This window comes from Stegastes partitus, unplaced genomic scaffold (assembly GCF_000690725.1).
Source record: "Stegastes partitus isolate 25-593 unplaced genomic scaffold, Stegastes_partitus-1.0.2 Scaffold464, whole genome shotgun sequence".
Taxonomy (NCBI): domain Eukaryota; kingdom Metazoa; phylum Chordata; class Actinopteri; family Pomacentridae; genus Stegastes; species Stegastes partitus.
The window spans coordinates 29,703-145,876 of NW_007578195.1; the positions used below are offsets into that span (position 1 = coordinate 29,703).

At 41.6% G+C, this 116,174-nt stretch overlaps 7 protein-coding genes across 7 annotated transcripts in view; 3 read left to right on the forward strand and 4 right to left on the reverse strand.

Annotated features, from left to right (window-relative positions):
• Positions 1-3,441: 3,441 nt before the first annotated feature.
• uba52 (ubiquitin A-52 residue ribosomal protein fusion product 1) lies at positions 3,442-5,592 on the forward strand. Its single transcript, XM_008286674.1, has 5 exons — positions 3,442-3,521; positions 3,964-4,075; positions 4,528-4,614; positions 4,914-5,016; positions 5,438-5,592. Exons 2-5 carry the CDS (start codon positions 3,973-3,975, stop codon positions 5,529-5,531), a joined length of 387 nt encoding a protein of 128 aa, XP_008284896.1. The 5' UTR covers positions 3,442-3,521; positions 3,964-3,972; the 3' UTR covers positions 5,532-5,592.
• Positions 5,593-6,422: 830 nt separating this feature from the next.
• homer3b (homer scaffold protein 3b) lies at positions 6,423-65,819 on the reverse strand. Its single transcript, XM_008286676.1, has 10 exons — positions 65,416-65,819; positions 41,312-41,468; positions 36,668-36,799; positions 35,881-35,988; positions 28,294-28,302; positions 25,209-25,345; positions 21,226-21,382; positions 14,048-14,158; positions 12,859-12,939; positions 6,423-10,569 (listed from the first exon to the last, which is right to left on the reverse strand). Exons 1-10 carry the CDS (start codon positions 65,418-65,420, stop codon positions 10,384-10,386), a joined length of 1,083 nt encoding a protein of 360 aa, XP_008284898.1. The 5' UTR covers positions 65,421-65,819; the 3' UTR covers positions 6,423-10,383.
• A 5,082-nt stretch (positions 65,820-70,901) lies between these two features.
• ddx49 (DEAD (Asp-Glu-Ala-Asp) box polypeptide 49) lies at positions 70,902-78,352 on the forward strand. The gene is made up of 13 exons (XM_008286677.1): positions 70,902-71,143; positions 71,791-71,914; positions 72,348-72,433; positions 72,812-72,933; positions 73,678-73,865; positions 74,811-74,951; positions 75,267-75,342; positions 75,782-75,858; positions 75,979-76,076; positions 76,154-76,228; positions 76,629-76,717; positions 77,330-77,401; positions 78,084-78,352. The coding sequence occupies exons 1-13, from the start codon at positions 71,029-71,031 to the stop codon at positions 78,258-78,260; spliced, it is 1,440 nt and encodes a 479-aa protein (XP_008284899.1). The 5' UTR covers positions 70,902-71,028; the 3' UTR covers positions 78,261-78,352.
• A 2-nt stretch (positions 78,353-78,354) lies between these two features.
• LOC103360780 (UPF1 RNA helicase and ATPase) lies at positions 78,355-93,585 on the reverse strand. Its single transcript, XM_008286678.1, has 24 exons — positions 93,206-93,585; positions 92,698-92,840; positions 91,729-91,818; positions 90,807-90,974; positions 90,120-90,300; positions 89,785-89,946; positions 89,342-89,426; positions 88,934-89,032; positions 88,638-88,746; positions 88,175-88,334; positions 87,850-87,968; positions 87,552-87,716; positions 87,053-87,167; positions 85,694-85,837; positions 85,198-85,411; positions 84,936-85,053; positions 84,232-84,388; positions 83,903-84,045; positions 83,445-83,619; positions 82,420-82,501; positions 82,117-82,281; positions 81,793-82,010; positions 81,353-81,475; positions 78,355-81,170 (listed from the first exon to the last, which is right to left on the reverse strand). Exons 1-23 carry the CDS (start codon positions 93,374-93,376, stop codon positions 81,356-81,358), a joined length of 3,303 nt encoding a protein of 1,100 aa, XP_008284900.1. The 5' UTR covers positions 93,377-93,585; the 3' UTR covers positions 78,355-81,170; positions 81,353-81,355.
• Positions 93,586-96,818: 3,233 nt separating this feature from the next.
• LOC103360783 (pyroglutamyl-peptidase 1-like) lies at positions 96,819-116,028 on the reverse strand. The gene is made up of 6 exons (XM_008286680.1): positions 116,018-116,028; positions 106,294-106,467; positions 104,166-104,218; positions 102,999-103,115; positions 102,408-102,640; positions 96,819-99,790 (listed from the first exon to the last, which is right to left on the reverse strand). The coding sequence occupies exons 2-6, from the start codon at positions 106,325-106,327 to the stop codon at positions 99,595-99,597; spliced, it is 633 nt and encodes a 210-aa protein (XP_008284902.1). The 5' UTR covers positions 106,328-106,467; positions 116,018-116,028; the 3' UTR covers positions 96,819-99,594.
• Positions 108,446-112,385, forward strand: lsm4 (LSM4 homolog, U6 small nuclear RNA and mRNA degradation associated). The gene is made up of 5 exons (XM_008286679.1): positions 108,446-108,527; positions 109,115-109,156; positions 110,121-110,219; positions 110,801-110,981; positions 111,458-112,385. The coding sequence occupies exons 1-5, from the start codon at positions 108,525-108,527 to the stop codon at positions 111,586-111,588; spliced, it is 456 nt and encodes a 151-aa protein (XP_008284901.1). The 5' UTR covers positions 108,446-108,524; the 3' UTR covers positions 111,589-112,385.
• LOC103360795 (E3 ubiquitin-protein ligase RNF213-like) overlaps positions 113,730-116,174 on the reverse strand; it is a 60,675-nt gene continuing 58,230 nt past the window's right edge. Inside the window, exon 53 of the mRNA XM_008286692.1 lies at positions 113,730-115,400. Coding sequence (XP_008284914.1) covers positions 115,244-115,400 — 157 coding nt within the window. The 3' untranslated portion in view covers positions 113,730-115,243. The remainder of the gene's footprint in view (positions 115,401-116,174) is intronic.

The following is a 116,174-nucleotide window of genomic DNA, read 5'->3' on the forward strand; positions in this document are numbered from 1 at the left end:
AAGAAATCTGTCAGTTTGTATTATGGGAAGTTTCTCCCAAGATCATCATGGTCCATGGCCTACAGCTGCTACTGCTGCTGAATTACCTTTTCCACAGGCTGAGCAGCTCTGCCCTGAGCTCCCTGAAAGGTGCTGTTGTAGTGGGAGACATAGTTGCAAAGGCGTGCATCTCCTTTTATTGTAGGGAATCCCTCTTCAACAGAGAAATGCATAATTTTACAATTTTGTTAAATGTTACTTTCTGCAGGCTTCACAAATGAACACACAAACCCTTTGGCTGTTATTCATTACAAGCAAATGAGGCTGAAAGTTGAGAGGCTGACATTTTTTGAAGCAATGCCCTGTTCTTAACAGCTGATTTCTAAGCATGTGAGTCATATGTGACTCAACACTAAATCCAAAATCGAACACGAAGTTTTATTTTTATTCAGAAAATGCACAAACAAATCTAAATAGAAAGAATGCTGTCACTGACCGAGATGTCTTACTGCGGCTGTCTCCATACGGCGGTTGGGGCGTGGAATGAAGTCGGCTTGGGTGGTGCTTTGTGGAGACTTTTCCTCCCGCTGGATGTTCTTGATGGCCGGTACTGGTCGGATGGGAGCGGGAGGAGGCTGGAAGGGATGGGGCTGGTAGTGCAGGGAGTGGGTGCTGAGGAAAGTAGCCTCCCGGGGGTCTGTTTGCATCTTAAAGTTGGTGCACTGTGGAATGTGAATAGTCCGCGGTACTGGCTGATGCTGGTAGGACATCGTGGCCTCCTTCTGGAAGTCCTTTTGCTGCAAGTCCTTGTAGATCACCTGGGCTGGGGTTGGTCGAGGAAAAGGTTCTGCCCTCTTTAAAATAAAATGCTGAAAATCCCTCTGGTAGTGGGTTGAGAAAGCATCTTGAATGTTTCTGTCCCAAAATGGGACGTTAGACAGGCGAAGCTTATTGTCCACAGGACGAGCTGGAATCTGTGTTTTGACCACCGCAGTCATGTTAGATGCCTCCACTGTCCTCCAAGGCCAACTGCTATTGAAGCAGGTGAAAAATGCTACAATGCCTCACCATGGAGATAGTGGAACAAGATAATGTTGATAGAATAGAATAGAATAGAATAGAATAGAATAGAATAGACTTTATTTATCCCAGACCTGGGAAATTTACACGTCACAGCAGCATCCAAAAACACAGAAAGTACAAGAAAATAACAGCAATCAAGTAATATGCATCCCCGGTGTCCACACACAGCAGGTCCAAGGCTGGGCAGTTGACATGCTGGCTAAATGTGGGGAGAGTGGTAGAGAGCGATGTATGGTTAAAGTCTCCTGAGATGACCATCAGAGACTGAGGGTTTGATGTTTGCAGGTGGGACACTGAACTCTGGATGAGTTCCCAGGCTGCAGCAGCATCAGCTGAGGGAGGGATGCAAACTGCAATCTCCAGGACATGTGAAAACTCCCTCAGCAGGTGAAACGGCCGCAAACCAACCGCCAGCAGTTCAACATCCTTTGCGTAGTGCCGCTCTTTAACGCTAACGTGCTAGCATTACACCATCTCTTATTCACATACATGGCGAGTCCTCAGCCTTTCTTCTCTCCACTCTCCCTCCAGCTCCGGTCCGCTCTGACCAGGTGAAATCCATCCAAAGTTACGAGCGAGTCCGGAGTGAGTTGTTCAGCCATGACTCCGTGAACAACATGAGGTTGCACTCCTGATACTCTCACTGCAGCCGGTCAGCGCTGGTAGCTGTTGGCTCTTCCAGCCCGTTAAGGAGAGACCTTACGTTTCCATGATGATGGATGGATGGACGGCTTGTAGCGTCTCGTCTTCTCTGGACGCTTCACTCCTGCCCTGCATCCCTTCTTCCTCCAGCTCTCCCCCAAGACGGATACTGTTGCTGCTCCTGCAGAGAAACGGAATCCATGCTGTGGTGTCCTGTTACCTGCCCAAATGAAACAAGTGGAGTGGACACACAAATCTACTAAATTAGGCAACAAATCTTCCCAGAAAAAAGGCTTCCCTGGTCACTAAGGATGCAATAGCATAGACCTCCGTCTGCTCTGCTTTGCTGGTTGGACAAAAAGGCAGACTGACACCTACAAGAGGTGGATGTTCCCTCCACTCTTTTGCACAGCTTACAAAGCAGCGTGATTAAGTTTGCATTTTAGTGCACAATGCAATTACATGGAAGTACACAAAACAATGGCTTTGGATAGATAAAACATTCATGTAATATAAAGAAATGTACTGCATGCGTGTAAAGTAAAAAGATGGGAGAAGACGAGACGCTACAAGCCGTCCATCCATCCATCATCATGGAAACGTGAGGTCTCTCCTTAACAGCCTGGAAGAGCCAACAGCTACCAGCGCTGACCAGCGGCAGTGAGTATCAGGAGTGCAGCCTCATGTTGTTCACGGAGTCATGGCTGAACAACTCATTCCAGACTTGCTCGTAACTTTGGATGGATGGAACTTTGGAGAGTGGTAAGAAGAAAGGCTCAAGACTCTCCATGTATGTGAATGATGCTGGCACATTAGCTTTAAAGAGCGGCACTACACAAAGGATGTTGAACTGCTGGTGGTTGGTTTGCGGCCGTTTTACCTGCTGAGGGAGTTTTCACACATCCTGGCGATTACAGTTTACATCCCCCCCTCGGCTGATGCTGCTGCAGTCTGGGAACTCATCCATGGTTCAGTGTTCCAGCTGCAAACATCACACCCTCAGTCTCTGATGGTCATCTCAGGAGACTTTAACCATACATCGCTCTCTAACACTCTCCCCACATTCAGCCAGCATGTGGATTACCCAACCACAGACGGTGGGCCTTGGACCTGCTGTGTGCGGACAACAGGATGCATATTACTTAATTGTTATTTTCTTGTACTTTCTATATTTTTGGATGCTGCTTTGGCATGTAAATTTCCCTCAATGGGGAATCAATAAAAAAAAGTATTCTATTCTATTCTATTCTATTCTAAAGTAGCTTGCAAATTTAACGTATTGCTATTTAAATGTTATTGAAATTGTACACTTGCAGCAGCTACACTTGTCACCCATTGTGTTTGTTTGTCCATTAACACTTAAAATATGTTGTCTTTGCAACAGCAGGTGTCAGTAAAGCTTCACCTTGCAGGCCATTATCTTAGGCAAACTCAAAACATGACTTCACAAACGGACTGCACAGAAGAACTCTACCTTCTCTCAGCAATCACATTCTGTTTTGTTTGTTTGTTTGTTTGTTTTATAAAATATGCATTAAATATATGCTGCAATTACACTGTTCAAAGTGTATTATTCTGCTCGCTTTTATAGCTTATTTATGGTTTGTTCCGGGTATTTAAAATCTGGGCTAAATGATGATTCTAAATAATACATTTCGTGTGTAAATATATCCTTTTCAAAAATGTAAGTTAAGAAAAGTTTAAGTTCGGGGTACGTGAGCAGCGTTTTATTTCTAAGGAGGGCCCAGCGACGGAAGTGACGTCGTCCAGCGCAGACCTCTTCCTCTCTCTTTTCGTTGAGGCTCAGCTAGCGGCCGGTGGGTGCACGTTTCTGCCAGCTTACATTTATCGGTTTTAAGTCAACAGCGAGCTCTTTGATGTGATTAAAACAATATGTTGCTCATCGTGTATTGACAGTATATCTAAATTTTGTAGCTAGGTTTGAGTTATTAGGCAGAAAATAGATGTAATAGTGGTTGAAGTCTACGCTAACTGCACGCATGTGGCGAGGCCCCGCGACGACTCCCTCTGCTAACAGGAGCTAATGCTTCGTACCGAAAGGCGACACAACTTTAACGGGCAAAATGATGATTTAGAAACACACAGTGTCTGTATTACAGTTACATTTTCAATAACCCTAGTTGTAAATATGTATTGAAGGTGCTGACGTTTCTCTGAGGGTGTCTCCGGTCAGTTAGCGAGCTAGTTAGCTTAGCTGCGTGTCTGAACTTAAAGCTAACGCTACTCTTTCCTTTACAGCCTGCAAACATGCAGATCTTCGTGAAGACGTTGACGGGGAAAACCATCACCCTTGAGGTTGAGCCCAGCGATACCATCGAAAATGTCAAGGCCAAGATCCAGGACAAGGAAGGTAAGCCGGCACATTTTACCAGAAATTGGTGGGGTTGCTAGCAGGCAGTTTGTATTTTAAACATAAGCTCGAATCACCTTCCAGTAATGATTTAGTCAGTCATAGTTTATCTTCACATTTACTATGTTAAAAACTGTCATGTATGAAGTGCCAGGTTGACAAGTTCTCAGGTATTTTGGCACCTGGAAATCCAGGGGTTGCGGTCTGATGGAAGATTGCATTTCTGTCTGCTTACACTGTTAGCTTTAGTTATAAGACTTTGTTATAAGACTTTATTATGGACTGGTTTGAAAATGTAAACAAGCTTGTAAGAAAGTCTACATTTATAAAGTTTAACTTGGTGGCCATCATGAAGATGATATTTCGATGTGTTCAGAGCAGTGTTGTTGATAAATGTTGCTAATCTGACAATGTGGATGTTGGTTGGTTGATAAGTGTTTTTGTGTTTGCAGGAATTCCCCCTGATCAGCAGCGTCTGATCTTCGCTGGAAAACAGCTCGAGGATGGACGCACACTGTCCGACTACAACATCCAGAAAGGTAGTGCCTAAGGACAAAGTGCTGTCCTTCTGGATCTTTCAAGTATTTGAGCTAGATTTCCTTGTGAATGTGCATTTTATACTATTTTATGAGTGTCGACACGGTGCAGCATCATTGCTCCATTCCTAACCTGATCAGACTTAAGACACAGGTTACAATGGCTTTAAGAAAAGATATCGAGTGTAAATTTTAAAAATGTGTCTAGTGTCTGTAAACAGGTAGAGGAGGCTTTCTGTTGGCCTGCATGTGGATGTAACTGAACTTGAGATTGACATCAATGTGTGCTAATTTTCCACCAGAATCCACTCTCCATCTGGTTCTGCGTCTGCGTGGTGGCATCATTGAGCCTTCACTCAGACAGCTGGCCCAGAAATACAACTGCGACAAGATGATCTGCCGCAAGTAAGTCCAGTTCAAACCATGATAATTTATTCAGTTTATTCAAAGCACTGCTCTTATTTTATGATATGATGGTGGAGTTCAAATTCCTGAAACTGCACTGAGGGCACCGTCAACCTGAGTTAGAGATAATTTTGAATGCATTTGTATATTGATGAAGTATTTGCTTTGTTGTGGTTGATCAGTGTAGAGTTAATGACAAGACAGCACATATGGGCAGGTGTAGTCCTGATTTTACAAACCCTATTTTTTGTTGTTGTTTTTTAACATTTAAAGTCTTTTAGGCAAAAGAGTTAGTATTAAAGATTTCATATGTAATAAATCACAAATTCACACTAAAATTAGTCTGTTAGTTCCTCAAGAACTCTTGGCTTAGGGTTAGTTATTAATTCATTACTTTTAAATCTGACCACTTGTTTTGCAGGTGCTATGCCCGTCTGCACCCCCGTGCTGTCAACTGCCGCAAGAAGAAGTGTGGACACACCAACAACCTGCGCCCCAAGAAGAAGCTGAAGTAAACATTTTTGACTGGATTGGCACTCTATGCCTTTTTGTGTTAAAATAAATGTAAGAAAATGATGCTGCTTGTGTGACTGATTATTTTTATGCCTGCTGAGGTTTTGGTGAAACGTGAATTAACGCTTGGAACACTTGGTTATAATGCTGTGTTACGTTATTTAACCGAACCAGTCCCAAGACGAACTGCAACAAGATCCGCACGGTGCAAAAAAACATGTTACTGTTTGCCAAATGTTCCCAAACAAACATTAAAGTTATTCATTAGAAGAGTTTGGCGAGTAGTTTACACCAGAGACCTGAGGCCTGTTCACAGTTCTGTCTGGGCTAACTCAGCAAACATGCTTTTTGGAACTGGCCCCGGTTTAAACGGTTGGTGTCCTCCAAAACCTGACCAGCACTTGGTCGTGCTTGTGGGTCTGGCACGCAAAATAGCACGTAGCACTTGTGTCAGCTTAAAATGACTGCACTGTGCTGCACGAACAAAATGTCACGTGTCCCAACGGCATTGTTAGCACAGACTGATGGCAACATGGCTGTTGGGGGCGGAATCCAAATGAGAGAGACACTGGATTCTATCAATGAACAAAAAGTTGCCCAAGGACACGTTTATCGGCTATTCACTGAACTATTAGGACCCTCATATTCCAGCTAAACACATCTCTACACCTTTGCTGCAACAAAGCAAGCAATATGGCCAAATGGATCAAAGTCTACCTCAGTTGTCAGCCTATACAGCAATGACCTGGGTTTAACTGAAGTGACGATCATTACTGTAGTTATCAGCTGTCACATCAAATACCAGTAACTCAAAATCACAATCTCAGGGGGGAAAAAATGGAAATGTAAGATGCAAACCGTAAGAGTGTGAAATGACAAAACACAGCCGAGAGTTTCTCACCCTGTCATCACGCAAAGAGCACAGCAGTGACTCTGCATGATGGACTTTTAATGTTTAAAACAGTTCTATACAAATATAAGGGACTCATCTCACATTGTCAAATCCCATAAAAACACCTGCCCTCCTCAGATTGACTAATTCTTGTGAAACACCAGTCGACATAAAGCAGTACTTCTGTGAAACTAACCTGATCTAAATGAAGTGTTCTGAGGTATTTTGAGTCGTACTGAAAAGGTCAAATGTTTCGGACGCTGATCAACGAGCAGTAAAACCTAAAATCGTAAGATTTGATGGAGATAGAGATCGGGGTCATTCATACACGGGTTGTGTGTTCATTCCAGTTGATGTGACGTCAGCATGACAATCTTTGGTAGTGCATTCTTGTTCCCAGCTGGCAACAGATGTTTTAGCAAGTCCTTATTCCAGTGTAGTTAAGGAGGAATCCACCCACAGATATTCAAAAATATGTTTATTTTTGTGCTGTAATTTCTGTCAACCAGCCTCGACTATCTCCTACATTTCCCAGAATGTATGTTGATGCATCTCAATAAGGAGAATTAGGGTTTCGTGACAACATATTCAAACAAACACAAAACGTGCGGCGTTAAAATGTGTTGTTGCAGCCAGAAAGAACTATAATGACACACCAAACAACTAAATCAAGAGACAGAAAAGCAATGCACATCACCAGAGGGTCCACGAATAGTGTGAAATATGAGGTGGATTTCTCCTTTAATATGCTGTAGCTACACAATAATACTGCAGATTGAATTCACATTCTGTCATAAAGTTCTAACACAGTCCATCATATTCTGTACCTTAAACGCTTTCATGTGTAGTGACACACTTTTAAGTGAACGGAAAAATCAGCCCTCTCAGCCGATCCTACAGACTGCTAATAGCAGAGGGCAGCCTCCCCACCCCCGTTCTGTGTATACAGGAACTACTCTTAATGTATTTACACAGTGTTATTGTGCAGTCGGTAAACACTGGAATAAGGCTGTTGTGAAGCAAAGTGTTTCTGACATCAACCGTGTGGAGCTCGTGCTGAGGAGCTGATGGCCTCCGTATTTTCTTCATGCTCGATAAAAGGTAGTAATCTGTCATAATATGGTGAAGCCATGAGAGAAAACGCAAACACAACAGGCTTTACAGAGGTCTCGTTATCTACAAATTACTTATATTCACTATTAACAGCCAACTACGCTAGAAATTTTATTGCTAATTGTGATATTTGCATGTAGCAGCTGAAGTCAGAACCTCAGACGGCATCACAGCTTGTCAGAGCGACGAAATACCAGTCGTTTATAGAGTGTTACTGAGATCAGCAACAACATAGCGTAATGTAATTCTGATTTCATCTATTCAAACCTCTAAATTAGGTAACCCCACTATATGTCATGAATACCAAAAGTTAAATATGTTAGAAACCCTTACGTAGCAATAACTGCAAGTTAATGCAATAATGGGGTACTACGACATTATACTGCAGCTTATGACAATAATATTTCCCATTTTGACAAGTTGTGATGATTCTGGCAGTCGCTGCATCATCAGCTTCAAAGAACTGCACCTTATTAGTACCTATATTACTGTCATATGAAGAAATCAATACCTCATCAAGGGGTGAGAAGCAAAGATCAATAGATATTGTGCATCAGAACTTCACAAACAACGCTGACGGACAAGTCAATTAAGTACCAATTTGCTAAAACTACTGCAGTTGTGCTTTTTAACTCGAGCAGCCTGAGACTGCACACTGCTAAGTAATGTGCGCACACACACACACCCACACACATACACACACTGCTTCACATTCCTTGGCAGGTACGGGGCTTCTGCAGAGCTCATGCAGTGCTCTCATAGTAATCTATGCTCTGTGGCTCCGCTGAGCCTCTCTCTCTCTGTCTGGGGTTATTATTACTATTATGGTAACAGATAGTGTTGAGCAACACAGAAAAAGTACACAAAGAAGATCTGGATCATTTCTGTGAAAACTGACAAATGTAAACATAATCAAATTTGGCACAAACATCATCAAGTGCAATCTCAGGTTCAACTCAACAACATCGAGGCGGGAAAGCAGCGTCTCTAACAGCAGCACACAGTGACGCGTCAGGACCAGTCCTTCCAGCGATGGTCTTCCTGTCCAGTAGACCGGTGCAGCAGCTGCAGCTTGGATTTTGCAGCATTTTTGGCTGGTAACCATTGCAGATTTCCCATCCTGACTTTGAGCAACCCATCGATGAACATGAATAATAGAAGAAGTGGTGAGAAAGCGCGGTCCTTATAAAACATGAACGAAAACGGTTGTACGCTGGCGATCCTCAGAAGACAGAATGGGAGCAGGTTGTTGCATCTCTGAGTTTGTTGCTGTTCTGGCTGGTGTGAGGACAGTCCAGGCTGATGACGGTGAACTTTACTTGGGGTCTTTGCCTCCATTGTGTCCTGACCCTGACCACACTCCTGCTGGGTGCATCTCCACAGTGTTAAAGGGAGGCTGTTATTGTGTGAAAGCAGACATTGTACTTGTATGGCTTGTTTTTTTTTAAATCATCTCACCAGCACTGACTTTATGAGAACATGAGAAAAGATACGTCTAAAATCTTTAGTCCTACAAAAGAGTTATTGTGTGGGGACTTCAGGCTTTTAAGTTGAGTAGTTGAGACTTGAAGCTGGAAAATACTGTCAGGAGATTACTTTGTAATACTTTCCGTGCTTAACTGCTACTCTTGCCTCTTCATTTAGTAGATTTCCCACACTTAGTTAAATATAGATCACACAAAACTTAAACCAACAAACAAATTCTTTGATGCCTGTTTGAAATTTCCACCGACGCAAAATAGCACGATTTAAGATTCTCTTGTAAAGGTGCTTTGTATTATTTGCTGTGAATAAACAACCACTTCATTCATTTTGGGACATATTACTGTAAATAAATCAGACTGCCAAATGAGACAGCCCCGGCTCTGGATTTTACATCGTAAACCACCAGATCAGGTTTTGACCAAGTACACTTGATTGCTGTGGCACCAAAACGAGGAGAGGCACGCTGTTCTTCCACAGCAAATGGATCTAAAGGTTTCAGAGTAGTCACGGATGGTTACAGACTGTATAAAAGAAATGGATGTGGCCTACGGGTCTGAAAAGTGAAGCCTTAAACGCTGCATTCCCTCTAACAGCCAGCAGGGGGCGATTCCTCTGGTAGTTAAAAAGGCTATGAGGAAATTAGCCTAATTCTCACCTAATGTGTTGCCTTACTGAACATTTTTCAAAAGAGTTCATGGCTTCAATTGGTAGTTTCTAGACTTTTTGAATACAGCATGGTGTTCCTTTTGTAAAATATGGTTCCATTTAGAGTAAAATGGACAACAAAGCAAAGTATGTCCTTGCAGTGTGGCTAGCTTGTGATTAACAGGTCACTACTGCATCCCAGTGCGTACTGCCCTCAAGTTCAGTCAGATCCACTCCCTGCTTTTACGTCTGGTGTCAAATGACCTCGATGGTGATGGCAAAATTCCAAAATCAAGGCTTCAAAAGAGAAGTTCGCAAACCAACCGGTCATGAAACGATCGCTACGTCCGTCCTTTATATACAGTCTGGTGATGGTCAAAAGTGAAAAGAGTAAAAATCTGGTGTAAAATTGTGACTGAGATGCAGGTCGCAGTCCCCGACAACACCGTACTGTCAACAGCTCATGATAACCAGGTTGTAATGTTAATGAGTTACAAACAGTACATGATTTATTGGACACATAGCACCTTTAAGAGGTTTCTAATAGCTGCTGTTTACCTGCACTCATCTTAAAAAAAAACAGATAAATGAAGGTAAACTTTGGCGTGTTTTCCTCCATATTGCGTCGATCTTTTCTGTTGCATCAGTTAAACACCAATCAAAGCCACATGGAGGAAACAAGCAGCGACTGTGGAGATGCACCCCGACTCCTGCTGTGGCTACTTATCGACCAGTTTCGCCAGGTTCTCTCTCAGGCTGTTCAGGTCGCAGATTTTGACGTCTAGAACCTCTATAATGCGTCGGACCTCCACCTCCGCCTGCTCCTGCTCCTCGCGGTTGGACGCCAGCGTTTTTTCGGCGCTCTGAACCCGATCCTCCAGCTCAGTGTTTCGTCTCTCCACGTCCTGCACACACATCGACACTTGTTAATAAAGTAGTCGGTTTCCAAATTAGACATTTGACAGTTTCTTTGTATTTTTGGGATGTCAGCACGAGCAACTGAAATATTTCTCTTTTATTTATTTTTTACGTAGTTGTACTGCAAAATGCCTGCTGGTTATTATTGTCCACAAAATGCCATAAATGTAAGTCTCGTGAATGTGTTCTTTGTCCATAAATCATAAATGTTGTTGTAAAAAAAGGCATAAGCTTTACACATAGCTCTTCTTCTGCATGTTTGTTCCTCAGTCCAATGTCAGGCCACAAGTACCTAAACTATCAAAGTTAGGACATGCTAAATGAATGCAAATAACTGCAAAATGAACTTAGTTTCTGTTAATTTAACTTTCAACATGAGCACAGAAGAGCTCTATGCTGCTCTTTTAAACAGACAAGATCAGCAAAAGCATTAAAAAAGCAAATACAGTTTAGCTGAAAAGACCTGCAGGTTTGGACCAGACCCAGTTCAGCTTAAATTTCTGTAAATTCTTCCTTCGTTGTGTGGGTGCTGACAGAAATAGAAATTGCTGAGAAACTCCTCTCAGGGTTGTTTGCTTTGAACAGTTTATACGACAGATCTAAATGGACAATTTTGTGTTTTATGAGCAACTCTGGATGCCAAATGCACAGCTGAATAGTTTACGGCATGAACACAAGGACAGAAAAGGTCAAATATGAATATACATAATTCATAACTGACACCCCTACTAAGAATGACAGAGGACCTCATAAAGGCCATGCAATATGCATCAGGTATAATCTTCTCCATTAATGAGGAAATTCAATACAATTTGTTTTCTCCTTGATGCCCTCAATTCACCTGTACTGATTTTCTCCTGCACTGCTGCTGGTGTGAAGAGTCTGAAATACAGTCTCTTTTGTTTTTGGCTTTTATTATTGCTTTGATTATTGAGATCAACATAAACAGATACATCAAAACAGACCACGAAGATTGCTGCTATAAATATCTACAGAAGGAAAATCGTTTGTAAGAAAAGAAAAGAAAAGAAAAGAAAATCCATAGAAGACTGAACTAGTGACCGTCAGTGGAGTGCCAGTGTACAATATGCATACATACATATATAATACAAGCTTCACGAGGTTACATAACAAAGGAAACGGAGGTGAGCACAACCAATTTGTGCAGAAAAAAAATCAGTACTTTTTTTCTTGAAAGCTGTGCAGGATCACATCTGCACCTGTAGCACCAACAAGTTTCTGAAATTTCTTGACACATGATTGAAATTATGTCAAGAACAGTAAAACACAGAATCAGGTAAACATGCATACATCAGCAACTACGTCTCTCTACTGAGGCCTCTCTAGTTTATTATCAATATAGTTGATTACAGATTATTCCATCTCAAATACTCAGGAGCCTGATTTACTTGATGCTTTGTTTTATTTTATTTTTTTAAATCATAGACTGTATGTATTTAATTGGTATTTGCGAATTTTTAGATTGATATCTAAAAAAACATTTAAGACGTGTTTATGTTTGTAGAACAATATCTCAGGAACTAGTAAAAATGAAAGCCTGAGTTTTCACTGTTTTTTTCTCATTGTGTCATTGATTGAGAATCTGTTGAAATCTGACAAATAACTGAAGTCATTAATGAAAGTCCCATCTTTGAGCACACATGAGCAAAAACATTGTAATGCAGAAGCCAACTAGTGAACCATATGTAGTCGCATGTCACAGAACAGAATGCTTTTTAGTGGGAAATACTTGGTCGCAAAAATGAAAAGACAAATGTATTTGTTGAGCTTTCATAACTGATTGAGCAGATATGGTTGTTAGGCAGGTAAGATGGAGCATCAACACAAAAATATTGTTAGATAGTCCAACTCAAGTAGAACACAGTTTCAGAATGGTTCTCCAAATAGAACTGGAATAATGTCATCTGTGGGGCCTAATGGGTAAACTTCTCATTTTCGGACCCTGGATGTACGCTACTAAAATTTCTGTCATATCAGATGGTTGATCAGAAGTTGTTTAAAACTTTGATGACTTGACTTGAAATGACCCACAACTGAAACAGCAATAAAATGGCAGCAGCAGTGTACATGTAATAACTTTCTGCACGACTTTTTTTCTTTGACCATTAAGCCTGAGTGAAGTATGTGACATTTTCTAGCAACGCAAGTGCATTTGCAAGAGAAAAACAAAGTTGTTCTCGCTGTTGGCTGCAATTTGATGAGTCAGTCGGAGCACTTCGGTACAACTTCTGAAGGAGCGCTGCCCGTCGGCTTACCTGGAGTCTCTGCATGGCCTCCTCTCGCTCCTTCTCCAGCTCACCCACATCTGTTTTCTTGCTCTGTAGACTGTGAATTTCCTGAAATCACAGGCGTTTCAAACAGTTACAACGCTGCCTTCCTGATCCCCGCACACCCACCGTCCCTGTTATTAGGACATGAACCATTTATGTCCTGTTTTGCACCAGAATACTTGAGATGTGGTTCAGAAAGTAGCTGAGTCATTTATCATACACATGGGGTGGGTGATAAGATTTGGGACACCTTGACGTTCTCGGGGAGGAGGGGCTTCTGCCTCTAAGGAATCACACCACCGTGACCTTGCACGCATCCTGTTGCCAGAAGTGGAACTTTTTAAAATCAGCAGACAGATGTGGTTATGTTAATGAGGCTGGAAGACAGCAGCAAACTGATGTCAAGACATGTCTGACTTTTATTTATCCAGGGAAAACGGTTTCCGGCTGAGGGCGTCCACGCATGCATCTGATGAACACAGACTTGACCCAAATAAGCACAAAATGTTCACAGGATGATGTTATGAAATTATGAAGATGAGTCAGGAAGGTGTTAAATCCTTATTTCGCTTAATACGGAGGTGGCAGATCTGGACATCTGCATCTTGCCTCAAGTCTCCACATTCATTTCACTGTGTTTTATAAGAGTGTGGCATTTTATCAAAGCACACTTCAGCCAGATCAGAACACTGAATCAACAGCAACAAAAATGACCAGCAGATGAATCCACGTCTTGGTAGAAACACAAAGTAGAAAGTCTAAAGTAAAAGCCAGAAAACACACTCTTCTCTTTTGTTGTTGTTTTTTAACTCCACTTGACTTTTTGTACATTCTGTCAAGTAATTATCATTTGGAAGAAGACAAAAACATGATTATTGAACCAGAACGACTTCATTAAAAACCATAAAGCTGATTCAGACAACAAGTACTCAAACAGACACGTTTCTAGCTGTCCTGGCTTTCTACAAACTACAGTTTTGTGGAATGTTTCCATGTTTTTCTGGTGTAATTGAACATCAGATGGAGAATCAGGCTCACACATCTAACTGATTGCTGGCAATATATTATGTATGCTGTTATATTTTGGGCGAGCGTTCTACACTGAGCCCCCCTTTGAGATGGCGGCTAGATTTGGACAGTGGGCTGCGTTGGGGGAGAGAACTTGGTGTCTTGCCTGGTCTTTGGCGCTCAGCAGGGCTTCCAGCTCCTCCAGTGACCGACTCAGCTCCTCTTTACCAGGCTGACCAGCTGCAGGATGCCCCAGCTGGGCCTCCAACTCTGCCACCTGGAACACACAGACGTATAATGAACACTTACTTAGAAATGACATAAAATACAACAAGGCTAACGTCAGAATTAGGCTGCAGCATCTCAGGACCTGATCACAGAGAGGAGGTGGACTGGAGGATGAGATCATTGAGGCAGGGAGGAGTCAAGTTAATGACAGTCTTGTCTGTGCCAGCAGAGGTGAGTGAGAACTGCTAAGAAGAAGAATTGTTTAAATCTATCCAAATTTAAAGAAATAATTTTCCTTTGTAATCAACGTGGTTCTTGTTTGGAGCCTCATTGAGCAGCAGATTGGACAAATGGAAATCACAAGCTTCCCCCAGTGGTCTCTCTGCTTGCTGCGACACTGAAGCACATTGGTCTCCCAGTAAACTGATTTCCTACAAGGAGGAGAAGTTGGAGACATTTAGTTTCTGTGACATACAGTAGGCACCTGGCCGGGGTCGGCAGCTTCTGAGCATCCACTGGGAAACTATGCAGTGAAGTGTTAACCTTACTTCTGCTCTGAAAATGTTAATTTCTTCCAACACGTTTCTACAACTCTTAAAATTTAAACCCCTAAAAAACTCAGCTTTGGGTGATAAAGTGACTTTTTTTCCATTAAAATAATCCCTTCCTGTCTTAAAATGATGGAACTCTACAACGTTGCTTCACCCACAATGTTCAGAAACATGACGTCCCTGCATCTCTCTCCTCTCACCTCTCGGCTCCTTGCTGCAGCTCAAGCACACCAGCTCACCTACAGCTCTGCTCAAACACTGTAACGCTGCGCCACACAGTGGCAAGTTGTAATACTGGATTAATTCAGCCACACATGTTCAAGCAGAAACCAGCTGTAATAATGATATGTAAAGTCCCACCCAGTAAGTTGGCAGGGTTGGCTTCTTGATTTTCACCAGTGGAAGTCTTTAAAGCATCACCTTTAACTGACATTTGTGACTTCAGTGCCTCTAGGTCACATGGTCAAAAAGTGGCCAATCAGAAGCGCTGTGTCGGCTGTTATTTCATCCAGGCTGATGAGAAAGCCTGTAACTGAATGATTGTTTGAATGATGTTTAGGTGGGTTGCATGGCTGTGCTTGTTGAAGTGGCAATCAGCGTGCTGATTTGCATCATGTCTTATGCATGAGTTGATTTATTGTGCTAATTCCACTGTCTGGCATTTCACTCACTTGGCGGAGGAGAGAATTGTTTGTTAATTGCTTTTTATTTGTGCTGATGTGTTTGGTGGTTATTAGAGTGACATCTGACGAACAAGAGGACTTCTGTAATGTGCTCGTCTTCACATGGTTTAGAGCCTGTAGCTTTGGGCGCCACTACAGCTCACCTGGTGGGGCTGGTGTCCCACGTACAGGGGCTACAGTCCCCAACACGGAGGTCATGAGTCTGAATTCCACTCATGGCCCTTTACCGCAGGTCCTTCTCCCACTTTCCTGTCTCTCTCTAATTGCACTTTCAAATAAAGGCAAAAAAAAAGCCTGTAGCTTTATGGTGTGAACACCCAAACAGCACCAGTGATCCCAGATTTAGTTGTAAAATCTAATCAGTCCTCAGTCTAAAGACGAACAGTCGAAGTCTTATGTGAACATATTATTAGTTTTTTGCAGAATTCTGCTAATGGACAGACATAAGAAACAGGCACCTGCCTTTAGGATTGCTAAAGTTTGTTTTAATGAGCAGAACGATGCACTAAAGTGAGTGAACGGGCAGTAAAAAGCTTTTGTTAACCTAATGTGTGGTGTATGTTTCTAAAGCCACAGAACAACAAGCAGCCCTTCACCTCAACTGAGAACATAGAAACCAGCATTAAAAGGTTTTTACATAATGCAAGTGCAATAATGTAGTCACATACAAATACACACACTCTGACAAAAACACGTGTTTGGCGATTTCTATTGATGGAAATGAGGAAAACCAACAGAGGTTCATCGCCTACCCACCTACACATTACCATCCATCCACACACACACACACACACACACACACACACACACACACACAGCAACACTGAACTGCAGTGCTTCAGTGGAAAAAGGCTTTACTGCCAATGGGCACATTACTGAAGCCTCTCGCCTCGGAGACTTTTTTTTCTTACGCTGATGGACGGACGTGACCTTGCAAAAGATTTTGATGAAAAATGTTTTCCCCAATCCGACCCATTTCCCTGCGTTTAACATATTAATGGAAATGTCAGAGATTGTGAGCGGCAGTTTGACGAAACAAGGACAAACTGTTCAGCATCTGAAGCCCGAACATGACGTGATTTAAAGTTTGCGGCTCACTGTGTATCAACTAAACCATCTTTTTAGGACTTTATGGTTCCGCAGTCAGAGCAAGGCACAAACACTGGCAGGGTGAGGGGTTCAATTCCCTTTAGGCTTTGCTTGCTTAAAATAAAAACAGTGTATTCTATGTTTTGTATGCTGGGGGAGTAACAGGCTCAAGACAACACTTTAATTGCGTCTCAAATGTCTGCACAGTTTGAAGCAACAGGATCAGACAAGATGCTTCACTTTATTTTACAGCTGATAAGGCTCTAGCTTTGCCACACTGGCTCCACAGACCTTTGATATGTTTTAAACATGTTTACATGACAATTTAAATGATCCTGAATGGTGCCTTAGTTGGATTAAATGAAGCTGAATGTGTGCATGTCAGTGTGGACGGTTAGATGCTTTAGATGAAACCTGACAGGAGACAAGATCACAGCGGACAGGTGAAACATGTGTTGGCTCACTGTTCACTGGACACTGTTGCTTGAATTAATTGTAGAAAATCAACATAAAAGTAAATCTCTGGTTCCAGTTACTCTAATGTGAGTGTTTGCTTGCTTTAGTTTTCTCTGACAGTAAATCAAACGTCTTTGGGTTTTGGAGTGTCGTCAAAAAACAATCAAATGTCCTTGAATTTTGGGATCTTGTGCTATTTTCAGGCATTTTATTGGATACACAAGTTTAAGAAAATACCTGGCAGAATAACTGATAATGATAACAGTAGCTTGTCGTAGAAATGCTTCTGTGTCCTTGACAATGTATGATGGATAAAAGCTTGTTGAAGAAATCTGAGATTTAAAAACAGAAACGTATATCTGGAACACGGGGGAATTCAAAGCAACCCTTGGCTTCTTACTCTTGGTTTTATTTAATGTTGGTGTTGCAGGAGTCATTTTAACCTTTGCTATTGCCAGTTTCTCACATATCAGTTGCTCCTGAGTGACTGCATCAGCTGAATGTCTGAAATGTAAATGCGTGTGCGATGGCTCACAGGGTTTCCTGCTCCCATGGCCAACATTTCTTATTCTCGCAGTTTTTTTTTTTTGACATCTCCTTTGCATTTGTACACTCAAAGTGTGTTCAAAGTGGCAGTTTATAGATTCCACACTACACTATGTTGCCGTCATCCAAGTTGAGCTTCAGAAAACCGCCGCAGGTTGAGGTGGGGGAGGGTTGTGGCGAGGGGAGGCTTCGTATCAACAACTGTGTGTGTGACAGCTACTGTCCCCAGAGGCACCAGCTCCATATCTCTGAACTCCACACAAATATGCATGAAGAGAGGAAAACCTGAGAACTCTATGATATCCCTTCTAAATTAACGTTCTCAGAAAACCTTTTAAACTTAACGGACCAGCAGGAGTTTGACAATCCAGTGGCGTTAATAGATTCCCCACGGTGTCATAAAAGCACCAAACATCCACAAAAACTTTTAAACCTTGCCAGTCAGATCATTACCTATAAAATGCAGGAATACACCTCTACTCCTCAATCACTGGTTTTCTAAGTAAGGTTTGGCAATGGGGAAATATATACCAACAACCAATACAAACTTATCTACTGCCAAAGATTTTGCAGTACCTTTTGTACTGTGATAAGAAATGACGCCAATGCAGAAGTGCCAAAAACTGCAGTTCCTCAAATGGTCACTTGAGGCTGCTCCAAAAATGAGTCACTCCTCCGTACAGCTCCATGTTAAAATCCTCAACTCTACAGCAGAAATAAACATGTTTACAGCTTGATACAAAAAACTGCTTTGGTCTCTATAGATATGTCTGCAGTCATGACAACTGCACATGGGAGGAATTTTTATATCGCTCACTTCTTTATGTTGTATTGGAGCTTAACGTTGTGGTCGCTTTGAGTGACAGGTGGGTAATGTCACAGTTTATAACCCAGAGGTGACAGCATGGCCCACCTCAGCTCCACTTACAGTCCACCTCTTTGCTGATTTTTAGATTAAGCAGGAGGTAGGAGGAGCTGGGCACTACCAAGATGGAGCCACCACACTGAGCTTCAAAACCACGCTTTAGGAAACCTATGATGATGTGATGATGGATGTATTAGTCTACTTAGGTTCTGTTCTAACTGAACAGGCAGGACTGCTTTATGGTAATATTAGAATTTTCTATCAATCTGATGAACGGCATTGATAGCATCATTATTTAAATATTTACAACAGCGTTTTCTCAATTCCTGTTTTACTGAGTCCTTCATCAAATGAAGTCTGATTGACTGATCTATTTAATTATTAAATGCACTATATAAACACTTTTCAATGAATGAGACAAAACAGACGCTCTTGTCTGAGTTCGTATGATAGGCGTCAGTTATGTATTCCGGCTGGTGTCACCGTTGGTTAGTTTTAAAGTCTTTTCAGGGTTCCACATAAACCTGGTTAGAGACACAATTTCAACTTGAATTTGATCAGCAAAGAACCAAAATCCAACAAACAAGAACAAGCACACACAAAAAAAATTCAAGCATCCTACAGTCAGATGCGACACTGCGCTCCTCAGTAAAGGCGGTCAGTGTGAACCTAGAAACCCAGAAAATAAACCCAGAGCCGTTCTGCGGTGGATGAACACAAATATGGCAGTAGCTGAGAGTGTGACGGGGAGGAAAAGCTAGCCAACCTCTCTCCTTCTGCTCCTACGGTGATTTATCTTCCTCCTCTAACTGGGGCAGAGGGGGGAGGAGGTGGGCGGTATAGGGTGTCCTGTGCCCCCCCTCCACCCAAAGAAGAAAAAAAAAAAAAGAAAGAGAAAGCATCCCTGTCCCCCCTAAACACCCCGCTGCCAAACCCTGGAGGCCTGCTCTACTTCCAGCCACCTGGTTGACTTTGCTGCAGCGTGTGCGGCTCTGTGTGAGTAGATATTTGGGGGTAACCTTCACCTGGACGTGCAGAGATAGATGAAATAGACGAAAACCACGACTCGGGCTAAAAATAAAGGGCCAGTTTTCTGTCAGTAGTGATTGCAGACTGGTTTGCAGCAGCACTTAATTCTGTCACACTGAAGACGCTTTGTTAAGCTTGACCAAGGGCATAATATTCTCCCTGTAAATTACAGATGAAATGTCTGCATTGTGGCCCTGCGATTATCACGGGAGCCTGTCAACAGGAATATCCAGGGATCGCGGCTGGATGAGAAATGCATCTGCAGGTTGGAACAGTCCATGTGGGGATATTAGTGTCACGCTGTATAAATGTACAGAAAAAAATAGAATGAAATTAGATGCAGTTCTTGTGCATCGACTTAAGCAAAGATTTTTAAATTTAAAGCTAATTTACTTCACATTAGATTCCTGTTTAATCTATTGTTTATCTAGCGTACGAGTTCCTGTGTGATGCAAACTGTAAATTACATGCTGTAATTAAGTCCTTATACACATTTCTGTGAGTTGTACTTTTAGATTTCCGATATACAAACCACTGTGCAGCTGATGTAGGTTCCCCTCAACAAAAGACCGAGATGTGACAAATAGTTTGTAGAGTGGCATGTTTTTGAGGGACTTGCTGAAAGAGGAATTCCTCTGGGTGTAAACTGACAGGAACAGGAACATCAAATGATGCAGGTCTTCGAGGAAAACACTCAAACATGCAGCACAACGGAATGAAAGTCTATCCAGGTTTACCGGAGGCTACAGTCGGAATATCCTGAAGTTATCACCATCGAGTTTCTAACAAGTCAAAAACTTCTTTCTATGATGGAAAAATCTGTATCACCGTATTTTCTAGTGTCCATCTGTGGAAACTACATAAACACGATAGAAGCTACCTTGAGTAGAATTCATTTTCTCACAACTTTCTCTTTCCTCAAATCTCCCGTGACGCTTTAGAGCAACACCAGTTTGACCTCAGCATCACTCAGGGAGACGTCCCTAAATTAATTCTCCTGCACACCTAAAAGACAAAGCAACCAGAGACATAAAAAACCATCTTCGGCAACAAGAAGAACAGTGAGTCCTGCAACAGATGGTGTGGCTGCTGTGGAGTCCTGATCTGAACATCAAGGAGTCAGTCTGGGATTGCATGAAGCCGCAGAAGACACTGAGACAGAATAAATCCACAGGAGGAGTGTGGCAAGTTCTCCAAGATGCTGAAACAGCCTGCCTTAAAACACTGTGTTCAACTGGTGCTGTATTAAAGACAACGGCTGGCCAAACCGAATGTCGATTCGCTTCGGATGTTCTCAGTTTACTGCAATTTGTATGGAATGGAATACATTAAAATAAATCAAGCCTATTTGTGGCATTATTTTTGAAAGCTGCACCTTCAACTGTTGCACGGTCTGTTAAGTACATCAGACGGGTGTCAAGGTTAATTAAAAACAGAACTGTTCCAGCCGACAGTTTGTCTTTGGTTGTAATTTAAAAAGTCATTTGTCTTGCCGTTACAAAGAGTGAAACAAATGAAATCCTCAATGAGATCCTCAGTTCTGATTAGGAGAAAAACAAACAAACAACAGGTTTTTCTCACTGAAACGATGAGCCAGACTGGTCACAAACTACATTCTGTGTAACAACTGACTGATTGATTAAAACACACTGAAGCTCTCAAACTAAGAACATGATGGACTCGTCTCCACCTCCTCCCTTATTTTCTTACACTGTTGGAAGTGACGTTACACATTATATTTTGCATCAGTTGTCCTAAAATCAGTGTAAAACACACTAAGGAGTAACCACAATGTGCTTTCTTTTAAGCCGTAGCCCCAAAGATGAGCACTGGTGGTCAGTTTAAGCATCAAACACTATGAACTGCACCACCGCTGCTCTGCTCCAGATAAGGTCACCTGGTCTCGGAGGCGATCAGTCTCCTCCTGGTACTCGGCCAGCTGCTTCTTCCACTGCTCCACGCTGCTGTTGGCTTCCTGCAGCGCCGCCACCAGCTTGGCGTTGCTGTCCTGCAGAGTGAAGAGTTCGGCCTCCAGATTTATCTCACACATGGACCTGAGGAGAAATCACAAAAACAAAACGACACACACCCACACGAAGACTTAGCGCTTCACGTATTCAGCAGAAAAAAAGCAAATACATAATGACCGTCACTGTCAGAAAGACGCCTTAATGGTGAGGAAAAAGCCAAAGATAATGAGGTAATGAAGTGAAGCATTTATATTACGCTGCAGCAGCTGTTTGAATAACGTTTATGGACATTTAATGAGTTTAAAGAGCAATAAGTCTGTGTGTTACAGCAGTTCCAGAGAAACTTTTTAACTTATAAATGTCTCACGTGATTTTTTTTTTTCTATTATCATTAAAATAATATATTTTGCTTCTCTTTTTCATTCATGTCTTTGAGGGACATCTCACCATACAGTCCTGCACACGTGTTACTAGATTTGGTGGTAAACATGACTTCAAAGGCTCCTGTCCATGATCATTTTAAGACGTGGTGTTCAAGTAAACCAGCAATATTTACCATTATGGTAAAGTTATGTTGTTGATGCAAAATTATATCTAACAATCATCACTACACTAAGTTTTCTGAGGTGTGTTTGTGGCTTATAACTTGCAAGGAAGCAGTGTACAACCACACCACTGGGTACTATGTGAAAATCAGATCAACAATTTCTGCTTTATTAAGTTGTGGGAAGGAAAGATCAGGTGCGTGCCGGTAAAGGTCAGGATTCAGTGGGGATATTTAATAATCCAGGGAGCTTTCAGTAGCGAAGGTGGAGTCTAGGAAGGAAGACTCTTTGCCATGACGACTAAACTAACCGCTTGGCAACCATAAAACTACTCACCATAGCAACAGGAGAGCAAAGACAGCCTATAACAATCATAAAATAAAATTGGGATAATAGGCTGTAAAGCAGCTGAGGAGTGTTTTCCTGCTTCCTGGTCTCAGATGGAAGGTTGAGCGATCAATAATGGACACTATAATGATGATAATTATGAGCTGCTGAATTCCAGTCAGGCCTGGATGGTCTTGAGTCATGCGCGTGCACACACACACACACACACACGCACGCGCGCACACACACACACACACACACACACACACACACACACACACTAAAAACAGCACATCAGTCAAAACCAGCTATCAAATGCCAGAAACTGTTCCTGAAACAGCTTCTGTCCGCTCAAAACAAGAGACTCCAACAGCACTGCAGAGCCGAGGTGTCCATCAGCAGCGTGGCGTTCAGGCACAACACACTTTTTGCTTTGTGAAAATGAAACGCTTTTAGACTGACTCATTGCTGCTTTTCTACTTAATCAGCTGTTATGTTTCTTAAGAAGTGAAAATGAATTTCGCAGCCAGTCTGTGATTCTTTCGAACACCAACAGAGAACGTTTCATGTGGGAGTGTCTGAGTGGAACACTGATTCACTGCTGCTGAGAAAACACACTGTATGTCTCGATTTTTAGTCTCGCACCGACTATCCTAGATGTGAGGCGGTTCTCTGGTGCTCCAGCTCTGCATGTCATCTCCTCCTTCTTTCTTTGCACCCAATCTGACGTTTTAATCTAATATTATTCTGCATCTCTATATTGTGATTTGGCTTATTTCTGTCTCTGTAACACATCTACTGCACGTCTGTCCATCCTCAAAGTCGGATCCTGTTTCTGAGGGTCAGAGGGGGATCTACGCTCGACAGATTTCAAAACTCTTTGAGGCAAATTTGTGATTTCGGGATATACAAATAGAAGAGATTTGACTCGACCCAGTTAACTCCAGATTGGCCAAACACACCTGATCCAACTAGTCAGGTGCATGTAAAGCAAAGGAGGATAGAAAATATGCAGCGCTGGAGCCCCGGGACAGGGCACGACCTACCCTACATGTACCCTACATACATAATGAAACTCCATTGTATAGGAATCCCCCTGTGCTGTCAATTGAATACACACCGGAAAGGCACAATTGGTTCCTTTTCTGCCGGCGCTTTGCAGGTAATGTGTCACTTTCTTCAAAGAGCTGCTCTCAGATAGAGAAAGAAAACCTTCACTGTGGACACCAGCTCAGCGTCCTGGATGGATAACAGCATGCCTTGTTTGTGGAATAAATCTGCCATGCTGTCACAAAAAAGAAAAAAAAACGTGCTCCGCGTGCCAAGAAGGTCGTGTTTTTAGTTTTGTTTGTAGAACAGAAATCCCCAAAACCTGTTAATTGTGAACAAGTGAGGTGTTTCTGAGTGATACAGATTTTTTTTTTTTCTTCTTTTGATTCATTTTTCAATAGTTGAAAGAAGCCATTTTGAAAGAAAGGCTTTGTGGTGCAGATTACAATAACAAAAATCGCGAAGTGTGAAGCCTCCTCAATGGTTTGCTCTTTTGAAATGCTTTGCAGTTAAATGGCTTGTAACCGCCGCTTCCTTTCTGCCTCTGACAGAGGACGCTCAGTATCATTCACTGTACAGAGCTCAACAAAGTGCTCTGGGCTTTCTGCTCATGTAACCAGGCTGGGGGGTTAGAGACTGGATTACAACGCTTGCAGGAAACTTTCTAAACTCTAACAGATAAAAAAATTTCCATTCCACTCCTCCCACACACACATCTGCTGCTCTCGCTGTCATTCCACTTTAATGCGTATTTTATGTCTCTCTCTGCTGTTGTGTGTTATTGTTATTATTTTTGCAAGTCAAACACTGCTTCACAAAAATCTGAAAATCTGAGTGTTTGTTGCCAAATAAATATCCCCAGTAAAATGGAAATAAAGCCCGATAAAGGCACTTAAGAAATTTTGTTATTGTGCAAAATAAAATACATTTTTGATCTCAAAGTGTGCAGAGAATGAGCAGCCGTCAATGAATTTATTACATCATGTTTACTGCATTGTGTTCATCGTCCTCTGAAGATTAAAGGCAACGAGCCATTTTTACTCCATGTTGTTTGTGTATCTGTGTTAAAACCTACATTCAGTCATTGTGTTTGTATGGACATTCACTCTGTACAAAGACACATAAGCTGTCTGACACTACATGTGACAAAACATTTCCTGTTTTAGGTCAGTTAGGATTACCAAAAAAATTTCTATTTGCTAAACGTGGCTGGACATTCCCATGGTGTCTATACTTGCACACAACAACAGATGACCGTGGAACCTTCAGGCATCTGGACATTGTACCCAAGGATGGACCAGACTCATGGAGGTCCACAATTCTCTTCCTGATATCTTGGCTGGTTTCTTTAGATGTTCCACGTTGTCACAAAAGGAAGCAGTGTGTTTGAGGTGTGCCTCCAATTAACTCAAATGTTGTCAATTAACCAATCAGAAGCCTCCAAAGCCATGACATCATCATCTGGGCTTTCCCAAATAGTTCGAAGGCATCTTAGTGGATGTAAACTTCTGACTCTGAAGAACGTAGTAAAAAATTCTCTCTCTCATTCTGGCGTGTAGCAAATAGAAATAATGTTGGCAATCCTGACTGACCTAAAACAGGAAAAGTTTAGGCTGATTTAATGTCAGACAGTGAGAAAGAAAAGGTTTAATGTCTTTTTATACAGTGAACGTAAACTTCTGGTTTCAACAGTATGTATGTGTTGTCCATCCATGTGTACTAGAAGAGGGTTTATCTTGGCTTTGTTGCACTGAAAGCTCTTCGCTTCCATTTTTTTCTGACATAAAACACGGGGCACACAGGTGGTGCTATGAAGTAGGGCTGCTGCTACATATTGTTTCAGTTACTGCTTAATCTGCTGACTGTTTTCTTCACGAATTGATGATGGAACATTTTTGGTCTAAAATAGTGAAACAACATCTTTAAAATACTGAAAATGTTTCCGTATGAACATCCCTGTCAAGCAGAACAACTGAATCCACCATTACCCTTCAGACAGCATCTTCTTGACCCTCTCCTTCTCCGCCGTCAGCTCCACTTCAGCACTCTTACTGCGAAACAGCTTTTCCTCTCCGGGCCCGTTGACTGTCAGCAGCGGCGGAGAATGACGTTCCTCCGACAGCTCCTGGACCGAAGCACACGGACCAACAGGGACACAAACAGGCCGTGAGCTCCATTACAGAGATGAAAAATGAAATCAGAAGCTGATAACGCAGCATCAGTTTCATTCAGTACAAGTGCTTCTGGGGAAACAATGAGACAGAAAAGGCTACAGAGACCAGCACCTTTTGTGGAAGTGTTCAAATCTTGATTAAAAAGAGGGATTGTTTGGGATTACACTGCAAATCCTTATGAGCTGCACTTTCCATATCAGACGATAAACGTCCTCCAACAGAAAGTGTGTGACCGAAGGACGCGGGGCAACTACTGGATAATTTTATTCAGAGCCGATGTTCAAAATGACATGAGATGCTCCGGCATCCCCGTGCACAAAAAGTATTGATTGTGTTTATTCAAAACCATGCATAATTAATTAGATCTAATCCTGTTATTTCGGCACAGAGGCCCAGGCCGGGTTCATTAGCATCTCTGTACCCACACCTGTCAGAACAAAACGGACAAGACACATCAACAAAGCAGGACGGAGCTCCACCTGCCAACGCCTGATGTGTCCCATCTGGGCTCCTGTAAACGGGCTCCATGCAGAGCGAGCAGCCGTGTGTCCAGCCCAGCTGCCTTCACACGGCGTCACAGATCTGATTGGACTCTGACTCAATAGGAAGTGACTGCAGTATGTTTCTGCATTCCACTGGTTCATCTGGTGTTTGTGTGTGTGTGCTGGTTTCATGCTGCACTATGAAGGTCTGTTGAGACATCACACGAACTGCACAGCTGGCAAGAGGTCACGAGTCCTTCTCGTTATAAAAACAGGAGGAATCTAATGTCAGTCTAAGCAGCTGATTTAGTGACATTTTTAGTATTGATGTTTTGAAAAAATGTACTTATTTTAATGACATCGTAGTCACGTAATTGTCAATTTTAGTCGAGTATGAGTGAAACCAGAAGCAGGTAATCTGCAAAGACAACCAAGTAGTCTCAGCAGATGTAGTTTACTTAGTTCTCATACATCCTGTATATCGTAGCTGGAGTGCAACAGAATTGTTCTCTAAAGAGAGTTTTGTTTCAGAGAACTTACACTCGATTATATGAAGTGTAAACTCCATTTATGTGTTTTGGATTTTTTGGGGGAAAGCAGCAAATGAAAAAATCTAAATAATTCAAGGATTCGATAGTTTTGGTTTGGCTTTCTGCTTCGTTCTGAGGAAATCGTAGAAGTAGACTAACTTTATAATGAGTTTAATAATAATACAGTAAAATATATATGGATGAATGCAAACTGCACTCTGTTTTTGCAAGGAACCAAATAATAGATTAGCGGTCTGACAGTTGTTTTATTCTTTTATGAAGTTGCCAGCCTGCATGCAAGCACAACTGACTGGAAGCTTGGTGATCTTACTAAAGGTTAAGCAGTGACTAATGCGTGCCAGAAAATACTAACTGCTACAGGGAGCTAAAACAGCTTTAAGCCAGAAATCTGAGTTTTAAAGCAGGAACTAGAGCTAGAAACAAGATAGTTGGTGTCTTACAGTAACATTCACATTAAAAAAACATAACGGATGCATCTCCAGCCACAACATCTTCTGTCTCTGATTCAGAGTTGAAATTATTACTGGACAGCTGCGGTTTCTGGGAGATTTATAGGTCAGCCTGTTCATTCATTTATATAGATTTTTATTTTGCATAAGTAAACCACTACTATCTACAGCTTCAACAGTCAGCAGTCTTTGCTTTTGCCATCTTTCTTCAAAATAGCCTTCAGTAACAGATAAAGGTTAAACAAACTCAATGGTGATGTAGTACATAAAGAGCCATTCATCTTCCTCTCGTGTGAAAAAAAAAGACTTTGAATATAACATTACAGCCTACAGATGGCTGGAGTCCAGCCTGGTCAAACCAATCTGCTTTGATATTTTCCTTCCCTGCTGCCCAGAAAAGGGTTCATGCTTCCTGTCACACAGTTTCATGAAGCATTTTCCTCAGTTTGAGGCTGTGGGCTAAAAGACTACTCCGTCTTTTAAAAGCATGCAGATGAATTAGCTCAGGCACATTTCTGTGCCACCCGTTGCCTTCTTTCTTCTTCCTCTTTGTGCATAGAAACCCGAACCTGAACTTGTCAGTCCCTCGCTGAAGTGTTCCAACCCTGCACTTACTGTAGAAAGGGCTTGTATTATTAATTCGAGGGAGCCCGACTGTATTCCCCTGAGGACAACGGTTTATTATCTATAGCTAAGCAGCTCTCAGTCTGTCCTTACGGATGAACATGGAAATAAAGCCGACTCATGTGGATGAGCTCTGTGTCCAGAGGAAGGAACCCGAGAGCAGGAAAAAAAATCAAAGCAAAGGCAACTCCAGTCCGGCCCCAAAGCCAACGGATCGTCTGTGCGTATCCCTGAATAATTCATACTATGGATCATGTTTAAGTCATAAATGGGATTACAAATTTACAGCAGTTTTTTCCGTATGTTGTTCACTAACAGGCTGAGTGGAAACAAGGCAGAGACACCAGAGCAAACGACTCATTATCCAGAGTGCAAAAAGACTCCTCACTTTTAAAAGGACACGTCTGTGTATTTTCTGCTCTCAGGATCGTGTCATATCGATGGAACGCATCTCTAATAATAATAATAATAATAATTATCATTCCAGAATGAATGAATTTATTTATCAGTGCATGTTGTCTGTACATTCTGGACATCTTAAATAAAACGATTCAATTAGTTTTTGTGTTGTTGTTGCCGTCCTCAACAAAGCTTTCTCGGCTTTTGCAGCAAACGCCTGCTGAGTTCTGAAGCTAAATTTGCTCTGAAGTCAACTTTGATCAGACTCCAGATAAATTATTGAGCATGATAGTCTACGCAACACTAAGAGTACGAACACCGCGGCCCCTCAGACAAAAGAAGATGTTTTCGTATTGCTTTTTGATAGTGTGGCAGTGTGTGTGTTGTCACGTACCTGCGAGAGCTGAGATGGATGTCCCATGATGCATCAGCAAAGGAAAGAGAAAAGAAAAAAAAGAGATTAAAAATAAACCCTAAATACCTTAAACACTAATATGTTGACTATACACTGATCCATCCTGTCTTGTTCACAGCAGCTTATTCATTTACTGTTTGTTTCTGCAGAGAAATGAATCGTTCCGTGTATGTGGTTAGTTTGGAGTTAACAGAAGAAGAAGGTAATTAGACAGAGCACTGATTGCAGCTGAAGGTTAAACAGACAAAGAAAGCAAACTGTCTCTGCTGGAGAAAACAAGGCCGGAGTCCCGCCTACACTGTTCTGACTGACAGGTCAGCCCTTGGAAACACAATATCAGACACAGAGCTTAGCAACCAAGAAAGAAGACACAAACGAGATGGAGCAAATACATGATTTTCCTTCTTTTTTTTTTTTTTACCATCAACAATGTGAAATATAATTAAGAGCACATTTACATGCAATTAAATGTCTATGTGTGGGTGTGTGTGCTATGTTTTAACAACAACTCAAACCCTAAAACAGCAACTTTAAACCGTTTCGGGGTCCTGAGAGAAGCTTTATAATCGATGTGATTCCAGATACTTTAAATATTAAACGTTTTCCTGAGAGCTTTCATCATGGCGTCTCTGCACCACTGTTTGTCTTAAGTACATCTACACTCTTTACTTATTTATCTCGGCATCAGTCCATTTGCTCCCTTAGCTTGATAAAGCTCCTTTTACTACACTCTGTGTTTCATTGAGACCACAAACCCCTGTTATTTATTCATGTGTCCATGCATCTGGGGCACATGCTTAGGCTTCCTGTGAAGCACCTGTCCTACCCACTAAACAATCACACACTCACGTTCACTTCTTTTCAGCTGGTTTCAGTGCCAAGTCTGTGCTTTAAAATATTGATGGCAGGCATTTCTGTTTGCCTCTCTGTCTGCCTCTGCATAGATACCATGTAGCTCGAGCTGGAGACGTAGAGGGGGGAAAAAAAGCTCCAATCAGCAGGTGCAAACGAGTGGCAGCTCTCACCTGTCAGAGGCAGGATGTCTTTTCTGCTGGATTGTTTATTTACAATTACTGTTTATTTCCATCTGCTGTGTCGCTCAGTGGTTTCCGGTCTCTTTTTGTCACAAGCACACCTTCATTAACCCTCCGCACTCCCAGTTGCTGGGTGCTTTTTGCTCCTGTCACATTTTTTACTCACACTTGGCTTATTTCTCCCTTCAAGTCCTGCTCCTCTATGGAAAACCAACAACTATGGCTGGAAGTAGAGAGAACTCGAAAATGGCTCCTGTGCAGAACAACACATTTATAATACTAGAAATATTTTTTTTAAAAATAGATGCATAGAAATTGATGGGGAGCCCCGGTAGCTCAACCAGATAAGACGGTGACCTATGTAATGTCTTTCCCACTCTTCTCCCCACGTCTGTCTGTCTCCCTTCACTGCCCGGTTGATTAAAGGCAAAAAAAGCCCCCAAAAAACAGTTTTTAAAAAATAGAAATTGATTATTTGCTTCACAAAAATTTCAAAAACTTTACTCGGCATGTACATTTTGTCAAGTGCCCACAGGCGTTACCAACATTTTAAAAAAAGATGGTGACGTCTACTAATTTCCATGTTTGATCTGTTTGTCTTCTATCTGCTCTGAGTAAACACAGCCTGCAGTTCAGCCAAAACGTCCAGTTTTTGACTGTTGGTTGCAGCCGAGTCACTAATGGCTTCACGTTTTTTGCCAAATCCGGGTCATGGAAATGTTTTATTTTTGGCCAATTTTTAAATGATATCTGTAGAATGAAGTGGTTTTGATGAAATATCACAATTTTAACCTTAGATTTGCTTAATTTTCCTGATGGAACCTTATGCTGCACACGATGCATTTGAGGACTAAACTGAAGTGTGAGTGTTGGTAAATGGGTTTTGCTGCGTCTGTCTTTTAGCCTCTGCATGTATTTTCATTTCCTTCTATCCATTTATCTATAGTTCTATCAAATGCCTACAAATGCAACACATTTTTAAATTTCCTTCTCATATTTTCCTGACAAAAACAGAACAACGGCACTGAGACAGATAAACGGAAATAACTCTACTTTGTAATGTACTTTAAACCTATACATCAATCGGCCCTTTTTGAGCAGAGCCAGGTAAGTTGCTCAGAGCTGTGCTGTACCAGTAGATGTATCCCTTTTACCAATTTTAATATTTCAGCATTGCTTTTGACAAGATCTGAATCCTTCAACCCTCTCTACTGAACACTTCTGTGTTGTTCTGCACAACACGTGACATTAAGACATGATGCACAGGTCAAGCATTTACTAAAATACGTTTTTATGAAGATTACTCTGTTGCATAAATCTACTTATTATCTCTGCACTTGGCAGCGCTATAGTGCTGTCTGTTTATCATTCTTTATTCTTATCTCACTGACTACCCTTTCTCCTCCTCCATCTTATCTTTGAGCTCTGCAAATAAGCCTGAAAGCTGAAGCTTTACTCCATGCAGATCCCCTGCTGCCATCCACATATCAGAGGCAGAATGTGTGCTCTGTGAAGCCTGAGGCTGCACACTTACAGCTCTGCAACGCTGTCGACCGCTACCGACCCGGGCTGTTGCTGACCAGCCGAAGGTGATGCAAAAGCTATCGATGCAGCGGGTGAAGTGAAAAATACTGCAGCTCTTCTCCAGAATTGTATAAACCAACATCATCTGTAGGTTTGTTGGTTCATCATGTTTTCTGTGCAGCTCTGAAACCCTCGTTCTTTGGTTTCATCCACTAACGTTTAACTGCAAGTTTTTGGTCACATATTTGCATACTTTACATTTCATCCTGCACAACTTAGCGATCTGTTCTAATATGTCCACACGTTAGTGGAAAACCTCTCACATATTGGAGACTGTTTAAAAACGCTAAACAGCCTTAATGGAGCTCTTAACTGGCATTAGAGCCACACTGGAGCGGCCATCGATACTTGGCTGGCGCTCAAACATCAAATGTTATGTGTTCACAGCCCATAATAGCTTAGACTGGCTATTATTTCTATATTACACGGGTTCAGACAGTCAGCAGTATGTATTTCACAACGTGCAACAGTGAGCCAGAAGTGAGAAGCGAGATGTGATAATAACCACTACAACACCTCTGCGTTTACAGCCTGGCACAAAATCAATGACTGCTGTCTTATCGAAAAATCAGCACAGGATGCTCCCTGCTTCTGACCTTGCAGCTCTAACAAAGTGATGTTTCTATGTGTGTGTGTGTGTGTGTGTGTGTGTGTGTGTAGTTGACTGATTGATTTTGCATGTGTGTATTTGCAATCAAGTGTCCATGCAGTGTGTGTTTCTGTGAAGTCACACTTTCCCCCCCCCCAACCCAACAGGCACAACAGGCCTCTAGTTGCCATAGTAACAATACGTAACACCTCTGCTTGCTGTTATGTCACTGACCCTGACCTCTGACCTCCGAGTGGTGTTGGTTCCTGTACATCCCACCAGCGTACCGAGAGCCTGATTTAAGAATCTTTCAAACGCAGCGTCCTCACAGCGACTGAATCTTTAATTTCTTCCAGTTTTTTCTTTTCTTCCAGTTAAGGGACGCTGTGGTGCTCGTGTATGTGAGAGTTTGTGTTCTGTGTAATGTTATATTCTGCAGCAACTGTTGACACCAACAAGGAAGCGTGCAGAGGCAAGAAATTCATTTCACACATGTGGACTTGCTAGAACTGCAATATCACGACGGAACGTGTGAGAAACAAGATCGCTTTCTTTGAAATCTTCAGTTTTTCTTTTTTGAAGAAAGTCTTTGCTGCTGGTGCTAGTTTACTTAGCGGTCACGGTTCTGTTTCCACCATCGGTGGCGGCGGCGGCGGCAGGGGAGTGGTAGATGAGCTCCACCGTCACCATCCCTGTTTACTTCCGTAAACACTGAGCGTGCTCGTGGGCTGTGGCGTCGTGTCTTCCTCTGCGCATGTGGGACACTTTTGGTCATTATCTGTCCACAGGGCTACACTTAGAGACAGACAACCAAGCACACTCACATTCACACCTACCAATTTAGAGTCACCAATTAACCTCAGCATGTTTTTGGACTGTGTGGGAGGAAGCCGGAGAACCTGGAGAGAACCCACGCTGCACGGGGAGAACATGGAGACTCCACGCAGAAAGATCCCGGGTGTCCTCACTGGGACGTGAACCAGCGACCTTCTTGCTGCGAGCCAACGGTGCTAACCACTGAGACACCTCGCCGCCCAATATTAATCTTGAAAAGTTAAAACACCACAGAGGTCCTGTGTCCATGTATTGAGAGCCTCATCACAGGTAGCCCGTTATATTAACCTTATTATGACCTGTTGGTAATAAGCTGTTTGGCTCTCCTTGTTGGTGATGACTTAAAAGGAATCAACCAGGAAGCTGAAGCACTACTGCACACTAAAGTAGCCCAAACTGTTGTCTGTGCTTATTGTTTTAAGCTTGAATGGAATTATGGGAAATATGTACAGATTTTTTATATTTTGGGCAATAAAAAGGCTTTAAAATAAAGCTTCTGTACCAGAGAACGAAGCAAATCACAAAATCTGTAACGCAGTTTTCTTTTCGTGTAGGTCTGGGAGGGATCTTGACCCAAAATCACACAATCTGATGTAGTTGCAGCAGATGATGAGATGAAACCTGAACTAGGAAATGTTATACACTGACCTGACCTTTGACCTTCTAGCCTGAGGTCTGCTAAGATGCAATACAATGAAAAAACTGAAAAAAAAGTCCCCTGGCTTTGGCGAAAACAATATATAACAACAAAGGTTTACCCTTAAATGTCACATGCTTTGTTAAAATATTGTTTACTTTCTGCTCTGGTCTACCTGTGCTGTTGACTTTCTGGATATTGATGCTCTGTTTTGTCGCATCCAGGAGTGTTTTCGCTCAGCGTCTCTAAATAAATAGACAAGACACACGATCAGCTCTTATCTGAGTGTCTCAGAGCTGAGGTCGCGGTCGGCAGCGTGACTCTGCAGTCTCTCAGACCTGCTGAGTGGCTCTTTGTTAGGACTCACACACAGCGCACACGCACAAAAGCATAACAAGCACTTTGCTGTGTTTTGAATCTGTGTTGCTACAACAACCAAAAGCACTCTTCATACTTGGCAAAAATTACTAATAAACAAGACTGGCAGAGCTGCTCTGAGACTTCCCAAATGTTTGCATGAGACACTGTTTTCTCCAGTTTTTGCACAGTTAAATCACAGCCTCGCAAACAGGCTGCGCTGTGATGGTTGAAACTGTTAACTGTCAGAGGAACTGCACCAGTAAATTTCACTCTGCGCCTTGAAATCTGCTTTAAAATATCACTACAGGACAGAAAATAAAAGGTGAAGGACAAAAATTTTCCACTGCAGAAAAACCTTGTTCACCTGAACCTCGGAGTTATCGAGTTCACTCAGAAATCACCAGCGCTGGCATGATAAAAGCTGCCATTGTCCTTTCAGCAGCAGCCAGATTCCCTTCAAATATAAATGATTCAGCTCCTTCTCCCATTTTCCCCTCTTTATTCTCCATCCTCCTGATCCTCATTCTTCTTTCTTTCAGTCCAAGCCATTACTGGCCCTCTAAACACCTTCAGCGGCGGCATTTCTTTCTGACTCCCATCTCCATTTGTCATGCATGAAATCTTTTAATGGAGTTAACCAATGGGAGAATAATGGAGCAGCCAGATGGGGATCCATCTAATCCCTCGTCATTCTGTATATTTTTAAAATAGAAACAAAGGCACAGAGTTCATCGGGATATTAATGCTTCACTTCCGTATTGGCTCGAGGTTTATAGAGATCATCATGTTCCTTCATGTCGCTCCAACCTGAACCTGTTCACAGTTCTTTTCCAAAGTCATGTCCAGATGTCTGGGCAGTTCAAAAGTTGCATGTTTAATTCAATTCAATTCAATTCAATTCAATTCAATTTTATTTGTATAGCGCATATTTACAACAACAAGTCATCTCATAGCGCTTAACAAAGGCAGAAACAGAAACACCCAACAATCCAAAACATCTGGATTCCCTATAAGCTTCAGCAGTCCGCAAGCAGTCTGCAACAGTGGGAAGGAACCGAAAACCCCCACGGTTCCGACAGAACCAGGCTCAGGGAGGGACGGCCATCTGCCTCGACCGGTTGGGTGAGAGTGGGATGAATTATACAATTTAGTGTTTAACGGGCCAGTGTGCAGGATTTACCTGAATCTACTGGTAGAAATGGAATAAAATATAAAAAATTATGTTTTTATTAGGGCTGCAAGGTGGCTCAGTGGTTAGCAGCGTCGCCTCGCGGCAAGAAGGTCGCCGGTTCACCGGTTCGCGTCCCGGTGTAGACACCCGGGATCTTTCTGCGTGGAGTTTGCATGTTCTCCCCGTGCAGCGTGAGTTCTCTCCGGCTTCCTCCCACACAGTCCAGAAACATGTTGAGGTTAATTGGTGATTCTAAATTGTCCGTAGGTGTGAATGTGAGTGTGCTTGGTTGTCTGTCTCTAAGTGTAGCCCTGTGATAGACTGGTTACCTGTCCAGGTGAACCTGCCTTCACCCTGAGTCAGCTGGAATAGACTCCAGCCCCGCATGACCCTAGTGAGGATTAAGGTGTATAGATAATGGATGGATGGATGTTTTTATTAGTGTTTCATCACCTGAACAAATAAGAATTGTGTTTTAGTGGCATTAAAATGAGCTCTTTATAACTACAAAGGGGAGCAGGTCCTGCCATGTTGCACCACCATATTTCTGCAGTAGCCAAGAACAGACAAACCAAACGCTGGCTCTAAAGAGGCCCTTCTGTGTTTTTAGTGATATTTAGATGACTGAAATCTGCAACCTCACCAGTTGAATCCTCTAAATCCTACTCACTGGTCCTTTAAAAAGCTATTTCCGCTCAGTAAAATCTTTTAAGACTATTTATAGTTTCCTGGTTACCAGCAGTGGGGTTTTCCCTGGTGATGTCTGAACACAGTCAACATTGTGCAGATATCATCACTAAATCTCCCTCCTTCCTTTATTATGTCTAAAAGTCATTTTCCCTACTTAATTACCCCTAATTTGTAGCCTCGATTCAGGCATGTGAGATCTCTGACACTTGAGAATCCTCCCACCACCTCACTGCAGTGGAGGAAAAAGTGCAAAAAACCAAAAAGCATTTGAATCCTTGCTTTGAAAAAGAATCAGCAGGGGTGTCTGCTCGGGAACAAGGTCGCAGTTACTCGGGATAATTTTGCAGTTTAATTTTTCCTTCGGGAGAGGATGCTTTCTGTTCACAGTGAGATTTGTAGAAAGCAAATTTCCAGACCAGCGAATAGAAAAACTTTAATGAAGACATTTATGCACTGCTATAAAATTAATAGCTGCATAGCGAAAAACGCACGTAAATATTCCCTTATTATTCACTTATCTGGGCTCCATATTGGTCTCTGGTATTTTTTCAGATCTGTTATGACAAAAGCTTTGATTCTTTCGAGTATATTTAAGTGTGTGGAGTTTCCATTTCCTACGTGAGAGATGTGCTAATTAGCCACAAGAGGAAGTACAGCGGTGCGTTACCTGCGGAGCTGCAATGTTGAGAGCAGGGTTGGCCAGTTCAAACCTCTCCTGGGATTTCTCTCTGGCCAGACGGGCCGCTTCCTTCACCTCCTTAAACTGTTCTGCAAACTGCAGGTGGCAGAAGAGAAGAGACAGAAATTACACTCTGCCTGCCAGCAAAACCAGACAACGTGTTGCTGCAAGAAGCACACACTCGACTGCAGTGTAATTCCCTCCTCCTACATGTGGGCCACGTCTTTATCAGGCAGCTTCACTCTAAAGAAAGATCATGAACATGTGAGCAGTTTATTGCTATTGTGATGTCTGTCCGCTCTATATATGATAGCATGCCAAATCTGGGGGGGAACAAACGGATGTTACTGCTGGAAAAGTCAAATTATTGCAGAACAGATGTTTTCTCAGAGCAAATGGGGAAATCTTGAAGGTCAAAGAAAATGTCTCGAGAAAGATGCACCCATGCTAGAAGAAGCAATCTGCATGATGACAACAAGCAAAAGTGTAGCTCCATCTGTATTTTGAACATATTTTTATAAAAACAGGTGCAAATCAAATGCGGAGAGATCAAGTGCTGATAGAAGATGTGCTAATACAAAGTGAAAATATTGCCTTGTTCACCACTTGACGGTCCTCTCCTGCTTCAGAGTGCCTCTTACTCCAACCTGTTCTTTCTATGCAACAAATGAAAGAGCTTTTGAAGTATCTTCTCAGAGTGTTGCTGCAATGTGTGTGTGTGTGTGTGTGTGTGTGTGTGTGTGTGTGTGTGCGTGTGCGTGTGAAAAGCGTGTACCTGCTGCAGCTGCTGCTCGGTGGAGAAGCCCAGGCCGTAGACGGTGTTGGCCCGGCTGTCTGCCCACTGGCCAAACTTCTGGGAGGTTTTGGTGAAAGTCATGTTGGGGGTGATGGTGCTGTTGATGATGGCCTGAAACCACAGGGGACAAAAAAAAGCAAAAAACATTAGAACACAGTGGAAAATTGAACCTTGTGGGAAAAGTGGGACATTTTTGTGATGAATAAAACCATGCTGCACAGAATAATATCAGTTATAAACATGAAGGGATGAAAATTGCATCACCTGTCAATAACTGCATAACTTCTAAGTGGAGTGTTTCCTCTTATGAACAATCAAAAACACATACTTTAGAAGGCTATATTGAAAATACAGGTCCCAAAGTAGACAATGCACCTGTGATAAATGACAGAAAGCCTGTGAAACCTGTATGAACGAATTCAGGAAATTCCAATTTCCAAAGCCTGATTGTACGAACATGGCTATAAAATGAGCAGTAACAGCCAGAACTTTCTCAGTTTTCGACCAGTGGGCTGTTTCTGTCTGCACATCTCTAACATGGAAAAGAACTACCGAAGAGGATAGTAGACGATACTGGAAGATCAGTGACCAGATGAAAAATCTGGTGAGACACAACTGCAGCAGTAATTAGGAGTTTTACTAGAACAGGGCACAAGAACAATGCTCCAACTAACAGACGGGCAAGTGCTTCTAGCTTAGCACAGGGATGATCAATGGAAATCAAAGGTACCGTGACACAGTGCAAAGGACATTGTACGATGTCAACCTCCAATAAAGAAACCATGGCTTTCTATTCAGCACATAACTGCAAGATTAAAACAAGAACTGGTTTAACCTTGCAGTTCAAAGCAGTTGAATGAATGAATGAATGAATGCTGATGAATCTTGAGAGCACATTCTTTGGCTAGATGAGTTGTTTGGTTCAGACGGCATCCAGCATGTTTAGCATGAACGTGGTCAGGACAGCCACAGTGAAAACAGAATCCTGACAGTGATGCACGGAGATGGAAGTGTAATGATGTGAGTTTTAAAGGTGTTGAGGAGAGGTCATTTGTGACCCATCTGCACGAAACCAGTCGCATTGCGCCTTGGGCTAATATGCGTAAACAAAAGCGGCATGTTGCTACCACATGACGCAAATCACGGGACAGGATTGGCTGGCAGTGACACATTGCTCGTCTGCACACGAGTGATTTCCACGGCTTCTTTCTGGTTTTACCGCTCATGCACGCCGATGGTATTTGATAGCGATATGGAGCTCTGTAATATTACATGTTAACTGCATGTAGAAAACAACTAAATGGACCGATCTAAGTATCCATCCATCCATTTTCTATACACCGCTTAATCCTCATTAGTGTCGCGGGGGGGCTGGAGCCTATCCCAGCCGACTTAGGGCGAAGGCAGGGGACACCCTGGACAGGTCGCCAGTCCATCGCAGGGCCACACTTAGAGACAGACAACCAAGCACACTCACATTCACACCTACGGACAATTTACAATCACCAATTAACCTTAGCATGTTTTTGGACTGTGTGGGAGGAAGCCGGAGAACCCGGAGAGAACCCACGCTGCACGGGGAGAACCTGCAAACTCCGATCTAAGTAATAAACCCAAAATCAATATTTTTATATTACAACGTAATTCGGACTGTATCTCGGATACAGCCCAAGGTGCAACACGACTGATTTCATGCAGATGGGTCACATTTATCGATGGTGCAGTGAATATCTGTGGTTATACCAAAGTACTGCCTGACAAGATGACTCCCAGTCTGCAGAAGCTTGGCAAAGGAGGAATATTCCAGCACGATCACTGCTTACAATCAGACGAAAAAAGTTAAAACTATGATCTGGCCAAGCATGTTGCCTGACTTCAACACTTTTAAGGGATTTTAAGAGAAAGGTCAAGAAAGTCAACCTATCTAGCAGAAGCTAGCTGAGAAGATCCTCCAGAAATCTGTGCAATACTGGTCACATGAAGCACAGTAAAAAATTAAAGACTTGCATCTCAGTAATGAAGGGTGCACTGACTCGTGATGCGTTGACTTCCCACCGTTGGGCCTGTGTTAAGTATTAATAAAATATTATTTCTAAACGGTCAGAACAAATGACTCCTGTCCAACGTAGAAGTAATGTAATTGCCGTAAGGTGATACCACGTTGAATCATTTGACAGTTTGTTGATATTGCTCTGGTGTGGACTTGTATCGTGTACAAACCCAAACAATCAGCACTGTTTTCATTTAACACACAATTTTAATTTATTGGTTGACTCCAATAGTTAGTTCATCCACTGGTGATGAAGGTGAAGGTGCGTTGCCTTCATTTCTGTCACGGCTAGTTGGTGTGTTGCACGAGCACAGAGGCATGTGCAAACAAAGTTCTTTATAAGTCTGTTTTCAATTCATTCATTCCATTCATATTCAGTGGCATGACTTTGCATTATATACAGAACAAACAAGAAAGAACATGAATAACTCCCGTCACCTTTAAATGCCAAATTCATTACAGCCCACTGTTATTTTTCATTTGTACATAGTTGACCAGCAAATACGCTGATTTTCATCTGAGTAACAAGAGGCCAACTGTTCTCTGTGCTGCAGCTCATCACAATAAACAGGCGGGTGGTGGAGCTTCATGCTCTTCTGTAGACGCTCATTAGCAATAATAAATATCACAGCAGGCCTAATATCACAAGTCACATTTAGATTACGGGGGTCGTCTGATTCTGGAGCCTTTGAAGTTGTGTCACTAACAGTTATTATGGAAATCTGCCGGAGAACCGCTCATGCAAATCAACACAAAGTAACTAACAAGCAGGCCGCAGAGAGACGGCGAAGTGAAAGAGCTGGTTGTGGTGTGCGGTGATCTGTTCAGCAATATTCTCAAGTGAACAGCCTGATAAGGTGGATTTGTTGCCAAATGATTTCTTTCGTCTCTTCTCCAAAAGCCTCTAGTCTCAGGGCGGCAAATTGGCACAACTGGCTGATAACAACAAAGTGCAGTGTTTTCTCTGAGTTTCACGTACTAACAAGATATTCTGTTAGTGCTGGGACTCCCAGGTGCTTTAGTGTTGCTGCCGCATTACCGATATGCGTGTGTTATAAATACTCTGCTGACTATGTGTGTATTTGACTAATGCATTTCCACCCATGACAGCCACATCCAAACAGCAACCGGATCTATTTCCATTTATTTGAAGGATCTCAGCATATGATGCACAAAGTGGGCTGAGTAAAAGGAAAGTCAGGAGAATGTGATACTCCACAAATGAAGGGTCTCTACTCAGATGTAATACTAATACCAGGAGAGGAAAATACCATCAGCTCGCTGCTGAAGGCAACAGAAAGTGCTGCGAGGTAAGGGAAGTGTGATACATCCTTTAACAAAGACAAAAAATGGCTGAATGGAGAACTGAGTTGACTTTTTCAGGCAGTCCCAATACGTTTCATGTTTGCTTCATTCCACAGAAATAATAAACAACACTGAAATGTCTCGGGGCACTTCTGATCCCAAAGCCTGCAGCTGGATTGAAAGGCATGTTGTCTTTAAAAAATACCCAAATTACATCATTTACTGGAGGCAGTATCTGTAAAAACAGAATGAATCATAGGATTTTTAACTTTTCGAGTTTTCTTGAACTGCTTTTCTGTAATACGTTGTTCCATTATAAAACTTAATTTATCTTTAGTGACACCAGTCCTGAAACTTTTCTGACACACCTCGTTCACGCTTTAAACTGTGATATTTCAACAAAGTCAGTTTATTTGATTGAAAGTAAACCGTTTGCTTTATCCCCATTCTGCCGAAACAACAATAAAACCGGCTGTGATGTCACACAAAATAATTCAGGACATTCTGAATTAACTGAACTGAAGGATGTGTTTACACAGAGCAGACAGATGACAAGTATGGAACCAAAGACAAGGCATGTAAGTAATAAAATATATGTAGTATGTAGAGTTACCGTTTCTTTCAGTATTAGCAGCCCCCATGGACAATTCAAAAAATATATCTGAACAAAGATATTAAACTTTTGATTTCTTTTTCTAATATAAGCTGTTTGGCTGTACTTCTAGCCACGGTTGTGCTGTTTCCATAGAGGTGCAGGATTTTATATCGCAGTGAAAATGAAGCCACAGTGAGTTAAACTGTGTCAGGAACAACAACAACAACAACAACATCATCATCCAGAAACTGCTTTAGGTTTAAGGGGTTAAAATCAATCCATCCAACAGCAACACCAAAAAAAAGATTCTTGCAAAACATGCTTCACTGGTCTGCTTCTACAAAAACCTCAGCAAATTCACTTTTTACCTGAAAGACTGCTGTAACAGTGGAATGACTCCACACTGACCTGTTTCTGACCAGCATTGAGCTGCATGCCCCTACCTGTGACGCCAACTGGCCCCTCTGTGACTCACACACACTCACACACGCTGATAAATATTCACACATTTCTACATCATGCTGAAAACATTTCCCAATGCAGGTGACGTGATGTGTTTCGGTGACGTGAACATGTTAAACAGAATTTAAACACAGATCTGCGAGCGAGAAATGTGAACATCAGCGCATGTTGTGGGTGGATTTGTGTGTCGTTGTGTGTGTCGGGCTCCCACCTTAGTCCCACCCACGCTGATGATGCGGTAGACGCTGCGGCTGGCATCGTAGAAGAAGGACACGGTGACGGCGTGTTTGCTGGCCGGCAGCCAGTTGCGTTTGGTGGCCGGGTCGATCTGGAAGACATGAGCTCTGGCGCTGAAGATGGGCTGCTCCCTTTAAGGACAAGAGAACAGAATAAATTCAATTAATGTGACGGGTGATTTAATGTCATATTATTTACTGAGCACTATATGTTTAGGCTGACAGGTTCTCCTTCATGAAGGGACTGTGTGCTCAGGTGAAGGTCTTACAGTTTCTGACCATTTACAGCACTCATTTACATGTTTAATAAGCAGCAAAGTAAATGTTCATAGTGAAAATATACAGGATATTTAAAGGAAGTCAGTAAACAATTTAAGTCTTTATCCGTCGGTGCACACTGTCGCAACAACGAAACCACATAAAACCACAAAGATCAAACCACTAAGCCCACAAACCTAAAGATGTTGTAGAAAACCGCATTTATAAGTATCACCCATCCATCATCAATACACCACTTAATCCTCACTAGGGTCATGGGGGGGCGGAGTCTATCCCAGCTGACTCAGGGTGAAGGCAGGTTCACCTGGACAGGTAACCAGTCTATCACAGGGCTACACTTAGAGACAGACAACCAAGCACACTCACATTCACACCTACGGACAATTTACAATCACCAATTAACCTCAACATGTTTGTGGGAGGAAGCCGGAGAACCCACACTGCACGAGGAGAACATGGAGACTCCACGCAAAAAGATCCCAGGTGTCCTCACCAGGATGCAAACTGGCAACCTTCTTGCCGCGAGGCAACGGTGCTAACCACTGATCCACCTTGCAGCCCAACCGCATTTATATGTATCACATAAAAAGAATTAAAAGACCTAATTATGGCAGAATTAAGACTACATCAAATGAAATGCTTTACTTTTAATGCCTGATCTGCAACAATGACACTAACAATAGTGGAGAACTGCACGTATTTTTATGCCACAACCAATTAAGTACATTTGAAATCAAACTCATGAGTCGTTTTCTTTGTTACTTAACCCTTTATGGAGCAAGTGACCATATTTGGTAACTTCCTTGGACATTCAATATGTCCGCCCTGTGCGTCTCCTTGAGGTTGAAGAACCATGTGCGCTGATTTAGTTTTTATATTAGTGCCAATATCAAAAATGTCACTAAAGAAATGTTTCAGGCACTTTATTAACGCTTTGTTACTGGTTGTGTATCATTACCTCGATGCAATTCACAAGGAAGTTCCATGTTTAAACTAGACAACATGCTTAGAGAATTTTAAAAAGTCCTAAAATCTGAGATAAGGGTGTCAGTGGTGACAGTTTTCATCATAACCTTTCAAAAGGTGCTTTTTTTTGTTGTTGTTGTTTTTGTTCATGCTGATAGCAATCAATAGTGCTGCTTTCCATTACTATTTTCCCAGGAGTGCTCGCTCTCCGTGGTGGAGTCCTAATCTCCCAGCTGACGATTTCTCCATTAAAATAATTGTTTCCTTTATTGAACTGAAGCTTACTTCAGACACTGTCTCTGGAAATCTAGTTTCTACCTTTTGTTTCAAAGAGAGGAGCAGAAATACAGAAATCTTCATTTTTTTGTTAGTTTGTTCTACAAAAAAAAAGCCAAAAAAATGAAAAATGGTTTGAAAATAGGACAACATACAAGATTTAAAACAGAAAAGACGACATGTATTGAAGACATTAGATGGGAAAAGGAGCATAAGCCGACAAGCGTGCAGCATCTGCTGGACTCCACCAATCTGTGCAACTGTTCTGCTATCAATCACTGTGTGCCAACGAGTCACTTTCGTCAGGAGGTAAATTCATCACCTTCAGTCTGAACTCTTCATTTGTCACTCAGCTCTGTCACAGACGGTGAGGTGAGCCGGAGGTCAGGTGTTACATGTGTCGTTTTTTAGGGGACATAAATCTGTCTGCGTGCGACGCTCCTCGCTGAGCCAGTTTGTCGGTGGAGAGACTCACCCGAGGGGCTCCGAACAGAGAGATGAGCGCCAGGGAACAGCATCAGATGTCACTTTAAGTCTACAGCAAACCCCTATTTTTCATTATAGAAGCGTTGGCTCTCGCAAGTCAAGCCAAGTCCGTTTTATTTATAACTTACACAGCACCTTTCATACACGGGGAAACTCAACATGCTTTAGAATAAAAAACAGAAAAGACATTAAACAGATGAGACAGAAAGAGATGCACACGTACATGAAACACACTTCATACGCCAGCATCCACACATGGATTACCACTGATACACACGATAACACACACACACCAACCACTAAGAGCCTGAGACAAAAAATATATGTTTTAAGACTTTTAAAAGAAGACACAGTTGCAGAGGATCTAATCTCCACAGCATCATAGTGATCAAATGCACCTTCATCTGATTTACTTTTAATTCCAGTTACATTCAGAAGACAAATATTTGATGAGCTGAGGGATGTGTCTGGGCTGCAGCCAGTGAGCAGGCTGAAAATACATTCAGGATTCACGTCATGTAGCGCCTTGTAAACGAGCACTAATCAATTCTGCACTGTACCGGCAGCCGGTGCAGCGTTCCCAGTACAGGTGGAAAGTGTTGGAGCTTCCAGGCTCTCCTGCTGCAGCACTCTGAGCCGGCGCCGACACAATCTGCAGTCTTCTCTGGACGTCCTGCAAAATTACAGTAATCTCATCGGCCGCAGCTCGAACGCATGAAGCAGTTTTCCAGAGTCACAAGAAAGACGTTTTGATTTTTATGCTTTGTGCGATCAAGCAATACTAGTTGCGGTTTTTCTTTCACACCTGCCACCAAAATTCACGACATGACGGCACTCTGAAAAAACCGGTTCTCTCATGTTTCTCTTGAAATCATACCAACAAGCCCACATGATTAGGCGCCGTTTGAACGCTGCATTCCTGTTATCGAGCAATTCTAATGTCTCTGTTTCATTCTTGCCAAATTACCCCTTATTTTGTTTCCAGTAGAATTGCTTCCTTGCTGAGGAGAATAATACAGGAGGAAACATTGGGGAAAAGAGAAAATAAACAGTAACTTTAGAATTCACACACGTGATTTGTCTGCCTTGAATTAGCTGTAGGTTATAAATTACCTGACTATTGGCTTAACGTTAATCTGATAAAATATTATCAATTATTTTCAGAAATTTTCAAAAAGAACTTTAAAAACCCATTGTAGTAAATTTGTGAAGATTCCTGGATGTTGTTAAAATATGTTTTTAAGCTCGAGTAGAGCTGCAATCATCTTGTGCACAATAGTCGCAGTTGCAGGAAATGCAATGTGAAGTAATACAGCTTAACTCAAATATTGTTGTTGTTGGTTTTTTTGTCTTTGTGTTATTTACGGGGTAAATCTGACCTATGAGCTCTTTCTGCTCACATTGCTGAGGTGCTGCAGTACCTGAGTGGAGACCAGAGGCTTCTCTGCATCGACTGCAGTCTGCACGTGAAGCATTTACAGAGCATCTGTAAACTCCAATATCTATAAATAAGCAGTTGTTTTGCAAGTGAGGCCCTGTGAGTACAATTTCATTTTTATTTCAGCTCTAAGAGATGCACGTCCTATTTTAAAGCAGCTTTGTATATTAGTAGGAATGTAACACAGCACTGCTCCATTAGTTTACGTGTGAAAGTGCCATGTTAAAAATCAATCAATAATTGCGATAAATTGGCAAATAATGATCCCAATCGTGATCAAGACAATCATGATTATCATTTTGGTCGTAACGGTGCAGCTCTGCTCAGTTGTCTGGAAATATTTCAGTTGCAGAAACAATGACGTTGATCAGAAACAACTGTTGCCGCCGCACAAGCTAACACAACTAATTTGTTTGAGCTCTGTACGATCTAAATGGCATCCAAAGCAAAAAGCTATTTCAAATGCTTTTGCTGATGTTACATCATATGAGCTTTTGCTCAAAATTCTTCACAGTAAAAAACAAAAAAAGTCACTGTTCTTTTTAAAACTGATTTCTTATTTTGTGTGTCGATGCTCTCGCCTACAAAGGGACTTTTAGAAAGACAAATTCTTTTAAAATAGATTCATCAAAGTCATCTAGTGAAAATTTGTGGGGGTTTCAATCTCACAGAAAAACTAAATAGTGAAACATCATTCTTTTTCCAAATATTGTGCAGCTGTAATCAGAGTACCAGAGGTTCTTTTATGTCCATCCTATTTCACTCTCAGGTTTTAATGTCATTGGCAGGTATTGAATAACCATGACGTGTATAACTAAACATCTTGTTTGCGTTTTGAGAGGACTGACGCCATTTTCAGCAAATACTGTGCTTACTATGTAATTCTGGCTCTAACGAGCAGCTGTGTCCAAGTCCTACATAAATACCACAGCCCATGATATTACACATCCTCCTTTATGTTTTTGCTTTAATTTTATTCAATTTTAATGAGCTGCTGGTTTAAAATTTTAATGGAGGCAGAGCTGCGAGTCTTCCCAGTGCACAGTATTGTTCTTTGTATTTACAGCATGAATATAGATGTTCTTCATATAGATGTTATTTTTGAATGGAATCATTTCAGACGAAGCAAAACAAAAAAACCTTCAGTTAATTAGCTTTATGGGGGAGAATGAAGTCAACCATGCAAATACTCTGCAGATGTATTCACAGCAATGTTTCTCAACTAAGCAATAAAAAAAAATGGAAATAACATTCAGGAAAACTTTTTCTGTTGTCCACTGAACAAAGCCAAAAGGCTGAGACATCGGTACTCGTCATTAAAAGTCACTGATTATCATTAATGCCTAGTTTTGCTTATGTGTTGGAGAGCGAACCGTGGACAGAAATGCTCCCAATCTCCAAATGTGATGGCATATTTCAGAGGCCCCGGGTCACTGATGCTCTCCTGGCGTAATGAGGCTTTTGGTGCCAATGAAGCTGAAGATTTGCTCACCGCTAGCCGCCCAATTAGCCGTCCTGCTCTCCACGAAGACAAACTGCATTTGGTCGCTGTGGGGACAAACCATGGAGGAGAAGCTCACAGGACAAGGAGGGACTACACGGGCACTTTGGAGAATTCACGCAACATTACACAGCTAATAGAGTTTGAACAGTGTTAATGTATGCAATGAGCTGCTCCCTTCGCAAGTCAATTATACACAGACATTAATGAGGATAATGTGCGCTGGGAGGGAGCTCTGGTTTTTGTCTAAGCAAGAGGAACAACCATTTATATAGGTCAGCATCGGCTATATGAAGAATTGTTCCCGCTGGATTTGGTTGGAATTACTGAACATTTGCATACAAACAATAGCGGTTATTGTTTCGGCACAGATTGCTGAAGCTGCAGTGGACAATAGACAATAGCTGCACAGCCAAGGAAGCAGATTTAGGTGTCATTCAGGTCCAGGTTGCCGGCAGCTACAGATACAATAGATGTGACTAATTTCTGATTGAAGTTCATTTAACTTCACAGCATGGATTTAGCGGACACAAAATACAGGGAATGTTCAGAGAGGTTTGTCCGAGTACATACTATAAAATCTCCAATTTGTGGCACACTTGGCTCGTTGCATTGGATTTACTGCTATTTTTCCTCTTCTAGAAGCATCCCTTACAATTTCAGATAGGTTAAGGAACGCTTTAACACGGTTGTGTTGCTGACACATAAATGGGATCTCTATGAAGGCTCCCTCAAGGACCGACAAACAGAAAGCGTCAGTATTGATTTTATGCAAAGCTACGTTCAGAGCAACTCCTTTAATAAACTTCTTCCGACCTCGGAGTTCAAGGTGGTTTCGTTCTGCGGAAGCCGTTCGGTTGCTGAGTGTTTCTTGTGAAGGCGGAAGTAAATTGGTGTGTTAAATGAGACTTCGTCAGTGGGCGTTTGGTGTGAAGGAAGGATAATAAAAACATACACAGGCCAACAGCAGGCAGCTTAATAGTTTGCCTGAATAGCTGCGGATTATTTAAACCTGGAAGCTAATTGGTTTCGTGCAGCTGTTTTCTAACGAGCTACTCGACTTGATGCTTGAAAGTTGCTTTGAGCCATATGTCTTTGATATACGACCTCTTCCTATAGATCGCTTTCACAGCACTGACGTCATAGCAGGAACAGCAATTAATGGCTGTGATGAACAAGTATAATGATCACAAACTGTCGAAAGAGAAGCATCAACAACAAAATTAAATAAATGTACTTGTGTTTTATGGTAAATGGACGGCACTTATATAGCGCTTTTCTACCTTAGCAGCACTCAAAGCGCTTTACAATATGTTTCTCATTCACCCACTCATTCATACACCAATGGCGACAGAGCTGCCATTCCAGGTGCTGCCTGCCATTGGGAGCAACTTTGGGTACAGTGTCTTGCCCAAGGACACTTCAACTGTGGATCGAACCGTCAGCCTTACGATCAGAGGACAACCCACTCTACCACCTGAACCACAGCCGCCCGATGGTATGGTATCACTGCTGAAAGCAATTTGCTGTGTTTGATCAACCTGCTGTTGCAACATCTGAGTTGCTGCTATTAATAGAGTGTTTGTATTGCGTAACAAGTGCTCCACGTTTGCAATGATAGCTGGTTTAAACGCTCGCTGGATACTGTCGTAGATACACATTCTGCACAGTCTAACGCAGTTCAGCGGTTAGTTCCAGCTAGCAGTGATGCTGTGTGTTGAAATGTGAAATATGTTTTCAATATTTTTCCGGTGTTTGTCCTTCAATGAGGCGATCACGATGTTAGAGATACTTCTTAAGGTAATTCAACTCAACATCAGTAATAAACATGAATGCTTCCTTGACAGCATCAGTAAAAACAGATTTTTTATTTATTTTTTCCCCACAAAGGTAGAATTTATTCCATAAATGTTGTTCTGGGCTTAATTAGATTTTTCAGATGTACCTAATAAAGTGGTCACTGGATATATATTATTGTTATTTGTTGGGGTCGTTTACCACTGATTATATATAAAGATGCAGGAACCCTCCATGACTTCACCCACAGATTTCCTAACAGTGGTTTTGAAGCTCGTGGTTTCTCCTAACTGCCAAGTAAACTCAATGCAAAGAGGTGCAACAGGAGTGGAACTGAGGAGGTCCATGCAAACGTCTTTAGGTCATTAACTGTGACAATAACGACCTGTCACTCAAAGCAGCCAAGCCCTTAATAATGCATCCCTTTAAGCCTTAATATCATTCAAATGGGTGACCTATATAAAGATTAACCCTCTATATAGTTGCCATGAACAATGAAATCAGCTACAGAAACCAAAACTGTTTTTGTGCCAAGCTGTGAACATGTTTATTTCTGCTATAAAGAAGGACATTCCAACATGGAGGTCAATGGGGATTGACTCACTTTTGGAGGAGCCTCAAGTGGCCATTACGGAAACTGCAATTGTTGGCTTCATTTTTTAGCCCCAGAAGTTACTGCTTGTTTGCTACCTGTGAAACACCAACCAAAACAGGACGTATAAATAGTCAACACTGACACAAAATAATGTTTTCTAATCAGAAAACAAGCAGAAAAATGCTACCAAAGGATTCTTCACACAATCTAACTTTGCAAAGCTGTCACCAAATGCTTTGGAAAACATGTCAGGAAACACGGCTACAGATGAATCGCTGTTGGTCACTCGAGTTGCAAAAAGTCTGAAAAGCTAAATTTAGCTCAAGTTAAACATGAGGTTGGCACGAGTGCATCACTTGGCCATGAAAACCCGTTCTTTTCTTACCCTGCCCATCGGTGCCAAGCTCAAAAATTATCACGGTTTGAAAAATAAGTCCATTTATGATGATAAAACTGCTCCTAAAACTCATCGTTTGTGTCCTTTCTAAATAAGGACAATAACTAAACAACAGGATGTCCGTCAGCCGACATGACTGTTGCTTTAAAGCATTTAGTCATTGCATCAAATTTCAGAGTGTGACTCATTGCTATCACCTTTTACAGTCAGTGTGCAGCTGCCCTTGAACAAGACCACTCGAGCAACAATTTGACAAATAAAAAGATGTAGTGAGCACAGAGCTGGTGTGTGCACCTCAACAATAGGAACGTGTGTAAATCCATAAAAGTGTGTTCTTACGTTCATGAAAAAACAAGCTAATGTTCAGGGTGTCTCCCAGCAGCTCTTCATGTGGGAGAGTTTGATCTGAGGCTCGTGGTCGACGGTAACACGCATCTCACTGTCAGGAGGTAAAACCCTTCTCAAAACATCAGATATGAATCAGGCAAATTAACAACACCATGAATGCACTTAATTAGACTCAATAAAACTCATTATCTGGCTGCATAACAGATAACCAGGACTTTAAGGCAATAAGCCAATAAGCCAAAATAAATAAGAATTAACATCAAAGCGTAATGGCTTCTGTCAGGATCTCCCCTCTATCACATTCTCATCTTAATGAGAAGTGATGAGTGACTGCTCGTCGGCTCCCAGCTGTCACAGCGGATCACACAGAAATTAAAGCCCCGTCATTCATTTGGCCCGTCTTCACGTTGCACTGTGAAAAGGCCGTCAAGCTAATCAGCTCAGACAGGATGCATCACGTCGTGGTCTGATGATATGAGCAGATTAAAACTGGATTAAATTCCTCCTGAGGTGAAGGAGCACAAACACAGCCCAGCAGCCGTCACAGAGGCCTCGTCTGAACCGACGCAGCGCAGCAAAGAGCAGCACAGCCTGCATGCTGGAGTGTCTTCTACTATACACACACCTGATCCAATTAACACAAATCTGTGTAGCTTTTAATTAAATCTGGTGTTGTGAGAGTGAAACCTTGCATGACTGGGTAGAAGGAGACAGCTGCTCATATCTGACAGCCTAAAGGACTGTCAAAAAAAATAAAGAGAGAGAGAGCAAACAAGTGAAACTGCAGCTACAGCTTCAAGCCAGCATCTCTAACCTGACAGGATGACAAGGTACCGCATTTATGTCGACTGAAAGCACGAACTTCACAAGGCCGGTTCACAAACACCATCAGCTGGCTGCCTGGAATAAAAACTTTTATTGGGATACTGACATTGAAAGGTAATTAGGTCCATTCATGAGCTCTTCTGGTGCTTCTGAACATTGTTGTCATGGAACTGTAAATCTAAAACGTGGCTTTTGTCTGAGCACTTGCTTATGCTGGCATAAAAGTTGAGACTACTTCTTGACCTTAACCATGGTTTGACAAATAAGATAACAGACACATTCAATGCCAAGAAGTCCTCTACAAAACAGTAGGATGGTGTTTAGGAGCAGGTCAGTGAGAGTGTGTCTACACAGCTACTGAATGAACCTAAACAGTAAAGGTCCCGTATTTTTGCCCCATTTCAGCAAATTAATGAAACACGTCTCTAGAATGTGTCTTTTAGATTTTCAGCTCAAAATACTGCAAAGGCGGCTCATCTTTTTCTGATCCTATAACACCATATTGCAGACCTTTTTTAAACAGACCATTTCCGCATCTGTAGCTTTAAATACAGGAGTCTATCCCAGCTGACTCAGGGTGAAGGCAGGTTCACCTGGACAGGTAACCAGTCTATCACAGGGCTACACTTAGAGACAGACAACCAAGCACACTCACATTCACACCTACGGACAATTTACAATCACCAATTAACCTCAACATGTTTCTGGACTGTGGGAGGAAGCCGGAGAACCCGGAGAGAACCCACGCTGCACGGGGAGAACATGGAGACTCCACGCACAAAGATCGTGGGCGTCCTTAGGTAGCGATCATCTGACATGGAAATGTCACCAATTTCACAACATATTAGAGATTTCTCTTCACTCGTTAATATAACACTGGTGAATGCTGACCACCATAGCATCTCCGGCCAAAGAGACACAGTCAATGGAGTGGGTTTGCAACATTTATTGATTGCTTCATGTCCATGCTTTTCTGAATAACAAAACAATAACCCCAACACAAAATTAGTGACTAATCAACTGAAGAAAACATAACTAAACATCAACCAGTAATTACCCCCCCCCAAATAAAGAAGAAATTATCTTACTGATCAGTCACTCATGGGTTTGTTGAAAAGGGATTCCCAGGGCACTTCAGATCTATGGAGAGATGTTTGCAGCTCACTGACCAGCCTCAAATGCATGCCACCAGCTCTACTTCTCTCACCTGATTTCAGTTGGCAAATAAGCCAGGTTTTGAGGCTCCAGCCCTCCAGTGGCACACCTGTTTTGCATCCGGGAATCATGAGAGGCTTCAGGGCTCAGGTGTCCACCAGAGGCAGCCATTTCCCCATTGCCAACAGGGAATCTGTAACACAGTTGTTGTTCTTAACTCATGTGTGTGTGGTTCTGAAATCTGTATTTTAGCAGCAGCTCTGAAATGGATCTGGAGTGACTGGTTAGAGGAAGAGCAGAAGTATCTTATATCTTTATAGCTCCAGGTTATATCAACGATGTAACACAATGAAAAACGATTCTTCTAAATGTGGGACCTTTAATTTAATTTTTTCCATGTTGATGTCATAACTGTGGCGCCCAGTACATCACACCGTGTTACCATCCATAGCCATCACTGCTCTCTGCAATCCAAAGTTAGATGAACTTCCTCATTGACAATAAGGCATTAACATTTTTTTGAATCCTTTTTAAAGCTCTTCTATTAAAGCTTTCACGTTATTTTTTCTTCTGCCTTTTCTCTACTTAACTCTAAATCTCATAACCACAGCACATCATTTAAAAAAAATGTGACTAAACATCCCGTATGTGCATCCTCATCTTGGAAGAGGTTTAACCTTGTTAACTGTACAAACCACAAACGCAGGTCGTCTGTCGTTTCCCTTTTAGATTTATATTCTGTGTGATGTTCTATATAACTTCAGTAAAATCTACTTTAAGAAGAAAAAAGAACGTGAAGTACTGAGTTGTTCAGTAGCTCATATAACTGTTTGACCCCCTGCTGTCTTCACCTCATGTCTGTTCTGTTTCTACTCATCCAATACAGACAAAAATGTCAATAAATAACAATGCTGGTCTGTAGTTGGTTGAGGTGGAGCTCATGTTATCCACTTTATAGACCGCTGTGCACTTTATAATGATGCATTGTGTTGCATATCTAGGTTAATCGTATTCTTTGTGTGTGAATTATAGCTGCTCTGATAAATATAGATTCAAAGGTACAATAATTACCTCTGAAAAGTACTTTTATAAATGGCTGCATCAGAACAGTGTGTTACTTGGTACCACCATGCAGCGTTGTGCTGACGGCCTTTTCCTGCAGCGAGCCAAAGGCCTACATACAGTGAGAGGTCATGTGGATCAATTATTGTAAATCTATTCCAGGTCATCCATACATCCGGCCAGCCCTCCCCCGCCTGCATACCCACTGCGTGTTAGTCATCTATGCATGAGTGAAAGGAGAGCTGTGTTCAGATTACACCTCAGTAATTAAAGGGGTCGACAACATGAAGCATCACTCTGCTTTTATCTGCGCCAGTCTCATCGTGTCGCCCTGAAGACTGTGAAGCGACCAGCGGAGTCCTGAAATGTGACACGAAGAGAGGAAGCTACAGGCAGCGACTTGCTTTTTTGTCTGTTAATTTATGTTGAAATGTTGTGTACAGATTTTCATTTCAGGCAAATGTGGCATAAAAATTTCATATAGCAACAACCAAACAAACTGTTCTTTTAAGTCGCTGGATCTCCAACAGCCTCTGGGTGTTTTTTTTGTTTGTTTTTTTTTTTTGCTCCTGTCACATTTTTCACTCACTGTGAGCTCTTTTTTCACTGCAATATAAAGTCATGCACCTCTATGGAAACAGCACAACCATGGCCAGAGGTACAAAGAACTCAGAACTTAATGTCTTCTGTGCAGAATGACAAACTTATGAAGCCACAGATCTTAAAAAAGGGAAAAGATACATTCATTTGAATATCCATCCATCCATTATCTATACACCGCTTAATCCTCACTAGGGTCATGGGGGGCTGGAGTCTATCCCAGCTGACTCAGGGTGAAGGCAGGTTCACCTGGACAGGTAACCAGTCTATCACAGGGCTACACTTAGAGACAGACAACCAAGCACACTCACATTCACACCTACGGACAATTTAGGATCACCAATTAACCTCAGCATGTTTCTGGACTGTTGGAGGAAGCAGGAGAACCCGGAGAGAACCCACGCTGCATGTGAGTCACACTGAAGCCCTTCTTGCTCGATCACTACACAGAATACCACACAGGAATGATTAGATATTGGATTTGTGCTGATACAGTAGCCGATATTTTCCAACTCCTTTTGGCAGGCTGCCGATGCAGATATATGCACATATGTTTTCCACCTAATTGCAGAGAACATCCGGCCTCTACTGTAGTGGAATCAACATATTATTATGTCTGCTCTCATCCTGATGACTTGCTGGCAGGTGCACACATAAAATATGACACTTTTCAAATGTACACATTCACTGGGAAATATAAGAAAATTACGTCAAATTTACAAGATTACTATTATTACAGCCAGTGCCCTTTCCACATAATGGAATTTGTAGCACACGATATGAAAACGCACACTTTTCTCTTGATGTATAAGCAGGTAAGCTGGAACAAATGTTTGTCATCTTGCTTAAGAAATACTTAAACGATTAATTCATCCATCATCTCTACACCTTAATCCTCACTAGGGTCATGGGGGGCTGGAGTCTATCCCAGCTGACTCAGGGTGAAGGCAGAGGACACCTGGACAGGTAACCAGTCTATCACAGGGCTACACTTAGAGACAGACAACCAAGCACACTCACATTCACACCTACGGACAATTTACAATCACCAATTAACCTCAGCATATTTCTGGACTGTGTGAGGAAGCCAGAGAACCCGGAGAGAACCCACGCTGCACGGGGAGAACATGGAGACTCCACGCAGAAAGATCCCGGGTGTCCTCATTGGGACGCGAACCGGCGACCTTCTTGCTGCGAGGCAACAGTGCTAACCACTGAGCCACCTTGCAGCCCTTAAACGATTAATCAACTATCAAAATTATTTTTGTCTATTAAAAAATCAGCAGGTTACACAACCAATAACTTAAAAACTAACTGCCTTTATATTCAGTAGACTTGAGAAAACTAATGTGAGTTACTGGAGAAGCTCGTGAGCTGGTTCTGTCAGGGAGACTCGGACAGACCAGCCTGTTATAAAACCACTTTTCATTTAAGGAGCTAGTGCATTCCTCAGGATTTCATTTTAATTTGTATTCAGGGTCAGAGTGGAATAGACAGAAAAACACAGACAGGCAAAACCTCGGAGCGGCAGGAGAGAAAGCTCTGCTGGGATCTGAGCCAACGGGGGGAGCGGAGCTGAATTCTCAAGTGTGGCTCGAACCTGAACGGGCACAACCACCGCTCACGCCTTCCTGGGACATTTTATCTTCACCTCTGCACGCCTCCCTATTGGTACACAAGTCTGCAGCAGAGTGTCGCAGCTGGGGGGAGGTGGGGGGTTGTCACATCTGGATCATATGATGATTAAATGCAGCGCCAACAAGCCAATAAGACTTCTGAGAGTTTGCCTTAAGAAAACCTTGACTTTATATTCCACCATTGTCAGAGGATGGGAGAGGAAAGCGGCTGAGCCTGAGCTCATGACTGAAGTTTAAGGTTTCCTCTAATCCGCAGGCTCTACTCTACATCCCTCTTAAAAGCACAGCGGTGACACCAGACAGAGGAGGAGGCACGCAGCCCCGAGGCCGGCAGCCACACTCCGCCCTCATGATAAATTAATTGTCATGAAGCATTCAGATGAATTTCGTGGATATGGGAGCACATACAGGAAGAGAGATCTGATGAAATGTCGGAATAAACCAAACAAACAGGCCCTCTCCTCCTACAGTCTGTCTCTTGGAAAGGCTTCTGCTGAGCATGCAAGCTCATTCTCAGCCTCACAGATGAAATAATTCCTCTCAGGGAAAGGAAAATATTACGACAGTATTTGGCGGCTGCCTGCAGCACAGGCCATAAACAGAGGGACTTGTATGATAACTCCATCTGGACGAGCTGGAATACAGACAGCACCAGGGCTGAGCTTTCTATGGGGAGCCACCAGAGAACAAGGAGGCTGGAATACACTTCCTCTGACCTACGTGGCTGCATTCTCTCTGCAGGCCTTCACGCTCAGCTTCAAAGTCCTGCTCAGACGTCTACGATAATGGTTCACTTCCTCCGCTAGGATAAGACTCATAGCTTATGTAGATTTAAACTGACAGTGGATCTTCCCGTACAAAAACTTCTAACATGAGAAAAGCAAATGTATAGATATCCTCTTTATTGTCTTGTCAGTGTAAATATTGATCTACATTTCTGCTGCCTTGTTGAAAGTATTGAAAAAAAGCAGATCATGCACAAAAATGAAAGTTTTTAACCTTGACAACATGTTCATACGGTGTGTTTTTTATACGCTAGAAGACACGTCATGAGAGGAATAAGAAGCCAACAGCGAGGCTGAATGTTTCTAAACGTAAAGAGCCAATGTTATTGCAGGATGGGGCTTTCTGTGTCATTAGTCATCTTCAGAAATGGTTTCCGAACATGTATGGCCAAATTACTCTAACTTGCATTTGTGGAAAGTAGTTTCACAGTGTTTGAGCAGAGCTGTAGGTGAGCTGGTGAGCTCGAGCTGCAGTGAAGAGAGCAGAGGGGCAAGTGGGGACTTCATGGAGGAACTAATGCCAGAGTAAAATCTATGGCAACAAACAAATATCGGTCTCATAATTAGGAATTGATCGCACATGGAATCAGTCCTGAGTTGACTCAGAGTCGACTCATCTGTCAGCAGAACCACAGCTTGACTCCGTTTCTCTGACGATTCTTTTGAAAGAATTGACGTCAGTATTTGAGTCCATTTGGTATTCATTAGAGGAGGCTATGCACTTTCTGTATTTGTTTAATATGACTTGCTGACTCTTAAACTCTTCGTAGTTAGCATTTATTCTTTAGGCCTTATTGTTAACAATTTAATGCTGAAATAGTTCTATAAAGGAAATTAGAAAGCGTACCTGAATTGAAATGTGTTTCATTTCTCTCTTCATCTTTAACAGACAATCAGCCAGCTAATAAACACATTGCTTTTTTTATGAATTTGTAACTGTTTTATGAGCTGTTAAATATTTAAATAACATTACTGCAAGCTTGCAGTCTGTAGGGGCAGCGCAGCGGTCACTGCAACTGACTGCAGCAAAACGGAGCATGAATGGATGATAGAACATTTAGAATCGTAACAAGAACATGAAAGAGCATCAGCAATGATGCACAACACAGAAACCATCGTCTGGAGCTGATGCATCGGTCAGAAACTCTGAATAGGACAGGCCTCCATGAAAGTAAGCAGGCAACTTAGAAATCATAATAAATGAATCCCTAGATGTAGGATGCAAGTAAACCACATCAAAGAACATAGTAGGAAGAGACTAATAACTAAATGAATTATATGTAGGCTGAGTCTGTTCTTCAGTTGTGACCAAACTGCTTGTAAAAGAAAAAAATACATATTCAGGAAACGTTCTGATGTGGTTTGTGTAAATAAAAACAACACTCTCTGTGTTCTGTTTACTTTTCCTCTTCCTTTTCAATGTGCAATTCTGCTCTGGCTGCCCTTTCAATATCATATGAACACACAGTGGATTCTTCCCATCAGTAAAGTCCACAGAGTTGAGAGGAAAGTCTGCACAAAGAGCCACCGACCTCTCGAGTATCTCACAGTGGGACGACTGTGAAGAATAAAATCAGCACAGCGCTGAGGTGCTCCTGAGCAACGCACTCATTAATATAGTATTTATGCTGTATATATACACACAAAACATTAAAAAATAGTAATACTTTTAAACCATTTGATTTGATATGTCACACTGAGTTCAATCATTTTATGTTTGAATACTTTCAGACTGATACGTCATCAAAATGTAGATAAACTGGAAGCGTGAATCAAGAAAATGCTCAGTGGAGTTCAGTGTAGAATGTTTAGTATTTCTTATTTGGTGTGTAGCTCGACATGCATGCACACACGCACACACACACACACACACACACACACGGTGGCTTTGCTGCGTGAGCTTCGCCCCAAGTCATCACTTTCTAATCCTCTCTCGCTGCTCTCTTCATCTCTCTTCTTAACCTCGGCACCCATTCACGCCGAACCTCCGATCAGTAAAACAGAAGCTGCACCCTCCCTGCAGTCAGACTCAGCCAGTCGTTCATTGAGAAAATACTTCTCAAAGTGCCAATAATGGAGCCTCTGAGCTGTGTGGGCCATAAACAGGCTGGAGGGAGGGAGGGGGGAGCGCAAAGCTGCCGAAACCGCTGCCAGAAATCGCATTGGTTGTGCTTTAAAGCCGACGTTCACACTTGAAAAGGCAACGAGGTCTGATAAAAAAAAAAGGAGAGAGATGACAAAGAGGTCAAATGAGGGTCAAAAAAGGAGAACAAAAACACCCTGTATAGAGGCGTATACAAATGACGTGTGACCAATGCTGAATTATTCTGAATCCCATTTCAACATCTACAGACGTCCTCAAATGTATTCATACGCTCCCATTAAAGAAGGAAAAAACAGCTTCAGTCACTGAAATAAGCTAAAATCGACAAAAGTAGTAATAAATAAAAATTTAATGAAAATCATGACGTTGCTTTTGAATTGTGGTTCAACAGAAATCTTAAAAAAAAAAAAAAACAAGCATGATGGGACCTAAACTAATATTTAGCTGAACAATAATTAGTCCAAGACAGTTTTTTTTATTATTCTTTTCAACCACAATTCAAAAGCAATGTCATATTTCACACAATTATAATTTAGCACATTTTTATTTATTACTACTTTTTTCAGTTTCTAGTTATTTGAGTGACTGTTGTGAATTTTGCCTTTTCTTTAATGGAAGGGTCTGAATACACTTGAGGAAGACTGTATGTTTTTTTAAAATGTACAGGTATGCAAGCATTTGAATTTCTGACAATCTTTGCATTGCTTAAAGACAGATTCAGTCCCAAGAGCAAATATGAGGAAGGAAGTGTCATCGTTAATGTCTGCTGCGTTGGTGGTTTCTCTCTTCTGTCCACACACAGCTCTGTATCAATCACTGCCACCGCCGAAAATAACTAAAGTTCTGCTGCTTGTGATCGACTGTAAGTAAGCTGCCACGAGGTCAAAGTCAAGTTCGCTCTACTTTAACTCACAAACACTATATATAATGATATCATCAGCATAGAAACTCATTAACTGGACAGAAAATGAACTATTTTGAAAAGCAATTCATCATTTCATCTTAATGTCACTCGCAGCCCGCAGCGTCTCCAACAGCGTGACGACATACTGCATCAGCGTGCGCTTAAAGCAGGAACATCAGGGTGTGTGCAGAAAACAACATCTTCTTCCCTTCGATCTCCATTAAAGCATCACTTCAGAAGTCTGTCTCCCACGTGAATACGTTTTTTGACACTGCTGCTGTGATCGTTTTCCCTCCTGACTCTGAACACATCATGTACTGACATTCTTACATCCCACCTGTAGTCTTTTTTGATAGAGAGTGTGGGAATATTTCACCACAACTCCTTCCCCAGTGGATCACGAACTCTTAACTTAAACCTCAGTTACATGTTGTTAAAAACATGTGAGACACAGAAAATGGAAATGTGCCATTTGAAATGTGAATTGCTGATAAAAGTCCATGTAACTAGAGGAACAGGAACAATACGGCAGCCATTCAACTGATGGAGACATCTCTCTGAGGCGGACTGACTGTGTAACTTTAATATTTTATCATACTATACTATAATGGGCCATATTCTGAAGACAGCTCCTAATGCACCAGTAACTCATCTCTCTGATACTGTCAGCAGGTAGCTCGTGCTTCTACCCCCATCCCGCTTCCTAGCAAACATTTGTTCTTCTTTCCATTACAAATAATTTCTCAATTCTGAAAACTAAAAGATTTTATTAATTTGTGGCTAAAAAAAACAGGCGTTTGAATCAATATGAAGCAATTTTCCCTATCAATCTTTTTGTGGCAAAGTCTCATCTTTTCGTTTCCCTGGTGCTTCATTGCAGCAGACCAACAGCAATAATGCACTTAGAAGACTGTGACTTTGGAAGATAATGACTTGATTCGTCTGGGTCGCTGCTGAAGCCTCGCATCAGCTTTGTTTGACCTTTGAAATGTATTTCACCTTTCATCCCTCACGCTTACATCACTCCAGGAAGGGATGTCTTCACAGGACTAAAGGAAGAGGAGCAGTTACAAAGATTTGAAATGTGCTCTGATGTGTGGCCACGTGGCAGCGGTGTTTAATTGTGAGCTTATTCTTTAGCGGAGCTGTCAGCTTTGCAAAGCTGCGACTACGCTGAAGATGTGACGCTGTGAGGACTGTAGAGGGTCTGTTGAAACTCCATCGTGTTATTTTCACCACATGAAAAACTTCTGCTCACTTTACCTGATTCAGATTCTCCAGCTGAGAAGAGCTACAGAGAAGATGCTGTCAGTACATAAAAGGCTCCTACATTTCAAACAAGGTTTAATTCCACATTTTGACCCAAAAACACGGGTTTGTCCTGGTTTCTGCATCCGTCTAAAATTAGTTAAATTCAGTCTAAATGAGAGCATCATTTTTCACTATCAGGGCGTTAAGACAACACACAACTGGGAGTTTACACTGTCTGGAAACTTCAGGCTTTCCAAAGCAGGAAAAGTGCTCTTCTTCTTCTCTTTGTTCCTGACAGCACTTCTCCTTTAAGGGTCCACTTCCTCTGACCTCTGAGAACCAGCAGCCTCGTGCCCACCGTCCTGAGCCAGCAAACGTGTCTGGTGCGCAACACGACACGCTTACAACTGCATACCGAAATAGCGCAGCACGGGAGAAACGCCAACTCATACCGTAGCTGCTCAACAAGTCCCCACATCTCAAAGCACAACCCAAACGTATACGCTGGCCCGCTCTCCTGCTCTGGCACAAAGCGAGGGCGGAAGCTTTACGGGATTATGGTCGCTCTCTGATCAGGAGATGTCGACCAACTCACCGAGACGCTTTGTGGTTCTCTGGTTTGACTTAAACTGGCACGACACTCGGGAAAAAAAATCCCAAAACGTGAGCCGGGTGTTGTGTTAAACAGCTGCACCGCGCTTATCTGAAGGTCAGCTCCTCATGCAGGAGTCTGACTGATAACTTGCCGCAGTCGGAGCTGTGAAGGTGACACAAAGCAGAGTGTTTTCTGTATTCAGGATATGAAGGTCAGGGTAGAGACAGCTGATCCTTCATCTCAACATCTCAGCACCGCTACATGCTGTCAGGCCAATGAAACAGGGCGAGAGGAAATGAACAGAAAGAGAGTGAGGCAAGATGACTGGCTATTCATGCAACTGTGCATGTCTCCAAAACAGTAATTAAGAAGCTCTTCTCCCCGCAGAGCAGCTGCTTTGTCCTTGGCCAGTGGGAGACACTTAACAGTTTTTATGGCATTATGCTGCAGATTACCCGATCATGTTCACACTGAAAACAAAGTTTAGACGTCCTCTGAGCTGCACAGGGACGCTGCCCAGTGACGTTACAACACATTTCAGCAGCAAATGAGATTATATGGGCCGTAATATCTTCATCGCAGCATATGACTCTTTGGTAATTATGTAGAGAGATGATACGGTGACCTACCCCGCCACTTAGTATTCAGCGGTCAGAACAAGACTGTAAAGAGTGTTTCTGAGTTGAGGAAACAGTTTGGGTAATAAGCACTTTCACTTTCTTAGATGACAAGATCAAAAGCATATTTACGTCCGTATGAGTGTGGAGCCAGAAATATATTTGCTCAGCTTGTCACAAAGACAGCTTCAGCTGCCTCGGGGAAACAGCTTGAGTCACACAAATATGGCGAACAAAACCTGCAAAGATGACTAATCAACATGTTACACAATATTTCTTTAATGCAAATTTAAACAGTGCGAAAAAAAAATATGTGAAAAATAGAATTTTGTTGTTTTAAAGGGAGTTAGGTGTTAGCAGGGAACTTCAACTGAAACAACCCGTTGTGATGGTTTTACCTGCTTGTGTGTACGGAAATGAAACAAGATACAAACTGTTAATTAATTAGTGAGCTTGTAATCAAAAGTGTGCTTCTAAACTTCTGAAATTAAACTGCAGATTATTTTCTCCATCATTCAGTTTCACTCTAAAGTATCAGAGAAAAGCGAAACGGTGTAAAAACTCAAAGTTAATTCAGTTTTCTGTAAATACGGCAAAGAAATGCTGCAAATATTCATTTTTGTGAAGCACCAATATCGAGCATTTTAGCTGAAGAAATGACTCAAACATATAAATGAATCTAAAAACAGCTGATTAGTTTTCGGTTGATTGACGAATAGAGTTGCAGCTTCATTAAATAGAAACGTCTTGTACAGATCTTAACTCCTGCACCTTCAAGAGTATTTCACAGTGAATCTGTCGTCTGTTTTCCACAAGGACTGTGTTCAGTCGTCCAAACAGCACTCGGACAGAAACCTGAGTGAGGAACATTTAATTCTTTCGTGTCTGTGGTCAACTTGACATGAGTCAGTTGAGGCATTTCATGATGTTGCACATTCAAGTCACTGCATGTCAGAAACACCACCACATATAGTTTTATGCATTTTGAACATTAAGGTTTGACGTGCAGAACATGCCGAGAGCACACGATGAACAGTTTAAACAATCCAACAGTAAATGGAGCAGCCGAGCTGCAATGGAGCAAGTGACAGGAGGACGATACGATAAAAGGGACACCAGGAGATGACAGCGAGAGCAGGACAACATGCTGACAACATCTGCACATCACGAGAAGCATGAAACCTCCACTGTGTGATTCACATCTCACAGTCTGTTGCAGTTTGCACAGATACTGAGGGGAGGATTAACATTACAGGGATGAGATGAGGGTGGATTTTGTTCAAAGGCAAATAAATATTTAATAAAGTAGGGATGGGCGGATGGATCTCCAATGTATCAATACCGAAGCACAAAAGTTTTTCTCTCCATTTCATGATGCAGCGTTGACATTTACATTAATGGCCGCCCTAGTTCAAATTTTACAGGGACATTAAAGTCATTTTGACACTTGCTTTATTAGCCAAATAGCGTCAATATTCATCACATCACTAATAAATTAAGAAAAAAAAACTCATCATGAGCATTTGCTGGGGCAAAGTGAAAGTATCAGTAACAGTGATCTGAAGTTCAGCATCATTTGGTCGGAGATGAAAGCCTACACTTATGGGATCGCCCATCCCTGTCATGCAGAGCCACAACACAGAGACAACAGTGTGCTTGTACCTCTCTCGGTGTATCGGGTACATTTTACAGCTCGCAGACAACTCCTCTGCAGCAGAACAAGAAGAAAGAGGGTCCAAGTTACAGGGTGAAACATACCTGTGGAGCTTATCAGGAGTTACAGTCAAAGGTTTTCCAGCTGATGCGCATTCGTTCATACTGAGGACCGAACCAGTATCAAGCCAAACATTTTCTACACAGAACAGCTGGAGGGAAAATGCTTGAAGTAGCCTAAAGATGGTAAAAACCAATCTGATGTAGGTCAGACATGCTTATGAATTGAAAACCCCCAAAGTAAGAAAACACCAAACTGAATCGCAGCGTTGCCTCGACTGATATGAAAACACAAGAAAAAGACTCAGACTCACTCGAGGCTCACGAAAACAAACGCCAAAATCACAGCTCCACTTAAACATGGTGGCTCTACAGATTTGTCACACTGGAGGCTGTGGAAAGTGGCTCATTAACACGTACTGTATGTAATAATGAGTCAGTCCAGAGGCTCCTGCAAACGCATTTCTTTTTCTTATGCACAGATCATAACTGGCAAACCATTTTCTGCCCCCACATCCACATATTCAGCTGCACACTGTCCACTTTTGATACGATGCATTCAGGCGCTCCTCTTTAACTCAGAATATGACGTGACCACATTGTTGTTACAGGATCATCATGACTACATCTCCATCAAATCACAGGTTGTACTTGTGCAGGCGCCTGCATGGGTTAGATGACAAGGATAAGTGCTTTAAGACAAGCTGCACACAGCATGAAAGAACCTGCGTGACAAACACTCATTTTGTTTATGGACCTGAAGTGGCTCTTAATCGAGATTCTCCTCCTTCTGTCAAGTGTGTGGAGGAGACGCAGGCTGTTTATCAGGAGTTGTCCAGGTTGCTGTCTGAGTGTGCAGGGTGGCCCAGCGACTAAATCCAGGTAACTGAGATCTGCTGCTCACAGACGGCTGAAGCAGAGCTGATGTCTCGTTCGAGCTCTGAAATGGTAAATGCAGTGAACACAGGCCATCAGCCCAGATGTTCGATTGTTTGTTAGTGTCAAAGGACTGATGTTCCCATTATGGTGTTTGCCACTGACATCAGCCGAATGGCGGACGGTCCACTTTAAGCTTTTTATGTCGACATTGTGGCACGATGCCACGCGCTGACTGCCAGCTCCACTTAGTCTGTCATGTTGGCATCAACACATTTCAGAGCTTTCTTTCTGTGCAGTGAGTCTAATAATGTCCATTACATTTGGAATATGACGGAGAAACTAAGGTCACATAGTTTATGTAAACATGCAGTGAACAGCAGAGGTTCAGCAATGACCCACCGGGGATTATTTTCGGTGATTTTTGAAACTAAACTGAGAGACAATTTGCTACCCTCATTGTGAGTTAAAGCCAAATATCACAATTCATGCTGGAATCTCAGTTATTTAGCACTTTGCCGGCTGTAAACTTGATGAATGAATTTTATGAGCGCTGCATGACACCCTGAGCACGCCATTAGTTTCTGTGCAACTCATTTGAGGCTTTAAGGACGTTCCAAGTTCACCTTTACGACCACTCTCCTTTGTGGGGTCCTGCGAATGAGCTGCGATGTAGCTGTTGTTAACATGAAGGCAATAAACAGGTGAACACCAACACTGCTGCATTACTGCTAGTTTTACCACATCTAATACCCCAAAAATATCACCTGGATTCCTCCACACCTTTGTTAAGCTGGAAGCAAACAGAATATAAGACCATAATGGGATATGCACTAATACGTGATCTTTTGATAAGGAAATGTATAGTGGGGCATGTTAACTCAGGCAGCAATGTTCATGTATTTTTATAGTCACAAACCGCAAAAAATGCATCAGTCAAAGTCCATTAAAGACGACAGAGCGCTGATGATCCTGTTCAGTCATTTAAGGAGCAGCTCAATTAAAATGTCACAAAACTGTCCCAGAGGTGGGAGGCTGACAGCACGGACTCTGGTAATGTGAGGAGGGTTCAGGTGTGTTTGAACCATGCTGGAGGCCTGCATGTATAATTCAACACACACACACAAGTACACACACACAAGTACACACACACACACACACACACACAGAGTTAATGAGACTGAGCACAGCATGTCACCAGTAGCCTCCCAAAGCAAACCCACCCAGAATCCCCTGCACAACAATCGGTCTGGAAGTGGTCCAAGATCCCTGTGTGTGTGTGTGTGTGTGTGTGTGTGTGTGGGTGTGTGTGTGTGTGTGTGTGTGTGTAGCTGATACAAATAGAGTAACAGAATAGAGGAAAAGGAAATCACAGTCAGTCTATTAACTGCAAGTGGCATGAATGACCTCTGTTTGTAGGTTTTATCACAAAAGTACCTTAATCAGTTTAAAACAACCCTCCTGTGTGTCAACCAGAGCTTAATGTGACACGATCAGGATCTTTCAGCATCTAACTTCGACCTTCTTGTGGTCGCAGCTGTCATTTAAACGGACGTCAGACTTGATGAAACGAGGTCAGGCCGTGCGGTTCACTAATGAAGGATCCTTCTCTCGGTGATGTCCACCAGGATGTAAACAAAGGAAACAGCAGAGTGTCACGTGTGAACTGAGGATAACATTCTGATCGATTGCTCCTAAAGGCTTCACACGGTGCAGTTTAACCAGATCAAGCAGTCGCGTTCCCCTAAAAGAAACCGCAAGTCGCCACAAAGTTCACTTTTAACCCGTTTTGCATTTCGCTAGCTGACTAAAACACTTCCAGACAGCAGAGAGGAACCGTGTGAAAGACTGAGCCACAAATCTTCAACTTACCCCATGCTCCGAAGATCTGGATGCTGTTTTTGGAACAGATTCCACTCACTTTCTCTTTCTGTTTTTTTCCTTCTGTCTCCACAACGATTCTTTTCTTCCCTGAAATCCTGTCCGTAAGTCACATTGCTAAAAAGAAAAAAGAAAAAAAAAAAGACAAATCACTTCCGACTCCAGATTCCCCTGTTCCCCCTCCAACAGTACTCCTCTCCGCTCAAGTCAGTTGTTGTACTCCAGCCTGTCCGCCTTCCTTTGTCCGCGGGTTTCCACGGCGAGCAACACCGCGGATCTGTCGTCTCCGTGCGTAATTACGCACCGTGAACGTTTGGCTCAGCTCTGCGGGCCGGACAGACGGAAGAATGTCGATGAAAGTCGGGCAGCAGAGTGCTTTTGGCTCCAACCTCCTCCAGGACTTGTACGTTGTGCTCCCCTCCCGCCTCTGTGCCAGATCACACTGGGATCCCATTCAACTATCTCGGTGGGACCGTGAAGCCTCTCCAGCGCCACCTGATGGCCACAGTGCAAACTACAAATTAGTTCCCCCTGATTCCACTCTGCGTTTAAATGTCAGGATGAGTAACATAACATATAGAAATGGCCTGCGGACAGCCTTAAAGCCGCCTCAGTGCGTATTCATGAGGTGCAGTGTTATTACATCTTGATGCATTTGAAAGTACTGTTGGAACAGTCAAGCAGATGGGTTATCCTGCGCTGTCTGTGCTGCTCTCACGCTAAAGCACATGATTTTTAGTATAAAGCTGTTTGTGTAGGGCTTTCTGGCAATCCTGTCTAAACAGCATAATGTAATGAAATCTGGGGGAAAATAATGTTGAATGTTGTTGTTGATGGGATCAAAATATATAAAACTGGAAATCCACCTGTAAATACACAACATTTATTATAATGCTGTTTTACATTAAGCCCGAATTTACAAAGACTTTGTTTATTAAGGGTTTGAGCAACGATTGTATCACCAAATAATCATCTTACTAAAAAAACACACATATTAGGCACAGCAGAAACACTTTATAATTTAAAGCAACACAGAATACACTGATTTTAAGAATGTTAACCATGTTTATATTCATATATTTTCTACTTTTTTTTTATTTGTGTTCATACTTTTGAAAGTCTATTTATGCCATTTGTCTTTTGCTGAAAGACTTCCAACTGCAATTTGGTCATGTGTATGGAAGCATATGCATAATGACAATAAAAAGGATTCTGATTCAGAATAAATACTTCTGCTGCAGAAATATGACAACAGACCTTTGACATATTAATATCACGCATATCACATCACTTTTTGAAAACCAATTTTCCTTTTCAAACCACATGAGATTTTTAATTTCTGTATAAAAGTGACTTAATCTGACGTGTTGCCATAAAAAAGCATTTAAACATACAATAAATAGAGCATGGCCCATTTAATCATAGCACAGAGAATAAAATACCATAAAATGTAATGTTAAGGCAGACCCAGTGGGAAAATCCAAACGTTTTAACAGAACTGCTAATTGGTAAAAAATAATAATAAAATAAAATGTAAAAAATGACAAAAAGCTGGCAGACATTTTATTCATTTATTTCATCTTATTAAAGCTTCACAGATTTCTCTATGAAACCCCTGAGAATCATTTCTGTGTGCTCGGCAAGAATCGCTCTCTACTCCATTAATTCAAACAGGCTTTGGTTTACAGTCCCCACTGATTTAAAAAAATACCATTTATTTGCATGAATATGAGCTGAACATGGGAGAGCGGAGCCTCAAATGTAGTGGAAGAGCAATGGGAGCACTAATCGTGCTGCTCAGTGGCCTGTTACAGCGATGCAGCTGACTGCTCCTCTGTGCTGGAGGGAGGCAGCAGGGAACATCGGATCTCTGCCTTACTTGTAGAAAAAACCCTCGTGCTCGTTTAGAAAGACACTTCTCAGGCAATCTGAGGCAGTTTGCGGCACAGCTGGACGGTCTGGATAGGACGGACCTGAACCTCCGGGCCTTTGCCTTTAACACACAGGGCATTAATCACCTCTGGCAGCCCAGTGTGCAGACACAGATGGGTCTTCTTGGAGAAGATTGCCCTCACTCTCCGGTCAAGCAGCAGCTGAATCAAACTCACAGTGTCTTTTTCACGCTCACTGGGGCAGGTGGGGCAGAAACCTGAAGACCTGCATGATGTGGTAAACAAGGCACTGTACTGGAAATCAAGTTGGAGAAGAAAAGCTGAAAAAGTTGCCATTTTTAAGAAGCTGTCTTGGTAATAATCTCAATCTGAACCTTATTTTGCAAAAGAAAAAGCTGGTAGAAATCACTTACGTAAGATGAAACTGCTCAGTCAAGCATTCTGTAAATTTCCCCAGTAAGGAGTTTTTCTGTCCACGTATTTATCTTTATATAAATCGCTCGCATAATGTTCACCTCTAAAAAGTCGGGGCTCCCTGTATGACCACAGCTCACTGGGGTGTGAAAACTGACCATCAGTGGCAGGAAACCTTGTGAATGAATCTGTCACAGCTGTGGGATAAATTTTCTGTAAAAACATACATATTTAAGTTCAAGTTTACACGCTTTTGGGAAGCTTTGACATCCAAATGATACACGTTGAGCTGAGAAGCAGCCTGACAGAACCTGTGACACTCATCCACCTGCATGTGCTTAACTTGAAGATGTCAGACCAACACATAACCACACCATGTTAGTTTCAAGTGTTTGCAAGTTCAAACTACACATAGATCAACTGAAAACAGCTTCCTGATGAAATCTAAGAAACACTTTGGTCCTTTAAATCTAGGATCAGGAATTAATGTTTCCCGACTGACCCATCATGAACAGCGAGATGTCCGTCTATCTCCTTCCACTGGTTTCATGTTGTGTTAGTTTGTTGTGGTGAATCAAAGCTGCTGAGCAGATCCAGGAAACACAGTACAGGCAGCTGTATCAATACCCAGCTGGAGGCTCTATGATAAAGATCCAGCATCAGTCAGACCGTAACTCCAGTGTAGCTCATCAGGAGAAATAGATGCATGAACAACAAACTGATAGGAAATATGGAGGTTTAATGTGAGGAAAGTGGAACTTTTCCTTGTTTTCTTACTCAGTAAAAATAAGCTCAAAATGATTCTTTGTTTAAAAGGGTAACCAATGGATTTATTTTTTAAAAAGCAGCTTAGAATGGATAAAATGTGGAGAGAAAAATCTAATATAATCTGTATATGTAATATCCAAATCACAGGATGAGGAAAACATTAATGACTCACGAGTTGGTGATTGCCAAGAGTCAGTATTTAGTACAGTTTACACCATAAGAGGGTCGAGCTAACTGACTGAGCTGCTCTGTTTTTAATCAGATCCACTACCAGCGTCATAGAGACCAAACTGGTCATTTATTTTTTGCTCTTTTCGTGTGTGCATGAAAGATGCTATATTAAGTTTATGATTTTTATAATGCAAGAAGTAATGACAGTCACGTGTTTCATTATTTCCCTTTTCCCATTGGGATTTACAGTGAATTATTTTGGCTCTGAAAATGAAAAACTGATTTTTACAGTGGAGCCCTAATGACTGGACAGGAAATCTCAAAGTTAGATTTTTTTTTCATTCCTAAAGATACAAAAACACATGTTGAATATATATAAGAAAAAGCGGAAAAAAAAAATTCTTATGCGTGCTCGCGGCTCTAAGGCTTTGATCAAATCTGAAACTGCCTCAGGCTTCGTTATTACAGCTCAGGCCTGTCAAAGAGTCAATATGAGTCCGTCTGAACAGCAAGAAAGCTCAGAGAGCTGGAAAAAAGCTCACGGTTTAAGTTTAAAGGATTACATCCATACAGAGCAGCTGGAGGCTGTAAACACGCTTAAACACACCTCAGTCACCTTATGATGATAAAAAGAAGAATAAAGGTCACAAACAATTGACAAATAATGTCAAATTTCACAAGATACATCTCAAATTAGTACAAATATAAACTCAAATAATATATTAGAAATAATATCCACAGAAATTATAGATGTGACGTCTGTGACAGATTTTTTTGCACCTTGGTGGTTATTAATCACACAGACCATGAAATAAACAACTTTACACAATTAGACTCTTTCTCCCATGTGGAGAAAATAAAATGTGTTTATTGATCTGAAATGCTGTCTCACTTCATCACTGTGCTCTGAATTTCCAACAGGAGAACAGCTGAAAGGTCATTTCATGGTTAAAGAAAAGACGAAGAAGGGAAAAAAGATCATAAAAATAAATAAGAAAGAACTGAAATATTAAAAAATACAATAAAAAGATATACAAGTATGTTTTTAGGAGCTGTTGTTTTTTCACCTCTGCTGGTCTAATGAATTATATCATGATCCATGTAGATTTATCAGTGTGGAATCAGGGAATGAATGACTTCAAACCAAACTGACAAACTGTGTGCAGACATGAGGATCTAATTATATGATATTTTTTGAGCTCACAATTTTCTGTTCACCTTTTTAATTATAAAAATCCGGCCATGAAGAAAAACATTTACCTGCTTTGATTTGAGTCCTTCAGTACTGAAGCACAGACGAAGCAGCAGATCTAGAGCGGGGGCGCTGACAGTTTGGCCGATTGATGGGAAATAGTGTGAGATTTATCTGTGTCTGGTGTTATACCAAAATCTGTGGCCTATCAGCTTCTGTAGCGCTGAGCACAAAGATTACCAACTGGGCAAAGCTGGCAAGACCCTCAGGAGCCTCAAAAGCCCCCTGAGTGGACAAGTTTGTTTTTCAGTATTTACCACTAAATTAAAATGAGGTCAAGAGGTCCTGTGTTGTTACTTAATTCTGAGAAATCATCTTATAAAAGGGCTCAAGGTCCTGCAGTTAAATTATTAAAGTACAAGTCCTGGTTTTGTCCCTTGACTGATACATTATTCTATCAGGCATCATTAGATTAATAAGAGAGAAGCATCCGTGTGTCAGCAGCAGGTTACTGTAGGAGATGCTGCAGGTGGAGCCAGTTTGACTACTTTACAGTTTCATATTCAGGGACAGCTGATAAGCCTAAAGGCTCATCACATGACTAATAGGGAAGAAAGAAAAAACAAAATTCTCATACAAAAGTCTGTTCTCAGTTTTTGGACTTTTTGTTGTCTTAAAAGTTTTCTTTCTGGTCTCATCTACCTTTTTTTTAAAACCTCTGGTTTTATTTTAGGCTGCAAGGTGACGTGGTGGTTTGCACCGTCGCCTAAAAGACAAGTCCAGTGGTGCAAAATACAAAAATTTGAATTCTAAGTTGAATGAACTTAAAGTCATTTACAGTGCAGCATTCTTCCTGCAGGTCCAGCTTCAGCCTGTTCACCCATAGACTGTACAGTCTATGTGTTCACCACACATCGACAGGAGAGGCGAGATTTCTCCTGAACGAACACGTTGCTGAGTTGCCTCCATTTGACCAGCAGAGGGAAACTACCCGGATGGTCGTAGAGCGGAAGACGCCATGTTGTTACGTAATCATCCAGCGACCGTGAGTGCGACACACGAGGATGTGCGACTCGACAAAGAAATAGTTGTATTTTAGCTTTTAATTTGGCATAACACCTACTCTAAGTATCTCGCTAAGCCTCAGAAGGACGAGGTGGATCAGAAATGGGGGACTTCTCGTCGCTGGGTTTGTCGGACTGGTTGGTTAAACAGTGTAAACAGCTGGGAATCAGCAAACCTACTCCCGTCCAACAAAACTGCATGCCAGCTATCCTAGAAGGTAAGACAGTACTGTGAGAAAAGACTGTAGAATACATCTTTTATACACACTCTGTGGGCTGTGACAAATCTTCGGGTTATAAACATACTGGCAGGCTGTCTAACTAGAGTGTAAATATGTTATTAACTGCTGTTGAGGGGCTTAACCAACAGTCCCCACAACTAATGCAGAGCTTCATTGAGAAATATATAAATTTAAGGCCAGCGCTTATCAGCCAAAATAAACACCCAGAAGAAGATAAGTAATAAAAGACTCAGCTAAATTGATTGCTTTCGGCATGTGGTTTCAATCAAATGTGCCGTTCAGCTCGTAGTTTCAGCTAAATCATGTATTCAGTGATTTAGAGGTCCGAAACAAGAGTGCTGCTGTTTCATGAGTTTCTCCTTTAAAATACACAGTAGTGCTTGGCCCCTAAGGTCTAGAAGTTAGAATTTGTGCCATGAAAGTCTAGACGAATTTACGACAAGAACCTCTAGGTAAGAATATGTTGAAACTCAGGATCTTAGATTTGTGTCATTGTTAAGTTAAGACACAATAAATTGTGTGATTTCTGAATGGGGTTTGGGCTGGGTCCCTTAGTATGGTCTTGTATGTCAGTAAATCAGAACTCAGTGCAGATGAATGACAACGTGTGTTCCTTCAAACAGGTCGGGACTGTATGGGCTGTGCCAAGACTGGAAGTGGGAAGACAGCAGCATTCGTGTTGCCGGTGCTGCAGAAACTGTCAGAGGAGCCTTATGGCATCTTCTGCCTGGTGCTCACTCCTACCAGGTCAGTGCTGTCGAGGGGGACGCAGATACACTTTATATGAAGTGCCTTTTTTCCTAAACATTCCTGATCATGTCGGATCATTTCATCTGTAGATATATTCATGGAAATTCCAGTAGGTTGTCACCCTAAATATTCACGTCCTTGGCATGTCAGATGTAAATCAGCTTCATATCCAAAATATTGTTTCTGAGAAATCAAGAAAAAGACTTTCAAAGAGTCTCTTTGCAAAACCATGAATGTACATTTTAGATTTACTTTTTTTTGATACCTTTAAAGCTAAAAATCAATTATTATTTCAGTTCATGAGTGCAGCAGAACGATTTTCAAGATCAGATCTATAATGGTGCTGATACTGAAGTGAAACATGTTTTTAAACTATTGAAGATTCTCTGCCATTTTATCAGCTAATGACTGTAAATGTGTTGTGACGCAGGGAGCTGGCCTATCAGATCGCAGAGCAGTTTCGAGTCCTGGGGAAGCCTCTGGGACTGAGAGAATGTATTATCGTCGGTGGAATGGGTAAGTGTGTGCATCAGTGCAGGAAGCTTTTATTAATGTTCATTCAGCAGAAACAGCACAACCTACACAGCTAGAATCTCTGCTGGATCTCGACTCTTGAGTCCTTAAGGAGTTTTTTCAGATAGAGCTCAGCTGATATACATTGTCTGAGCATAAAAGTGGGTTTCATGGCAAATGTTTTTGAACTTATGCTGTGAATTATGAAGGAGCTGCAACAGATATCTGTCATAGTTTAAAATAGTAATTCAGATTCATTTGTCTTTGCCTTTTTCAACTGACTGAGTCCTAAACTAGTCGTAAACACTTCTGTCACTTACATAAACGTCCTGCTCGTGGTGTCTGTTGCCTCTGACGCTGACTCTGCTGTGTTGTGGACAGACATGGTGAGCCAGGCCATGGAGCTGTCCAACCAACCACATGTGGTCGTAGCGACGCCAGGCCGACTGGCCGATCACATCCGCAGCTCCAACACCTTCAGCATGAGCAAGATCCAGTTCCTGGTGAGTTCAGAAAGCACCAGAAGAAGATCTCTTGGGTTCTGTTAGAACTAGGTTTAGACCAGACGGCAAGACTGCGTAGCTACACTATGTGTAAACTGCAGGGATGCACAATATTGAATTTTGCGGATATCCCAAAATGCTGTTATATTTAACTGATTCTGGCTGATTTCCAACTTAGGCTCATATTTTTTCTACCTAATTGCAGAGAACAACAAGTCTCTCCTTTCGTGGAATTAACTTTTAATTATGCCTGCTCTTACCGTGATGGCAGATGCAGACAGAAAAAGCAGCTTTTCACATTTTACAAACAACTTCAACTTATATCTAAAGCATGCCAAATTTATTTTTGATGCAACATTTTCAAACAATATCAGCCAAACCTGATAATAACATGCATCCCCAATAAGCCGTGGCTTATAAAGGCAAGTCCCTTTGTGGAACCTGATGCTTTATCCTTCACCTACAACTTAATACACTTTACAACCCTTGTTGTATGCAAGATACATATTTATTTTACACCCTTTGGTACCACAGTTTAACTTTGAATAGGAGCACAATCCAGTTCTGAAATCAGTCTTATGAATGTTTGAAGTATTATTTATTCAGGGATTTGAACTTTAAAAATTCTGTGAACAGTTTACCCATAAAAAACACATTTAGACATTTGAATCACTGCTTTTTTAAAATCTATTGTTTGTTTCCTATTTTAGTCACTAAGTGTTTGTGACATGTTCTTTTTGTCAGATTTTGGACGAGGCGGACCGGCTGCTGGAGCAGGGCTGCACTGACTTCACCAAAGACCTGGAGGTGATCCTGGGGATTTTACCAGCCAAACGGCAGACGTTGCTGTTCAGCGCCACACTGACCGACACCCTGCAGGAGCTGAAGAGCATCGCCATGAACAAACCTTTCTTCTGGGAGAGCACATCAGAGTGAGTAACCTGCTGCCTCTGACAGGTCACAGTTATATTTAGAGACATTTACAGGTTTCACTTTGACCTGCAGTTTGCTGCAAAGATGATTAAAAAAAACAAAACACTCTGGGCAAGATTTTTGTGCCTCATTTCAGATGCATTGTCTGCCTGAAATCTTGCGTGCTGCTTCTGGAAAAAGGAGCTCCAGACTGGAAGCTCAGCTCTGATCTGAGAAGCAATTGCGGTGCATTTCTCGCCCAAATGCCTTTGGATGTAAAAGGGAGAGTCGTGCAAATAATGGGAGCAGAGCAGTTATTTATGACTGAATGAGCACTGTGGTGGATGTACTAATGATAAAACTATTTGCAGGATATGTCTGCATGATTATATCCGCAAACTTGCACAGATATATTCATAAAGAGTTTCCACCCTGAATGGAAAACGTTACACCGGTGACAGCGGACATTAACAGAGTGCAGGATACAACCGTAATCATTTTCTAACACCAAAGACCTGATTGGGATCTGTGCTAGTATTGTTGTTACGCTGAGCTGAGCTGAGCTGAGGCACCCTGTTATCGTCTTTATTCACCTTTACTTGTTTACTTACCCTGTCAGAGGTTTACGTATGGCTGAGATAAATTTGTGTTTCAGTTTTGTGAAATTTCATGACTCACAACTATAACGTGGGCAGAAAAAATAATGTAGTTTCCTTCTGGCTGAACATGACTGCAGCACAGACGCTTTGGAGTGCTGCTCAGCAGACTTCCACTCTGAGGCTGAATAGGAAGGCGTCTCGACTGGATCATTACAGCAGCGGAAGTAACATTTAATCTTGTGAATCCAGGCCTAAATTCATACCAGCTTCATAGTTCCCGCACCTCTATGGGCTGCTTCTTCTTCTCCTTTAAATTTAGAATCTATCTGGTCTGCAGTCTTTAGTGATTTATCATCTTGTTGTCAGAACGCGTACAGTGGAGGAGCTGGACCAGAGATACATCCTCACCCCGGAGAAGGTGAAGGACGCCTACCTGGTCCACCTGATCCAGACGTTTACGGACGAGCACGACGACTGGTCCCTCATCATCTTCACCAACACATGCAAGTAAGAAGCCCACAAGTGATTCAAAGGCAGTTTAAGCCATTACATTACAACCCTGCAGCCTTTAGAAGCTTGCAGTGATCATTTACAGAGTACAGTCTGGATTGTCTGATTGATCTGCCCCGAGTTTAGATTTATTTGTGTAAGAATTGGATAGAGTCCCATATTAAAGTAAACCTTTGGTCTTTCATTGTGTGGCAGCGAAAATAATGTGTCTTTGAAACATGAGAGTGTAGCGAGGTTTTTCTTGTTGTTTGTTTGTTTCATCTGAAAATGTTTTATTTCATTAAATAATTTGTCGTTCCAAATCTTTTTCAGGAACTGCCAGATCCTCACCATGATGCTGCGGGAATTTAACTTTCCAACAATCTCCCTGCACTCCATGATGAAACAGGTGAGACTTGTCTGCACAGCGATGCAGCTCCGACTTCAGTTCACAGCTCAAAACACAGTCCAGGCTGTGACACCAGCCGCTGCCTGAGAACAACCTGCAGCATCACACACATTTCAGTGAGCCGCTGAAGGACGTTTGAGGGTCGTGTTGCAGAAGCGACAGCTGTATTCAAATCTAATTTACTGGTCAATTAAGCCTGTGCCTACAGAGAACCTGCCTGTGCTTTGTGTGAGAGAAAGGTGAGAACTGAGGTTTCCTCCAACGCGGTGATGATGTGGGTCTTATCAGTCCTCACGGCTGCTCAGTTTCTGCTGGATGTGGGAATTATATTTGTCTCACTGAGGGACCAAACGATTGAAAGCATGGTGATAACATAGAAACCATAAGGGATCAGAGCGGATTAAAGCAGATAAATGAGCCTGTTCTTTATATTCCTCAGAAACAACGCTTTGCAAACCTCGCCAAGTTCAAGGCCAGTGTCTACAAAATCCTGATTGCGACTGACGTTGCTGCCAGGTGAGAAACACCACGTTTTGTGCCTATTTAAAAGTCTACTTTGTGTTTAAATACAATCCTTTCTGACAGCTGTAGACTGCTGACAAACCAGATCATGCCTTTTTTTCCCCCAATTTACAGGGGTTTGGACATTCCAACTGTCCAGGTTGTCATTAACCATAACACACCCGGCCTCCCCAAGATCTACATCCACAGAGTCGGAAGAACAGCAAGAGCAGGTACTGTTTGTTTTTCTGTATCTAGTGTTTTCCATGGATGGCTTCTGTATGTGTGACGCCACCTTGTGCTTCTGCAGGCAGGAACGGAGTATCGATCACACTGGTGACTCAGTACGACATCCACCTGGTTCACTCCATTGAAGAACAAACTCGTAAGTAACATCAGGAACCGCGTCAGAGTTCAGCTGAACTTTTGCATTTTTAGTGGAACTCCTTTTCTCTGAATGTTTTTCTCTTAGAAAAAAGCAAAACATGTACAAAAAAAAAGCATCACTAATGTTAAAACACCGACTTCCAAAGCGTTAAATCAGCTGAAATGTCAACATTTGCATTAATTGCTTGCAAATGATGTGTGCTGCTCTGCTTATTTGCCTTTATTACAATACTGAAGAGGACGTCAAAGATTAGATGACAAGCAGTTAGATTAACAGCTACATGGCCTCTTTCTGAAGACACTGGAAAAATGATCAGCCTGTCATCGAATTGTCATCACGACTTTACACCCCAAGTAGAAGTTTGTGTTAGAAACCGTTCCATGTTGTGTTTTCACAGAAACCAAACTGAAGGAATATCCTGTGGAGGAGAAAGAAGTCCTGAAGATCCTCACCCAGGTCAACGTCACCCGGCGGGAGTGTGAAATAGTACGGCTGTTTCTTCTCTTCGTATCTCACCTCTTAATGTCTCAGCGCACAACAGATTTTATTTAAATGGTAGAACAGGTCAGAAATGAGCAATGACAACTATAAAAGCGTTGCATATTTTTACACCGTGACAACAGTGTTAATGTTGTGTTTGTCAGACTGGACGCTGAACACATCACGGCTGCAGCCAATACGTTTGCTCAAAGGGAATCTTTGGATTAAGGGGGTTTACATGTTTAATTTTCTAGGGTGTTAACTTTTAGTTGTAAATTAGTCAGATTTGTTTTGTTAGAATATATAACATTGTGGGTCATAACCTTAACATTTAAGTTAATTGGGTTAATTTGTGTTAAATATGGTGTTGGTCGTAACCCTAAAATTTAATTTAATTAGTACTTTATGTAATATTGTAGGATCTTACCTGTAATAATGAAATAAATCGTGCAAATTCACATCATAAGAAACACTGTAGGGTCTGAATATTTGAGCTCGTTTGTTAAATTTGCAACACCAATCTCATTTCTGTCCTGGTAAGCATTTTGGCTAAATGGCTGTAGTTTTAAACGTGTTTATTTAAGTAAAAGAGTTTTGATTGTAAACTCTGCATTGCAGAAACTTGAATCGACAGACTTTGACGAGAAAAAGGAGATCAACAAGAGGAAACAGCTGATTCTGGAGGGGAAGGCAAGTACATCAAAACTTCTGTTTCAGGTCACCAGAGTTACGTTTTGGCAAAGTCATGTCTAATGTGTGGACCAGGCTCAGTGAAGCTTTATCTTCCAGCTCACTGAGGTGCTTCTAACTTCTCAAAAATAAACTATTTCACAAACTTGAAGTCATCTTTCTCTGGGCAAAGAAAACAGTGTGTTTTGGTATTAAATGCTTAATGATTTGATCCCAGAGTCAGTGCACAGCAGCTCAACAAGCAAAAGATGTCAAGTTTGTCTATATGAACTAAAATTCTGCATATATGGTACATTGAGTTTCTAATTTTTAATTAATTATGAAATCACTGAACTGGTTTTACATGAAGCAGTTCTTTGGAAGGATTTTTTTTTGTCTGGGTATCAATTTCATATAAACACATCTTAAAACTGTATCTGGGCTTTGGCAACCATCCAGAAAATTACAGACCTGTAAATTACAGTAAAGTGTTATAATAAGGCACCGATGTGAACATGAAGTGAACTCTGACTAAGCGCCCACATCTCTGATCTAATCAGCCACTCAGAAAAGGAACTACGAGGAATGAAAGACTGATTCTAAAGTTCCCGACACTGAACTTAGTCTAGTCTTGCTTCTTAACCTCAGCGACTTTGGGACTCGGCTAACTTCTTTTTAACGTGTGATCCTGCTGCTGTTTCAGGATCCAGACCTGGAGGCCAAGAGGAAAGCTGAACTAGAGAAGATCAGGAGCCAGAAGAAGAAGTTCAAACAGAAAATCCAGGAGAGCATTCAGAGACAGAAACAAGGACAGCTGAAAAAGAACCTGATGAAGAGAAAACAGATTAAAAAGAAAAAAGCAGAGCAGGCAGCAGCGTGACAGCTGCCTCATGTATATACTGATAGTTTCATTTCTGTACAGTATCTGTAATATTTGTTTTATCTGCAAATAAATTTCATACCATGAAAACAGCTCAAGTTGACAGCCTTTATTGATTCAGTTTAACAAGGGAATCACCATCTCGTGATGAAACGTCACCGCAAATAAGACTCATTTAAAATATGTATTTACATCACATTGAGATCTCGGGGCCATTGTTTGTAATCTTTGCCTCATGACAGAGAATAAATGGCTTGGATGCAAATGTTTTAACAACTAATCTACAACTGAATCACTTCTTCAATGATCACTGCACATGTTGCAATTGATTGTGGCTCAGGAGATGGAAAAACACCAAAGCAATAATATTACGGCAGCAGGTTTTCTTTTTTTTTAAAGCTATAACATGTTAGGAGTTCAGTGGAACGGGTTGATATGTTAAAATAATTCATTGCACAAATGAGAGATTCGCACAATGTCAAAACAGAGCTATTTCTAAGTCAATTAAACATGGCAACGTCTACTCGCAACATGATTGTCACATGTCTGCAGAAATGAGAAGCGGGTGAGAAACAACAGTGGAGTACATTCTTACTGTGTTCAGAAAGTGTCTTTCCTGGAAGAGTTACAAAACTACAATCCCTCGGACAGTTTGAGGAGATACAAAAGTCTAATGAAGAGAGGAAACGGCGTCCGCCTCGTTCCTGTAGTCAACAAGTTGCTACGAAAAAAAAAAAAACACATTTTAGGATAACTACACAAAATGGCCAAATAACACCCAACTGAACAACCTAACGACGCACACAGCAGCAAATCATTTGACAAAAGCAAAGTCTGAATCAACTCAAGGTTCTGGTTCACACACAGTTCTCCAGGAAGCGGGTTTAGAATCCACATAAATCTCAAGAGGAACTCTACAAGGAATATATAATGCAGGCAAAACAGCTTTGCACAAATCAAACATCCACAGAAGGAAAAATAAATTCTACCAGCCTCTGTTTTTACTCCACAGAGAAGGAAGGTGGCTTTTTTTCATCAGCCCATCCTTTACACAACCCGGTTGCCATCATTACCTGGCCTGACTTCATTCAAATAAAAAAATAAAACAAGTCCTTTTCTGTGGGTTTCTTGAGCCCTCTGGTGTCTGGAAGGTATTTAAATGCTGGTAGTTTGACTGAACTACATTCATGCTTGTGCTGCAGCTGTTTATCTGAAGGTGATTGGTTATAGGCACTGATTCTGGTTTCTCATTCACTTTTCATTTCGTCTCCTTGCCATCGTTCGATCAGTACTGATGGCGTTTCTACTGTGAGTGACTGGGATTTAGTAAAGTGTCAGAACATTTCAATCCACACAGGACCCAAAGGTCTTTCGTATTAAGCTGATTTTGAAATTATAGGGTGACTTGGTCATTAGCGTGGCTATACTGGTTCACTTGATTATTCACAAAATCAAAATACTGTTCGAAAAGACACTGATGTTACAATGGCATCTAATGTGTGGTCACCTGGACTGAAAAGTCCAAAAACCAAACTTTCCCGCTAAATTTCCGACCCTGGCAATGAACTGAACTCGTTTCCTTTCTTGCTCAGCCACCTTCCTTTTCTACTTCTTACTTGTGGTGGATTGATTGCCACAATCGCCTGTAAGCCTCATCTAATATCATCCTCCTTTCCCCCTTGTTTAGTTTCTTCCATCTCAAGCAGGGATTTGTGTGATGAGTGTGGACAGTCCACAATCCCCTGAGGAATCACTCAGCGCAAAGCATTCAAGCATTTGCCACTCCTAGCGTACACAGAGTGTTTTTAAAAAAGACATCTGGTCATGAAGCACAGCAGGACGTCAACAACCCCTGCTTTCCAAAGATTAAAATAAGGAAAAGCCTTTGCTGAAACATCAAACGACACCGAGTTGAATATTCAATGCTGGTCATGTTTGATAGTTTCAATGACTTTTTTTTTTTGCAAATTTGTGCTCTGTGATAGAAAGGTACTTCAGAGAAGAAAAACTGTCCCATGACGATCGCGATATCGGTGGGATTCGCGCCTCATGCCTTGAAAAAACAGTCTGAAATCCCTGTGCCGCTCCACCACCGACGTGTGGTCGAAACCACCCATTAGAGACCTTGTGAGAGAGCCAGTGGTTCTCAAGGCAAGTGAAAGGTTTTTCAATTCAAGGCTCTTCAGTATCAGACTCAAGCACAGAAACCAGAGTTTTTATTTCCTCTCTGAGAGGGTGCGTCGACCGCTGCTTCCTTCAGAGGCTGCTGAGGTGTTCGGGTCCAGTAGAACATTATTGGTACCACTCTCCTCCCACGACAAACCTAATTTATAATAGTCCGGGACATAATACAGGTTGAGAGTCAACCATCTTAGCATGGGGATTGTGTGCTGCCTGTTTGAAAGCTTTCTGCAACCATGTCCATCCAGGTTTGGAGAATGAATTCATCAAATTCCGCTGAAAAGCTTCAATCCTCATCTGAAGACGAGCGAAAACTTTCCTGGAGGCTGTGGGCTGAAGGGGTTTGGGTGGATTGTTTTGTTGGGAGCTGAACCTCATTTGGATTCCCACGAGAGACTGTTGAGATCTCTCCTTTGTTTCCCTCAGCAGCTCGACCACACGCCGCCGTCTTCCCTCCTTCTCTATGCACGGGCATGGGTTCCTGCCTCTCGCTTGTTCTCTCGACCTCTCCTGCCCATCTCCCCGCCCATCTCTTCGTGCTCTCTGCTTCTACCCTCCTATTTCTCTCGCTGGTCATTGGTTTGGTTTCGCTATCCCGTCGCTTTCACTTGGTGGTGCTTCGGTTGTAGCAGAGGAAAACAGGTATCCATTTTATGTTTTTATTATTTCCCAGATTAAAAAGCTGATGAACTAAGCTCAGCTCAAGCCTAGCTCCCTTCTTCAGGCGCCCTGCAAGACAAAAAACAGGGCATAAGAACACAGCATTTGAAGATGTTTACATCTGCATGAGCTTTTTATAGCTACTGGTTATCAGCTTTCTGTGTTGCTTTGCTTCCTATTCAATGTGATTTTAGTACTTAATTAGGAAACCAGTGTGCTACACTGCAGCTAAAGACGCTTTGTGTACTTACACTTTAATACTGTGACAGTCCAGTCACCCCGCCATGCTGGTATGCACGTTCACCCTGGTAAGTCGAGTCCTGGGACAAAGCCACATCGATCTGGGACTTGAACTCGTCGCCCAGGTAGCTGTCCTGGAAAACATTACAGTAGATGCATCTTTAGACACAGAGGGCTACGTTAACCTTTGTCAGTGAGCTAAGGGCTTCTTCACCTTTTGTAATTTAAACCTTTAAAAGCATCTCTAATGCAACTACTATGATTTACTCAGTAGATAAAATATACACCATCTTAAAAACAGTCATGTCATGGGCTCTGTCTGGGTCAAACTCAACAACACACAACAAAAAAGGCCAAATACATACAACCATCACCTCATCAGTACAGTTCTGATCAATCTATCTTAAATGTCCGATACATTTCCTTTCTCCGGGAGACAGTGATGTGTTACCTGAGACAGTTCCGGCTGGGAGAGGCCAGGTTGGCTCATCTGAGAGGGCTGGCTCATGGAGATGTAGCCCTGAGTCAGTGGCCCCTGGGAGAAGGACTGGGAGGCCCCATCCTGGCTGGCCTGGCTGTTCGGTCCGTTGCCCTGACCAGGACCCTGAGCTGAGCCACGGACTCTCTGTCGCCCGCCACGCCCAGGCTTACCCTTCATAGCTCCACGACCTGGATGTCATAAAAAAAAAATTAAGAAATAATGAGCAGAGGCACAGTCAGAATGGCAAACTCACTTCAGGTGGTTCTAGTGGATCCTTTAAGGTTTATACTATACCTGCAGCAGGGCCATTGGTCTGACCTAGGTAGCTGGGCGGAGGCATTGGTGGCATCACCAGGTTGAAGGGTATAGGGATATTCATAGCAGCCATCTGACCAGGGCCCGCTCCAATCATCCCGATCTGGTCATGTGTTTGAAAGTACATACTGGAGGGACGTCCAGCTGAAAGACAAAGAGAACATTAAAAACAAGACCAGGCGAGCAGAGTTGTGCTGAACTGTAAATGCAGATGCTGATAAAACAGTTTATCACTTGTTATGATCTTGAGTCACACCATAAAAACGGTACATAAATAAATACCAGCGTTGCTGCGGTCGTAGGCAGAGCCAGGAATGAGGGCCTCACGGGCATCATACATTGCAGTGCTCATAAAACGTCCCCCCTGAAAAACACCAGTCACCACTTAGAGCAGCTGCATCCTTCACAGATTTAGGACTGAAAAAAATCAATGGATTAATCTCCCTTTTTTTTTTATTTATGTCGTATTGTATCTGTCCAACTGTTTAAAACCCAAAGATATTTATTTTACTATCAAAGAGGACAAAAAAAATAAAATAAATAAAAATGAAAATACAGCCATTTGCAAAGACGGCAAGTTAAGTTTTCGCACTTTTGCTTAATGATTATAATAATATTACCTTTAAATTAATACTGTAGCAAAACAAAGTCCTTTAGAAGGCCTTTGAATACAGAGTCTTTAGACAATTGTTTTTTGTGTCCATCACTTGCCTGTATCTCCAAGGTGTGTGCATGAAACGCACATAAATTCTTTGCAAAGTGAAATCTCCAAGGAAACAGCTGCTTAAAATCACAGAACTGTCCCTGTATTTATACCTTTTGAACTTTTTAATGGTATCTGTGATGACTGATCAGGCTCTCTGTACCACCGTAAGATCCCTGCTCTCACAATCAACAAAACCAGTTACTCAACATATGCATTCCTGCAGAGAGACACCGTGAATGGAGGTTGGAGATGGTCTAAATCAGGAGGTGCCCAATCCTGGTCCTCGAGAGCCCCTATCCAGCACGTTTTAGATGTTTCCCTCTTCCAAAACGCCTGATTCAAATGATCAGGATCGTTATCAGGCTTTTGCAGAGCTTGATGAGCATTTGAATCAGGTGTGCTGGAAGAGGGAAACATCTAAAACGTGCTGGATAGGGGCTCTCGAGGACCACGATTGGACACCCCTGGTCTAGATTTACAGGATTTAATGGTTCAGTCATGCTTTAATGTTGATTCCCAGTAACAGTTTGGTCAGGCTGAGTTTGTCATCAGATCTTATGAATCCAAAGTATGAAGCAGGCACTTTGCCAGTTCCACTTACTGGGTTGATGGTGTTGACCAGTTTCCGGGGCTTGCTGAACTGCATGAGGCTCTCCCTCAGGTTGTTGAGGGGTCCCTCCACAAGGACCTTCTGCTCCTTGTAGTTGTTGAGCAGATTGTTCCACAGTGGCTGCTTGGAGAGGGCCTTGGGGTTCCCCACAATGATCACACCATACCTTCACACATAGCACACACAAGACTTATGGTCAGTGGAGGGGACAGAACTGTAGCACTGAAATCACAATAAACACACAAGCACAAATAATAGTTTTCATGTCAAATATAAATCGTCAAGAGTGTCACAGAGTTGATGAGAGGTGTCTCTGAGTATCTGATTGGTATAATTCCTGATCATGTTCTACAAGGAAATATAAAAGGCTCATCATAAACCAATAAGCTGGCCATGTGCTGTGCCAATTATGTCCACTGTGATTCTTTTAACTGCTCTGAGGTTTTTACTTGGCTCTGGTCAGCGCCACATTGAGACGACGAGGGTCATTCAGGAAGCCGATGCCCTGGTGCTCATTGGCACGAACGCAAGACAGGATGATGAAGTCCTTCTCTCTGCCCTGGAAGGCGTCCACGCTGGCAATCTCCACTTGCTGTGCAGCGGGAAGACACAAGGGGAGAGTGCAGTGTAAGAGCAAAGGAGCACATTTTGTTAATTAACAGTATCACTAGTCCTATAGTGCTTATCAGTCCTGTAATTTACCAGTTCTCTTTTTAGTTCTTTTTGATATCTGTATATGGAATCTTATCTCTTTATCGCAGCACTAGGAGTGTGGTACCTGATACAGTTTGGTGTGCAGAGAGCCGCTGAACTGCATGTACTGGACCAGGTAGGAGCGCTGACCCTCGTACGGGGTGATGATGCCGATCTGATCAGGTTTGGCTCCTGCTTTCAGCAATCTGGTGGTGATTTTCTCTACGTTGGCAGCCTCAGTCCTGAAAAACATCAGCATCAGTTAAATATTGTACTTACTGTTCAACAGCGGGAAAATCACCTCTCAAGTTAATGGTGACTAATGGAGAGCTAAAAATGCAATCATGGCTATCATGCCTCAATAGCCTCAACAGCAATGTGTCTCAGTGATGTTGGCACAACTTTCACTGCACTGCTAAAGTGAAAGAAAAAACTACTTACACTAAAAAATGCACACACAAAAACCCAAACATAACTGCACCCCTTTAATCTTGCTTCTCTGTAACTTAATAAAAAAATAAGCACATTTTTTTTTAGTGTTCTCTGGAGTTAAATCTGGCAATTCCATTGTTCATGACTTAAAGCTTTCTTCACAATTAATCTACACCTTGCAGCTTTTTCAGCCTGCCACACTGGCATTAATGTCAAGGCTACAGGAGAGCACCACCTAGTGTATGAACCCAGCTATCCTTTTCCCAACCTGTGTATTCAGGGCACGAGTCGGCTTTGAATGATTTAAATCTGTGGAATAAATTATGCAAAGCAACCCAAGAAAATGTGTGATGTTACCTGTTCAGGTACGAAGTTCCAGAGCTGGCAATCTCCTCCTGACCCTGAGTCACATAGAAGAACATGGGCTTATCTGGCTGGGGCCACTGAAAGTCAAAGCCTTTCTTAATGCGGTCAGCTGGGGAGAAAAGAAAGATCTTATTGTTTTTTTCAGTCTTCAGGGGAGTTTGTAGATCTTTACACCCACTAATGCACAAACCACTCTGACAATTAATTTGCCTCTCCATCAAACCAGATAATGAACCGCACAATTTTGACAAACCTGCGGTGACACCGTTCTGTAGGGAGCCCTCATAGAAGATGTTGGAGGGGAAGGCACTGAGAGCCGGGTGCATGCGGTACTGGACCTGCAGGCGGATTGGACGAATTCCCAGAACCACCAAGCGTTCGAACAGGGACTGGGACAAGCCTGCCTTGGCTGCCTTCTTACACATCACCACAGGACCCAACTGGCAGTGGTCACCCACCAGAATGAGCTGGGGGGAGGAAGATGAGCCACACAAGTGTGACAATTGGGTTACTTCAACAGCATAATGCAAGAAGTTGTTTCTAAATCTTCCCATTGTGAGCCACACAATTTACTTGATAAGTCAATTAAAAAGTTACTCAGTCTCTTTTTTTTTTTTTCTAATTCACATGCAATTATTTATAACTACACAAAATAAGACAAACGCAATTGCAGGGACATGTTAGAGTTATTCTGCATTTGGTCAGCTGCAGGCGTGGAGACTGGTTGCTTGGCTTGTGTATTTCAGTACCTGCTTGGCTCCCAACACCACGGGCACCATACACTCCGGCTCAGTGGCTTGGGTGCTCTCATCGATCAGGATGGAACGGAACTGCATCTTGGCCAGACGAGGGTCTCCAGCCCCAACACAAGTGCAGCAGATCACATCAGCATTCTGGACAATGAAGAGGAAGATCATTTATAATCCTTAATGTGCCGAGGCAAGAATCAGAATCGAGTCAGATTTTGAACCCGTCAGTACTGGCTCTAATTAGACACATCAAAATCCGATCCAGTCTTTACTGTAGTCTGATGTGTTTTGACCAGTTCAGCTTATTGGTGCTGCAGCTCTCCTTTATGACACACAGGTTCTGTGTGTGAGCAATTTGATAGGATATTTGAGACTTAATATGTACATGAACATTACAGTGTGAGTGACACAAATTATTTGGTGGCACCAGTGATTTTTCAAAGATTTGCTCCAAAGCTAATGAAGCGGTTATCATGCCTGTGTTACTGTCACTGGGCAAAATACTCCACTAGCATCTTATTTACTGTTAAAGTGACAAACATTTATGGCATCAGATCATTAATTTTTAACTTGAAAGTAACTTGACGGCAGGCCAAAATTAAACTTGGCTGTTGTCTGTACTCTGCTAAAGACTGGGAAAGGTACGTTTTGAGTGTTTTGCCTTTATTCAGGCAGTCAGTCTCAGAACAAGATGAAATGTGAGGGATGGAGCGCTACGAGACACAACAAAGATCCTCCAGTCAGAGCTGAACTGTGGACTTTGCAGGCAAGTATTTGGTCACCAGGGTTGTATACGGGATAAAAGCAGCGTCTCTCCATAACACATAGGAATAAACTGGGAGTCAGATTCTCCCAGTTAAGCTCATTCATATATGAAAAACTTAAGCTTATGAACTTCAGTATTTGAAGCGAGCAGCTTGTGAAAAATAAAGTGAGCAAATTGTACCACACACATATGCAATCAACATTGAAGTACAAGCAGCTATCAGCTTGGACACTGTGTCTCAAGATACCAAATATTAAAAGACTCAGATCAGCATGAAGGCCATGGACACGATAGAGACATCGCTAATAATGCTCAAATGGAAGATACTGAAGAGAAACTCTACAAACTAGTTAATACAGTTCGAACAAAACAAAAAATAAATAAATAAAGGTTAGCAAGAAACGTATTTGTTACAACACTCACGATCTAGTCTAATGAGTTGTGACTGCTTTGCTTAAACTACTTGTTGCACTAACAATGCTAAAAAGTTGAAGAAAGCCTCTGCAAGTCATCAACTCCTTGCTGTAGCAACAGAAAAGCATTTACAGTGAAACCCCTGAGCTCTGGTGTAACATTCTGAAGCTCCTCCTCACCATGAGCAGCTCTCTCTCTGCAGTGCGCTTCAAAGCCCTGTAGCGTTTCTCATCAGCAGACGACAGCTCACCAGTCTCATCCTTCAGCTGCTGCAGCTTCTGAAGCTCTGGCATGCTAGGGAGACAAGAGACACACCAGGGTGACTACAGAGAATCCGACTAATTCGCATTGGGGGTTACACGTTACAGTGCTCACCTGATCTTAGTTTAATATACATGCATGTGGTGGCTGCAGTCTTTGTTTAGAGCAACTGGATTTAACTTCTGCAACAATTCAGGTTCAAATCTTTGCGAATAATAAACAGGTGCTCGATATTCACAAGTTAGACAACTCAGATATTTTATGAGTTTCTCTTCTTGCTGTTAGCATACATGCATTGTACAAAAAAACAAAGCAACAAAACACCTGAGTTCCCCGAATACGAAACTGGATTATGCACAATGCAAAAATAACACTGAGTCAAGAGTCTGGAGGACAATTTTACTCCATTTCGCTGACCTGTCCATGTTGCTGATCTGGTTGTGCAGAGCCAGAAAAGACACTGGTGACTCAATGGCCTCCCGGCTCTTCGCGCAGAGCCTAACAACCTTCAGTCCAGTCTTGTCGATCTTCTCAGTCAGCTGGTCGACAGCAATGTTACTGGGAGCACACACCAGTACTGGTCTGCAAGACACATGCAAAGAGAAAGAAGGGAGAATGAGAACAGAGACAGTGCCTGTAGAAATAAGGTATTTAGCTGGAATAACAACATTTTTAACACTCCGAGGGCCTGTAAGTAACAGGATCTTTGTCTTACCCATTGCCCTGGCGAGATAGGTGATATACAATTGTGGCAGAGGTGACAGTCTTCCCAGTGCCAGGAGGACCCTGGATGAGACTGAGAGGCCTCTGCAGCACCGTCTTCACAGCGTACACCTGAACATACAAGACACATCATTTCTTTACAGTTAATTAAAAGCAGGTGAGCAAAATTGATGTATTGACATGCAGAATAAATTGCAGTAAAGTTCAAGTTCTACTTTGTCATACAATGAGTTTACTAAATTTAATTATTTACTTGCAAAAGTAAAAATAATTACATAACAGGAATCACAGGGACTCTGTGTTTATTCAAGTCTGACCTGTGAGTGGTTGAGGTCGGGTAGACCCTGGGCAGTGAAGCGCTTTGGCAGCTGGCACTTGATGGTGACATCCTCTACCTCGTGGCCCAGCAGTTTGTGGTAAATGTAGCCGGACACGGAGGTCTCATCCACAGCAAACGTCTTCAGGGCACTCTGCATCCTGCAGTAACATATATACAAATATATTATATACACATATATACAAATGTGAGTCATCATCACTTATTTGTACCATTAGGAACATGTGTCTTTGATAAAACAGCTAATTTGTGCTCAAATCTTTACAAATGACAGAACACATAAAATTTAGTTTTTGTCACTTTTTACAAGAGCTAAAAAAACAAGGGGAAAAAAAAGAAGAAAAACATCTATTAGATTCAATGGTGTAACATAATATAGTAAGCAGCATAAAGTAAAGGGCCCCATCCCATTTGGAATTTGGGGGTATAATGTTTCAGCGTACCTGTCAAAGGAAGTGGACTTCCACACAAAGTCCACCTGGAAGTTGTGGGGGATTTCCACAGGTGCTCCAACACTGCTCCGCAACTCAATGGCAATTTCATCCCCATAGTCTTTAAACACAGGCTGTTAAGGAAATCCAGCATTATCCCTAAATCATTTCTCATGGGTGGGGCAGGAGAGGAGGCAATGTCGTCTTTCATTCCCTTGGTATAGTCAGTGTCAGTGCAATGAGCCACAATAAAGGCAACGTAATGCAGCAGATCGTACATACAGAACTGTTAACAGTGTAAAGGATACTGTCAGGGACTTTGATGACATGGCCGATGCCCTTCCACAGTGGGGCCAAGTCTCCCTTGTATCGTAGGCAGATCTCATCACCTTGCATCAGTCGCATATCTAGGATTAACAGGAGGACACAAGTTAAAAACCCATGTGTGCTCAACCTGCAAGATAAGTTAAAAAGAGTAAACCATGGTGTCAAACCAAATGATACAGCACCTCGCACCCACAAATATCCACTACAAAAAACAAAGGCAAGAACAAAACCCAAGCATAAAACATGTCACCAGAAGAAGCAGGGATGGGAGAGAATATGTGCAGTTCTGAGGACTCGGGGGGGCGGCGGCGGGGGGACTTTTTTTATTAGGGTGGAGGCGCTACATCTGCACAACTAAACCATTGGGAAGAAGTCGAGCTGATTAATACCTGAATCTGTCTTAGGCAGTGTGAAATAGGCAATCCGCTTTTTGTTCAGCCCCAGGTCCCATCTGACGGTTATATTGTCTTGGGTCTGGAAAAGGAAAAATAAAAATCCATCATCAACTATAATAATTATAATTCCACAGGTACAATATCACATGATCATGACATCACATCTGGAACTCTAAAGGCGTAACATAACACAAGCAGACAAAAAACAATACAATCACAAGTGCAGTGGGAAAAATGTGCCACAAATGCAGCAGGTCAGAGTTCAGCACAACAAAAAAACATTAATATACTAAAATTCTTAAATTGATTAATCGGCTTTAGAGGAGGTCTCAGAGCTGTCTAAAACTTGATGATGTAAATGACCATGGACACTTCTGAAAGAAAAACACCACTTTGAAGGATAAAACACCTCCAGTACCTTAAAAGTGTTTAAGTACCTGTGACTCCTTCAGTTTCTTATCATAGTCAGCTTCCAGCTTGACCAAAGGGCCAAAGATGTTTTGGTACTGGTAAGCATCCTCGTAGCGCAGCAGCACATGCTGGGGTTCCTCATCCACGCCAGGTTTCTCCAGGTCCTCCAAGGTGGCAGTGGGATTATCCTGTAAACACAGTCACAATAACTATTCAACCTTTCAGACTCCACTCACTGGCAGATGTTTTTAACAATACATAGATAGCTGTCACTGACAGTGCTTTAGCTTGTGCTAGCTACTTGATGTTTGCAACATTGCTCTAAACAACCAACCGTCTGAGAAGAAGCATTCATGCTTACCTTCCAGAGCTCCTCCAGCTTGTTGATCTGCTGGGCGGTGATCTGGCGTGCTCGAAGTTGTTCCTGCTCTGATGGGATCTTCACCAGCCAGGACAGAAAGCAGCGGTCCTGGATCAATGGTTGCCACTGTGAGCTGTCCCAGTTGATGTCCTTAAGGCTACTCTGGCTGGCACAGGGCTGCCTGCATGGACAGTCAAGGTTAAGACAGGCAGAAATATAGCAGAAGTGCAGACTTTACAGTACACAGAAAGGGCAATATTTATTGCCACAGAGTAGGAAGTTCTAGTTAAAGGTTAGCGAACATGAGTAGGGCGGTTCAGCTGCACAGCAGCAGACAAACCGCTGACAACGAAGAAAACTAACCGATATGTTTGAGGCAATTTAGAAATGTCACAGCTACATAGTTTTAACACCAGGAAGACACTGACAACTTGTTCATCTCGCTCCATCAGTGTACTGAGCTTTAAGATGCGTGAGTTCTCATTCAACATCAGGGCTGAAACCTGAATAACCTCAGAAATAAACTTCATGACACAATCCCTGTTTCAAAGCAACGGCATGCATATTTAGCCCCTCTGGGTTTCACAGCTGTCCTCGAGGACACTCTTGACAGAACGTACAGGATTTGCGGGCACTGGTTCCAGGATGTTCTGTCAATGAGGAGGTTATCGGTCCTCTGCCACTCACCTGCAGAGAAGCACCACCACAGAATCAGCCTTGGCTGGGATAAAGCCCAAGAGGAAGACGTTGCGGCAGCCGCAGTTGTAGCACTCCAGCACAGTTTCACCCAGCGGCCCATCTTTATGCAGCGTCACCTCTTTGCATTTGGCCCTCACCAGGTGGTTCACAATATGGCTACAAGTCAGATAAGAGGAGTGAAACGACTGAGAAATGAATTAAAAAGCTGAAAATTGATCAACAACAAAAAGGAAAGACACAGACCATGTCACAGTTGTGAATAAATGTTGTAAATGTGGTGGGGATGTATTCCTTTTTGCACACGTTAACAGGAAATAAACTTGAAACATTCCCTTCAAATACAGTGGGAAGGATTGTAGACACCCCACCAGAAATACTCAACATATGGCCCGCAGGCCAAATCAGGTTCACAATAGGATGCCAGCTGGCCCATTAATAATTTCTAATTGATCTTTAAAATACACTGATTCAGGCAAGGATATAGTAAATGTCCAATAATGTCCTTGGCTGTTAATATGAAATCGATATAAAAGAATTAAAAGTTATGGGCCTGTTAAGGACTAAACGTTTTATCTGATGAATGCTAACATTTGTTTATCAGCTGGCCCCTGGAATCCTGTCCTTTTGGAAAATTCAGTCAGGCATCCCTGTACAACATCACACACATCTCTAGTTATGCACACTGAGCATTATCTGTGAGCCCAAAGTTATCAAATTGCATTGTGGTTGATAACTGACAATGTTTAATGACTCGTGCGCTGTGAAAATTTAACAACAAAAAAGAAAGAAAAAAAACAAGTCTTTTCTGATTTAATTATTACCATTACACTTCATTGTTTTGTCTACCTCAGCAGCTTCATGTTCTGATGTTTACATGTTATGTAGTTGTGAAGATGAGCAAACTACACACCTGCCAGATGTGTTGCCACGTCCATTGCAGAACCACTTTTTGCTGGTATTGCAGTACACCACACACGCTGGATCGTGGATACCACAGTAGCTGCAAAACAAATGCAGCACTTAGTCAAAACACAAGATGAGCAACAGTTAGGCCACGCCAAACTGACCTCAGACTGAACGACACACAACACCACGCATCTGAGGAGACAGCATATCATATCCATTGCATATTTAAATGAGACTCGACAGTAAACGTGAAATGTCACAGAACTGTGCCCTTGCCATAAATGACTCCTACAGTTACATCGTAAAAAATCACTAGTTTGTTGGAAATCGTATTATTTCAATAAGTTGCAATCAAAGTAAATGTGTTATCTTCAAAACTAATTTGTGCTTGGAAAATCAAACTATCTTCTTTAAAACGCTTAGATCCGTTTAGCGACTGAAATATAGTGAAACACAGCAGAAACATTTTTTTAACCACTTCATTTTCTAAAGACAAAAGGTTTCTTTTGCACACATCTCAGTAACTTCATTCATCATTTCCACAAATTTAAATTACTCTACAGTGATTGTTATTTTCAGTGTGCTCACAGGAGAGCAAATTACTGAAGTAGAGCTAAGAATGGAAGTCAGCGCAGTACTTGCAATAATGGTCAGTTACTACAGCTGGATGATGTGTTTTGTTTGTTCAGTGATACATGAACGTCTTGACTTAGTCAGAATAAAAAAGTCTGTACCGTAGACAGTATTTGAAATCAGAATTAAACAATACTGTAACAGGTAATGAAGATTGTGAACATTGTTGGCATCCCTGACTTTTGTGTAACAAAAAAAAAAACAGTATTAACAGTACATCCTGTATGCAAAAGTATGATTTAGGCACAGAAAGAGCACGCTAGCTGATGTAGCGCTGGAAAGACTTCCTCGGTGATGTGTCAACTGACATCCTGGCGTGGTGTGGTTCCTGTCAGGGTACCTGCATGCGTGCACAGGCAGGTCTTTGGTGTAGTACGTGTCTTCCTCATCCTCCTCAAAGTTGAGCTCGGCCAACAGCTGGCTGGCTTTGGCCACCGAGTCATCCACCCCCCCGTTGAGAAGGCTCTCATCAGGACCGTTTACCTGCAGCACAAAACAAGCTTTACCAAACAAACTCAATGCTAACAGCTAGCGGCTAACGGCTGTGGCACACCGCGCGGAAAAGCCAGTTAATTAAACGCTCACACATTGTCAATGCTCACTAATCTTGTCTTTGGTGAATAAAGTTGCACCTAATAATCCGGTTGGCTTCGTACAGTTCAAAACAAACGCGCTAAGACACCTATCATTACTTTAGGAGTTTAGTTAGCGGGATTGCTAACGTGCTAAGCGAGCTAACGTGAAGCTAAGCACGGCTAGATGCTGCCACAGCGGGCTAACTGGCAGCGCTGCCTCAGCTAGCTAACCGCGCTTTATTGTGCCTTCCAGTGAAATTGAAAGCTTCAGACCTGGCTGTCCAACTGGCTCTGGGTCTGGCCTTGAGTTTGCGTCTGGCTGGGAAGGGTGAAGTCGGTGAAGTCGTACTCGGAGCCCTGGGTGTCCGCTCCGAGCAACTCGGCTTCCTCGGTGTCCAGGAAGGTGAGGGTCTGGGAGCTCGGCCCGTACGCCTCCACACTCATCGCGACTCTCAACTTTCGCTTCACTGAACGGTTTCCGGTGCTCGTATGAAGACGACTAAAATCCACACCGCGTTTGCTTATCGACAGCTGGTTTAGAGGCCGACGCTGAGAGTCTGAATTTGAACCCAAACAAAAATGGAACCGATCAGAACCTCGAAAGCTCCAGCAGGTCCAACAGCGGCCGTGACGGACTTCCCTGCGCCGCTCAGCGTGTGACGTTCACCGGAGGCTGGGGAGCGCAGACAGGTCCGCGCAGGAGGAGCTCTCACTCCGATCCCTTTTATGAGAATCGAAACAAAATCGTTGTGGCTGCTGGGAAAAAAAAGAAAAAAAGATGGAGACTATACCAAAATTGGGTGTACTCCTTGTAAAAAATATTTATTGAGAGCAAAATTCTCACTGCCTCAAAATATTTTAGCATTTAAAAAAAAATTCCAGACATGATACAATTTGTTTTCTGCCATAGCATTTTAGTATAATCAATACTGCTACAAGTGTGTGTCGTTCCAGTGTTTTAATCACAAGGATGGATTACCACTTCGATTAAAAAAAAAAAAAAAAAGTGCCCCAAAAGTGTGTATCAAAAGGTTTTTTGGATATGTGATTAACTGCCAATTTGCTAGACACTGTTTACTGCTAAAGCAACAACTAAGGCAGCGTCCAGAAATCTACTTTTAAGACTCTTACACTGTGCTTACAAGATATTCAGCGTTCAACAGAATTAAATGCACCCCTTTGCAAAATCCCCTGAATGATTCCACGTTGCATTACCTCTCAAGATTGAATAATAATTAATTTTATCTACACTATTAGATTCACGGAGAACCAAAACATAGCTTTAGCATTGGAATTACCACTGATATCATTAATAACAAGCTGACGGAGTGATGGATGGTCGTTCTGTTCTCTCAGATATGTCTGCAGTTACTTACTGGCTTTAAGCTGTTAGCTAACGCTATGCTAGGTTGGCATACCTACAGTGATTGTTACTGCTAACATAGACAGGGAGTCGTTTAAGCTAGGTTAGCACAACTTTAGCAACGGAAATGAAAAGCCCGCGTCAGTCGTCCTGACACATGGCAAAGAGAGTTAATGTGAAACAGGAGACATGTTGAGTCATTGCTAATGTCACAACGTGGTTACGAACTTATCTGTCAGTAGCTCCGCTCAGCTCACTCCTGTAATGTCGCCTGGCTGTAGCTTCCTCATGTACTGCTAAGAAGACAGAAGGACTGAATGAAGTCGGAGCGCCATCTAGTGGACAAATCGCGCAACGACAGCATTCTGCACGACTGTGACCCTTAACAGCATTTACTGTTTTATGAGAAACTAGCCAAATGTAATCATCTATTCATTGTGCCATTATCAACATTTCCTTAAAAAATCCCAACTTTTCGAGTTATCTTGCAAACAAACAAACAAACAAACAAACGCCGGCTAAAGCATAACCTCATTGGTGGAGGTAATTAACCTCAGAGAGAGCAGCTTGTGGGAGGAAGCACAAAAAAAGCAGAACCTTTTCAAATTGCTGCCTGGAGTAAAAATGTCTGTCTAGTGTGAAATCCCCAAATAAACTAATAAACTAATTAGTCACTAAGTAAGTAAATAAATCTCACATAGTGTATAGTCCATGGAACATTGTTATTGCATTTTATTCAGTTTTTGTCAGAATATTATTTTCTATTGCTGCATGTCACCAACAGAAGTCAGTCCAGTCAAGTTGAACCTGGCAGCAGGTCCCAGACTTACCTTCGTGTTTAAAGCGCGCAGTTTGAAGCACTCGGCCTCCGACAACAAGGTCTCCTCAGTCTGTTTCTCATTTGACTGATGTTTCCTGTTCGGAGTGATTTAGTTTAGTTTCAGTAAATATTATCTAAGTTTACAAGTAAATTCGTATTTGCTCCTGTTAACAATCAAACACTATATTGGAAACAGAGGTCCTGAAATAGAAACTCAGTCAATGCACCTGTAATTACTGACACACACGAGAACACCTGTGATCATTGAAACAGAACTAAGTACACCTGTGATTTTCATTGAAGGTAATTGCATTAACATGGATACAGAATGACTGGTGAGCATGTTTGGCATGAACCTGTTCAGGACCACCACAGTGATTAGTCCTGACAGTGACCAGTGGGATGGCATGAGGCTGCAAAAGGAGATGACATTTCTCGATGGCACCATGAATGCATGTGGATATATCAAAATACTAGTCGACAGGATGACTCCCCGTCTGCAAAAGCTTGACAGTACACAGTATTCCAGCGTGATAAGGATCTGGAGCACAATGCTGAAACCACACAAGATTCTCAAAAAGACAGTGTCAGCTGTGGCATGGCGAAGTATGTTGCCTGACTTGAATCCAACAGAACATCTTTAGGGTATTTTAAAGAGAAAGGAAGAGCAACACAACTCTTCCAGCAAAAAGGCAGCTGTGAATAATAAAGTCTCTGAAGAATGATGGAACATCTTTTCAGAAGTTTGTGCAACGCTAGTGTCCTCCAGAAGCACTGAGTCTGGCATCAAATACAAAGGCAAAAATGTAAAGTGTTGCAGAATTTTTATTTTTTTTATTTGAATCCAATCAATGAAAGATGAACTGACTTCTGCTGCTTGAGTTCACAGGTGGGGGCTGCATCTTTATTACAGTCAATTAAACTGACGGTTTTTAATGTTACAGAAGAGCAAATACCCTCCTGTTCGATTTAGGTGCTACTACTGTCAGGTGATGCAACAGTAAACCATGAGACATGTACGTGACACTGCACAGTGGTGGCTCACTTCTGTTCTATACTGTATAACACTAAAGACTCTTCTTAGCCAATTTAAAGACAGCCGAAGGCTACATAGTTCTCAAGCTTAGAGGTAGCAGTTGACTTCAGTGTCACACTGATAAATGAGAACTTGGCGGCGTCAGGTTAGACTCGTAAACGTTGACATGTATGTGGCTCCTAAGCTGGTTGATCCAGCCATAATTCATTACACAAGAAATTTCAGAAAACATGTTCACTTAGCTTTAAAATGGTATGCATTGTAAAATCTTAGTTCTGCCACATGCAGTGGAACTGAAAATAATGTCCTGTTTGTTTACTTTTTTTAATGGGAAATCAAGAGCTACTGGTAAGTGAGACCTCGGCGTGACATCTATGCTTTGCAGAATTTTTTCTCGTGTACTATTCATACGTAGCCTCCATGTTTTGTCTACGATGTGGTGTCAGAACACAAGATTTGTGATGAGAATTTGCCCGAGCGAAACCACATGCATGCAGACGTTGGGCCAACCATTTACTGAATGTTTGTTTTTACAGCATCATCTATGATCTTTCATGTTCACTGTACCAGCTTTACATTCACACAAGTGGCAAATTAATCCCACGCTGTCAAAAAGCACAACTGATGAGTATTGGATAAAAAGAAAAATACACAGAACAGACAGACATATTACTTGCAATCCTTTAATTCCTTATTTCAAAGCCTTTCCTTTCACAACGCGGAGATTACTTACTGTAACAGGGCTTTATTAATGAAGCAGAAGATACTTGTCAGTGTATCCTCCCTAAACACAGGAACCCATAATAAATCACAGAGCCACAATGTTAGTGTACAACAGAGCACACAGTGAGATAAAAACAACAACAAAAAAGTATTTTTGAGGTAGCCAAAAATGGGACTGGACAGCATCAGTAATATGTCTCTGAACCGACCCACTGAGAATTCGTAAGGCCTTTTAATAGCACACATAAACAACAGCAAGGCACAGGAGAGAGTCGGGGTCGGAGGTCACCTCGTGCATAAACAGGAGGTTTGTGTGAGCAGAAACTCTGCAGGCAGCACCTCTACAAACCCTTTCGCTTCTCAACACTCAAAGCCACATGGAAACATATCAGCACCTACAAATCACGCCCAGCAGTTCAACAACTCCATCAGAGATTTTTAAACCACATAACATAGACATACGCTAAATAATAAAGGCTATTACAAAACTTAGGTCTGAGAAGACGTTCGGCTCGGTGCTCCGTGATGCTGCTTTGTGGTAAAAACCTTTTGTACAGAACAGCATTGAAAATAACACACACAGCTAAAAACTCAGTGGCACCAACTAGCTTAACAACACGGCAGCACTATGCACAGTACTCAGTCAGTATCTGAAGACTAACTATGACAGTTTAAAAGTACATCTGTGTATTTCCCATACATAGTGCTGTGTGGAATTCACAGAGGCAGTAAGCAGAACATCTGATGCTATGATTTCCTCCATCACTGATCACAATGAAGCTGCATTAGGCGGTGTAGGCTGTCCTGACATATCTGCAGTCAGGGAGATGCTGAGCTACACAGTAGTACAGAGGACAAGCCAATAAAAAGCCATAAAAGAGAAGTTTAACATCTGGGAGTGTCGCCACAGTAAAGGAATTTGCTGCTGTGTGTTAAACAGGTCAGAACAAAGCAAAGCTTAGGGGAAAAGAAAGCATAACTCACATATAAAGCATACGCCACATACATCATTATAATCATTGGAGTAAAAAGGTAAAAAAAAAAATAATATATGGATGCGTGTATGTGTGAAAAGCTACATATTTAAAGTTAAAGTGACTGAAAATAAAACTAGAAAACACAAGCATTCACATTGCTCGAGAAATGCAGTCTAGATTCCAGATTAAGTCAAACTGAAATACAAAAACAGAGAAAGTGCTACAGAAATAAAAAAAATCAAGGCCCAATTCTGACTGAAATCAGAGTCCAGCTTCATCAAAATCAAATTCTCAGATAAAATAAGCAGCTATATCTGATTCAGTGAAGGGAACAACAGAAAGCTTTTACCGAGGGATAACAATCAGGGCTGCACAACTATGAAACGAGAAACCACAATTTGTTCTTCAATTGCATTTCTTTTTTTTTTGCAAGTATTCAACACGGTTTAAGATAGAATACCTTTGCAAATACCAATACAAAGATAAAACCATGAGACATCTGATCGAGTATCACAGCAAGTGGAGGCCTCAGTGTATTTCACTATCCACAAATCCAGACTAGCGGATAATTCAACATCTTTGTGTACTCTGGGAGACTCCTGCCTAATATAGCCGCAACACCCAACACTCATTTTGCACTTAAAAAGAATATTAATTGCTAAGCAGTTTAGATTGTATATTTGTTTAGTTCAGTTTTATAAACACCTCCTTCTAAAGAAAATTTTGCTTTCTGCAGTATGAAAATGTCTGTAGTTAAAACTGTCTGATAGTTATGCAGCCGTAATAAAACAATGACAGGAATTTCCTACTACATCAACGGATGAGATCTGTAAAATAACATTGCACAGCCCAGGGCCAGACCTCGGAGGAGTGGATTTGGGTTTTTTTTCTGTCAGAATTGGGCCGACAAGACAAACTGGGGAAGTATGAGCTGGAACCAACCCGTTCCCTGATTTAAATAACCTTTGTAAAAGAAGGCAAATTTTCAACTTCTTATAAAGAAAAAGGACTCAAGAAACAATTCAGCATCAAATGTGAAACAGCCCAGGTGGGCCGTAGAGCAGCTGGAACTAAATATGTGTCGGAAAACAAAATTTGCAAACACAGTTTACTGCTAAACATTTCTACTAAACCATAATGTGATACGTCCATTGACCATTTATAGACATTCAGGTGTAAACACCCGCTAACTGAAACATATTGTGACTGAGTAAAAGTCGAAATTTAAAAAGTAAAATTTGAGGAGAAAGCTTTTTGATTCTACTTTTCCCCCAAATGTGCCTTCTATAACCATTTCAATAACCCTAACCCTATAAGGTGCACTAATAGGAGTCACATTTGGGGATAAAATCTGCTACATTACAAACTTTCTGCATCTCTGCTGCGACTGCATATGAACACAAAAAAGCAGCAAGTCTTTTTTCTCTGTATCTTAAACTCCAAATCCAGAATGTTTCGTGCTCCTTGGACATGGGATAAAAGCTTAAATTACAATGTAAGGGTTGTCTTCGGACTCCCGTTTTATCTCTTCCACATTGGCGGACGTTAAAACATAACTGAACCAGACCTAGCAAAACAAGAAACCGATGAAGAAATAAACACAGAAAATGCCTACACTCTGACGTTTCATTAAAGACAAGAGTTTAAAAAAAACGAAGAAGAAGAAGTTTGGCTACTTGTGGTTAAGTGCAATTTCTCTTGTGTGGTGAAGGCTGGGGAGGCTGGTTGGCATCTGGAGGTCACTTAGTGGAAGTGCTGCTGGCAGTGGATCTTCTCCTCAGCCTGGGCCAGAAGCTCCAGCATTTCCTGGACGATGGCCTGCAGCGCACGGCCCAGGTCTTCACCGCTGTAAGGCTTTCCGAGAGGAGGCACGTGAATGAAGGCGGAGCGTCCGTGGCTCAGGTACAGAGATGTGTAGTATGTGAAATCACAGAGATATCTGTTCAGAAAGAGAGCAGGGCATTGAATCAAAGAAGACGCCAACTCTCTAGGAAACAAAAAACACAGATAGAGGCGTTGACTGGAGACACGGGAGCTACTTCTAACTGATGCATCAGCCACATTATTCTGTGTCTGTTGTCCCGTGTAGTGATACCTTTATCCCCAAGTACAGTTTTGCAGAATAACACATTACCTGAATCATAAACAGCAGCTTTTCCAACATCATTGGGTGTGTTCCAATACCCATTTTGCCGTACTATATAATATGTCAGAAATATATCCCAATACACAGTGTGTTATATGTAGATGCTCTACTACATGTGGTGGCATTCTGCAGTACGCTTTTCTGACCCACAATCATCTCCACAGCAGAAAATACTTCACAGTGATTTGCTCGAGTAACAAGCTTGAGCCGCAGAGAGCTCACAGACAGGTTATTTTACAGACTGGGATGAGTATATGAACAAGAATGTCAAAGCTTAAGGTGCTACGCTATGACAAAGTAGTCTGTCCCAACTGTATGCATAGTGCATGAACAGCATGTACTTTGTAGGGAGAGCTGTACTGAAAGGAGAAAGTATGACACTTGGAATGCAGGGATGATACGTCACTGTCAGATCAGTTGGCATACTGTTTGTATAATTTTCACTACAGTTAGACCGCAGAAGCTGTTGTTACCGTTGCTATGGCCTGACCAGCCTGCTACAAGTGTACACTGTAGTACTGGCATATATGTCAGTGAACTACAACAAGACAAAAGCTAAAGTGGTTCAAGCATCAATATTCTCATTTAATAGCAGGAATATTTCTAACCACCTGGGTAAGTCCAATAGTCATTCTCTAGTAATCACTTTTGACCAGGTGCAATAATGACATACTGAGTCCCAGCTACCAGGTGAAACTAATTCTGACTTTGGGATCTGATCGAAAAGTGGGACGTCCTGCACATTGACACCATCAACAAGCTTGTGGACAGTATGCCACCATGCCTTAACGCATTGATCTGTGTCAGGGGTGGCCGTACTCAATATTAGTGACATTTTAAAGAGTAATATTGAACATTCTAATGCATGACATCCTCTCGAATATGTGTTTCCTGTGATATGACCAAGGTTGAAAAATTGAAACAAAACCCTTCACATATTTGTTCAATACCCCCAATTTAGTTTAAGCCTGAATACACAGTTTGCAAAAGTTAATTGTGGTTTACTAATTAACTTTAACTTATTAATAAAGTTTAGAGAAGATATATCTGTCAAGAACAAATCGCACTGTCATAATCATTTCATAGTAAGAGGTAAAAAAAACATTTTATTCCAACTTTAAGGGCAACGGTTTTGTTCTGTTTTGGTCTCCACCACCTTCTGCCAGAAATATCTTAGCGATTAGCAGCTACATGCTCCACTGTGCTCAGCTCACCAGCTAGTTAGTATCTTTGTCTGTCTGGTGCTGAGCAGTTAGTGTCCAGCAGGTTTTCAGAGGTTTCCAAGTAGAGTTGTAGGCCGGACAGATAAACAATGAGCTGAAACTGTATGAAGACTCTGAAAAGCCAAGTGGAGCTGCAGATTCAGGTGATAATACTCTGTATGTTCAGCACTGTGCGTGATCTCTTCCCCACGTCATTATTAAAACAATATTGTTTATTTGCCGTACAAATCTAGTACTGGTCAGGCTCTAATCGTTTGCTTCAGTGGCTCAGGCAGTCGAGGCCTCGACATTTACAGTCGCAGTAACAGATGCTGTATGTGTTCTCTAGCAGCTATCAGTGTAGAGTGGCTCCATGTCAGCAGGGCAGTATGTGTGACAGCTGGACAGAAACAGTGATCATGATTCTGAATATTCTGTCTTGCTTTTGTCTTTAAAATTCAAGCATTTTAATCATCCAGATGTTAGTATCCTTAATGGAAGACATTTATCTTTGCTTTGATAGCATTCAAATGGCATATTGATAAAAAAGGGGTCTATTATTAATATTATCCATCCATCCATCACCTAGACACCGCTTAATCCTCACTAGGGTCGCGGGGGGGCTGGAGTCTATCCCAGTCGACTTAGGGCGAAGGCAGGGGACACCCTGGACAGGTAACCAGTCCATCGCAGGGCTACACTTAGAGACAGACAACCAAGCACACTCACATTCACACCTACGGACAATTTAGAATCACCAGTTAACCTCAACATGTTTTTGGACCTTGTGGGAGGAAGCCGGAGAACCCGGAGAGAACCCACGCTGCACGGGGAGAACATGCAAACTCTCTATTATCATTATTATTATTATTATTAGTCGTAAAATAAATACAAAGTGGGTCAAAATTTGTTGTAAGTTCTAAACATGCAAGTTTTTTAATGTGATAACTGATTTTAATCAAGCAATGCTACATCCTAACTTCACTCCTGACTTTATTGCTCACAGTTTTTGTTCTGCTGTCTGTCATACTGTTAACTAAAATAAAAACTGTCAAACTAAATGCACCTCACTCTTCACATCTGACTCATGTGTGGATGTGTATTCGTCTCTTTATCTCTCCAAAGTAGAAGCATGTGGTTGGAAACAAAAGGCAAAACAAAAAAAAAGTCCCATTTAAAAAAAATGAAAATAAAAACTAGATAATTACCTTCCAGCATCTTTGGAGACAGACACGGATACTCCCAGCCCCGATGCAGTCACTCTTTTGCAGACTGATTCCATGTCAATAACGGAGTTGATGCAGTCTGGGCCTCCTACAATGCAACACTGCGAATCAGGACAGAAGCTGCTGTTGTCCAGGCCCTTGTAGCCATGATTTCTGCCACACTTCTCCAATGTGACAGTGGTGGCCATGCCTGAGACTCCAACATGAACTACCAACTGGCCGACAAGGAAACAAGAAAAACATGGGGTCAGATTTAGTCACATATTTCTGCTCCACTCTGATCTCTGCTGCATTTACACCTGTGGTTCGTGGAGACATGACTATTTTAACAGAACCAGAAATGTCTCCATTTTTTTTCCAAAACTGAAGATGAAAACCAAGTTGTTAAAACTGAATGTTTTCATAGAGAGCTTGTGCCACACTTAAGCTAAAAGCATGTAACTGAATGTATTGCAGTATGTTTTGTACACATTTCTTCTTTATATACACACAACTCAAACTGTGACACCATAAAATCCGGCTTCTTACGAAAGTGAAACACTGAAGGCCGGTATAATCAGGGTCTCCTCTTACCTGTGGGTGATACTGCTTCCATAATGAAGGAACCAAACTCTGGACTGTCTGGTACTCTACAGGAACCTCATACACGTGTAAGTCCACTTCACTTCCCAGTCCAAGCTTCTTCAGTTCCTGGCAGAGCAAACAAAAGCTTTATGGCTCCAATTCGTTTCACAGTTTGAGACAACATTTGTAGTTTTTTTGAGTTGACTTTACATAATACGCGTTATGAAACTGCTGTGGATAATCTTAATAAACAGCAGATGTTTTTTTGTTTTTTAGTAGAAAAGTAATGGCGTCATTGTAATTAATTCTTTTTCGTTTCTAAATGTGTATTAGTTCAGTACATTACTGCTTATTATCCTCTTTGTCTATTCCTGTGTCACAAATTTTGCCACAAAATAAGTCCCTACAAAGAATTTTTGTTGAGTATTTAAAATTAGGTAGGCACATTTCAGTCCCTGTTTGCTTTTTCTTAGAGGAGAGATGTCTCTCAATTGCCTTGCCACTCCTGGATAGCACCATTTTACACTGAGATAAGAAAATATAACAAGAAAGCATTTTAAGGCAACATTCAACCTTCTACATAACCGAAGCCAGTATGGCAAAAGCAAGAAGAAAAAGATGCAATCACAGGCATCACACATAAGACAAATCTGTAACAACACCTCCCCCAATCTCCCTGCAGGACAAATAGCCCTGGACACTGACCCCCACTTGTATTGAAAAGAGCCGTGTTTGACCACGTCTGTGACCCTGCCACAATGCGGCCCTTTGTTTGCCTTTAATATCCTTATCAAGGCCGTCTAGACACCCTGACAACCACCATCATCCCCCACATGAAGCCTCTGGCAAGCACTGCTGCAGTGTGAAGCCGGCCGGTAGCTACTACAGCATCACGTCGCTGCAACACGGCCAGGTTCAAATGTTGCTAATTACATGACCGGAGCCTGAACGGTATGATAAGCTTCAAGAGTCTTCAGTGAATGGATACACAACATTTTAGAAGAAAGTTAGAAGGATTTGCCTTAGCATATTAAAAATGTAAAAAGTAAACTTACTCATTATTTCTGTCGAGGTGACATTTATTTCAACAGAACATAAAATACAAAAAAAAATAAAAATCCTAAAACATAATTATTGAATTTGTGAATTACAACAGAAATAGAGGAGCGCAAATACCTGTACTGCTACCCAGCTGGCATTGACGGTGTGCTCTCCAAATGGCCCAAAACCTGCAAAAGATGTCCGATATTTCAGCTGATGAACAAATAGTGATTATGTCTCTGGTTAGGGAGGCTCAGACATCCTGGTGTGACTTCAAGAGACACTTTCATTTTCACAAACAGATAAGATCTGTAAAGATGAGCCACTACAAATCATACATTTTGTTCCAGGTTTACTCAAATGTCCACTAATAAATAAAAAAAAAAGCTGCAAATGCAAAGAAGTCTCTCTATCGGCTCTCCTCTCCTACTTTCCTTTCAATAAAAAGCCATGAGCTATTTCAGCAGTTTGTTTTCACTCTATTGCTGATACGACTTAAATACACATTCCGAATGTAGCTTCTGACTAAGTAGGGATTTGATAATGTTTTGATATGAATGCAAGATAACATCAAACTTTGTTGATTTGCAGTATAAAGCGTGCACCTTCTCCTTTTCCAGAAAATGTCCAACATCCCTTATATTAAAAACATTGAGAGGCCATTGTTTAATATTTACTATTTGAGTAAATAACGCTGTTTTCCAGAATGGCACTCATTATTACAAATAAATCCCTGAAAGCTGCACTCTATGTAACCTACAAACAAAATATTGCTGCAGCCTATGGATATTCACTCTGAACTGTTTATATAGGGATCTATAACTGATCCCCCCTCCACCAGCCGTCCGAGGGTCAGCGGGTCCCTGGGGGTTGGGTGGAGAAGGGATCTGTCTGTCTGACAGGCTGCTGAAAAGGAGCAGAGTGAGGGGAGGCAGCTGCCAGCCGGCCAGCTATTGTGAAGGTGCTGTTCCCAGGCAATCTACACGTCTCCCATCAGCTGGGGCTGCGAGTTTCTCCACTCCTTTGTGTCTGAAAACACCAAATCAATGTCTCTGCTACTTCTGCTAAAATGAAATGTCCAAGTCTGTAGTTTGTGCACTTAAAAGATATTATATTGATGAGGCTGGAAGCAGCGCAGTAGTGAGTATAGTTTTTGGACTAAAACAATCCTGAATATGCAGCATATTAATATTTATTTTTGAATTATTATTATCACTGTAATTATTACTCAGGATATTCAGTTCATTGAATAGTAATGCAAAATATGTTTTAGAAAATAAATCACGGAAAGCAAAACTCCAAAGACAGTTTGGTGTTATGCAGCTGACACTAACGGTTTTAAGTCCAGGCTTTTATATTATTATGCAAAGTTGTGCAATTAAATAGGAAACATGATGGGTGAGGTTCCAGATAGAATCCAGTACAGTACGATGCTGCAAACAGTCATTGATTAGTGACTGGTTACCGATTTTTAACCACCATTTTTCAGATTTATAATTACACTATGTCTGGAAAGAGCTCTGATTATGAGACCAAGTCCAAAAGTTTGTCAGTGGATGAAGCGCTCAACACAAAGCAACAAAGACGAAAAACACTAAATTTAAAGTTAAAACTGTCCTAATGGACTGACATATAATATCAACTACTGTCAATTTATTAAATGTTTGCATTTTCTTCTTTGTATATTGCTGTCTTGTCTGTCTCTCATGGACATTATTCCTGTCATACATAAATACAGTCAGTTATTTAACAGCAGGTCTGCTTGCATATGGCATTGTGATCAACATTATAAGCTCATGTTTGATTATTATTTGTTTGAGATAATTTGTGAATGTAGACTTTATTTCTTTAACTAAACATGTTCAGAAGTGGATTTCCTAACCTCTTCATTAAAACGGGGGACCCAGGGTGTTTAGATACACTAACTTCATGAATTTCAGATGAATATTGTTAAATGTGACATTTTGTTTACCTCTGCCTTTATATTGTTTTATACGGCCTTTCGACAAAACACGCAGACAACGACATTAAATTTTAACCTAATCTGTCAGTAGCCTGTAAATATGCAACAAACAGCAGAAAACAACACTGTCATTACTAAAACTAAAAGAAAACGTTTGTTTCGGTCCACAGCTCGAGCAGAGTGAAGCAGCCTGACGCCATTACCGGCGGAGCGGCTGTCATCTCAACTTTTCCTCCACTTCAGCCGCCGCTCAGTCCGCCGACAAACACGACGAGGGCAGCAGGTAAAAATAAGACGAACCTGTAACGACCACCGTCCGTTTACTGTTGTCCATCTCCCGTCCTGTCGCGGAGGATCCGTTGTTGTTTCTCGGTCTGTAGTTCGAACCAGGACGGTACAGAAAGTCGCTGTCCTCGGCAGCTGACGGCTTCTTCTGCTGAGCACAAACCGAACCGGCGGTCCTCCTTCAGTCCGCTGCCTGCGTAAGACGTGACGTCCTTACGTCATCAGTAACGTGCTATTTATTTTATTTTTTTTAACAACAGAACTTTATTTAACAATGATTGTACACATAAACAAACAATTTGACAGGCGTGCTCATAATGAAAAATGTATTTTGACAATTTTAAATTCTATGTTCGTCATCAGTAACGTGCTGAAAGCTGTGGAAGTGACCGAAGAAATACGGAGGGAAAAAAAAGAAAGAAAATAACATAAATAACTGCATCTAATTGTGATAAACAGATCTACTTCTGTAATTGTTTCCTTATTTCTATATTTAATGTCTGTACAAAACAGTAACCTCCTACTTAAAATGTTTTTTTTTTTTTTTTTTTTTTTTTGGCTTACCAAGCTACTGAATTCCCTCCCATAGGCTCTGCTCCTCTTTTAAAACACTTCTCCTAATTAGTTTTATCGTGGCTATTTTCCATTATTCTTGTATATCTCGGTATATGGTTCTCTTTGTATATTTTTTCTTGTATATTTTGCTGAAAATATACAGAAGATGATCGACATGTTGTTACTTCATGTAGGTGTTTGATAATAGTGATAAACATAATCTGTTTTTGGACACTTTTTAAAATGTAAAGAACACTTTGATATAAAAATGTCATTTAGCAATTCAATGTGGACAGCTGATGCACAAGCAAACATGTTTATCAATCTACATTACACATCAGGCAGAGGAGATAGTAAGTTAGTACTAAAATAAAATAGAAACAACTACAAAAAGGATGATGAAAGGAAGACAAAGAGACGATAGTGATAAAATTAAATGAGTAAATTAAAGGAAGTAAAATAAAAACTTTTGTGACACAACACAGCTCAAACCATGGCCACTTGCAACACAGACATTACTATAAATATTGCTGCACATTTCAACACCACTCAAATTCAGATGAAATCATTCTCAAGATGTCATATCCACTCTGCAGGTCTTGACATGTGAGATGAATAACTGCCAGGTCTTATATGAAGGATCATCAGCAGATCCAATCTGACTGAATTTCTATTTGCAAAAACCGCATTAGATGCCTAATGAGTGGGCCTTGTTTCATCTTTCCACCTAAAAAGAATTAGTCGCTTATCAGTCAGAGACACAAAGGCAATAGTACTGATTTTTGCACACATGGCGCTCACATCAGGGTAAATCTTGATCAGTTCTTCTGTAGTATATTTAGGCCGATGGTCAACTTTAGACTGTGAGACCTTCTTTAGTATTTAATCCCATGTTTCTTCTTCCAATTGCAAATTTAGGTCCTCTTCCCATAATCCCTAATTATAGATAAGAAGAGACAATCAAGAAAACAAAGTAGCTCTTATAACTCAGCAATCACACCCTTTCCAAGTGGATTTATAGTCAGTCTGTTGTCAACATAGCTTTATGTGGTGGATAAGGGAACTGGGCCAGATTAGCTCAAATTTCTAACCTGCAAATATCTTTAAAACAAACAAACAAACAAAACAACATTTGTGAGATTGTGTTCCTATTTCGACTGGGTGAACGAGGTCCCATTGACCACAGTCATAGGGCCACAGCGTCTTCTACAGCCGCACGTTCAGAGCCTTTTTTTCAAGACAGCGCCACCTACCACAATGAATGACAGCCAAAATATGCAACTTAGTTCTAAAGGATGATTTCTCGCAAAATACAGGTATAATTTTAAAAGTGTCCTAGTACTTATAATTTTAAAGTTTTTTTTTTCATCCAAATAGTGCTTTTCAATTGACGTTTTTGAAGTTTATTCCACCCAAAATGCTACTTAATACAATAATAACTTGGTTGCTAAGACTTGCATTTGGGCAAATGGTGGAATTAACATACTTACTAACAGGTAAAATAATAATGGACTCATGTAAATAATGTTTGGAGATGCGTGTTTGTGACACTAGGGGGCAGCATTCTGAAACAGCCGTGATGACGCACCGCTGCGCCGGAAGCTCATTAGAAGGCGAAGAAGAGCGGTAGGTGGGAAAACCCGTGTTGAAGAAGAAAGTAACACACTAAACAGAAAGGAAATATCTTCAGAATGGTCAGTATTAAGCTATTTAATTCTGGGAGTTGGTAGCTTTCTCATTTTCAGTTGCACACCTGCTATTCGGCTAATGCTAACAGCGTTAGCAGCACCGCGGCGCCGGGACTCAGTCGATCTGCTAGCTAAGTTACGTTAGCAGTAGTAGCTAAATTAAACATCATTTAATTAAAGCAGTTGTTGTGAAATGCGAGCAGGATTAACAGACCGCTAAAGAAAAGCTATGTACTGAGCTGAACGGGCTCACATTTGAGCTAATTTTACTCCAATCTCTCCTAGAGTGTTGTAAGGTTACGGATAATTAATGTGACTCGTTGCATAAATAGCATTAACCTGAAAGCGGTGTTCGGACTCTTTGGAAAGCTAATAAATAACACTTAGCGGTAAATACATCAGTGGTAGACAATAAATCAAATACTGCTGGGAGATTTATGGTGTCTCGTGTGTATCAGGCTGCCTACAGCACCCAATGCGAGCTGTGTCTGGTTGATGTTTCAAATGTCGTGATCAGGTCCATTCAGCTGATTGAATAATGCTGACTGCTTGTGTATTCCTGTGTGTGACCTGCTTTTACTGTTATTTTGCAGCTTCCCCTGTCTTTGCTGAAGACTGCCCAGAACCATCCTATGGTGAGGAGACACTCTCTCTGCTGTCATTAAGCCTGTACTGGCAGGAGCTGGACGTATTTTAATGTTGATCATGGATACAGCAGTGTTAGGCTGTGAACTGGTAGTCATCATGTGTACGTCTAGTCCTGGGAGAGAAAGTCATTTTTTAAAAGCACACACAGTCCAAAAGCTGTAAACATCCCCTAAGGTGTCTAATTTTATGGTATACTTTGTAAAGTAAGGAACTGCAGGAAGGATGCTGAACTGCTGGCGGTTGGTTTGCGGCCGTTTCACCTGCTGAGGGAGTTTTCGCACGTCCTGGAGATTACAGTTTACATCCCCCCCTCGGCTGATGCTGCTGCAGTCTGTGAACTCATCCATAGTTCAGTGTCCCAGCTGCAAACATCACACTCTCAGTCTCTGATCGTCATCTCAGGAGACTTTAACCATACATCGCTCTCTACCACTCTCCCCACATTCAGACCTGCTGTGTGCGGACACCAGGACGCATATTGCTTAATTATTGCTATTTTCTTGTACTTTCTTGCTATATTTTTTGGATGCTGCTGTGATGTTTAAATTTCCCAGGTCTGGGATAAATGAAGTATATCCCATTCTATTCTATACATTTTATTATTGTAAGTCTGTTAATGTTTTCAGTCGGTCATTTGGTCTCTTTATACCAGTGACTGGTAAGCAGTTACTTAGATTTTGGCGTTTGGTTTTTCTTGCTCTTTGTGCTGCTGTTGTGACTTCATAATTAGTTTAATATTATTTGATAAACTACCGCCAGTATTGGCTAAACTTTGAAACGTACACGTTAACTGGAATGTCTTTGTTTGAGCTGGTATGGTAACTTGTAATCTGTGTAGTCTGTGATTGCTGTGTCTTCTTTTTATGAGTTATACCAGGAGAGAACTGAAGCTGTAACCTCTGCAAAGACTCTAAAGCAGCCGCCTGTTTGTCCTGTCATGTCTCTCCTCAGCTGGTGGAGCTGAAGAATGGAGAGACGTACAACGGCCACCTGGTCAGCTGTGACAACTGGATGAACATCAACCTGAGAGAAGTCATTTGCACCTCCAGGGTAAAGCTGAGCACTCACTTCATTGCAGACATTCAAACTGCAGATAGAGTCTCTTTCAACAAGAACACAGACAATGCAGACGTCTGTTTGGTCCAATGTTTACATGGAGAGCGTCCCGCAGGACAGTACAATACAACGAGTGTATTTCAAAGAGAAAGAGGCAGAACTGTGGTCTGCCTGATGTAAGCAGAGTCTCGTCGTTTAATAGCCACACCACATACATTTTGCAGCCCATCTGACGCAGGGTTTAAATGTTTAAAGGTCCTCCCTGTGTGCCGGATTCGCTTTTGATGGGCTCTCATGTGGTAACGCTCCATTGCATGTTTTACAACTATTATGCAGTGAACATTAACTGAGGCTTAGATTTAAAAGAATTATATAGTCAGTAAAATTGCAACCTGTTTTAAATACTACTGGTGATGTTCAGCGCATCAGTGGCTTGATTCCTTCAGCACGGATCTTATCGGGGTTTCAGTCCAACGTACTTGTGAGATTTTCCTCAACATGCAAAAGGATGTGAAGTGATGAGTAAACAGTTGAGCAGATGGGATGTGTTGACACCCCCACTCCCCCCCTCACAGGATGGAGATAAGTTCTGGAGGATGCCTGAGTGCTACATCCGAGGCAGCACCATCAAGTATCTGCGAATCCCCGACGAGATCATCGACATGGTGAAGGAGGAGGTGGTGTCGAAGGGCCGCGGACGTGGAGGCGCCCAGCAGAACAAGCAGCAGGGCAAAGGCAGAGGAGGAGCCGGCCGAGGTGAGTCGTTTGTGCCTGCTGTCATAACGCACGCACGACTGTTGAGTACAGCTTTAGGTTGTGTCCAAATATCTCTGCAAAAAGTTTTGCCCAAAATATTTGTAAATAAATAAACATGATTGTATATCATTCATATCAGGTGTGACGGAGGTGTATGAACCATAGAATTGAAAAACACGCCAGTTAGATAAAGACAGACTCTTTTTGACAAGCTCTGAAATGTTTTTCTTCTAGATAAAACACAAATTCAGACAACAAAATATTTTTAAGTGATTATTATCAGCATCAAGATATTTTACCGGGTATGTTTTTTCACCTGAGTGGTGCTTTCGGGCATGTCCTACAGCTCTGATGAGCTCAGTATAGATGCTCTCAGGTGTGGCATCAAAACGTCCTCTGAATTTGTTCAGATGTAAAATTAATAGATAGGAGGCATGCCTTTTTGCTGACAGGATCATTATGCGTCCTCCCTGTAGGTCTGTTTGGCGGTCGTGGCCGAGGGATGACGGGTCCTGGTCGGGGCCAACAGCAGCAGCAGCAACAGCAGCAGCTGCAGCAGCCGGATAAGAAACCAGGAAAACCGCCGGGAATGAAGAACCAGCACTGACAGATGACGATGCACATCTGACTACACATCCTGTCAATCAGAGTGATTCCTCCTTCAGCACATGAAGATAAAAATTAACTCTGGTGTTATTGTTCTGCTGTGATGTTTGTTAGGAGTGATCGTTGCAGGAACCAAACCTGGAGACATCGAGAGAAGCTGTGCTTTTGCACTGAATTTTGTTTTTTAGCGTCTGGAAGTTGATAACTTTTTTTTTTATTATTATGACTGTATGCCAGTTTATCAGTCAGAGCTGGCAGGTTTCTCCTTTAGTACAAATTTCTGCATCATTACAACAAAACTATTTTGTTTCATAAACCACATTGTGTGTTTTCCCAAATCAGGTTTGCATCTGTTGGTACACTGGAACAAGTGTTTCAGGTTTTTTTTGTTGGTGGTCGTCTCCTCGTTTGTAGTTTCCAGTGTAGAAAGCACCCAACCCCAACTTCTGTTGCATGAATATTTTTTATAATTTGCTCTTTATTCTTGTGTTGGTTGTGACGTTCTGTGGTTTGCTGTGTTGTACAGTCTGATCACAGCAGCCAGACAGTAGACGGACAGCAAGGAGACAAAGATATGGTCCCTGAAAATGAACACTTTTGTTAAAGCATTTGTAAGACAACACGTGATGCTGATAATTAGGATTTCTAGGAAACAACATTCTCATATTCTTATGTCTAAAATGGATAAGTCCAGCATATGTCGTGTTGGTTGGGTTTCATTTTATTTTTGTAACAAAAGACGATATTGTAATTTATTTACATGAGAACATGAGAATTAAACAGCTTTTGTTAAATCAATTGTATTTATTCAGTAACAGTTCTCTTATATCTGAAGATTGAACCTCAGTTTGCTGTTAGGGCTGAATGATTTGGGGGTGATATCTAATCACGATTTGATTTGCAATTGAACTTTTTAAAGTCAAGCTTCAGTTGAGTATTTACTTTGTAATAGATTCCAAATGTGCAGTGAAGCATGACCACAAGATGCCATCAACAAGCATGTGACTAACACCAGGAGGGAGAGGAGTGAATTTATAAAACTCTCAGACAGACACGCTGCAAAATGTTCATCCTAAACGACAGCCTTGCTATTTGCTAATTTGCCTGGTTTCAAATCACAATTTTAATTTGAAAATAGTTGTTTGTCACCAGTCAAGAATCAGCAATGGAGGATTTTTATGTTTATAACAAAAAGGAGCGTGATGAGTAAAAAAAAAGTTCTACATTGATGAATAATGAAAGTGACAAAAGTTAAAATCTCATTGAAAAATAGCTCCAAATTCCACCTCACATTCGTCAGCCTTTGCTCTCACCTATGTTTTTGTTCACAGAAAGGATTAAGAATGGGAGCCACATATTTATTTAATTGTCTTATCGTTAAAGTTTTGAAAAATGTTCATTTTAATCACCGACTGCGGCGCTGACTAGTCATTGACCAAACAATAACTAGTTTACAGTGAAAACGATCAGAAAGCTGAACAGATAAATGTAAGTTCATCCCATTTGATCAGTTCTTCGATTTGTTTCCTGGATCAGACTGAAAATAAAAGTGCAGAATTGATCAAAACTGCAGATAACTACAGCAAAGTCTCAGGAACGGATGTAAATGGACTTCTTCATTAAACAGCACAAATTACACGAATGTAACTTTCCCAGATTTATTGATCATTAAATGACTGAACATTCAGTGCAGCATTAGAACTGACAGGTTACTTGTTTTTCAGTTTTACGTATGATCAGATTTTTGACAGTATATAAGCAGATTTTATTCCTTTTTCTTTCTCATGCATAATTATCATAGAGATCTATAAAACCACACACCAAAAATAATAATGAAGTAAGATCTTCTTTTGTTTTTTAGCACATAGACTCAGAGATGAACTGAAAACTAAAATCTCTTTCGTTTGTGGAGTCACTGATCTGGAACATCCATCCATCCATTTTCTATACACTGCTTAATCCTCATTAGGGTCGCGGGGGGGCTGGAGCCTATCCCAGCCGACCCAGGGCGAAGGCAGGGGACACCCTGGACAGGTCGCCAGTCCATCGCAGGGCCACACCTAGAGACAGACAATCAAGCACACCCACATTCACACCCACGGACAATCTAGAGATCTGGAACATGATGAGACAAATCAAAGATAAACGAGTACCACTTCTTATTTCAAACCAGTGATTTTGCAAACATATCAATCACATCAATGCAGCAAAACAAAGTACCTCAAAGTGAACAAAAAAATGTGCAGGATTCATTTTTTTTTCACCTGTACCACCATGCACATTCATTCACCAATAACCATTAATAAACAGATTGTGGTGGTAAATGATAAACCTAAAAAAAAAAAAAAACAGTATGATCCTTAAATGTACACAGTCATACAGCAAGTCCTTGTCAGAGTCAAACAACATATTGCTCTGTAGATCCTGAGATTTTCCACTAAATAACAAAATGAGCAGCTTGCTTTTGATGGATGCATCAGGCGCCTGAGTGTAATCTGTCTTGCTATGCCTGATCGCTTCTCCTGAGCCCAAAAGTTCTTTTGTTTAATCTCTTACACAGTTATCACAGAAAAATCCTTCAAAACAAGAATAAGATGAAATACAAAAAGGAAAAAGTAAAACATTTCTTTGGTTCCTAAAATGATAACTAACTTCTCTATAAACTCACTGGTCCCAAACATGATCAGATGCAACAAATAAAATAAAAATCTGATAAATCAAAGACATAGTAACATCCTCTCTGATGTCAAACCAGTGGTTTTGTTTTTACAATGATATCAATCACCTCAATGCATCTAACCAAACAAAGTAATATGAAGCGGAAGAAAAATGAATATAAAATGCAGAATGTACAGTATTATGTTGTTTTGTGTACTTGATTATTGTACCATCCAGCTGATTCATTAACTGTAATTATTAGATTTTGGTTTGTACATAGTCAAAAAAAACCAACATAAAACAATCAAAAAGTAAATGCTTGTAAATGTCAAATAAATGTTCTGAGTAGATCCTGAGAGTATTTTTTTACTGAATAAGGCTCTATAGTCCTGAGCTTAAAGGTTATATTTTAGTTCTTGTACATAACTCTCAGAAAGAAAAAACACTGAAACCCCAAACATAAAAAACAAGAACAAAAAAAAAGTGAAACCGTCCTTTGGTTTCTAAAATGTTTGATAAACTGATGAGCTAAATTCTCTACAAACTCACAGACTCTTGTATTTCTGGAGTCACTGATCCGAAAAGTCTCAACAAACACAATAAAAATCAGATAAATCAAAGATAAACGAGCAAAAATGAAAAAACAACAACTTGTACTCCCTGTACTAGTTTACTGTGCCACCGTGCAGATTTGTTTTAACCAAATAATCAGATTTTGGTGGTGAATAGTAAAAATGTTCAAAGTCAAAAACATTTTTTTAGTAGATCATCAGAATTTCTACTAAATATTTTCTATATTAACAGAAAGCAATTAAAGCTCACTCATGATGCTGTGCTTTGTTGTTTTCCTGAACCTAAAGGATACAACCTTTAGATCTTTAACACATAATTATTGTAGAAACATCAAGAAAATCAGAAACAAAAAAAAAATCTTCCTTTAGCTCTTAAATGTTTGATGATAACACAACGGATAGACCGAAGCCTCTCCAGACTCCAGCTCAGCCCTCCATCATCCAGTCCTGTTTGGCTGTGACGGCGTATTTCCAGGTTTCTACAATCTGGGAGAGCTGCAGATTTTCAGGGAAGTTTTCTTCTACGTAAAGCGGCACCTCCACTCCTTTACGGTCCATGTAGGCAGCAACTGTCTCTATCACACTGCAAAGAAAGAGAAGGTATGTATTTTAACACATTACTGCTGTTTGCTTACAGGATGAATAAAAACAGAAACTTAAACCAACTATGTAAACAAGGTTCAGCACCAGAGGGCTGTACTACGAAGCAAGTCTGACATAACCGGGCTTTCACTGTGTAAGTGACAAGAACTAAAGCCCCAGTCAGAGATCACAGGTATCATTAAGGTGGTTCTCAATTTTATTTGTCAACTCAGACTTTCTGCTTCAGACTCTGTGCGTTCACATAAAAAGGGGCGTTTGACGTCAAACATTCAAACAATTTAACTTTAAACTTCATATATTTAAACCTGATCTTGTATTGAAGTGCATTTAGGTCTGACACTGTCCCATAATGCAGGATATCACTTTAATTTCTGGCCAAATCAAAGTGAAATTAATGTTATTGATTGAATATTCTCTGTAATAAATACCAGTAAAACAATCCATGTTCTAATCTGTGTTTTATCAGCTTCAGAAAAGCTGCATCATCTGTCCACTAGCAAAAACAGACTTGACAGCAGATCAGAGCCAAACATAAAAACATATTTATGTGATTTCTGCATCGCCAACTAAATACATGCCTGGTTCCCATGGCAACACAACATTTACAGTGTGTGATACTGTAAATTCAGCATGTTTACAGATAAAGCACATTCCCTCAGCTGAGAATCCGCATCGGTCATAAATAACAGTCAGGAAACAATCTGGTTGAAGGGAGACGCTCTTTCCAGCCGATTTAAATCCGAAACTCTGAACA

What these genes read in the sequence shown, in the direction of transcription:
- uba52 (XM_008286674.1), top strand. Translation starts at nt 3,973, where the DNA reads ATGCAGATCTTCGTGAAGACGTTGACGGGGAAAACCATCACCCTTGAG. An exon ending in CGACTACAACATCCAGAAAG is followed by an intron (nt 4,615 to 4,913) that starts GTAGTGCCTAAG and finishes ATTTTCCACCAG; the next exon opens with AATCCACTCTCCATCTGGTT. An exon ending in GACAAGATGATCTGCCGCAA is followed by an intron (nt 5,017 to 5,437) that starts GTAAGTCCAGTT and finishes CTTGTTTTGCAG; the next exon opens with GTGCTATGCCCGTCTGCACC.
- homer3b (XM_008286676.1), bottom strand. An exon ending in TCAGCGTGGGTGGGACTAAG is followed by an intron (nt 36,800 to 41,311) that starts GTGGGAGCCCGA and finishes CTGTGGTTTCAG; the next exon opens with GCCATCATCAACAGCACCAT. An exon ending in CCGAGCAGCAGCTGCAGCAG is followed by an intron (nt 35,989 to 36,667) that starts GTACACGCTTTT and finishes TGCCACCTGCAG; the next exon opens with TTTGCAGAACAGTTTAAGGA.
- ddx49 (XM_008286677.1), top strand. Translation starts at nt 71,029, where the DNA reads ATGGGGGACTTCTCGTCGCTGGGTTTGTCGGACTGGTTGGTTAAACAG. An exon ending in CATGCCAGCTATCCTAGAAG is followed by an intron (nt 71,144 to 71,790) that starts GTAAGACAGTAC and finishes TCCTTCAAACAG; the next exon opens with GTCGGGACTGTATGGGCTGT. An exon ending in CTGGTGCTCACTCCTACCAG is followed by an intron (nt 71,915 to 72,347) that starts GTCAGTGCTGTC and finishes GTTGTGACGCAG; the next exon opens with GGAGCTGGCCTATCAGATCG.
- LOC103360780 (XM_008286678.1), bottom strand. Translation starts at nt 93,376, where the DNA reads ATGAGTGTGGAGGCGTACGGGCCGAGCTCCCAGACCCTCACCTTCCTG. An exon ending in CAGATCAGCAACATGGACAG is followed by an intron (nt 87,168 to 87,551) that starts GTCAGCGAAATG and finishes TTGTCTCCCTAG; the next exon opens with CATGCCAGAGCTTCAGAAGC. An exon ending in TGGTGTTGGGAGCCAAGCAG is followed by an intron (nt 85,412 to 85,693) that starts GTACTGAAATAC and finishes TCCTCCCCCCAG; the next exon opens with CTCATTCTGGTGGGTGACCA.
- LOC103360783 (XM_008286680.1), bottom strand. Translation starts at nt 106,327, where the DNA reads ATGGACAACAGTAAACGGACGGTGGTCGTTACAG. An exon ending in ACGGACGGTGGTCGTTACAG is followed by an intron (nt 104,219 to 106,293) that starts GTTCGTCTTATT and finishes CATCTTTTGCAG; the next exon opens with GTTTTGGGCCATTTGGAGAG. An exon ending in GGAAGCAGTATCACCCACAG is followed by an intron (nt 102,641 to 102,998) that starts GTAAGAGGAGAC and finishes CTTGTCGGCCAG; the next exon opens with TTGGTAGTTCATGTTGGAGT.
- lsm4 (XM_008286679.1), top strand. An exon ending in AAGTCATTTGCACCTCCAGG is followed by an intron (nt 110,220 to 110,800) that starts GTAAAGCTGAGC and finishes CCCCCCTCACAG; the next exon opens with GATGGAGATAAGTTCTGGAG. An exon ending in CAGAGGAGGAGCCGGCCGAG is followed by an intron (nt 110,982 to 111,457) that starts GTGAGTCGTTTG and finishes TCCTCCCTGTAG; the next exon opens with GTCTGTTTGGCGGTCGTGGC.